The sequence below is a fragment of the Perna viridis genome, chromosome 9 (genome assembly GCF_037379345.1).
Source record: "Perna viridis isolate PV_CMFRI_1.1 ecotype Kerala chromosome 9, ASM3737934v1, whole genome shotgun sequence".
Taxonomy (NCBI): Eukaryota; Metazoa; Mollusca; class Bivalvia; order Mytilida; family Mytilidae; genus Perna; species Perna viridis.
The window spans coordinates 41,340,324-41,460,691 of NC_142453.1; the positions used below are offsets into that span (position 1 = coordinate 41,340,324).

The window sequence follows — 120,368 nt, forward strand, 5'->3', positions numbered from 1 at the left end:
ATAATCAGATTTGATGTTGAATTATAAATAATGAAGGAGATCAAAGCCTTCTGTCATATGTATCAAATAATAGTTCACTTTTGTTTGTACCGAAATGAAGGTTAGCTAATTACAGCAATTACAAAAATACGATACACTCATATTTTCTGACATTGGAAGGGGGGTCAATTATTCAACTCCAACAAGAAATTATTTTTCTTAGAAAACAAAAAGGATTTTGCTCCATTGATACGGGTTACCGGTTTAAACTGTCCTTTTGTGATATCCGTATTCGAAGGATTATCAAAGGAAAATGTTGGAGAACGATTATTTTTTACTTTTTTACCAGAATTTAATTCTAAAAACTCTTAAACGTGCACTTGTTCAATCGCTTGAAAACTAAACTTTTTATGGTTAATCTTACATATTTATGTATCTGTATTTTCTTTATGTGAAAACTTAGTTTTTACCCATTTTGGTCATTTTCACATCAAGAGGCATTGATGTGTTTCAATAATGAAGGCTATCATGCTGATATAGGTCTACAAAAATAACGGTGATTTGCTGGCCCATTGTCTATTACAAAAAACAACAAATCACTGTTAAATATCTCCTATTGTACAGCTTTTTACCTGTTAACCTTGAATTTCGTTTACACCATTTATATATCTATACCAAGAATTGTAAAGTTCTGATCAGCAGTTTTTTTAGATATATGAGTGCAAAACTTCTGGTGTAAAATATTGGTACTTTCAGTACAACAGGCAACTGGAAAATTTTGTCGAAGTTCGGCATTCTTCTTAGAGTAGTTTTAACTTTATGTGTAGTTTCATCGCAATCAGATGAGCCCCTTTGGAGAAATCGTTCGGATATTTTCAAGAATTTTGTTACAGAATAAATAAAATAATAGATACAATAAGAGACTCAGCAAAACATTAAGTCTCTGCAACTTCGTTGTCGGCGACTAAATAATAGCTAAGAATCCAGACAAAATATTGATCGATTGCAATTTGCAGGAGTAACGGCCACTCTCAGAATAACCTACAGAATCGTTAATGCCATACAACCGGAATAAATTTAGACAATTTGTACCTGAATGAAGATGAACAAATTACGTTGTATTGTCCAGTATATAAAATAAATAATTTGCGGTAGGCATTGCCTATATCAGCAAGCACCGTGAGCTTTACCATGCATGTACCGTCTCTGTGAGACTCGTGAAATAATAAAGGACATTATAAAAGGGGGTCGTCCCCGATGACATTTTGTGTTTATATTTAAGCAGCAAGCGAAATCAATATTTTATTTGAAATCTGCCTTGTTAATTTATGGGGGTGTTTTTTTTTCAATAAATGAATAACTTTAGTTTTCAAAAATTCCAACCCCATACCTCCTTTCTCCTCGCTCTCAAAATGGTCGATAACCTATAGCACTTCACAATACATTTTACACATATCATGTGACCTGTCGACAAAATTCAGACGATAACTGCAAATTCGAAACAAAAAAATGATTGCCTTTCCTATCTTAAAAAAACTATGCTTTGGATAATATAATCGGAGTTATACTTTTTTCAATACGGTTTAGGTTCTTGACAACAGCAACAGACGAATAGAGAAGGTACACATACATATATCACTTATTTTAATTTCTCTAAAAATAGAGAACCTCGAAAACTATCAGAAAAGATGAATTTACTTTTACTGAAACGTAATATTAACCTTTTTTGTTTGGTTTAAGAAAGCGATGATTTTTTCTCAATAAGGACAGTAACTTTTTGTTACTTTCGGGACATGGCCTTTTTTTTCGTTAGTACATTGGGGCACCTTAAGGGAAATTTAGATAGTACATGTAATAACTGTAAAGCTCTCAGCTCGCTACAAAAAGATCACTTTAAGCATAAGTCTTTGTATGAAAATCGGACAAAAAATGATTCATGGATGTCAAAAACCCGCCAAACTCAATTTATCAATTTAATTCTAATTCAGCAACATATAGATTTGCTATAGGTAGTCTTAATTTGTCTATCAGAAGGTGCATTGTCGAGTAAAAATCATATATATTGTGTATGAAATCGGCACTTTGCAAAAGTTATCGTTCTTGATTTGTTGATTTCAATTGGAGATGAATATATGATTTTTTTTTCAAAAATACGAAAGTGAAAACAGAAAGGATTTCTGTTACTATCAAATATAGGATATGCAGACGAAAAAGCATCGTTCTTATCGTTGGATTTACTACACCATGTCTCACTTTTACCATAAACAGTGTTTTGTATGGAAAGGTACTTAAAAGGACATATTATGTTCTAATAGTTGTTTGGCTATACAAAAACACCTTATTTATAACATAAACAGTGATATTGTAAAAACATACCAGGTTTTCCTGTACAAATTATGTATAGGACCAATGTATGAACTATTCGGAAATACAAGTGGATGCAGCTTTTTGTAAAATACCGTGAATGGCACAACCGGAAAAAGCTAATTTTGTTTTTAATGTTGAACTTTCAACTCAGAATTAAAATCAACACCTATTGCTAATCTCTGGGTAACAACAATATTAAGATTCACTTACATTTAAAAATTATTTACAGGAAATAAATACTCCCTAGTATCGTTATGTTCCATGTAACGATGAAAAGTAAAACTAGATTATTTGTTTTCATTCCATTGATAGCTGGTGTTATTGGTAAAACATCACCATATGTGAGTTAATAACATAACGAACGACTTGAGATATCTTACTTCTCACTAAATAAGTTTCATCTTGCCTTTCAATGGCAATTGAAACAAGTCTCAGTTCAACTTAACGCACAGCGCACGTTTGTCATAGGGATCATTTCAACAATTTAAATATATTTTATATCTATTTCAGTGTTACCTACAAAATCATTTTTCTCGAATTGTTATGTTAAATATTTTTATACGTAGTTGTCCTTGAACACCCATGGACTTTTGTAGGCTTAATAATAAGTTTTTTTTTAACATTGACTGAAACTTTCTATTTATGATTATTTTGAAGTGATACATTTTGTAACCTTAAAAAAACCACATATATAGTCATTTTTCGCCTTTTAGTCAAAAAAGTGTATTGAAACAACTACGACTCTATGAGGAGTTTTCTTTTCTATCATAATTATTATTTCAACAAATTAAAAGTAGTTTTTTTCTATCTGAATCGGTAATTAATTAATAATACCCACTATGAATCACCATTTATGGCATTTTAAGGGCAAATTACTCCAGTAAAGTGTCTTCTAACAACTTCTGTCGACAGTCTTAGAAAGAAGTGTTCCTAACTTCTGTACAACATCTCATGATCAAAGTAGCTGGCGCATTACATACTACATGATATCCAAATGGTACCTCCGACACCAGACATAAAACAATTACTACTAGAATAAATCTTTTCAGTGTGAACGATCAATAAAGAGGCTAGATGAATTATTCAGTGTCATAGTGTAGTGGCATGTATTTTCTCTTCAATATATATATATATATATATATATATATATAATGTTTGGCAAATAACATTAAGGGAAATCATTGGAGTAATACACTCTATCTTTTATCAAATGATACAGCTAGTAAATCCCTGAAAGAAATCAAATATTGATATATAGTAGAGAAGTACAAATGATAAGTATTAGCACTTGCAAGTCCTAGAACATACTTCATAATATTTTATTATGTTTTTGATTAAACACCAACATTTTTAAATTTTCTACCATTTAATAATAGTTCTTTTGTTTTCCAAAGATATAAGGAGTACTGAGAGCCATAAACCACCGGAACAATATTTGTAAGCCATAGATTAAGGTCATAAATTGTAAGATTGTTTTATTGTCACCATAAATTGATTAACGTGTGTGATATATTCGTTTAGAATATAATAAATGATATCCCATCATTCATGATTATCATGAGATTGATTCAAAATGCTGAATACAAACGTGCTTTTGTTACTTTGTATGTATAATTTTAGTTACTGTATGTTCTTTGTTGTGTATGTCTGTTTTCCATGTCGGGTCTTTGTCCCTGGATTACATTTATTGATTACCGCTATAACCTTGGTTCCTTTGATTACTCTTTCCAATGATTTGTGTCCCTTACCATAGGTCTATCTCCTTAAATTGATTGTTAGTAAATATTTAATTAGCACATAATATACACGCTATCAAGTAGTTTCAGTAGTAATTCTATGATAATAGTGCTTCATACACAAAAAGATAATTCATTTAAGAAACTGTTACTGAATTTGTACATTTAAACAGATAAAACATGTATTTCTATTCTCCTCAACTGTTTGTTCCTCAATTAAATCATTTCCTTTCTACATGCAAATTTATAATCCATGAAACACATAGCTGAATGCTGTAAACTTTTCCCATTTGTTCGTGTGTCTGTGAACTTATTTGGGTAATTCTGTCATGTAATGGTTCTGACAAGTAAATTTTTCCTAGCAACGAGTATCTGAAGAAGTAGGATTGAGATGAATATTAAATAAATTTAAGTTGTTCCTGTTTTTTAAATCAATGCCAAGTTTTTCAGTAATGTTACTTAACTTTATTTACATTTCCTTTATCCTCATCTCAGCGCGCGTCAATAATTTAAAAATAAACCTTTAAAATATCATAAACGAATAAAAAAAACTATTTATCACAGATATATACACACATATTTTGTACATATCAAGGATATTGACTGCAAATTCATTGCAATTTTAAATGAATTGATGCAATGTTTACAATAACAAAATGTAACATAAATCATTCCTATAATTTGTTGCACAAAGTAAATCGTTAAAAGCCTCAATAAATATTAATTCGAATTCATCTAGGGTGATCGGGGACACATCTCGGTGTTTTTACAGACATTTATTGGAGGTCTGTGTATTGTTAATGATTAAAAAATCACAATCATATGCACCTATATGCATCAGCCTATACAGAATACCTTTAAAAGACTTTTAGCAACTGGCCTCAAACATACACAAAAATTGATGGATGAATTATGCAAATTTCAGAAATAATATAATAACTGCTAATAGATATTTGAAAACTAATGCATTGGCAAAAAAGTAGATTTGAATTAAGGTTGTACATCTTTATATTAACAGTATGTACATTTTTCAGATTCAGTAAGGTTTATTGACATATTTGATACGCAAGTATCAGAATAGTCATCAATTCAAAAACTTTCTCACTTTCTCCCAGAAATTATCTTCAACGAGTGTTTCATTTGACCATGATAAGTATGTCGACACTGTCAGAAGATTATGCAACGAGTTCGGCATTTCATATAAAGGAATTTGTGCAAGCATAATGATTAACAGAGAATCGTCACGTTTTAGGAACCGCTTATGGGCCAATTTGATTTCAAATAAACACCACTCACTCTTCATCATTGCTCTAGATAAAATAAGTACAACTTTCTTGCTCCGTGCAATGTTATCAACAATGTTATCAACTATAACTTTTCCTACTTCAAAGTCTCGTTGATGAATGCAAAGTTTTCTCCTGTCGTTTTCAACCATTTTTATTAACTTTTTATGCACCCATGTTGCATCTTTTTCAGAATAAACAACAAATCCTGAATATTGAAAGTTCTCGTTACTCTCCAATTGTTCATACCCTTTACGTTTGACTCTGTAAAGATATATGGCATGCCGTATATGCCATCGTGCTTTGTAAAGGATGCTTGCAAAAATCGTGAAGAATATTCCAATTATACACAATGTTGTAAATGTGACAAGGAGGATATTGATATTTGCACACTGGCTTCCTGAGGGAAAGTAATCCTTTAAAAGCTTCCCCTCAAGCTCAACAGGTGTTTCACATACGTACTTTTCCGGATAGTTCTTGAACATTTGTGGATTTTTCGATACCCATTTGCGAAACCACAAGTTTTTACAGCAACAAGAAAAAGGATTACCTGATAGGTCCACTTCTCTTATGCTTGATTGTAATAACCGTGGAAACCAGTCTTCCACAAATGCAGATATGTAGTTCGAACTCAAATTTATGTGTCGTATTGATGTTGTGTCTCTAAAAACCTCTAGACCATTCCATCTTTTTATATCATTGAATGAAAAATCAATTATCTTAAGCTTAGGCAATTTGTAAAATATATGTTTTGGAAGTGAAGGAAGATTGCAGTGTCTAACAATTAATTTTGTTAGGTTTGACAGGTGCAAAAGCATTGTTTGTAAGTAATTTGTCCGAAGGCAAAATATATTCCTGCTTAAATTTATAATCCTTAGATTTGGCAAATATTTGAAAATTTCATTTGGGAAAAAGTCAACACCGACACTACCTGATGAGGCAAAGTCAAAGTTATTTCCAGAAAAGTCAAGTACCTCTAGAGAGTTACTTTTAAAGGCAAGCGGTTGAATTGAATATATACGTGTCCCTGAGTCCATTATTTGTAATACTTTTAATGAATGTAATTGTACAAACGAATCGTTATATATTCGTTTGGCAGGATTTTTACTAAGCGTCAGATGTCTTAATTGCTCTAAACAGTGAAAACAGTTTTGATATGAAATTATATTATTCGATTGTAAATCGAGATATGTAAGTTTCGGGAAAAAACATCGATTTTCATTTTCACCGAAAAACGTATCATTCAGCTGAAAAAAGTTATAGCTTAGGTCCAAATGTTCAAGGTTGATTAGGAAATGTGTTTCTATTTTTTCTATCCAGTTTAAACTCACTTCTAGACGTTCAATCAATGGTAGTGTTTTATTTATATGTGTAAAATTAAGAAACTTTAGACTGTTTCTGTTCATGCTTAGTTTTTTAAGCTTCAATCTGAACAATGCATTGTAAAGTTCGTATGATTCATTTTTCCAAAGGAGATCATTCAATATGAGGCTCGTTAATCCATTACTGCATATTCCAGTGACGGCGTTAATAACGTTTTCGACGGTCATATTTCTATTTCCCGAAAGGTCTAGCTCTTTGATGTACCTCAAATGACTTAAAGCATTGGGTGTAATTATTTGTATACTGCTGTATTGCAGTTTAAGGACTTCCAACTTTAAATTCGTAAGATTTGACAAAATTGGGATATTTATTATTGGAAGTGTTGCTCCAATAAAAGTAAGATAGCGGACTTTGCTCGAAAACTTTGGAATGTAATTGAGGTGCTTTATTTTCTCACAAGAGGCTGTTTCGTTAAAACATTGACAAAATGCAGGACAACTTTCTGACGATACTTGAAGTAGTAATGAGAAAACTAAATTTGGTACTAAAAGGTCCATCTTCCTGCTGTACCACATTGAAATGAACCTAAAGAAATAATGCCTTACATTACACAGAAATTATACAAGTATACATATGGTTATTTGTGTACTTAAAAACACGAAAGTTCCGACAAGAACATAAATCATATCTTCTTATTGTTTTTAAATATACATGGCAAATTTCTTTATCGTTAATTATATCGTCATATGCAACGGACACCAGCGAAAGTAAGTATTTGGCGATGTGTGTTACCGTCTTCAAAGTTCAGTTTATGAATAAGTATGACTATTTGACATTCGAAATTGGAAATGTTCTGAACCTTTGAACGAACTTAAACATTAAACTGCTATGTGCAGCCTATAAGAAATTATCATAAATAGATGGATTATGAATGGCAAGTATATCGAAGCTTGAACGTGAAAGGGTAGTTTAATTGATCAAGGATCTCTCCATTCTTTGTTTTCACTGGCACAAGCTTCCATGTTCAAGTTACACGGAAGCACTTCCATTATCAAACAGCTTCACTTTTAACAATGTTATTAGGGTTAAATACGTATCGTACAAATATAGTCAGGCTTATCGTAATCACTGATTGATTCTGTTGTTTTTAACAATTCCGGACATAGCTTATTCGATGAGGCAACAATCATGCAAATATTTTCTGTTTCCTTTAAATATTTCCTGGATTCTGGGTTGCTCTCTTACTTTTGTTGTAAGAAATATTTTCGTTATTTTACATTATTATTTTTTCTTTTGTTTCTTTGTTGCATGAGTCTGTTTTCCATGCTGATGTTTGTCCCTGGATTACATTATTTTATTCCGCTAAATTCTTGGTTCCCTTTTTTTTTCTTGTACATTACACAAAGCAGTTTCCATAAATTTTAATTAATAGAGTCGATCTATGTAACGTTGTTGCAAAGAAATGTCTTTCCCTTTTCCAATTAGTAAAAATTGTTGGAATAATATTAGCTAAGATATAATGCAGTCTACTTACTTTTTATGCATGAGCAGAAAAGCAACATATACCAAACTAGAAATGGAAACATTACACACACATAAAATCAGTTGTCAAGGTTAAGTAATTTATCAATTATTTGGAAATTGATGTTAATTGCGTCTTCCTTTATTTGGCCACATTGTGTCATACCAATTGTTTTCATTTATAAATGAATGTTTACGTAATATATACGGAAATAATTTAGTTATAAAAAATCATTTTCTGAAAACGTAATTTTATAAAATTATTCTTTCTCTATGATATTTCTTTTTTTTAAATTAAACACCCAACTAATGTGAACCAATCTTCAGAGTTAGATATAAAAATACAATTAGTGTTTTTTTAACACGTATCTATTTGTAAGGCCATAGTTGAAAGCTTCATTTTTAATATGGGTAACTTGGACTTGGTATCTTTTCCATACCTCATGCATCTTGTGTATTCCGGGTTCCTTATTTACTTTGTTTGTATTTGGGTGCCATTGTGAATTTACTTTTTTATCTGACTATTTTCCTTGTTCATTCGATCACTCTTAATAATGCCATTTTTATATCAGTTTGAACTATCTATTGTTATTCGTTTGAAAGAGTAATCAAGGGAACCAATGTTATAGCGGTAATCAAACGAATGTAATCAGGGACTAACACCAGACATTGAAAACAGACCTGTACAACAAAGAACATAAATAAATTAAAACCATACATGCAAAGTAACAAAAGCAAATGAGCAACTCGGACTCCACTAAAAAAAGGGACCAGGTGCACCGGTAGGGTAAGCGTCCTCTGCTTGTCTAGAAACTCCCGCCGAGTTGCTCATAAAAAGTCAAGTCCGGGGTAGACAAGTGAGGAAAGGAAAATTATTATGTATGTTATTTTCAAATCTTTCCACATGGTGATTAGCTCCCATGCATCATGTTAGACAAATAATATTGAACTGACGTTTTCGTTTATGTCAATGCAATATACCAGTACATGAAAGTCAGACAAACATTAGTGGGCACTGAATACACATCATACGCTAAATAGTATATAAAAGAACAGTCTATGTCAAACAGCTGGTATAAACAACGCATAACCACAATTAGCTACAAATATAAATTGTACTTATAGAATAACAATATTTTGTTATGATGCTAACGGCGATAGGTTAATCAAGTAGAAAAAAAGTATAGAATATATGGAGGCAGAAGCATATTTAATATCTTTGTCTGATGCAAGATAAACAAAAGTATTGACATGAAGGGTAATAACAATATAACTATATAACGCATGACATTATGAGGGCAAAATCCGGAAAGAAGGAAAACCATCAGAATGGTCCAGATTCGGTACAGACATTTGGGAATGAAAGGTGTACAGCAAATACGATTGATATATTTTCAAATATAATATATATGTTCTGTCTCTTTCTTTCTATCATTTGATCTAAGTTCTATGTATATCATTTGTTTACATAATCAAGCGTGTAAAAAACGTTGATGTATGTAGTGTTATTATATGATTTCCAAATGAATAAATGACGAATTTGTTCATAGCAACAGTTACGATACGAAACCTCGCTTTTTCGAAATATAAAAGAAACATAGTCTTATTGTTGCAACTTCCCTGAAACCAAATTATATTTTATATTATATTCCTTTGGTTTCAGTTAGAATTTTGGGTCCCTTTATTCTTTTTTTCAAATAAAGCGAAGAATACTGGAAATTCTAAGGGTCACCCAGTTGAGTACTTGATTGTCAAGGAACTCAATAAGGCTAACACAAGGTAAGAACCAACAGATATGCTGATGAAATAGTTTATTCCAATAATCAAAAAGAGAATACAACTGTCTATTTGATTTCGTACAATGTATCTTGATCACTTCTATTCATTGTATTTCCTGAAAAATAAATAATGACAATAGGAGAAATAAGAATATTTCATAGTCGGGCAAATGTCTAACAAAAACTGTATAATCAGTAATGTTATAAAACGCACTGTTGAGTCAAACATATTTAAATAGTGTCAACTGTTGACCAAATATAGAAGAATGTATTGATTTTCACCGTCTATTTTCACAAAAAACCTTATTTCATTCTTGCATCGTTTAAGAGTAATCAAGGGAACCAAGGTTATAGCGGTAATCAAAAGAATGTAATCCAGGGACAAAGACCAGACATAGAAAATAGACACACACAACAAAGAACATAAAGTAACTAAAATCATACATACAAAGTAACAAAAGTAAATGAGCAACTCGGACTCCACTAAAAAATATGAATACACTACAGACACTATGAAGATAGCATCATATCTTGACCTACACTTAATGATGAAAAAAAAACTATTATAACTACAAATGACGCAATAACTTATTATTGTCCCGTATTGTCAACTTCATCATCTGTAGCACATCCCGTCAGCATCCGCGTATAAAGTTGTCATATCACAACTCATACGTTACGCAATATCTTGCCAAGACTATGCTTTGTAGCATGCTAGGCTTCTTACAATTAGGCTTCTGGAACAAAGTTATGTCGCTACAAGAATGAAGTAGTATTATGGTCGTCATGGTGAACTGGTAGATCGTTCAGGTGTCTTCATCTGCACCAGTACAACCGATTTCTTCTCCATGTCATAGGTCTCCTTTTATCCTTCCTCTACTTAGGACTTCAAATATTAAGTGCATCTCGGCATGTGTTTCTACAAAAGTAGAGGACGCTTACCCTTCCGATGCACCTTGTCCATGCTCCCATTTTTTGTTGTTGTTTTTTTTTTTTTTCTGTTTTTGTTTTTTTTTAGTCCGAGTTGTCTACGTTTTATGCTTGGATTATATTCTTTTCTGCTCAAATATTGGTCTCCTTAATTACTCATGCAATACATCTGACTAATGTTCAAAAACAGTGATTTACCTTTATACTGATGAAACAAACTGCAAGATGGTATTACGAAAATTGTCGTTGTCTTGTTGCTTCTGTAAGAATATAGATATCCAGGTGTATGTTATTACGTAAGGAGAAAATGATGTAGGACACAGAACTACGCATGTCCATTGCGCGATACTCATATAGACTTATTCTGTTTTTGAGCACTTGCTGCAATAACACAATAAATGGTGCAGTTATTATCGATATTTCTGTAAAAAGTGGATCACAATTGATTTTAACACAAAACGTTTCGCAGAACTTGAGGATTTTTTCCATCAGATTTTGAATTGGAACACCTTTATTCTTCAGTCAAACTCTGGTAACCACTTTGCAAAAATGAATAGCTAAATCATGTCTATTATCGATCTTATCGTACCTTCACATGTTCTTTTAACCAATGACTGCTCTATACGTGTTAATGCTGCATAATTGTCAACTTTAAAAGAATACATGGACGTAGGGGATGATGCCATGCCGTCCAACTCAGTCTGGGTAATGTACGGGCCAACACCTATGAAACACATTTATATATGATATTGAATATTTATTTCAGCAATGAATACAATAATAAGTTTTGAATGTTGTTTCATGTCATTTTATGAATTATCTTTAATGTAAGATACATAAAATGATCGAACCTCTACGTATTATTTTTATATATAAATTAAAAAAAACGGGGTCACCGTTTTATTCAATAAGTATGCTACGTAATATTACCAATAGAAAAAAGTATAATTCCTTGATCCTTTGCTTTCCGTGCAAGTTGTTTTGTCATTTCTGGCTGCCTGGATGAACCATCAGTTATAATGACAGCAAACCTAGGTACACTGGTACCTCGGCCACCATTGATATAGCTGAAACCTTGTTTGATAAGTATTTCCAATGCCTTGTGGGTGTTTGTATTACCAGTGCTGTATGGCACTCTTTCTATAGCTTTAGTAACTTCCTCCTTTGTTCTATATTCATTTAGGCTGAACTCATAATGAGCATCATTTGAAAAGGTAATGAGACCAATCTGGATGTTCTTTGGACCAACGGTAAACTTCTCTACTACCGACTTAGCAAAGGTTTTAAATTCGTTATATGCAGTCAAACCAATACTGGTTGAACTGTCTGCTACAAATATCAGGTCGGCCATTGAGTTCTGACAATCTGTAATAGAATTACGACGAACAAAATAACGACCAATTGTTCCATTTCAATATTCAACTGACCTCAAATAAATACTCAAAGCATTACAATGAAATATTACAGAATTTGTGACTTTACTATGATGACAGATATCCGTTGTTTTTCTATTTTGACTGTGTTTGTAATGTTCTGTGTTTTGATGACATAAATGTTATGATCGAAGATATAATATTTATATATGTTACTTCAGTAACAAGGTCAATTGTTGTCTCAAAAATATCACATTGCGCAATTTATTGTATTATTTATATGGAGCTGAGGATAAGAATTCACTACGTACTATTGACTGGAGGTGGTTTCGGCTGGTCTCCTGAAAATTAAAAAAAAAAGAACTATATTTATCCAAATACTATTACCATTACCATTCTCAACAAAAATCGATCAAGGTTCCTTTAAGGCATATAAATACTATTAAGATATTTGTTCTAAAGATTGTCTATTATTATGAAACCCAGTCAGAGTTATTTCCCGTTTACTTGTATATGAACAAAATTACCATTGTGAATATAAAGATATTATGTTTATCTGTGTAGGCGTAGTTAAATATTAGAGCAAAACGTAATACAGCCACTCGGAAAAGCTTGCAAAACCTAACTACAGATGTTATATGGTTTCAAATAGCAGAGTTCTACAGTTTTGATATAGTATTTGTTAGTTTCATACCGTTCATATGAATATTATTTCCGAAAAAATAGCCATATTTTAAAGGTAAAAACCAACTTTATCTAAAAAAAAATATACTGTAAGCAAAACTCGTGAGGTCATACCACGCCCCCCCCCTTACGGAAACCGTACATATGAGAAAGAATTTCGTAGCATAAATTGATAAAGAATTTGTTGTACTTGATCAGAGAAAATGACATTATGATCATTGTATACCAGAATAATATATAATTTGACGTTACCACTGGGGAGCTTTACGTTTGATCTTTTTTTAATCTCAATTTGGATGAAAGTTTTGGTTTTACCTTTCATATCAGTAATAGCTTTCATTTAATAATTATCTTTTGTATTATGTCCTGAATCCTGAATTAAAAACGTGCAGAGAATTATTAGTAAGACAGGTTTGAAAAATATCTTTTTTTATCAAACTGTCATCTGAAATCGGGGCGTTCAGTTAATGACTATTACTGTTTATTTGAATCGTGCCATATGAACATAAGTACCTGGACATAACTGACTTAGGAGTTGCTGCCTTATTGCTACCAATCCATCTAAATTATCAACTTCAAAAACATTACTAGGATGAGAAGCTATCTTGTGGAGTTCTATTGGGTCTTTGTTTGGACCAACACCTGTCAAAATAGGCCAACAATTATTCCATTTAGCAATCTCTTACGTGAAAACAGTATCATATATCCATTGCTAGATATGATCTTGTATTTATCAGTGGTAATAAAGTTCATGTAAAAAAAATTAGACAAACTACCGGACAATCTTGTTCCAAATATTGCAAACAATCTATTGAGGTCCTTCATAACAATTAAAAAAATTCACTTTAACTAAAATCAAGTCAAATGTAAAATAATTGATATAAAATAAACATTCAGGTGTCTTCATTTAACCCTTAAGGATTTCAATGAAGTCTTTATTGCGATCAATCATCATATCAATATTCTCAATAATTTTAATTATAAATCATTGTTTTTATCCAACTAAAAGGATATTAATTGGAAATATGTTTGTTGCATCAAATTCCTACTACCTACCGATGGCAAAAACAACGTAGTTCATTCTCTTCATAATTGCAATCTGTTTCTCAGTTTCCGTTGGGTGTGTAGATTTTCCGTCTGTTATAATGACTGCTATTTGCGGAACATCAGATCTACTTCCAAACCCCGGATTTAACCCGTATGTCATGAGAGATTCGATAGCCTTGTCCAAGTAGGTATTTCCTCCATGCCAGGGTGTAATCTTTAGAAGACTTTCGATTTCAGTCTTAGTTTTAAAGTCGTTAAGGTAAAATAACATTCTTGGATTGGTTCCAAATGTCATCATTCCTACTCTTACCAAATCCTTTCCAAGTTCAAACTGATCTATGACTGATCCTACAAACTTTAGCTCTTTCCGAAAATTAGCGTCCCACATGAGGCTTGATGACTCATCGACAACAAAAAAGATGTCAGCCTTTGACGTTGAACATTCTGAAAAAAAGTCAGTATAAATATTATTTGAGTAGATTAAGGTTTTTTTTACTGTAAATCTAGTATATTTCGCGTTACATGTACTGCTTTTAAAAAGCTAAGCACACCACTGGTCTAGAGTAGCCAGTGACTTGTAAATAAATCAAAGTAAATGTCATTCAATTTATTGTGGTTTATAGTAGTGAAAAGATCTTGTACTTTCTAAAACATAACTACATAGAGTATACAATAATTTAGACATATTTAGACATATTACATTGATAAAGAATATATATAATATCTACACAGTTTTAAAGCGTTCGTTAGGCCCATGTTATGTTGTAAAAATCACTTATGTATGCAACTAAATTTTGCCCTTAATAATTGAAGTCCTTTTAGCTACTACAAACCTTGTTCTCTCTGCGGTAAAGCTGAAAGCAAATAATCAATTAACGGTCAATTAAAATCATCTAGTAACAAATATAATTGAAAATGTATATGTAGTAAAAAATGTACGAGATTCAAATTCGAATTCTATATAAGTTTGCAAAGGAAGGGCATTCATAATTTTGAGTTCATAACAATGTTGAATTATCTTTTAATGATAATTTTTCTATATATATAAACAATTTTTGACAAAGAAATATATAAAAAAGAATCATTTTAAGAAAAATCCGTAAAGAAAATAATGTCGAAAACACCAAAAGTACAACATACGAAGAAAATTTATAGTATAATACAATACAAGGAAATCAAAAGTATACACAGAAAAAACAGTATAAATATCCTACTTCCGGCTAGTAAGAAATCAGTTGTGCAGAAAAGATGGAAAATGTTCAGGAAAATTGACAACTCATAATCTTGTCACCATAATGGAACACCTGAGTCCTATATATAGACATTTAAGCACTCTTAGCAACCATATGAGTTTAAAACTCCCTGTGCAGCAGAAATGTCACTTCATAGTGATTGTCATATTGAAGAATTAAGCGGGGTCTGTATAGTTTCCCACTTTTCTTAGATTTCAGATTATGTTAATGATACGTAGACAAGAGAAAAACTTTCGATTTGATATTCAGCACTTTTACCGAAATGGAATGCGTGTTGGGGAAACAGAACGATTAAAAGATTTTGGAACGTGTATATAGCTCTTAAAACATCTGCATTACATTTATTTCTTAATATTGAGTATGTTTGAATATAAGAAAAGCTCACCCTGTTTAAGTAATAATACTTACAATCACATACTTTAGTCAGGACAGCCTTCTTCACAGCGTCAGTATCGAGTTCTGTAAACGTATCAACAAACAGGGTAAATTGTTCTGAAGGTTTATTAGCAATTCCTTTGATTTCATTCTTGTCAACTTCATTCCCTATTCCTATTGCATAGATCTGTGCTCTTACAATATCTCTAATGTTCTGTGCATGAATTTGTGTTTTTTGTTTTGCTTCCGTTCTTGTAAAATTGTCATAACTTCCAGGATTGGTTACACCGTCAGTCAAAACAACAACAACGTTTGCAACATTGCTTCTTTCTCCATTTCCTGGTGCAAAAATGGTGTTGTGCACATATTCTAGACCAAGGTATGTTCTTGTTGCGTCACCACCTTCGTATGCTATATTATTTATAGCATTTAGTACCCCCTCCTTAGTTGAGTACTGGCCTAACCCAAACTCTGGTTTAAGCCTATTACTGAATGATACAGCTGCTACTCTACTCTGAGTTGGTCGGTCACCGACATCCAGGAGGTTGACTATGTCATGAATAAAGCTTATTTCCCGTCGAAAATGTTTATACCAGATGCTGGATGATATATCGATGACAAAAGCCAAATCAACAGGTTTTTCGCATCGGACATGAGTACTGTGATAATTCCTACATTCGACAACTACAAAATACACCAGATTAAAGCCATTGACATTATAAGACGGTTAACTTGGTTTTAATGGGCAAAAATTGGTAGAACGAAATTTTATTGCACAGCCCCAAAAACATGTATCCAACAAATAAGTTAAATCTTAAAGAAGGAAGAAAATGGTACCTCGAACAAAATATTTTTGAATTTCAAAGGTGTATAAAATGGTACATACCAGAGACAGCTACCAGAACCTGAAAATATACAAATTTTCTGTTATTCAAAGTAACGGTATATTTACATCATAACTTAAATACGCTCATTTTGATCATACGCTGGAGGAAGATATTAGACCATCTCAAATTACAGACCGAATGAAAAGACATTATTGTCCTAACGTACAAACATGTACAAATGTACTATACTTATTGTATTTACCTCGGGAAAAAAATTAAACGTCTTAATTTCCACATGAGATTTACTACGATGTATTTGATAGTGCAACGCGTTACTGTATGGATCAAAATCCCTGAAATGTAATCTTTTTGACAATTATGAAATCATTAATAGCATAGTATTAACTGAATCCTTCAAAGCTAAGCTGGTCTAAAATAGTGTAAATTTGATGTGAACACAAGTACATCGAAATTCAATATCTAAAAATATCACATTTATATGGCAACCAATATGCATAATATTATAAATAAAGCTATCTTACAGTAAAAGTGGCAAGTTCTTCACATGCAGAAAATCATTTACCAGAAAGAATGCTAACTGTCTCATGTTGATAACTCTGTTCGATCACAAATGTGAATGTATACCCTTTTTTATGTTCAAATATGATACCACTGGGTAGGAGATAGTTAATCATCAAATATATTTACATCCGAACACTTGACTAGTTTGGCAGGTCTTAATATAGAACGAATCATTTCAACATTTTTATTGACATCAAAAATATGTATATTATAATAAATACAAACAGTATAGTAATATTATAATATAGATTGTGTCATAAAATAGTTTTTAAGTTTAATTGGATGACAAGGGGGCAAGTTTGATACCATTATTATCATGCATGTGTAACATCCGTTCCTTACTCAAGGGTTCAGTCTAGGAAGAAAAACATAAAACAATTAATAGGAGGGAAACAGCCACATTGCACTAAAAAGTTGAGATCTAGCAAGAATTAACAGAATGACGTATGTTGGATAACTAGTAATTATAACAATTTAAACTTGAAAATTCTAATTTGTAAAACAAGAGAGTACAAGGGCGACACTTACAAAAGCCATTTTCTTATTTTTGCATCATTCTATTGATGCTCTAATTTCAAGGATTCAAGGATTTTTAAACTCCACAAGAATCCATACAAACAACGTTTCATAGCTGGATCTGCAAAATGTACCATCAAACCTCTTTCAAAACTTTTAACTTCTATACTCACAACACTTGTTACTCTCGTAGTGGTATTAATTCAATGTGGATCCTGTAAAAATCGAAAGATCTTTTGGAGACAATCTGTTCAAGACTATTATCTGAATATAATAGCATTAAAATCTATGATTTCTTTACACAGTATACTTTTAATCCCCAAAATCAGTTGAAATCCTGACTTAAAAAAATTATACATCGTTGTTTTTCCAAAAAAAGATGGTACATCTAGATACAGATATATAGTTATTGGTAGAGATTCCTCATACTTTGTAAGAAATAATTGAAAATCATCTTCCAAATATAGGGGGAGATGTTTACAAAATGCTGGAATTTTTAATCGACAACATATTTATCCAGTGTGGTGGACGTGTTTTTCAACAAACGGTCGGCATTCCAATGGGAACAAATTGTGCTCCTTTACTTGCTGACCTATTCATTCACTCTGATGAGGCTTACTTTATAGCTGATCTGATCAGAAAGAAAGAATATCGTTTGGCTAGATCCTTCAATCTCATTTTCCGCTATATATGTGTATTATCTTTAAACAATTCTAATTTCGGGGATTTGATACCCCAAAGAACTTGAGATAAAGGATACTACAGACACTGTGAAGTCAGCCTCATATCTTGACCTACACTTAGAAATTGATGGTAAACTTTACGACAAACGTACTGACTTTTCATTCAGAATTGTCAACTTTCTTTCATCTGTGACAACATCCCTTCAGCATCTGCGTATGGAGTGTTCATATCACAACTCATACGTTATGCCAGAGCTTGCCGAAACTACGCAGACATTTTGTATCGCGCTAGAACTCTAACAAATAGGCTTCTGGAACAAGGTTATGTTGCTACAAGATTGAAGTCATCACTAAAGAAGTTTTGGTCGTCATCATGAACTTGTGGATCGTTATGGTGTATCCATCTGCACCATGAAAACTGATTTATTCAACGGGTCATAGTTTGCATTTCCTCGTTTATCTGGTTTATCTACCCTGGACTTGACTCGGCGGGTGTTTCTAGGAAAACAGAGTACGTTTACCCTACTGGTGCACCTGGTCCATGCTCCCAGTTTTTAGTGGAGTCCGAGTTGCTCTTTTGCCTTTGTAACTTTGTATGTATGATTTTAGTTACTTTATGTTCTTTGTTGTGTATGTCTGTTTTCCATGTCTTTGTCCCTGTATTACATTCTTTTGATCACCGCTATAATCTTGGTTCCCTTGATTAGTCTTTTAAGTGAGTGAAGAAAATATATTTTGGTAATGAATTAAAAAAGCGTCCACGCAAAAAATAGCCAGTTGGAGGCATATGTTTTTTTTTAAATCATCTATCTCATATCTCAAATGCATCCTTTCTCAAAGTTGAATGTTGGTTTTGATTAGCCGCAACGGTAAAAGGAAAATTAGTTAAATAGAAAGCATTGAAATGCATTAGAAAATGGAGATAACTTTTTCTTTTTGTGCAAAATTTGGTTGCTTTCTTTGGAAACTTTAAAATCGTTTTCTGCGCCATCTATTGTCGTTTAAAACAAATCGTTGTACTATTTGACACACATATAATATAAACATTCTATGGGGTACAGTTTCACATGTGCCATCCATATAATAGGTATTGCCTGGTTTTCTACATTGATCGTCTCTTTAGTATATATAAAGAAGGATATTTTCTATTACCATGACAAATTCGAACGGATAACAGATGGCACTTCGTCTAAATATGTCACGAATATGTATAAAATTCTAAACATAATTCTGAACAGATTAAATCTTAGTTCCCGGAATTCCCTTTTACTTCAGGGATTTATGATTTATTACCACACATCTGATTACTTTAAGATCTGATGCATGTTTATATATATAATTATTATTTTTCATTTCGTTTTTTTGTCTTTTTTATCAATATTATTCATCAAAAATATGTAGATTATAGTGCGTTTTCAAACACATCACCTATTGACACTTGTTGGAATTTTCCGTGGTGGGCCTTTTCTTACAGTAATCAAAAATGGCGAGATGGAAGAGTACAGACACTTTCTGGTTAATATTGTTTGAAAAAGCTGTTTGTATTTTCAAGCTGGTTTCATATTTAATATCTTCCCAAAGCTATCTTGTTTTAAACCAATTTGACTTGAAAAACAAACTCTCATGATAACTGTTAATGACAACTTGTTCGTACCGACAGTACTAAGATCGATTAAGTATTTAAGAGAGATATAAGTGTTACGGATGCTGTCAGATAGTAGTGTTTCCTTGATTTGAAGATAACACACTCGGCCATTTCCCGGATAACTTTAAAGGTAATTTCAGTTTTGATCGAGTGACCTTTTCAACATCGCAAATATGTTTAATGAGATGATAAACTTTATTTAAATCACATGTTTGATGAAGGGCACGATGGAGCAAAAAATGCCCCTATTCAACATATAATATTGCATATGTTAGATTAAACCACACAAATAACTCTCTCTGAATAGAAACCGTTAAAATATAATCTGATTTTGTATCATTTTTCATTCATTTATTCAATATGCCACCGCCTCGGAATAATCAAGTTAAACACACTCCATCCCTGTTCAGTAAAATGTGGAATTTCATTAGTCAATACGAGCGAATACGTAATATTCACATTTCATATTAACTTTATACACAAGAAAACGATTACCTTTCATGCGTAAATTTTTATTTAAATTTTGTTTCGCCTACATAATTTCTCTCATATACTCCCTAACTGTAAACTACACTAAAATTACATGTGAATCACGATGAAATTCCTAGTTGAACATATAAGTACTATATTAGATTGAAATATACAAAAGTACAGTATTGATCTGCCATATAGCGAGAATTGTTAGGGTGATAATTTTAAAGAGACAATAACTTCAACGGGATGATTATGTCAGCCATACATGTTATAGTGCAAAAAACTGTAGTGAAAGTAATTGCCTTAATATTTGTCAAAGCACTATTTATCTTTAGGAGAAATACTTTTCACATTTTCCACAATATGTAACCATCTTTACTTTTATGATTAAGATTTTTTTATGGCGAAGTTGAAATGGTAAAAATGTTTATTGATTACAGAATTTTATAAAAATGACCATGCCGTTCAGAGTGTTATGGCAGATTTTTCATACATGTCAGAACAAGAACGTTATCTCAATCGAACTCATTCTGCTGTATACGACAGCGTGTGTAAAAGGGGAGACGAAGTAACTATTAATTTCAATTTCAATGAAAAAATCTATAAACTCTATATAATAAAGATTGAATAATAACCTAATGCAAAAGATCAATCAAGGGAACCAAGGCTATAGCGGTAATCACCAGAAGGCAATCTGTGGTCAAATACCAGACATAGAAAACTGACACACACAACAAAGAACACAAGGTAACCAAAATCATACAAACAAAGCAACGAAAGCAAATGAGCAACTCGGACTCCACAAAGAAACCTGGGAGCATGGACCAGGTGCATCGGTAAGGTAAGCCTCCACTGCTTTCCTAGAAACACCGGCCGAGTTGCTTATAAAAAGTGAAGTCCGGGGTAAATAAATAGGAAAGGAAAACTATGACACGTTAAATAAATCAGTTTTCATGGCGCAGATGGATACACCGTAACGATCCACAAGTTCATGATGACGACCATAAAACTTCTTTAGTGATGACTTCAATCTTGTAGCATCAAAATCCTGTTCCAGAAGCTTATTTGTTAGAATTCTAGCGCGATACAAAACGTCTGCATATTTTCGGCAAGCTCTGGCATAACGTATGAGTTGTGATATGAACAATCCATATGCAGGTCCTTAAGGGATGTTGCAATAGAAGGCCTTTTTGATCCTGCAAAATATACTTTTAATGCAACTGCTACGTGTATAGCTAAATTGTTCTCATATAATTACCATAGGAAAAGACATTGGCGTTTTACTTTATTTTAAGGTTACAGACCACCAATGAGCATTTGGAACGTACGCAAAAATAGTCCTACGCAGAAATTACGTCTGTTGCTCATAGTACTGTGAAAAAAAGTGCTCATCTTATTTTAACAATTTAAAGAGTTTCTGAAAGGAAAAACATTTCTGTACATTTTATAGTTGCATTTTGCTTCTTGTGATGTGAAGCCTAATCTCCATAATGATTTCTAAATATACCCCTATCTTGTGAAAACACTGGGATTTCCCATGCTATTTATAGACCCTTCACTTCCGGTGACCAGTACTGCACTGTAAGTCTGCTAACCCCACATGCCACTCTGAGGATTGTGAGCTGACATATATAGAATCATGCTGATATATAGTCCTCTTCAGGTTAAAGTTAAAGTAAAGTCCAGAGAAGCCATTGAATATTGTGAAATTAGCATAGAAGCCTATGGGAAATGTAATTAGTGGTTTCTAGCCTTAAGCTGAAGCCATGGCAAAATGAAAAGTTTCTTAGAATAGCTTTAAACTACTTGAAGATCTTGCAAACTTTGCAATGAGAGGAATACACTACAAAAATCCTTCAAAATATGCATTGTTTTAAGTTATATGTCCAAATTATGGAAAATTGGTCTTTTTGGCAGATTTTTATGTTCTATCTAGTAAAAATTGTAGAAAATTTAGTAAAAATATCAAATATTAAACTTTGAGGGCTATATTTACCTAAATATTTTTGTAATCAGCACTTGAAATCAAGTGTTGTATAGATTTGAGCAAAAATGTGGTTAGAAATGAGGAAAAACTCACTTTCATTACTGCGGTTAAGGACATATAAGCATTTCTCTATGGCAACATGGACAATCCATTTTTGAGTACTTTTTTTGCTTTAGGTGCCCTTTACTGGTCATGTTGTAATGTGAAAACACTAAATTTACAAATTTGAAGCCAAAGATATCACCTTTTGTGAAAATTGAAAGATTTAGGGTTTTTGACATGGGATCAAGAAAAAGGGGGAGGTATGTCAGAAATGATTTTTTTTAAAAATAGACCAATTTTTCAGGAAATCATTACTTTTAAAGGCTATCTCTTTTTTAATAGTGTTAAAAAACAAGTCGTGATTGATTTTTTTTATTTGAAAAGTCAGAAAAAGTTCTTTGCAAATATTTAGTGCATTTAAGTATGGTAGAATATTGTAACTTTTTTGCTCGTGCAACTTCGTTAAACTATATTTAAAAATCAAATATTTAAAAAAGTGCTTGTCACATTTCACTGAAACTTTGCAAATGCATTCAGTATGTGTATAGGAAGTTGCTTGTATAGTTATTCATTTTTTCTAAGACAGAAAGTGATTATTTAGGTTACAGACCACCAATTCAACCAATGAGCATTTGGAACGTACGCAAAAATAGTCCTACGCAGAAATTACCCCAGTTCCTCATAGTGCTGTGAAAAAAGTGCTCATCTTATTTTAACAATTTAAAGAGTTTCTGAAAGGAAAAACATTTCTGTACATTTTATAGTTGCATTTTGCTTCTTGTGATGTGAAGCCTAATCTCCATAATGATTTCCCCTAAATATACCCCTATCTTGTGAAAACACTGGGATTTCCCATGCTATTTATAGACCCTTCACTTCCGGTGACCAGTACTGCACTGCAAGTCTGCTAACCCCACATGCCACTCTGAGGATTGTGAGCTGACATATATACAATCATGCTGATATATAGTCCTCTTCAGGTTAAAGTTAAGAAAGTCCAGAAAAGCCATTGAATATTGTGAAATTAGCATAGAAGCCTATGGGAAGTGGAATTACATGCGATAACTTATTGATTTGGTTAAATGCAATGTTTAATGAAACTCTGTATAATATAACTCTGGTATTTTACGGTCATTTAGCCTGCATAATAACTGGTCTGGATTCTGTCAATTATTGCTACTATGATTCATAGAATGATTACCGATGTGGTTAATTGTATATCAGTGTATAGTCATTATCATAATGGTTCGTACTAATTTCTCCACCATTTAAGGACAATTACCGTTGTTTTGTATTGCTTATCTCTCTTTGTGTCTTTGCATAATGTGCAAAGCTCGCTACTTTCGCATTTCACTTTTTATATATCCGTTTATAACTTTCATCCCCTGTGATTTCATTCTTTGCATTGGGTGCATTAACCTTACAGGATCAAAAAGGCCATCTAATGTTTAAAGTAATACCTCAATTTGAAATTTTGATTATATATAATCACTATTATTAAAATAGATGCGACATAATATAAAGTTAAACACATTAAAAAACAACTGTCATACAATTTGAGTCATTTAATGTCACAAAGAACAGTGTGTGAATTCGTTCTGTTGAAATACACAATAAAATACATCTGTATTCTTATCATGTCAGTAGCCTTTCTTTCCTACATTAAAATATTGCTTAGATAGATGTAGGATTTGTGATTCAATTCATTAGTATGTATCATCTTTAATATCTTTATGTAACGATTAAATTACATGGCGACAACAAAAAGACCCAGAATAAGAATGAGATCAGAATTAGGAAGCACTTAAGGATTCTCGAAGTAACATTATTCTTCGACAAAAAACGGCGAATAACGTCTGTTGTACAAATTTGATGGATGTATAAAAATTACAAAGTGATGATTGTCATGATATGTCATTTATAAAAAAACGTTCGGTACAATTAGGGTTAAGACGTTTTTAAAATTCTCATATCTAATTACAAATGTGTATAGTAGATGTGTCAGTCTAGTAGCATATCAAAAGAATTAAGTTTTGGTACCAGTCCATATATAAATTCAGACACTATCCAGAATTACGTGATTCATGGAATAGAAAACCCCACCAAACAAACAAGGTTTTTTTGGTCTTCAGATGCTATATTTTGAGGTAACATATATCTTTCCTGTAATCAGATCTTCACTTTTGAGAAAATTGTACATTCATCTCACACTAAAATAAAAAAAACAGAAAATCAAGAACGATAATTTTTGCAAAGTGCCGATTTCATGTACAATCTATATAGATTTTATCTCAAAAGAGCAACACCCAAATGGGAAATCAAGGGATTGGTTATGTGGTCTGTAACGGATCCTGAATATTAAATTTTTTTGTTTTTTGTTTTTGTTTTTGTTTTTTTTTACATGCACGAATAGCTTCCTGTCTGATTTTTATTAAGACTGCTACGTAATTGTTTCTTTAGATGAAAAAAGCTTAATATAATATTTACCACCTTTAATAATAAACAAGATCAAACTGGGGTGGACTAATATTTCCATTGAATATCCAGAGTAACATTTTCTTTTCCTCTAAAATGTTTTCAAAAATTAGTTCATCATTTGTAGGCGTTGTTAAGAATGTTTTACGGTATCAAGATACTTATTTTAAAAAATTCTAAATGACCACAAAATTATATTATTTAATATTTATTTTAGCTACACTTTAATATAACAGTCAAGTTCCTGATCTTCTTCAATACCATTCCATAATGCGGGGAAGTGGTCTCATATACATGTAAAACTGACCAAACAAATAGCAGGATCCCTTATCATACTAAACCCCAGTAGAATACAATGATTTATAGAAGGATGTTTTAAAATATGTTCATACAAACAACACTCTAATCTGCACGTTCCCTACATTATTGTTGTTTTAAAGGTATTTAGATATATCCGCACGTTTTCGATAAATAAGTGCACATTTCCGACTTTTCCTCAACTGCTGTTATCACAATATAAAACAGTAGCTGTGGTTAAAACAATTTCCTTAAGTGAGGTTAATAACTTTCTTTTGTTTTCGAAATAATTTAAAAGTATAGTTATGAAACAAAGACGTATACCTAATTAAAAAGATCAAATACAATGTTGATTTGATTTGTGGGAATACATATAGAGCGTTGATAAATAGACCAATAATTGTCAATTTCGTCAATAACGAATAGACATAAAAGAATGTTCAGTCAATGTGTTTATAAAAGACTTTCATATTTCTGATAAGATGTAAATAATGAGAAACAAGTGTCCGTTCACGTAATACAAAAAACTTTGTGACTGAGTATTAGGCAAAAAAATATGGGAAATACCCCGTTGATCCTTGATATTAATGAAATGTATTTCTTGGTCTAGGCGTGACTGTTCTGTATACCTCTAGAATAATCTAAGTTTATATACTAGTATTATAATGTCGTATGTGTTACATGGCACGGTGAACGGTTGTCCTCGATAGTGTCCAATGTTTCTTTGAATGAAAAAACATTAAGACAATCCACACATATTATGTTATGCCAATTGAAGTCTGCATCCTTGCAAATCTTAATTGTATTCTTTTTCAATGTTTTGTTTGTGCCAGAAACCAGAATCACTAATTGATAAGTAATATCTTTTTCCAGAACTTACCAATATTTTGGCGCTATTTACTAGCTCTACTGAATAAGGGAATAAGTATTGCATTTTCATGACCTTACAACATACGCAACAGCTTTATCTTTTGTTATTTTTTTAATATAGAGTTGTCATGATTCAAATGTTTATGGATTATACATTATTATTAGACAAATACAGTTTATATTGGTTTATATAGTTTATATGATAACCGTGAAATAGTGCCTTACATAGCAAATTTATATTATATCAAAAACAATTCAAACTGAAAAATCTATTCTAAGCAATGATGTTTACAGACAGTGTTCGAAATTGATATTCCAAAAAATCACAAAACTGAAAAAGTGTTATTTTGGTTTGGGAGTTTTAAGTAAATAACCTTTTACATCATATTATTAGCCTTTCAAAATGGAGACAAATAGTGATTACGTATTTTCTATGTCATCAATTAATGAAATTTGCGTTATCTACATATTATGGAAATTTGAAACACAATCTGGGTAATCATCATTTCAAAGTAGTCAAATTACATGCATGGATCCCTTTATGATTTTTAGAAAAAATATTTTTGAGTTATATATATCTTATGCAAATTATATCTCACTGTAGTAAGGGTGTTGTCCTTTCCGGACATTACATTATGTATAAACTATAAAAGGGTGGTATTGCGGTGTTTTTGACATAATTGAATGATGGCAATTCCTCATATTGGATTACTTTTATCGGTAAGTTAATACAAACTCTTATATATATATTATTGATATACTAATTTTCTGACATGAAATTATGTTTCTTATTTTTTTAAACAGTGTGGCAACTTATGGGGCATTGAATAAAAATTCATAGTTATCGACATTGGATTGTATTCTATATTGTTGAAGGCAATTATAATTAAGGATTTAAAATATAAATTATTGATTATGGAAAGGATAGTAATGTTTAAAACAGTAACAGATCTAGTGGGTGGGTGTTAAGGGGAGAAACCCCACTTTTTTGTGACAAATAGTGTTTATTTCGTAGTATATGATTGATTTCGTAAAAAAAATTGGTATAACAAACAAACAAAAAACCAAAACGAAAACAAAAATACCTTAAACCTCTATTTTTTTAAACTCCTTGAACACACCGTTTTAAAAATATATGGACCCTAACTTGGTTTACGGAATGAAAACGAGGTTCTTAATTAATATGTTTACTCATGGCATTTTTCAATTTATATTATGTTTTTGTTGAAGGTCATTGCCAGTGCTGGTAAGTAATGTTTAATCTGTTACTTAAATAAGCCAATAAACCATCATTGATCGATCGAAATTATCAGTCCTTTTAACACTATTTGAGTGGAAAATAAATACCTATAAAGCAATTTATACTACAGTGTTTGTGTGTGGATGTTTGCCGTTTTATTTTAAAAGCTTAAATCATACCTAATATTTCAAGTAGGTAAATTTTGTAAGAATTTGATGAAAAAAAACATAGGACACCGAATTTGATTAGAGGAAGTTGAGCCTTGATATAGGCAACTCATATAATTTTTCTGTTGAGGATTTCATTATTTTGCAACTATAAAAACTGGTTTATAAATATCTTCTATATGTATATAAAAATCATGTAACAGACATTTTGTTCATATTTCAAAAAGAAATGATTGACTTTCACCAGATTAGTGAAAATATCAAAGCTTCTGTGTTATCATTTCATAACAATTGTTTATAAGCAACAATAATTATCACATTTCGATTTTTTGTAGTAAATGGAGCCGCATTCTGTAATAAGAAGGTCGACTTAGCGTTTGTTATAGATTCGTCTGTAAGCATACGAAGATCAGATTTCCAGAAGCAGATAAATTTTGTATATGACATCGTAAATTTTTTAGATGTCGGTCCACAAGATACTAGAGTGGCAGCATTGTCTTTCAGCAACGTTACGAATCTGCTTTTTGGCTTTAGTGACACAAAAAGCAAGATGGACGTTTTAGAATCTATTTCAAACATTAAGCATTCAATGGGCGATGCAACTAGAACTTATTTAGCATTGGAGGATGTCCACAAGAAGATATATGCTCCTGGTAACGGCGAACGTCCAAATGTAATGGATGTTGTAGTTGTTTTGACTGATGGGCGAACCAATCCGGGAAGTTATGACTCACACACGGCTTCAAGCGGTAAAAGACAGACCCAAATAGAGGCTCAAATCGTGAAAGGAAGACCAGCATATGTGTTTGGCATCGGAGTCGGCAGGCGTATTGATAAGAATGAGATAAATGGAATCTCAAGTGACCCAGACTCAACCTTTTCTATATTTGTTAAATCGTTCAGTCAGCTAGACACTGATTATGTTAAGAAAATACTGCTAAACAGCAGCTGCCCAGGTACGTTTTTTTTTTTTTTTTTAGATTTCATGTAACGGGGTAATATTTTAAATACAGCCTGTTTGTTCACTAGTTTGGTTTTCCTTATTTCGCCTACTTAAGTTTTTCTGTCTGCTATGTATTTCCTTTTATCGACATTTTAACGGTAGATAGATTTAACGTTATTATAACAATATCTGAATATAACAAAAATCAAACAATTTTTTTTTGTGTTCATGTTTTATACCTTATCATTCTTGTGAACACAAATCAATACTTTTCTTTGTAGTGGCTACCACTACAACAACTACCACTACAACGACATCAAAGCCAGCACCAAAAACTACACGTAAGTCACATGTTAACCATATATTACTAAATCATTACAACCTTGGTTCCCTTGATTACCCGAAATGGATTTGATTTTAATTCTTGTGTTCCGAATAAAACATGACATTAATTATCTCCATTACTTCATTTCATTTTTAATTTATGTAACAAAGTATTTGAATATATTATTTTTTTTTTCAGCTGAACAACAAATTGAACCAAGTAAGTGTCATGATATGATTATAATGGGGAGTATATTAATCAAAATACAAAATAAAATCAGATAGGGTTTGGTCTGGGTAATTATACCTTTGCCGTGTTCGTATTCTTTCTTTTTATTTATTTTTTTTTTTTATTATTATTTTTATATTGAATTTTATTCGTTACTTTGGTTTTTAAATAAATTGCATTCGTAGTGGTACAAGTTTTATATAATGTATTACATACCTCAAAAATGAAATTTGTTTCTCACGTAAACAGAATTATTAACGTTTACGTGTATCGTTTTTCCTTTCAATCTATCTTAGCATCAGTTTTTTTCGTGAATTTTAGAGCTTTTTCCATCCTATTATAGACTGTACAGAAAAAGTAGCAGACGTATTTTTTGTTTTGGACCAATCTTCAAGCCTACGGAAACAGGAAAACTTTGAAAAAACTCTCGACTTTGTAATATCAGTCGTTGAAACATTAGATGTCGGTCCGAATAAAGCACAGGTTGGAGTGATGAAGTTCAGTGATAACCCAGTTATTGAATTCTATCTGAATGAAGCTACTACCAGAGAACAGATAGCACAGTTGGTAAAAAAGATAAAATGGAAGGGAGGCAACACCTTCTTAGATAGGGCTTTACAAGTTGTTCGGACAGATGGTTTGGCGGCGGAACATGGATCGAGAGCTTCACAAGGAATCCCTCAAATTGTAATAGTAATCACAGATGGTGTATCAACAGACCCTAAGAGAACAAAGGATCAGCTTGAGAAGATAAAGGAGTTGAATATTAATCTGTTTGCTATAGGTGAGGTTAAACACTTCCACTGTTTTGTCATTAACCGACATTTCCATATAACGCTAGTCGTTCTTTAACTATCGCAGCGTTAAAAAGACATTGCTACGTCAAACTTTCAAATGTGTTTTTTTTTTACATTTTACATTGTTGACTGTTCTTTGTTCATTCTATTCAATTCGGATTAGCGATGATCGGTGCAATCTTAAAAGAACCTATATCTATACAATCAAACTAAAACATATTTTTGATAGTATGACATTTTGGCTATCACTACCACCTTGTTGTGAGCAAACAACTTAAACTTTCAGTGTATGTGTTTCATATATTGTTCCGAAGTTCACTACGCTCACCAAATACTTTTTTGTTAACTTACACATTTAAGGATTTCGTACTTTTACCACTAGGTGTTGGGCCAGCGAGAAATCAGAAGGAACTTCAGACAATAGCAAGCAATCCGAAGAATGTGATGGAAGTGGAACATCTGGATAATCTTGGACAAATCAAAGAGTCGCTACTGACAAGACTGTGTGTTGAATCTAACTTTTATCAAGGTAACAAATAAGGCTCCTCTGAGCCCTAACTCCAATTTGCTTAAGATCATGCTCAAATCATACACGTAAAACATTTGTATTTTTCTTTTTACAACTTATAAAAACATTCCATTGTCATATAGAGGCTTCGTTACTGTATACGGATTATGGTACTTGGACATTGTAAAACGATGCGAGTAACAAGTATAATCCAAATGAGGCATGGCCATCCTTTCAAACTGCACTTAATAATTTTGATCGTAATCTATATTGTATATTCTATTTAGCTCTCAGAGGACAACACGGAGACAAGAAACCATAGTACCTGTTTAATAAAAAGCAATGCGTACGAGGTAAAAAACTTTTTCTATTAATCATTACGCCTAACATTTTGAACTGAATATATATGTAGAAAAATTGAAAAAAAGTGATTAAATTTTAACGCCTGTATGTTTCGTTGAAGGGAAAATGGTATTGCTACTATGAATAACTTTTTAAACAAAATCAAACTTTATTGCTAGTGATATACAGTTATCAGAAGATTCCCGAAAAGTGGCGGCTATTGCAAGTACATAATTACATAAACAGTAATTTATGCGAATCTGCAACAATCTGCCCCATGTAGTAATAATTACACATAATTTGTTGACCATTTTCGTATACAGCAGCCACTGGGTAGATGGCAGTGTTGGAGGACTAAATGTTCCGGGGATCTTTACCAATCCTGTAGTCAGATCCGATTGAATCATTGATTATTTACTAAAATATGTAGCATTTCAAAATCTGAATGAGCTTGAACGCTGAGGCAAAATTCATTGTCTGACATTTGGTAGAACTCATACCCAGATTTTCAATATCGATTTGAGTGCTTTTGTAGTCATACATACATGAGGCAGAACTGATTTTACCGTACTACCGACACAAAAACACTTTACTTGATTATGTGTATCCGTGTTTGTTGAAAATATCATTGCCATGCCTAGACGGTTAATTATATGACGTTTCAATTTCTTTTTAACTGTTCCACCAGTATGAAATAAGACATTTAAGGTAGTTACTTAAATGTCAACAAAGATATATAATTTGATATATAATTTGAATAATTAAGGTCGAATTGAATACGTTTGCAATGTGCCGAGTTTTCCAATTTTGTATTTCTTATGGTATACAGTCGGTTGAACTAGCACTGTCCACATTGTCTATGAATTACCTCTATCGTACTTTTAATCATATACCAGACTGTCATGTAAGTTTTCTTTTATTAACAACTCTGCCAGCTATAGTACATTTGTTTTTCAATAGATTGATGGCTTCAAAGTACCATTGTCGAAGAAGAACGACAAAAGACGTTTTCACAGAACAATTGCCCTTAATTCATTGCAATGTATACATAAACTTCTTTTTTCAATTTTTATTCTCATCTACTTAATAAAAAAAAACATTACCTCTGTTTATTTTTTTTCATTTTTTTATTGGCGGAGCATCTGTTATCATAGTTTCAGTAGAAATTTATAACTGCTCGATACCATTTGATATTTTGACAAAGTCAAATCGGAAACGTTCACTAGTTGCGTACAACTCATTGCAAGATGAGGGAAAGTTGGAATACACAGAACATTTCAACAGATTTTTTTATTGGTTGCGTGAACACATACAGGAAACTATCTTGATTCAAATACATAAAGTGCCTGTAAAGGCGAGTATAAGAAAGGGGAAATACAGAAGTGTCAGTTCTGAAAAGTGGGGTATCAAAAGGGAAAGTCTATGGACAAAAGCTTGTTAAAGACTACAATAACTGATTTACATGATATGAACAACCAACTCTTTCCTAATCAGTCTTGATATGTACAATCAGGTCTAAAGCACTTCTTGTTTTCTTTTTTGCTTGCATCCAAAGAATTTGATGGAAGAAATGACAAGTTCTTGGAAATTATTATCATACACAATTGTAAATATTTACCATTTACTGTTTACTCGAATATACCCAATCATGCAGACGATTATTATTAAACTGAGATTTGTATCAATTCTCGAACAAACGGTAAGTACAGGAATTTATTAACCAGGCACAGATATAATCAGATGAAAACATAGAAGGGGGTTTTTATCAAGTAAAAATACGTTTGTATTACGCCAATGTCATCACAGCAAACAAAATGTTCGTCCGTCTTAAGACTTAATTATATTTTCACATTTTAAAGGTTTACTCCTTAAGATCATCTAAATAGATTTAGGTATTTTACTTCCCAAAGTGTAATCTATACATCACAAAACATAAAGGCCTTACAAAGAATGTGTACTTAAAATATCTTAAGATACTTACTAATAAAGCAAAGTAACCCATGGTGAAACAATCCACAACGAGGGAGCTCTGAACTTAAAGGAGCATTTTATACTTTAATTTGTGGTCAATTACCAAACTTTACAAGGTTCTAACGATTTGATTATGTAAAAAAGATACTTTGACATTTAACAAAAATCGAGTTACTTGAATGTCAAATAATATTTATTGTAATTAAGACATAGACACTTTGAAAACTACGTGCCTAATTATTGGACTCAAACCCAAAAGTACATACATCATAAAATAAGCTTGATAAATACTGTCTATGTATAAATTGTTACTATTAACCAGTAATTAGTCATAAATGGGATTCTTTGATGATGCACATAACAAACCTTGGCTAGAAGGACTTCTTAAAATGGACACATCAACAGTTAATATACATCTTAAACAAACATGAAGCTGTGCAAATATATATTTGTTTAATTTTGAAGATGTGTTTTCAACAGAAAATCGGAATTCCAGTGAAAGGACATTGGGCTCATATTATTCAAAATAAGAAACATCGTTTAGCTTGAATGGGTGGCATCTATATAAATATAGACATAGAAATATCATACAACTTGTTTACTGCAAGTAATTTCAGCTAAAGGACACTTTGAAGTCAGACTTCTATTTTGACTTACTCTTTGATATAACAGGAAAAGGAGAAATTTATAAAAAAAAATCATACGAAAATCGCGATGATTACTCGTTTTATTTCGTCAATTTTCCTAAATTGTGTTGCATCAATCATGTGTCCAACTGTGTGGACGTTTCTAGAAAAGCAGCGAATACCCACCCTCCCGGTGAACATTGTAAATGCACTAGTTTTTGAAGGAGTGTATGTTGGTTTTTGCTGATTTGTTGATTTGGTTAGTCCGTGTTCTTTTTTGTGTATGTCTATTTCCCCTGTCTAGGCTTTATAAAAGGGATATATTCCTTCGATTTCTGCTAAGTCTCCAAGATTACTCATGTAACACCCATTCAGCACCTGCAAACGCAGTATTCATTTCACAACTGTAATATGTTATGCAAGAACTTGCCAAAATAAAGTTATTTTTTTTTGTACTGTGCTAGACTTCTTACAAATCCCCCAAAAAATTGATGATGGTATCAAAAACTCGTAGATCTTATTGGTGTATCCATCTCTACCATATAAGAACATATTTGTTCAAAGTGTCAAAGTTCCCATCTTTCGTCTACGTCAGACATGTCATTTTATGAGCTACTCTCCGTTTTTTTAGAAAAGCAAAAGATGCCTACCGTACGAGTGCACCTGGTTCATTTTCCCAGATTTAAGTGGAGCCTAGGATTGCTTATTAACATTTGCTTTGTAAATGCATGTCGAATAAAAGAGGACCGATATTATATTAAACCAACAATCATTTTCACTTTCTGGTGTGACAAAAACAATCATAATTATATGAAATTTATTCTTTGAGCTTTTTAACACTTTTACTATTGTAAGAATGGAATGAATAATTATATTACTACAAAGTAATAGTTTGCTTTTATATCAACATAATACGATGAGAAATATACAGTAACAAGAGTGATCATGGGGTTATTACTTGTGTATAGTAGGTTGTTTTGGGGCCACCCTCATTCTGACTTGTAGTGTGAGGGTTTCCTTGTTTTTAATTGAAGGCCCATTGGTGGCCTTGAGATAATATTTTTCATTCGGTAGGGTAGATATCTTTTATTCAACATATACATTCTCGTTATATTAGGTGACATTTCAAGTTAGAAATACGAAATATGTCATGAATTGGTATTTATGGTATATACAGCCATACATCCTTTCTAGTCTATATTCTATATAGACGTCATCAGAAAGATTTTCCTGAATATTTGTGATACAGTATCAAATGGTATAAACTTCCCACCACAGACCACCCTCCATTCCGTTGAAAACTTTTATTCATTAATGTGCTGCATTAAATTTTGTGGCATGTCAAAACAGGACTTGATTCAGACTGTATGAAGCTCTTGGGTATAATTTGTAGAAAATCAAGATTTCATTCACCCCATAAATCAGGGGCGGACACAACGTCGGTCTCTAATGAATCTCCTCTCAAACAGAGGTTGATTTAGAAATGTTTTCATTACTGGGGTTTCATGCAATGTTTTGCTCCCTTTCTCCAAATATTTCCTGAAAGAGTAATCAAGGGAACCAAGGTTATAGCGGTAATCAAAATAATGTAATCCAGGGACAAAGACCAGACATGGAAAACAGACATACACAACAAAGAACATAAAGTAACTAAAATCATACATACAAAGTAACAAAAGCAAATGAGCAACTCGGACTCCACTAAAAACTGGGAGCATGGACCAGGTGCACCGGTAAGGTAATTGTCCTCTGCTTTTCTAGAAACATCAGCCGAGTTCCTCATTAAAAAGTCAAGTCCGGGGTAAGAAAACTATGACACATTGAACAATGAAAATCAGTTTTCATTGCGCAGATGGATACACTATAACGATCTACAAGTTCATGATAGCGACCATAAAACTTCTGTAGCGATGACTTCAATCTTGTAACAACATAACCCTGTTCCAGAAGCCTAACTGTAAGAGTCCTAGCGCGGCAAGCTCCGGCATAACGTATGAGTTGTGATATGACAACGTAGGGGCTGAAGGGATGTTGCCGCAGATGAAAGGAAAGTTGACAAGTCATCACGTTTGTCGTAAAATTTGTTCAGTAGTATTCCTTTACCATTGATCTCTAAGTGTAGGTCAAGTAATGAGGCTGACTTCACAGTGTCTGTAGCATCCTCAAGTTCTTTGGGGTAGATGCGATGTATCAAGTCCCCGAATCTATGATTGTTAAACGATAGTATGTTATTTATATAGCGGAAACTGAAATTAAAGATCTAGCCAAACGACATTCTTTCTTTCGGATCAGATCAGTTAGCCTCATAAGAATGTAGGAATAGGTCAGCAAATAGAAAAGCATAATTTGTTCCCGTTGGAATACCGACCGTTTGTTGAAAAATGCGTCCATCACGCTGGTCAAATATGTTGTTGATAAAAAATTCCACCACTTTGAAAACATCTTCTGAATATTTGAAAGATGATTTTGGAATTATTTTTACAAGGTATGACGAATCTCTACCACGAACTATATAATTATATCTAGGTGTACCATTTCTTTGATAAACAACAATATACTATGTTTTTGAGTCGGGATTTTAATTGGGTATGAGGAAAAGAAGTATACCGTGTCGAAAAACATAGGTTTTAATGCTGTTATATTCAGATAATAATCTTGATTTGAGGGTCTCCAAAAAATCTTTCAAATTTTTCAGGATCCGCGTTGAACTAATACCACTTTGGGAATAACAAGTGCTGTGGTAAGACTGGAGCTGGACAGCTGTGAGTATAGAAGTTGAAAGTTTTGAAAGAGGTTTGGTGGTACATTTTGCAGATCCAGCTATGTTACGTTGTTTGTATGGATTATTGTGGAGTTTAGGAATCCAATACAAAGACGGTAAATCACAATCATCGTCTTTGGTAGAGAGACCAAAAGAGGATAGCACAGATTTATGGTTGTCCACTATCTCTTCTTTTGAGAGTGTAGTGGTAGTATAGGTTTTATCACTGCTATTATTTTCAATGTCTATCTCTGTTAATAAACATTAGATGTGAAACGTTTTGCAGACAAACATAATGTTGTTTTGGGCTCTGTCTACTGGAACGACAACATAACTGACAAGCATATGTTTTTGCTACATCGGATTCATTGAATACTTATGTAGCATTGGCACTCGTTTACCTACTTTAAACTTTCATTCGTTTCAAAATTAAAAACCTTGCGGTCCTTATACGCTCTGACAGAGAATCAATGACTTCTTGTTCTCGTCTGAACCATTTCCTTTCGTAGTCCTTCATTGCATCCATAAGAACTCTAAAGTTATAGTTCTAATTTATAGAGCATGGTTCACGGTACTTGGGACCTTTGGAAAGGATATTACGTAGAGGTTCGTTTTCGATGGATTAAATTTCCCGTAACGACGTGACCGGAAGGACCATATTTGAATGGAGAGTTTTTGCAAGAACAGTCAGGTCGTTTAGCCTTGAAAGCCCCAATCTTGAATTTCTGCAATTGTCTTTAACATTTGAAAATGTTGGAGTTAGGAGTTAACCCCTGCATCCGGACCTTCCTAAGAACTTTTTCTAAGTAAATGTTTCCTCCTTTCCACTGTATTTTTATAATTCTGTTTGCAAGTTCTTCTCTTGTGTGGAACTCATTGAGGTTAAACTCAATGTATGCATTGCTACCGAATTTCAACACTGCAACTTGAGTTTTCTGTTGATCAATGTCAAGTGAGTCAATTACCTCAACTACAAATTGTAACTCCTTTTTAAAGTTAGTTACGCTTAGAATACTTGATGATTGATCCAACAAGAAGAAAACGTCTGCTACTCATTCTTTGCATGCTAAACAAAAATATGAATCTATATTCCTGCTCATATTATAGCTTATCAAAGCAACGTACACTTTGCCGTTTAGAAGTGAATTAACAATATAGACATCGATATAACTTAGTATGATATGAATAGTTTGATGTCGTACACTTGGAACTTTGCAATTGCGAAAAGTATGATTTCGTGAGCTGAACATATGATATTGTTGGTAAGTCGAAACACTAAGTCTTGAAAATTAAAATTTATTGCATGGCATTTTCCATATCAACCTATGTATCAGCTCGAGACTCCAATATTACGCCCGAGAAATAATCGAAGGCTAGTACCGGAACGATATTGAAATTATCATCTACGTGATAACCGTGTTTATGCCTTTGAATATGAATGCATAACTTTCAACAATAGTTTAAACTGTAAGTGGAAATATCGACAGAAAAAGCAATAAATTTACTCAATAACATTTGAATTTTTTTTATTGCAACAATTTTGTCGCTTATGGTAACAAATAACTTTAAATATAGTAGAGGCGTCTATAGTGATTGAAACTTAATGTCCCAGACACTTTAAAGCGTTTATATTTTTTATGTTATTACTTTAAGATTTTTTTTCAATTCCATTGCTTCAACCGTTTAAAGTTCGATATATCTTTGAGTATTATCATCACCTACCTCATACATGTCAAACTCCATTTCAATTGGTATAATCATAGGCATGTTTTTTTCAATAAACCGAACTAAACTACGATTATCATCCCACGTCTATAACTAGTTATTGCCCCGGACTATGAACTTACTTTTACATTACGTTTATTCAAAGTAGCAAACATTTGTGTATGAAGATAGTGTATGTGATAAAATTGCTTTCTGCACCTCTGAATATATAAGACACAAATCGCTTAACGTTCAATGTTTTGCCTATTTCATTTATAAAGCAAACAACGATCGTCCTTAAAGTTTGCACGGACTCAGTCTCACAGTGAGGTATATAAATTTTGAGGTATGAAAGAAAAACTGGCTCGGACGTCGCCCAGTATACAAAGGTCCAAACATGGCAGCAGATCGGACACTCTGTTGTCTTGTAAGAATGCGGTGTCCCCAGATGGGAATCACACTCATATCTGGTATGGAAAGTGCCCCGACCAATTCAACTAAAATTACCCAATCATACGTTTAGTCTGCAGAGCATATATTCCAGTACAAAAATTCTGACTATTTCAAAATTATCAAACCATGTTCCATCACTTTAAACGATATATTTGACTACAACGATGACGAACCGCATTGTACCATATCAAAATGTGGAATTAAAAATTGCAAAACATGCAACATTCTTATAAATGACTCTTACTTCTCCAGTTCCCTTACAAACAAAACCATCCATACAAGAACTAACGATGACTTAAGTTGCAATCAACAAACTTAATATATGGATTAGAATGCAATTTATGTGGTTTAGTACATGTCGGAGAAACGCAAGAACGATTAAACAAAAGAATGTGTGGTCATCGTTCGGGAATTAACACCACCAAATTCCCGACAGTTTATCAACACTTTAATTAACAATCATTCAATCCTCTCTATGAAGCTTCGTATTTTAGAAAAAAAAAATTACCATCCTACAAACAGTCCCGTTCTAAGTAAAAACTATCGTAGGGAAAGAGAGGAGTACTGGATATGCAAATTAGGTACTGCAATACCTTACGGATTCAATGACAACATCAAAAGTATAGGAAACCTTTCAAGCCAATATAAAAATCGCAAAAATGTGATGAATTTATTTGACAAAAATCCGAGACGGGAAAGGAGTCATGGCCATCGCCACTATACGTCACCTAAGTTACATGATGTCTCCATAGATGGTCTCCTTCCTTTCATACAAAAACCTCTTGGACTTCATCATATTAGAATGAAACTTTATTCTATATCTCTCACTCTACTACACTCTCATTACAAAACAAGTTTTGACACTCCTGTTTCTGACCCCACCTCATCATTATGCAGATTTGTTGTCATCATTTTGGATATTGATTTCTACAGACTCTTTAAATCAGTTTGTGTGAAAGGTCAAGAAGAAGAAAAACAATCATTTCTTCCACTACCGTTTGTCAACAAAGGTATAGATGCAATTAATTTGGCTAACATCTTCCAACACAAAAACGTCACCAACAAATTCCCCCATATTTCAAAGACAAATCCATACCACTTATTTCATATTACTATACTTCTCCTATTGCATCTAAAATTTTCAACTATAAAAGGCTATTGCAGAAATTCGAGATTGAAGACTCTCCATTCAAATATGGCTCTTCTGGTCACGTCGTTACTGGAAATTTAACCATAATCGAAAACGAATCTCAATGTAATATCCTTTTTAAAGGTCCCAAGTAGCGTGAACCACGCTCCATAAATTGGAATTATAACTTTAACGTTCTTATGGATGCCGTCGAGGACTATGCAAGAAAATGAATAAAACGAGAACAAGAAGATATTGATTCTCTGTCACAGTGGTTAAAGGCCGTGAGATCTTTCATTTTGAAACGAATGAAAGTTTTTAGTAGGTCAGTGAGTGCCAAAGCTACAATAGTTTTCAAAGACACCGATATAGCAAAAACATTGTCTACTATACATGACAAATTCGTTGTCGTACCAGCAGATAAAGCCAAAAACAACAAGTTTTACATCAGATGTTTACTATCAGAGGTAAACGTAGAAAATGAAAGCAGTGATAAGACCTATATTTCTACCACACTCTCCAAAGAAGAGATTGTGGAGACCATAAATCTGTGCTATCCTCTTTTGGTCTCTCTACCAAGGACGATGATTGTGATTTACGGTCTATGTACTGGATTCCTAAACTCCACAAGAATCCATACATACTCAGTTAAAATCCCTTAAAAACATTATACATCGTTGTTTTTCCAAAAAGATGGTACACCTAGATGCAAGTATATAGTTCTTGGTAGAGATTCCTCATATTTTGTAAGAAATAATTCCAAATCATCTTCCAAATATACAGAGGAAGATGTTTTCAAAATGCTGAAATTTTTAATCAACATCATATTTGTCCAGTGTGGTGGACGTGTTCTTCAACAAACGGTCGGCATTCCAATGGAAACAAATTGTGATCCTTTACTTGCTGACCTATTCCTTCACTCTAATGAGACTGACTTTATAGCCGATTTGATCCCAGAGAAAGAATATCGTTTGGCTAGATCCTTTAATCTCAGCTTCCGCTATATCGATGATGTATTATCTTTCAAACAATCCTAATTTCGGGGATTTGATACATCGCATCTACCCCATAGAACTTGAGATAAAGGATACTACAGACACTGTGAAGTCAGCCTCTTATCTTATCCTAAACTTAGAAATCGAAAAGGAAAACTATTGACCAAACTTTACGACAAACGTGATGACTTTTCATTCAGAATCGTCAACTTTCCTTTCATCTGTGGCAACATCCCTTCAGCACCTGCCTATGGAGTGTTCATTTCACAACTCATACGTTATGCCAGAGTTTGCCGAAACTACGCAGACTTTTTGTATCGCGCTAGAACTCTAACAAATAGGCTTCTGGAACAGGGTTATGTTGCTACAAGATTGAAGTCATCACTACAGAAGTTCTATGGTCGTCATCATGAACTAGGATCGTTATAGTGTATTCATCTACACCATGAAAACTGATTTATTCAACGGGTCATAGTTTTCCTTTCGTCGTTTGTCTACCCCGGACTTGACTTTTTTATGCGCAACTCGGCAGGTGTTTCTAGAAAAACAGAGGACGCTTACCCTAATGGTGCACCTGGTCCATGCTCCTAGTTTTTAGTGGAGCCCGAATTGGTCTTTTGCTTTAGTTACTTTGTATGTATGATTTTAGTTACTGTATGTTCTTTGTTGTGTATGTCCGTTTTTCATGTCGGGTTTTTGTCCCTGGATTACATTCTTTTGATTACCGATAAAATCTTGGTTCCCTTGATTACTCTTTCACAAATACAGTTATTCGTCCCTTAATTGTAACCCTATGTAGTACATTTGTATTGCATTTTCTATTTAGTACTTGATGTAACTGCTCCAAACACTCTGGCATATTGAGGTACTCCATGAACGAGAACTGGATTTAATGAATGAGATTTATTGCTGTGTTTATTTGTTGTTTCATTTCAATTTCTGCCTTATATTAAGGAGAAATGTAACTGTCATCAGTCATCTGTGGTCATTAATGTTTCTTCGTGTCGTTATGTGACTTTTTTGTTTATTTAAAGGAGTCCATCGTTCTGTAACTGAGAATTAAATTTCTTTTGTTGTCGTAATTTAGCATTTCCTTAAAGATGTGTTTACACTTATTGAAGACATTTTGGTGTTCTTTATGCATCTACTATCTGTATAAAAGTTGCATTTTTTGCGTATTACCTTATCTATTCCTTTTCTATATAACACTCAGGGGACAGTGACGTATTGTTTTCGTACCCCGGTTGTTATTTTTTTATTCACTTTGCGCCTTCGAAACTACTTTCTTCACAAAATTATATCATAATGATGAATACACGACTGCGCATGAGCCGTCTTTTTCTGTACATATGGGCAGCATCTGACATGAGGATTCAAGAAGTAAGCAAAAACTATGAATTATGCTGAGAAGTAATCAAGGGAACCAAGATTCTAACGGGAATCATAAGAATATAATCCAAAGGGGACAAAGACTAGATATGAAAAACAGACAATCACAATAAAGAACATAAAGTAATTAAAATCATACATACAAAATAACAAAAGTAAATGAGCAACTCAGACTCCACTAAAAACTCAGAGCATAGACCAGGTGGATCGGTAGATTAAGCGTCCTCTGTTTTTCTAGAAACACCCACCGAGTTGCTCATAAAAGGCCAAGTCCGGGGCAGACGATAGAGGAAAGGAAAACTATGACCCGTTGAAAAAAAAAGTTATCATGGTGCAGATTGATACACCGTAACGATGCACTAGTACATGATGACGACTATACAACTTCTTTAGTGATGACATCAATCTTGTAGCAACATAACCCTCTTCCAGAAGCCTACATGTAAGATGTCTGGCGCGATACATAAAGTATGTCTAGTACATCAGGCACGTTTGTCGTAAAGTTTGGTCAATATTTTTCCTTTACCATCGGTATCTAAGTTTAGGTCAAAATATGAGGTTGATTTTACAGTGTAGTATCCTTTATCTAAAGTTCTTTTGGGTAGATGTTTAAGAAGCACTTCTCAAAATACGTTTTGCATGCATTTTATTAGAATAATAAAAACAAAGTCAAAGAACCAGACATTGATGATGTTCTTTGTCGTCTTTTGTTCGTATGGAACTCCGAGCTGTATCAAGGTTTCATTCTTGAAGAATCTACAATAATGAAATAATTATAAACATACTTAATTCTTGTAAGGTGTGTGTTTATTTTCCTTGTCTAGTCATTTGACTTGGATTATGTTCTATTAATTACCGTTTGAATCGTGGCTCTCTTGATTTACTTTTGTACAATTTTGGAAAAAAATACGGTGTGAATGTATTTTCAAACTTATATTAAAAGCTCTTTACTGTTCATCAATTCATTTGTTTTCTAAAACCATTTTCGGTGCATCATATTATTTCAAAGCACATGTTTGAACCATTAAGGTTCCATACTGATTAGTAACGCATATATTTTTTTCTAACAAAACACGAGAAGTAAGCAACATCAATAAAATATATCGTAATTATAATCGTCATAAACATTAAGATTTTGAAATAAATCAAAGAGAGGATGAGAAAATGAGAAAAAAAGTCGATAATTACAGATTTAACAAAGAAACAGATTAATAAAAAGAAACAAGTGGAGCATCTAACAAAAATATAACAGTAACATAGATTTACAAACCTGAAACTGAAATAAACATGGAATGAATGGTTTCGTAAAAAATGTCAAACTTACAAACGATAGTACTCTGAGTACAAAGCTTGGTCAGTAACATCCGTCTGATATTCAATAAACCATGCACATCATGTAACGTGTAGACGTTGTCTTTATTCCCTGCAATCCTTTCAAGCTCTATTCTATTGATTTCTGGACCAACTCCTTCGTAAACAAAACATGGAAAACTATCAGTTTTATATGGATTATGTAACATTACTGGACACACTGTTAGTTAGCTCTCAAGACCTTTGAACTTTTAATGGAGTTAAATCCAAAGTATACTTTAACTTGAGTCAGTCGAAAAGTGGGAATAATCGTATTGAATTAAATTTTGAATACTTTTCACCTATATTATTCATTTAATTTATATTTATTCTTTGTAAAAGTTTTAAATATTTTCTTTATTCTTAACGTGAAAAGGAATTATGGAAATTTAGTAAGGCTATGAACACGAAGACCACGAAGGTACATTTGCCCTACAATTTCAATAATAGGTATTAAATAAAAAAAAAACTCTTATATAAGTCAAGTATTATTGCTGAAAACAATAGTTGTATAAAAATCTATTCCATATTCAGATGCACGTAAACTTATAAATTTATATAATCAGCTATGGCTCGTGAGAAGCTATATTAAATAGTACTCCAGCTAAGAATTATGCAAAATTTGATTCATGGTTTGGAAAGCCTAAATATTTTTTTTTTATTTTTTATATTTTCTGTAACATATCATAGTAAACCGAGAGTAACAGGTTTTCATGTAACCCTTGTTTATATGAGATAAAATTATATAGAATGCACTTTAGAAGTCAAAACTAAGGATATAACTCTGTAAATGACATTAAAATACAATAGAAACGGATGGATTTTCAATGTCGGTTATCTCCTAAAAGCAGACATGTCTGAATAAATAATCATACATTGCATCATATAGACTTATAAAGTAACTAAATAACAAAATTAAAAATTATGTACCCTTTTTTCAGGTATATCACATTTTACAGAATCTGCACGATTCTTTAATGATAAAGTGAAAGTATTGTGTCTTTTAAAATATTCCTATGTGTTTAATGGAGTTTTAAAAATAAGGGTGTTTAGATTTGACCTCAATTTTCGAGATAATCTTAAATTTTAATGAATTCTATGACAACAATCGTATCAAGTTGTTAGTACATATATAAGTTCTGATTTAGTCTTTAAATTCCTTAAGGCAATCTAGGATAATTTCAACAAAACAAAACTGAAAGACAAATATTGTAAATTGAATTCTGATGAATAAAGGAAACGCCACCAAGAAACCATCTGGAAGGCATTAAATACATAACGTAAACACATTCTTATTAACTAACCGAACAAAATTTTCGTACCTATTGCAAACACAATGTAGTTCTGGGCATGGAAATGTTTTAGTTCCACATTAAGAAGACTCCTATCTGATGCTTGTCCGTCAGTTATAATGACGACAATCTGTGGGACTCCATCAGATGCCCTTGATCCGTGACATTGATTTAACCCCTGCAACCTGACCATTCTAAGGGCTTTGTCTATGTAAGTTTCTCCTCCCTCCCATTTAATTTTGTGGACCCTGTCTATAAGTTCTTCCTTCGTTTGGTACTCATCAAGAGAAATCTCCATATGGGCATTGGTGCTGTATTTTATCACTCCAATTTTAGTTTTCTGTTCCCCAATGTCAAGGTCATCAATTACATTGGTAACAAATTCCAACTCCTTTCCAAAATGTTTGGTGCTTTTACTATTTATACTGGTTGATTGATCTAACACGAAGAATATATCTGCTACTGTTTTTTACATTCTAAAACGAAACTAAAACTATGAGCTTGTATCCTGTTCACAACAAATCTATGTACTATAACCTTCCACTTAAACATATTCTCATTTTCCAAATATCGGCAAAAACAAAATGATGGAGCGTCAGCAATGCACCCCAAAAACATGACCTATCCGTGAACACGTGAAAAAGACACTAAATTCACAACGTATAGCAAACCGAATAAAACAAGATTATATATACACCCCTAAGATCGGGGAAAAAGACGTTTCACAAAAAATAAAGCACTAGCAATATTAACTCCAATAAAAACCCAGTAGTAACATTAGGTGCAACGGAAGGGTAAGCATATCCTACTTTGCTAGCGTCAACCGCCATATTGCAAGTGAATCATGTAATATTCTAGCAGCAATAATGCAGTTCAGCGACACGTGTCAAACATTATTGACATAAGGGCGAATTCAGTTGTTTCCAAATATATGTATCTTATTGACGTTTTCTTTGGCTTAACTGTATTAAATCATAGAGTTAGGCTTCTGAAACAGGGTTATATTGCTACAAGATTAAGTAATTACTACAAAATTCTTACGATCGTCATCATGAACTCGCAGATCGTTACGGTGTATTTATCTGCACTATGAAAACTGTTTGCCCAATATGTCATAGTTTTCCTTTTCTCTGTTGACTATGCTCAACATGACTTTTTATGAACTTCTCGGCGGGTATTTCTAGAAAAGCAGTGGACGCTTACCCTACCGGTACACCTGGTACATGCTCCGAGTTTATGGGGAACCCGAGTTGATCATTTACTTTTGTTCCTTTGTATGTATCATTTTAGTTACTCTATGTTCTTTGTTGTGTATGTCTGTTTTCCAAGTCTGGTCTTAGTCCCTGGATTACAATCTTTTGATTTCCGCTAGAAATTTGGTTCTCTTTATCATTCTTACAAAAAGATACTCTAACTGGAGTAAGTCATAAAATTACAAGAAGAAGAATCAAACCCATAAATCTTGATAACAAGGCTTTCTGTATATCTGTATATAAAAAATAATAAGTTAATATTTTTGACAAATTATTTTTACTAATGAAGCTTTCATAAGTTTCATTGTCAGTGAAATTTTATATTGTGCTTCACAACCAACATAACTTTCTTGTATTTATAAAAAAAAATATCGAACATTTCCTTACACTTTTCTCGGTACTCAGTAATGGTCGTTAAGTATATCGGCTTCTATTCTATGCAAATAAACTACTTCTTATGACTTACGTGAATTGCAATCATCCCCTTGCCACACTACAAACAAGACATATAGACGTTTTATCAAAGCGATACTGGTAATAAATATTAACATAGAATTAACATATTGTTTATGTGACACTTTGTACATTGATATTGTTTAATGTAATAAATTCAAATTTATATCATAGTACAAAAATATGAAACACTGGCAAAGTTTTGAACTACTTACGTGGAGTTGTCACAGGGAGGTTTGGAGTAAACGGCCTTGGCACTGGAAATTATAAGACCAAAATAAATGAAAATTCATAAATATTCATTAACGGTGACTGTCTTAGGTTGAGAATCATAATTTGAATTAATCTCCATAAATTTTTAAAGAATAGAAAATATGATAACAAAAGATGCCAACAACCATGTACGTCGGCAATTTTATATTTCAGTAATTTATATTACTGATCTAAATACAGAAAGGTTTGTTGTCATCTAAAAATACAGCATATGTAGACCAAAAAAGCATTGTCTGGGTTTGTCTACACCATGAATCACCTTACCACAGGCAGTGTCTGAATTTAATATGGACTGGTACTTAAAAGATTTGTAAGATATGATATGAAAGGACTCATTAGCTCTTAAATTTGTGTGTTACTCCTCTTTTTAAAGACAAAGTCGGCCAACTTTTCATTGTTTAAAAAGCAAATGTAATACACATATCACGTCATGTGCTTCATTTGTTTATATCCTCATTTAACAGTTAAAACAACTTTATTGCAGATTCCACATTCCGATAGAAACTCCGTTCCCTTGTTTACTCTATCAAATAAAGTGTTGTTCACAATATTTGCCTTTAATATACTTAATATTATAGGAAGGCCTTTGTCAGTTTCACACTTTTTTAATCCGTTTTGCAAGAGTAATTAAGGGAACCAAGATTTTAGCCAAAAACGTTCAATGTTTTAACTCATTCATTTGTGTACATCTTAAACCATATGCTCATTGCATTCAGTAGCATAAATTATCTCAAAAATGTATACGAAATACATGCCTTCTTTGCAATATGATTATGCAATTAAAAATATGTGTTGTTATGAATAGATAAGCTGATTTTCATTTCGAATTGTTTATCTTCCTTAGGCTATGATATACATTTACCTATTTGATAACCAACAATTAAACTTATATTTTTATAATATAAAAAGAAACAAGTAAAACGATTACCTTTACAAACTCTGTTATACAGCAATTGTTTAATTTCATCACTGTCCAACTTTTTAAAGTTGTCTACAAGAACGGTAAATGTAGAATCCGGATCACTGGAAATTCCATTCAATTCAGCGATATCGATTTGATTCCCGATCCCTATGGCAAATATGAAGGCTGGTCTCGATTTGATTTTTTCTGCTTCAATTTGAGTTTGCATTTTACCTTCTTCTCGCGAAAAATTATCAACGCTTGCGGGATTTGTACCACCATCTGTGAGGACGACAACAACATCTACCACACCTGATCTCTCTCCATTTCCAGGGGCATATACATTTCTGTAAACCTTTTCAAGGGCGACATAAGTTCTTGTAGCTCCGAGTAGCTTGTCATTAATATTACTTATCTCGCGGAGAATATCATTTTTAGACTTTAAAGGACTAAAACCGAATTGTATGCTTGCATTTGCTGAAAATGTGACTACGGCTACCCTTGTTGAGTCAGGGCCTACATCTAAATGTTCAACAACATCTCTCATGAATTTTTTCTGCTTTATGTAGCCATCAGTGCCTACAGTTGTCGATAGATCCATAACAAACGCAAGGTCAATCAAACAATTTGCTTTGCTTATCGGTGACGGTGGGCCTGGGTTTCCTGGTGGCCCCATCGGCAGTCCATCTGTAACTTGTAAAACAAGAACAGTGTTAATAATAATAATAATAATAATAATAATAATAATAATAATAATAATACTTAATGATGTAAACAAAAATGAATTTTGTAACGATATCAAGTTCTAAATAAACTAACCAATTATAATTTATAAGAAGTCTACTACTTTTGTGTGTGCTAGGTGGCACATTATTATTCAATTTTTTGTCTTTTTTGCCTAAAATATATTCAATACATCTAGAAAACAAAAATAAAGCTTTTGAATTTATCCTGAAGCGTCTGTTATTATTAATATCAAGATATTAATTTTACATTATTTTAAAATTACTGGGGAAAAATTCACGACATTTTTCGATAATGCCTTTCAACCTATAAATATCTTAAAAAGGCAAATTTTATAAACACTTCGATGGTTATTTCTGGAGGTTATCAGGTGTAAATACTAGGTTAATGCAATAAAATGTCTTTGATTTCATCCTTCATGGGTGCACCTTATACACATTGGCCAAATTCTGACACGGAGAAGTACTTAAATATATGACAAGTACACATCAAGATAATATAAAGAGATAAAATCATTAGAAATAAAGTACAATTTTATTTTTTAATTGCAATATTGTTCTGTTAGTGCTGTATTGACAAGAAATCGTCAAGTTTGTCATAGATCGTCGTAATATTTAGTTGTGGCTGGTAGTCAAATATCTAAAACTTTGGGTTGTTTAATTCCTGGTTTTGCAATTTTTTGTAGTAGAAAGCAACGTACATAACAAACATATTATAGGGAGTAACTCACAGTTCTTATTGATTGTACTAAATTAAAGTTTTGGTTGTTTTAATTACTTTTCTTTGGTAGTAGTTTGTCGGTAACTATCATTAGTCTTACCTGTCAATAGGACAACCTGAAATACAATAATTATTATTTAAATTGTGAAATTGTAAATTCCTTACAAATACAACCTACATCTTTTAATATACAAGTCAACAAAAGAAAAGATTAAAAAATAATTACAGCTTTGTAAAAACAAAAACAATATTAATTGGATTTAATATATTTTTTGTTCTATCTTTTTGTTCACCCAAGACACCATAGGGACAAAACCAGAGAAACTCTACTGATTGTTGTTTGAGACAGAATTGAGAAACTACACAATATACTTTGATATGTCATTTACATGTATCGGTTTTAAGAAAACTATCACAAAGTCATACAACAGAGAAATGATACCTACAGTGGAACTCATTTTAAAGCATTATACTCAATCTCTACGTTAGAAATATTTCATTTTGACACACAAAACAAATGTGGCAATTGATTAAGAGTAATCAGGGCAACCAAGATTCTAGCGGAAATCAAGAGAATGCAATACATCGACAAAGAGAACACATATATGGCAAACAGACAAACACAAAAAGTAAAAAAAGTAAACTCGAACTCCACTAAAAACTGGGAGAATGGACCAAGTGTACCGGTAGGACTAGCGTCATCTGCTTTTCTAGAAGCACCTACCGAGTTGCTCATAAAATATCAAGGCGGGGGTATACAAAAGAGAAAAGAACAACTATGACACGTTGAACAAATTAGTTTGATGGTGCAGATTGATACCCCGTTAGGATCCAGGAGTTCATGATGACGAAAATAAAATTTATGTTGTGATGACGTCAATCTTGTAGAAATATAACCCTGTTCGAGAAGGCTTATAATAAGTATTATAGCGTGATACAAAAAGTCTGCGCGGTAATGGCTAGCTGTAGCATAACGTATGAGTTGTGATAGGAAAACTACTTACACAGGTGCTGAAAGGATGTAGCCACAGGTGATACGAAAATTGACAATTCTGAATAATAAGTCATCGTGTTGGTCGTACAGTTTGGTCAATTGTTATCCTTTACCATCGATTTCAAACTTAAGGTCGAGGTATGAGGCTGACTTCACAGTGTCTGTAATATCCTTTATTTCAACTTCTTTAGGGTAGATGCGATTTATAAAATCCCCGAAACTAGGACTGTTTAACGATAATTCGTCATCTATATAGCAGAAACGGAGATTTAAGGACCTAGCTCAACGATTTTTCTTCTTTTGGATCAGATCAGTTATGAAGTCAGCCTTATAATATAAGAGTGTCGGAATAGGTCAGCAAATAGAGGAGCATGATTGCACAAACGCACGTTGGACAAATATGGTGTCCATAAAAATTCCAGCATTTTAAAAACTCCTTTTTCCATATATTTGGAAAATGATTTGGAATTATTTTGTACAAAGTATGAGGAATCTCTACCAAGAACTATATATTTGTATCTAGGTGTACGGTATTTATTCTTTCATTCACCATACTTATCGTACGTACGGGGAATGGAAGTATCAAGAGTTGAACAATCAAGGGATTTTAATGCTTGTATCCTGATAATAATCTTGAATTGAGAGTTTCAAGAAAATCTTTCGATTTTTTTCAGGATCCACAGTGAATTTATTCAACTACGGAAGTAACCAGTGTCGTGGCAGGACTCGAGACCCTCTTTGAGACATGTGAGTATAGAAGTTAAAAGTTAAAAAAATAGGTTCCTTGGTTCATTTTGCAAATCCAGGTATGTAGCGCTGTTTGTATTGAGCCATGTGGGGTTTAGGAATCTAGTACATAGACGCAAGATCACATTCATCGTCTTTGGTAGAGAGACCAAAAGAGGATAGCGCAGATTTACGATTTTCTATTATCTTTTATTTGGAGAGTGCAGTAGCAGTATAGGTCTTATTACTGCTATTATTTTCTACGTCTACCGCTAATGATAAACATTGTATGTAAAACGTTTTCCAGAAAAAAATCAATGTTGTTTTGGGCTTTGTCTGATTGTGCGACAAAATATTTGTAATGTATAGTCGACAATATTTTTGCTACATCAGGGTCTTTGAACATAAATGAAGGTTGGCACTTATTGACCTACTTAAAACCTTCAAACCTTTCAAAATTAAAGACCTCACAGCCTTTACCCACTGACAGATAATGAATGTCGTCTTGTTGATAACAGTCGAAACTCAAAACATGGCTATATCACACAATTTTATCCCAACATGGAGATTTAAATTTCAAAACATTACCATTGATATCTCTGCTACAAATTCTTAATTCTGATATATTAAAGAAGGGTGTGGAACTTAGAGCACATTAATGTGGGAAGCTAGAGGTAGGGGGAGTCAATTTGATGCTGCGCAAAGTTCGGCATGACCTTTTCACAAAACTGATGAGTACTTAAGGACATTATCTCGCAGATAAATGATCACCAAGTTATTGACAATTTATAGCTTGAGCTTTTCCCCGGTTACCTTATTTAAAATATTCAAAATTAAGAATTTTTTTACATTCCACAAACAACGAGTACCTTGAATATTTTAAGTTCAATTCACGTTACAATTATCCGGGAAAAAAGAATCTCCCCTTTAAACACTTAACATGTATTAAACTAACAGATAAAAATATTTATATTATACGTTCTGTTTTACACAGTAACAAAAATAACGCCGAAGACGAAGTGCTTGAACTAAATATTGACGAATAAAAGTCATTTAACGAAATATCACTTTGTAAAATCTAGTAGCTAGTATTCCTATGGTACGTATGACTTGCAGTTGACTCAGAATTCGGTCGTTTCGAAGAAATGACATTTCTGGGCCATATTTCTCACATTCAATGCACGGATGCGCAAATGAACAAGACATACCTTGTTGTTTTGACCATTGCATCATCCACAGGGTCTTTTGCTATGTGGTCCATTATTTGTTAAACATGTTGCCTAAGACGAATCATCAGTCTTGGTGTTGTTATATTTGCCACAATAAAATGATTTAGGACATCAGCGTGCGTCAAACTAATTCTACCCAACCCAATTATTTGTTTATTCTCATTTTGAAATAACTGTGTCATCTAAATTCCTATTTATTTTCCGTGTCTTAAAATGGTATATTGTTAACATGATGTACTACCCAAGTTATTGACATAAACAATTTAGACCCTTCTATATCGATGGCAAACACAATGATTGGACGGAAAAACTACGTTTTGGATTTCAAGCGGATCAATTTTGGAATTCTGTTTTCAAAAGATTAATAAATGAAAAATGACGGTTGTATACAGAAATAAACTATGACAAAAACTTTTAAATTTGGAAATAAGACCAATACACCGAACAAACTGTATTTTAATTTATTTTTACAAGTATAAAAAAAGTTGAATTTGATCTAAGAAAAACAGGAATTTCAATCATTTGTATATATACATTTCTTAATGTATAACAATGCATCATTTCATGCCTTAAAATATAAAACCCTGAAATAATAGTGAACGAAAATAAATAGCAGAAGAAATGTAAAACTAACATTAATATTAGAATATTCCCTAATAGGTAGGTTTTTTTTATTTTCTTTTTCTTTTTTTTTCTTTTAAATCAACAAAAATATCAATCGCTGTACTTGTAAACTCTTACCTATTGATTTCATTCCATACAATACTACGACGCAATATACAGAAATATACAAAACGTCTTTTAGAATCTCGTAAAAATCAAGGCAGTTTATTGTGGTACTTACATAAAGAATGACGAGTGTCTTATAGCGCTTCATATCGACGAAGTGTTTACTTGAACCTTTTGGCATATTTTTATACTATAAACAGTTCGATTAGAATTGTCATACTGGCTTCATAATAGTTTTATGGGACAGACAAGCTGTATAACATTTAACAATTTCATTCTTTACAAATATCAAACTTGTCAAAAAAGTCAAGGTTTTACAAATTATATCTTTTGACTTTTTCTATCTGTAAAAAAAAAACATCTGAAGCCCACAGCTAATTGAAGTTGTTTGAATTAATTACGATAGATGATTGTGACTGATAATGCCAACATGTTCATTTAATTAATTCAGAAGAGTTAATAATATTTGATTATTTACACATCATGTAACCATACACGAACACAACCAAAATGTTCGGAAGACGGAGAAATCAAGGGAACCGAGATTCTACCGAAAATCAAAAGAATGTAATCTAGGGACAAAGACCAGACATGGAAAACAGACACACACGACAAAAAAAACAAAAAATAACCAAATTAACACATACAAAATAAGGAAAAAAATAAATACAATAAATTGTAAAAAAGCCAAACTACAAAAAATATATTTCTAGAAAAAAAACATGTATGCATATATATATATATAAATATATATATCTTACATATCATTTTACATTAAGAAACAAAATAATTATAATATTAACATTGTGTTAACATGATTATATGTTTCATCGATCCCGAGTCTCTTTTTGATCCAAAGAGATATTCATTTACGATGTTAAGATAATTAGCTTTTCGATTACATTTTAATGACTGACTATTTAATTACGTTAAGCCATACACGTCGACAAAATAATCAATATTCTAGCGGTATCCGAAATATAAACACACGATGGGGAAAACACAAGAGAAAGAGCAAGAGCAAAAACAATTCTACAAAAAACTCATAGTAAATAAGCAATCTGGTCTCCACTAAAAACATGGAGCATGGATCAGGTGCATGTTTAGGATAAGCGTCCTCTGCTTTTCTGGAAGCACCCGTCAAGGTTCGACAAAAGAGGGAACGAAAACTAGGACACGAAGAACAAATCGATTTTCCTTATACCATAAGATACACAATTATAATCCACGAATTCATGATCACAATAATAAAATTTGTGTTGCGATGGCTTCAATTTTGTAGAAAAATAACGATTATCTAGAAACCTAATTGTTAGATGTGTAGCATGGTACAAAAATGTTTTGCTGATGACAGGTTACTCCTTGAAACACGTGTACAGCATGTCGAAATTTACAATATATAAAACTGGTATATTTTGTAATTTAGAACCACTGGGTGGATACCGCTGCTGATCCTGAGGTCACCCAGGGTATTTACCAACCCAGCAGTCGGACTTGTCTGACCTCAATTATATCATATTTAATCTACCTTATAAATTAAATCTTGTGGTATTCCAAATTTAAAATTGGTTAAACACTGAGGCTTCATTGTTTGCATTACATATGGTACAACCTGTCGGTGATGGATTAGGCTTCCTCTTTTGATAGTTTTGGTTTTGAGTACTTCTTCTGTACAACTGATATTTTGATCAAGATCTTTCCATGTATTTGATTTTAATGCTGCTAATGAGAAGTTACTCTTTGAAACACGTGTACAGCATATCGAAATTTAAAATATATGAAGTTGGCATATTTTGTATTTTAGTAAATGACCACAAGATCATTACTACTTCGAATACAGATCGCTTATGCGCGTTTGAAACATTTTTTTAATCTTGGATCTCATGATTACTATTTCTATCCGAATGAGTTATTCGCATATGAATATATGAATATAGATTTTTTTTAAACAAGAGAATGAACTGCATAGTTTAATTGTTGGCTTTTTACATGACATAATTTCCCTTACAGGAGTAAGTTCTCTAAGAACATTATTCATACCAATATTTTTTATAATGGAATGGATATTAAAGTTTTCTCTTCCCCAGGAATGTCCACATCATGTTCAGAATGGATTATGTTTCAGCAACAACATTAAATCGTTGTTCTCTAGAAGCCTAAATACCATAGACAACAATGGGTTAAATGATCTTCACGCAATTATGTCCTCAAACACTGCTCAAATATCATATATGACTATGTGTATGCAGGGTTTCATGCTTTAAATCTACCCAAAAAAAGCAGGACTGACTTTTATCGAATAATTTGCTGATATTGGGAAAGAAACTGTCATTAAATAGTGTTTTCCATCGATTTGTTAAATACCCGTGATTCAAACGGCTTCACTATCCAAGAAAATCGAGAAGTTTTGGAAGTGAAGAGTAATTTGAAGGGATTTACTACACACGCTAAACAAGACCCGATACTTTTATCAGAATAAATATATTAATGACAAATATTCATATGAGGAAGGAGAATCAGTTTATAATTCTTGCCATGACAAACTGGCCTGAAGAGACGTATTCAAGATATCTCTTGCCACGTCAAACCTGCCTGAAGAGACGTATTCAGATATCATTTATAGCAGGGTTTGGTCATGACATCAAGATTTTTTAGAATGTTAGTACTTAATATTATCATTTTTCATATAGAATTTGTATATGCAATTTTACTTTATAGCGAGCGCTGCGAAGCGGTGTGAGCTCTACGGTTATTATGTGTACTTTCAAAATTTCCCTTAAGATTCCCCAAAATACTAACGAAAAAAAAGTAATGTCCCGGAAGTAACAGAAAGTGACTGTCCTCAAGGAGAAAATTCATCATTTCCTTCAATCAAACAAATACAATAATATAGGTTAAGAGTACATTTCAGTAAAAAAAAATCTTTTCTGATAGTTTTCAAGTCTTTTTCTATTTTGTTTTTACTTATTTAAAGAAGTCAATAAAATGCTTATAAAAACTTCGGGAAACTCATGGATATACGTACATGTATCTCCGCTGTTCCGCTGTTGCTGTTGTCAAGAACCTAGCCACGTGTGGCTTTTACTGGGACGGACGATACCGACACTGATAACAGCCAGGAAACTATTCCATACTGTATTTTGGATGTGGGGGAGGGTGATGACATAGAAAAAGACAGTGACTATGACTATATCTCTGATGACATCGATCCGGCTGGTGAGATTTTGTGCCGCACCTGTGGCAACGCCGAGCCACCAAAGTCCATTCGGAAGGACAAACACATTGATTGGTTTCATTGTGATATGTGTGATCGGTGGGTTCATAACAGGTGCAGCACAAAACATGCCCTTGCAAGGAATGTATGTCTTCGGTGCTTTTCCGTTCTTAACTACCGGGACCTCAGTCAACAATTCATTTTGCCACAGGAAGATACTGAACAGTAATGTCATTCTTGAAATTTAATAAGCATGTTTTTGTGCATGTACAAGTTAAATAAAGACCATTTATTCCTCATTACAATAGAAAATTTTCTTTGAAAATTAATAGAGAGATTGATAGTCTCAAGTTTAATCTTTCACCTTATATTGAATTTCAAATACTTTTTTCTTAATCATCTTTATCTGAACTACATTTTGTATATTTGTACATGTATGTATGAAATGTCTCATTCTGCTCTTCGATGCAACTGCAGTTCAGACATGCTTACAGTTAGAGATTTTTGTACATCTCCAGAACATTATTCTCAACACAACTTTGTCTAATATTAAGTCACTGCTTGGGAAGTGATGATTTTTGGACAGCTGGCTTGATGGCTACATCAGCCCAACCTGCACAGTGGCTCATAGGACAGTACAAACTTAAATCTGTGATATTGAAACTGTGATATAAAGCAACATATGTGATACAGTTTATGCGTGCATTATGTACTAATCTTTTCATGAATGTATTTATATTTGAATTTAATTATAGTTTTGTGTTTATAAAATCAAACTTGAATGGTAAATAGTTATATTATACTGTTGATTCATATCTTTGTTCCCATTATAATGTGCTATTATAGAAAGAGTAATCAAGGGAACAAAGGTTATAGCGGTAATCAAAAGAATGTAACCCAGGGAAGGGACAAAGACCATACACGGAAAACAGACATACACAACAAAGAACACAAAGTAACTAAAATCATACATACAAAGTAACGAAAGTAAATTAGCAACTCGGACTCCACTAAAAACTGGGAGCATGGACCAGGTGCACCGGTAGGTTAGCGTCCTCGGCTTTTGTAAAAAAAACCTGCCGAGATGCTCATAAAAAGTCAAGTCCGGGGTAGACAAACGACGAAAGGAAACCTATGACCCGTTGAATAAATCAGTGACAATGGATACACCATATTGATCCACGAGTTCATGATGACGACCATAAAACTTCTATAGTGACGACTTCAATCTTGTAGCAACATAACCCTGTTCCAGAAGCCTATTTGTTAGAGTTCTAGCGCGATACAAAAAGTCTGCGTAGTTTCGGCAAGCTCTGGCATAACGTATGAGTTGCGATATGAACACTCCATACGCAAGAGCCGAAGGGATGTTGCCACAGATGAAAGGAAAGTTGATAATTCTGAATGAAAAGTCATCACGTTTGTCGTAAAGTAAGGTCAATACTTTTCTTTTAGCATCGATTTCTAAGTGTAGGTCAAGATATGAGGCTGACTTCACAGTGTCTGTAGTATCCTCTATCTCAAGTTATTTTGGGTAGATGCGATGTATCAAATCCCCGAAATTAGGATTGTTTAAAGATAATACGTCATCTATATAGCGGAAACTGAGATTGAAGGATCTAGCCAAACGATATTGTTTTCTTTCTGATCAGATCAGCTATAAAGTCAACCTCATAAGAGTGAAGGAATAGGTCAGCAAGTAAAGGAGCACAATTTGGTACCATTGGAATGCCGACCGTTTGTTGAAAAACACGTCCACCGCGTTATGTTAGATATTGTTAAACAAAAGTAGCATTATATTTTTATGACAGTAATTGTGTTATCATTGCATCTTGTAATTATTTATGTATTTATATTGCATGAACCTTCATTCTACCTTGTTATTGTCAAATATTTGACATTTAATTATATAATTTTCATCTCTGATGTTTTCAAGTCTTTAATTTACATATATAAGGAATGAATTTCCACAAAACTCCTCTATGAGCATAATATTTCATCAGATCCAAAGATATTTGCAAAAACATTGATATAATAGTTTGGCTGTACACACAAACTAAAAAGAGAAATCAAATGAACCAAGATTCTACAGGAATTAAAAGAATTTATTATTTAATATAGGAAAAACACTAGACAGGGAAAATATATACACATCAAAGAACATGACATATACCAAATAATATGACAAAGAAACAAAAGTAAATGAGAAACCCAGACTCAAGCCAAAACATGGACCATGTGCACCAAAGGATTAAGGAGGGGCTTGATGGGTTATTTTCGTTCTTCGTGATCGCGCATTTTCGCTTTCTACAGATTTATTTTTCGTGATTCGTGATGAAAGCATTGTTCGTGAATCATTTTCATTGGAGTTTTATGTACGTTCTTCGTGATTGAGACATATATTTCGTTCTCATGATTTTTTTTCCATTACGGAAATAAAGAGTTCCATTGAGTTGTCTTTCTTGGCTTAAAAAGTTGAAGTAGCGCGTTTGATATAGAACCTGGGAGAATTCAACAGGTAAACAAGTAATGAGCCAGTAATGTATTTGATTGTAGCTTAATTGAACCAATCTATAACACCAACAACCAGCTTCTGAATCTCTATTATCAAGATTGATTGGGGATACTCTTTTTACATTTTCGTTATCCGTGATCTTGGAAATTTATTTTCTGTGAATCGTGATTGACAAAAAAATCAACTCGTGAATCGTGATGAGACACCCCCATCAGGCCCCTCATTAAGCATCCTTTGCTAAAGTTAAGCATACAGACAGGTTATTTGGGAAAAATTTTGATGACTCCTCAAGAAGTAAAGGAAACAAAATATAGAAACAGTAGTAAGAATGTATGTGCTGTACAAACATGAACATGTATATTACATTAATGGAACTCCTACCAAATAAAAAAAACTATAATTTGCAATGATGGCGTTTGATAGAAGGCACCAAACATTTCCTTCTGAAAAAGAGGGGATGCTGGTTTGTTTTTTTTTGGGGGGGGGTGTGGTGTGGGGGGTTTCGTGCAAGCGATCCACTCTCTGGTGCTTGGAATTATACTAAGGTTGTATATTCACATGAAATGGAAACCAATCTTGATAGACAAAAACTTTACAATCACGACATAAGAAAGATAGACTGGTGGCGTGTGCATTTTTTTCACTGCCCTATTTACTATGGGATAAGACTGTAACAAGTTAACACAGCCACCAAATCAATTCCATGATTGAGACCAGAGTAGGTATTTCTAAATGTCAAACTTAAATGATGTTTATGTACTTTTTGTACCATCATGATGGTCTGATTGTTTTTGATATGGTAACAGTTTATATGGACTACAAATTTTGTGCTACATTGTACATGTGTTGTGCCATGCAAAAACTCATAATAAATACACATTAATACATACTTCCATTATTGTTGATAATGATTTGAAGACATCTTTTTCAAAGGCAGATTAGTAGATTTTCAAAAAAATTGCCGGGTCCACTACTTAAAAATTTGTATTTGTAAACAGAGACTTTATGTAATAATTAGGTATTCCCTGCGTAGAATGATATAGAATTTCTGGTAGGGGTCTGCCTTCTTGGGTTCTTCGACAGTAAATATGTGTTTTGAAATCTACACACACGCAGTGAATTTCACCATTGTTCATTGTTTTAATTTTACTCCCGAATCTGTTGAGAAATCATTATGACGATCGACAAAAAACCCCAGTCCACCCTCCCCTGGCACGTAAAAAGAATATAAACACTACATTATCGTTCAGAATTTTCAGACCAAGACAAGTCTTTTCTATCATAGACCTGTAATTATAGTTCTGGCAAGAAATCGATTTTTTCTGATTTTGAAAATCCGTGTTCTTTAAATGCTTAATTTAACGAGTGTCAACGACTGCAGACTAGATAAACATACAGTTGTCTACTTACTTCCGATTTGGCGGGAAAAGTTAATGTTTTTACCCGAAATCTCCGAAATTTTACGAACATTGTTTGTAAACAAATAGGAACCGTAGAAACCAAGATGGCGGATTTTTGTATAGGATTTTTCCGTAAGGATTTTTATTGGCTGATTAAAGTGCAGAAACGACCTGTGAGTACCTCCTACTATTAGACATTGGTCAATTAACACAATATGAGTTGTAAGAAAGACAACTCTAGTTCCGAATCGCAAATGTTACGAAAATAGAAATTCAAAACAATAACGAGCAACAACTGACGTCGAGTATAAGTCATTAATAAAGTTACCTAATGGAGACAAACTGCATTGTGAAAAGTTTGGTTTTTTTCAAAAACTTCAATGATATGTAAACACCTGAAACATCCTTTAGGAGTTTAGCCTGACATGTTTTGTTTATTTTTAAATGCCTCTTTGATACTCGTTATGTTTACAATGTTACGACTTATATTACTAAACAGCTGACAGAAAGGGAAAAATGTTGTCAGAAATAAAAAAAAAATACAATTATCAGAATTTGTCAACAATCGGCATTGACAAGAAGACTGTCTGAAAAAATAAGCCTGTTTGCATCACCTATAATATCACTTAGAAGGAAAGTTATTTACTAATTAAGACTATGTGTTGATTATCGAATATTGAATTCAAAAACGCATAAGGATCATTCCCCCATTCACGTGTTGAAGAATCGTTTGATGCTTTTAGTGGTGCAAAACTATCAACTTATCACCAGGTTTGTTGTTTCTAAAACCTCATTTTCAAAGTGTCATTTTGACAGGCAAAAGTGCAATATCTGTGACATGTAGTTTCAGCTTCTATTGTTCAGAAAGATCCAGATAAGATTAGTGCAATAGAAGCAATTCGAGCTTCTTCAACAGTAAAAGTTGAAATCATTTTAGGGTTGACAGAATATTATATAACATTATTATATGTTATCGCAGCATTTTTAAGTCAGTTGGCCTGCATCCATATTAAATCTATTGCAGAAGTTTGCAGTTGCTTCTGTCGTACCGGATAATATTGGGAAGTCCTTTCTGTCTGTATTTATCAAAATAGCGAACAAATCGCTAGAAATTCTTGTTATCGATTGCATCGTTCTAAAACCTTTCAATGGAAAGAAAACTGTATAATTAATGACAAAATGTACCCTTGCCATACCTACTAGAGCCGTACATGTAAAAGTAAAAACGTGGCAAATAATTTGTTGACTGCATTGTTCTGTGTTTGCCCGAACGTTTGCACTCTGGTCGAGGTTAAAATCAAAGACGACGTAATTGCCAATTCACTCTTTCTTGCCAGTTAGATAATTCCACTGAAAATTTAGAGGACAGGATTGTTAATTTATAATCACATCGTTATGCTGAGATTGCGTTAACAATAGTTTTTTATTAATATTTAGAGGCCAATGTCTTCTTCCAGAAGTGAATGTGTTTGATAATGATTTTTTTTCTAATCATAACACACCTTAATATGTTAATTAATCTGCTCCTGTATCTATGTCATGGCTTGGCTGTTTCAAAATACATTTATTTTGAGTTTTAGTTTATACTGAATTTAATGAAATGCTTTTAAAATATGTTCTAAACTCCCGGTTCACGAATATCCTTAAACGAGTCTGACTTTAATAAATGTGAATATTTTCGACTGAAATCATCGTTTTGTGTAATTTGGAAAAGTTGTTTTTATCGTAGTAGTCAAAATATGTCATTGCCAAATCTACTTTTGTAAACTAGGTATGTTTGTCCACTATTTTTAAGTTGTCTACTGTGCTTGCATTATGATTCTTGGTTCGAAATGAATTATTTCGTCCTTATGTGAATAGTGTTTGACAATGTTTTCATCAATGAGTCTTCGTGTCGTTATTTAACGTTTCTATTTATTTTGAAGAAGTTCAGTTGTTCTGTTACCGTAACTTTTATTATTTTTGTTGTTGGGCCTCACTTGAAAGTAAGGTTTGCTTATACAAAAGTTGGGGAACACACAGAGGAATATGCCTACTACCGGAAACAAGTCATTAATCTTGATCTTATGTTGGGGTTCCTGTTTATATAAGGAGTCATATTGTTCTTGGTCGCAATGAAATTAAAGACAAATGGAACTCCAGTGAGTGTCTTTTGTACATTTGACTAAAACGTCGTAGTTGTAGTACTGTCCGATGAATATCAAGGACTTTGAACCATCAACATGTATAAAAATGTGAACAACAACCAATAGTTATTTCTTCAATTGAATCAAGTGATAGCAAGAGTAACAATATTTCCATACTGACACGTAGTATACATGTAACAGTTACTGACACGTAGTATACATGTAACAGTTACTGACACGTTATATACATGTAACAGTTACTGACACGTAGTATACATGTAACAGTTACTGACACGTAGTTTACATGTAACAGTTACTGACGAAAGACATTCCATTTCGAGTAGGTTCCAACGTTCTGTGTGTCTGGTTTTATCTATCATGTATTGATTTGAATTTATTGTATTTTTCATACAAATGTATCTCATATTTTTGTATGCTGAGTGCCCGTCTGTTTCTATGCTTTTACGATTTTCTTGCACAATCTTGTTTCATTATTTTGTTTTGTTTTTTCTACGTACCACACCGTACTTTCGAGTTTTAACGTTACGTTAACTTTACACATTTAACGTACAATAACGTTGGTCATCGCTTAAAATATTCTTTGAAGACAAATCACACTATAGTTTACGCGCATTTAATGGCGTTGTCGTCAATTTGTGACGTCACTTTTACGCGAAATTCGCGATTGATCTCCCTTTGACCGTAGAAGCAATTTGACGTCGAGATTCAAAGGTTTTTTTGGGAAATCTTCCTTCAATGTCAGGTTTCCGTTGGTTTGTCCGTCTGTCCTACCTATAATCACGACTACATTTTGACAACGGACATAATTTACCAGTTCATTTACTGTGGTATAAAATGTAGAAAAAGTTTCACACGGAGTATCTAATTAGGGCGCTGATTCAGAGGGGAGGATCCGGCGAATGCTCCTCCCTTAAAATTTGAGGATATTTTTGTTTTTGCACGAAATCAAAATTTTTTACAAATTCTATCCCCACAAGTGTTCTTGCTTTACTTCGCTCGGTCTTTAAACTTCATTTATTAGCCCACTTGAATTATCGATTTCATCTATATGATTGATTGTCGTCCATATGCAAAAAAAAACATCTATGCAGTATCAGAGTAGGGACACGGGGAAAAAATATACAACCAGGATGTATAAATTTCCCCCTCCTTTGCTTGGGAATTTGTTCTCCTCCTTAATCAAAATAAAGTAAGAAACGTCCGATTTTACGAATGTTTGAACTGCTATATCTTTATTCAAAGTACGGTGACATGTATTTTTAGAAGCTTATTTCAATGCCTTTATACATGAGACAATTCCATTTAATTTACTCGAAATTCCTAACGTTAGAACTGGTTAGTGAGATTAGTCTTTAACACAATTTTGGCATTTTAAATTTGATAGAAGAAGCAAAATTCTTGAAAACAATGGAAATAATATGTGCTAATAACAAATTTTAGAAAATATTTAAGCGAACAAGTAAAACGCAATTATTCCGAAAGAAGTCATCAAGTATGTAGGCAAGACAAGAATGTTAAATATTTAAGAGCTGAAAGAGACGAAAAAGCAGAAATGGGGTTTTCGTTCTTTAATTTGGTGTAGTAGATATGACAGAGACGACTGCTGCAAGCTTAAATACATTGGAACATTTCGTTTCTCATATGTGTTCAATAAGGTTTTTGCAATTGTTTTTTTGTTCTGCCTGAATTTTGTCTTCTATGGTTTCTATGATTTCGTGCTGGTGTTGTATGTTTTGCAAATGATTAGAGTTTGATATTGGGCTTACGGAAAAGGCATTTACAATATATGAAATATAAAAAAAATTATCAGGAAACACAACTACATTTTCTGTCAATGCGTGCATATTTATTTGAATGATTAAAACAAAAAACCGGACACTGTTCATTGTTGTTGTCGTCTTTCTCCTTTCATCAAGGTTTCTTATTATAATCATCTACAAGGATGAAACGGATTAAAAACATCTTCCAATATAAAATCACAACATTGTGTTGATGTTACAAAATAATCAAGGGAACCAAGGTTATAGCGGTAATCAAAAGAATGTACAAAGACCAGACATGAAAAACAGACATACACAACAAAGAACATAAAGTAATTAAAATCATCCATACAAAGTAACAAAAGTAAATGAGCAACTCGGACTCCACTAAAAACTGGGAGCATGGACAAGGTGCACCGGTAGGGTAAGCGTCCTCTGTTTTTCTAGAAAAACCCGCCGAGTTGCTCATAAAAAGTCAAGTCCGGGGTAGACAAACGAGGAAAGGAAAACTATGACCCGTTGAATAAATCAGTTTTCATTGTGCAGATGGACACACCATAACGATCCACGAGTTCATGATGACGACCATAAAACTTCTGTAGTGATGACTTCAATCTTGTAGCAACATAACCCTGTTCCAGAAGCCTATTTGTTAGAGTTCTAGTGCGACACAAAAAGTCTGCGTAGTTTCGGCAAGCTCTGGCATAACGTATGAGTTGTGATATGAACACTTCATACGCAGATGCTGAAGGGATGTTGACACAGATGAAAGGAAAGTTGACAATTCTGAATAAAAAATCATCACTTGTTTCGTAACGTTTGGTCAATAGTTTCCCTTTACTATCGATTTCTAAGTGTAGGACAAGATATGAGGCTGACTTCACATTGTCTGTAGTATCCTTTATCTCAAGTCCGTAGGGGTATATGCGATGTATCAAATTCCCGAAATTAGAATTGTTTAAAGATAATACGTCATCTATATAGCGGAAACTGATATCAAAGGATCTAGCCGAACGATATACTTTCTTTCGGATCAGATCAGCTAAAAAAGCAGCCTCATAAGAGTGAAGGAATAGGTAAGCAAGTAAAGGAGCACAATTTGTTCCCATTGGAATGCCGACCGTTTGTTGAAAAACACGTCCACCACACTGGACAAATATGTTGTCGATTAAAAATTCCAGCATTTTGTAAACACCTTCCTCTGTATATTTGGAAGATGATTTGGAATTATTTCTTACAAAGTATGAGGAATCTCTACCAAGAACTATATATTTGTATCTAGGTGTACCATCTTTTTTTGAAAAACAACGATGTATAATGTTTTTAAGTCGAGATTTTAACTGAGTATGGAGAATAGAAGTATACAGTGTTGAAAAATCATAGGATTTAATATTATTATGTTCAGATAATAGTCTTAAATTGATAGTCTCCAAAAGATCTTTCGAATTTTCCACGATCCACATTGAATTAATACCACTACGGGAGTAACAGGTGTTGTGGTAGGACTGCACTCCATCTTTGACAGTTGTGAGTATAGAAGTTGAACGTTTTTAAAGAGGTGTGGTGGTACATTTTGCAGATCCAGCTATGAAACGTTGTTTGTATGGATTCTTGTGGAGTTTAGGAATCCAGTACATAGACGGTAAATCACAATCATCGTCCTTGGTAGAGAGACCAAAAGAGGATAGCACAGATTTATGGTTTTCCACAATCTCTTCTTTGGAGAGTGTGGTAGCAGTATAGGTCTTATCACTGCTATTATTTTCTACGTCTACCTCTGATAATAAACACTGGATGTAAAGCGTTTTGCAGACAAGAAAAAAACAATGTTGTTTTGGGCTTTGTCTGCTGGTACGACAACATACTTTTCATATTTAGTAGACAAGCAACTGTCAGTTTTTGTTCATAATTGGGGATTCAAAAAAAAGTGTGTTTTTAGAAATAATGAAAAGGAAGCAACCCAAATCAATCATATCGTTTTTGACAATAAATATTGAAGAAGAAATGTTGAGGGAGAATACCAATAAATGATCAAGGACAAAACAAGGAAATTATAACAAGAATGATAAAAAGCAAACCATAAGGTGAATGACGGAAGTCTAATAATAAATGAATCAATCTCAATGGTTCGTTTACTATTAAGAGGCTGTCCATGTAAACATCAGGAAGATCCTAAGAAATGGTTGGCACGGTGTAAATTGTATCCCACTGAATTGCTTGTGTCAATGTAATTTTCATATCATATGAATGTCAAATAGTAAAAAGATTTTTTTAAAGCGACATTGAAAGGATCAGGAAACGATTTAATGTTATTTTCCATTTTCCTTTATTCCAATGCTTCCTACTTCTTTTATTTTCTCCTTAACCTAACAAAAACACAACATTCAACTTGGAGAAACGATGCATTTGTGATGTGAAATGGATTAAAATGTTTTGAAAACAATATTTATAATGTGTAACCCACTGCCTGGTTTCTGCATGGACAACGTCTTAAATGTTGTAATCACAATATTGCAACAAAATCAGACTTACAAGCAATATTACTCTCAGTACACAGTCTGGTCTGTAACTTCTGCCTGATGTCCGACAGACCTTGCATGTGTAGTACATGGTAGACATATCCATCATTACCGGCAATCTTTTCAAGTTCGTCTTTTTTTAAACGTGGTCCAACTCCTGGTTTAAAAAATAACTTTATACTATTAAAATGTTTGGATTTGTAATAAGATAGATCGTAAAACATAGAATTAAAATAGAATCAAATTAATTGATGTTTTATAAACAATTTGTGGGATGTTTATAATAGACAGACGCTCCGATGGTTCGCGCTTTTACAAAATTCAAATGGTATTCACTTTTCAATAATAGTGGTTTTCCACGTTTTGTTAATGGTAACCTACGGGTCATATTTTATTTCAAACTCTGATTCAATTTAGGGGTTTCACATATATTTCTAGCAAAACATGCTATAAATATAAAACTCGCCAAATACAGAGAATCTTACCTATTGCGAATACAATATAATTCTGGGCATGAAAAAGTTTGAGTTCCGCACCAAGAGCTTTCGTATCTGATGCTTCTCCGTCCGTTATAATGACCACAATCTGAGGAATTCCTTCAAACGCCCTTGATCCATGTCTACGAGTTAACCCCTGCAGACGGACCATCCTAAGGGCTTTGTCCATGTAAGTGGCCCCTCCTTTCCACGTAATTTTGTTGACCCTTTTTGCAAGTTCAAGTTTTGTCTGACTCCCGCTAAGGTAAAACACCATGTGGGCATTGTCACTGAATTTCAATGCTCCAACTCGAGTTTTTTGTTCACCAATTTCAAGATAATCAATAATTTTGGTAACAAATTGTAACTCCTTTTTAAAGTTTGTTTCGGTGCCTATACTTGATGACTGATCCAACACGAAGAAAATATCTGCTACTGTTTCTTTACATCCTACAAATTAATTGAATATAATACATGGAACTTAGAAATTATAAAATCATATTCTTGCTGAATACTAAACATCCTACAATACGGCAATTTAGGATACCAGCGTCAATTTAACCTCAAATGAATAAACTGTCAGGTTTTCCCACCTTTTGGCAATCCAATAAATTGGTAAAGTGATCTATTTTAGCTAAGTGTTAAATTGAACAGAATAATGAGGTTATTAACCGTCGTTTTGCCGTTTGATATTGATTAATGCGTTTGATTTTGACCGGCCAATTTTGTTTAACAGTATATTCAAACAAATATAGAAAAAGATAGTCAGTTAAATTAGTACAACGCTATTCTCATAGTGAGATATATGACTTTAATGTCAATTTTAAATGTTCCCATAGTTTGTCTTTGTACATAATAACTCCGCAAATTAATTAATCTAAACTTACCTTCTTCCATTTGCATCGCTACAATAAAAAAAAAACACACACATTGTATTTATAATAAACCTAAAGCAAAGAAACAAAGAAAATCACTAACTTGATACTTTATACCCCCTCCACTATTCGATAATATGCACATTTGACATCTGCATTAATTTGGATCAATATCTTACATAGGGGTGCACACATCAATGGCAAAGAAGGGGTAACCGATAAAGGATTGGTCCCCCATGTCCCCATAATCATAAATGAAAAAGTCCATGTTTTGCTAGAAATATATGTAAAACTCCTAAATTGAATCAGATTAAATCTAAAATAGGAATTGCTCAATGAGAACATGTCATTAAGATTCTGTGAAGTTTCATGCGATTGCATTCTGAAGTGTAGGAGGAATAGTTCAAAAGGTATGGGTCCCCCATATTCGTAAATGACAAAATCCATGTTTTCTATGTGAAACCCGCAGATTTATTCAGATCAAATCTAAAATAGGAGGAGCACAATGAGAACATGGCACAAAGTTTCTGTGAAGGTTTCATTTAGTTAAATTTCCGTCAGTGGTGTAGGAGGGGTAATTATCCCATATTCTTAAATGAAAATTCAAATGTATGTGAAACTTGCAAATTCATTCAGACTAAAATCTAACTAAAAGGAGCACGATTAAAACATGCAATACAGATTATGTGAAAGTTTCAATCAACGAATTGACGAATAAGAGATGGGTCCCAACATATCCACAGTTTTACAGTTTTTAGTGGAGTTTGAGTTGTTAATTTAATTTTGTTACTTTATATGTATTATTTTGTTATTTTATGTTTTTGTTGCTTTAGTTCTTTTTCCATATCTGGTCTTTGTCACCGAATTACATTCTTTTGATTTCCTTTAGAATCCTGGTTCTCTTTATGATTTTTTCATGAAAGACATATATGAACCCCCTAAATTGATGTAGATCAAGGTATATAGTGGTAATATGTAATAAAGATCCTGTGAACGTTTCAATCATTTTTATTCAGTAGTGTAGAAGGTGTTACGGATTATATATAGCGAACCAGAAGTAAGGAATGAAGTGAATATAGATAGTGCCATACTTACATGTGGTGATAATTGGAGGTGTTGTAGGAACCGGCTTTGGTGTAATTGGAGTTGTTGTAGGAACCGGCTTTGGTGCTGGTACTTCATTAGAAAAAACATCGATTAAAAATTATGTTTATAAATATAATGTAGTTTATAAAGGTGTATCATGGGCAGTGGTCTTTAAATAAAGACACCAAAATGATATTATTTTAGCCATTGCCTATGAGGGTCGGATATATATGTATTCAAATTACATCAAACTGTTTTACCATACAAGCGGACATTCCTAAATTGTAAGCAATCAAGACAATTAACATAATTAGATAAAGAGTCTGACTATTAAACAGACCGTATTGGCACATTTCAAGAAAACTGTTGACTTCAATGGGCGAAGAATTAAACAGTCTGTCGTCAAAGGACCGAAAAAATATTTGAAATGTTAAATTCTGGAAATACTTCACGCTTTTCGCTAATTCCGAATGTTATTATTTTCAGTTTATTCCGTTTCGTTTGGTTTCTAGCGGAATAAAAATATAACAAGAAACAAAGATCAGACATGGAAAACAGGGAAACACAACAAAGAACACAAAATAAACAGAATAATACATACATAGAAACAAAAGGAAATGAGAAATTCGGACCGGGTGCACGTGGATGGTAATCGTCCTATGCTTTTCTAGAACCGTCCATCGAGTTGCTCATAAAAGTAAATTCCAGGTTAGAAAAAAGAATCTGTATTCGTTATTAACTAACTCTCCGTCACCGATTTTGTATTTTACTTTTCTAAACATTTTACTTGTTTGCTTAAATATCTTCTAAAATTTGCAATTAGCACATATAATAAAGATTGTAATGTTTTAATTAAACAATCGGTTAAGTTGGCATATAGTAGAGTAATTTAAGAAATGTGTATGAAAGTAGGCAATCTTATTTTTCATATTTGTGGCCAGGATGGTATAGCATGTAATGTATTGCATAATAAATAAAAATAAAACAAATAAATGTTGATAAAATAATATATTTGTTCGTAAAAATAAAATATTTGTTCGTAAAAATAAATATTTATTCATAAACCTAAATATATATGATCATACAATCAAAATATTAATCAGAAAATCAATTTTTTATTATAATACTAAAACAATGTTCACAAAATAAAAATATTAATTCAGAAAATCAAATAGTTATATATAAAGCTAAATACTTGCTCATTACAGGTGAATCAAAATATCAATTCAGAAAATCAAATATTTATACAAAAAAACAAATATATATAAAATTAAATATTTATTCGTCGTTAGGGGAGATTTAGGTAACATCGAAAACGAATCACTGTTTAAAGTCCATTTCAATGGTCTCAAATAACGTGAACCACGCTCCATAAATTGGAATTATAACTTTAAAGTTCTTATGGATGCCATTGAGGACCACGCAAGAAATATAATAAAACGGGAACAAAAAGACATTGATTCTCTGTCAGAGTAGGTAAAGGTCGTGAAGTCTTTAATTTTGAGGTCAATGAGTGTCAATGGTACATTAGTTTTCAAAGACCCCAATGTAGCAAAAACATTGTCTACTATACGAGACAAATATGTTGTCGTGCCAGCACACAAAGCCCAAAACAACATTCCTTTTGTCTGCAAAACGTTTTACATCCTGTGTTTTTTTATCAGAGGTATATCTTGATTACAAGACTTACTGAATATTTGTTTATAGAGTTCTGATATTGTACATGTTATACTTTATTATTTATACATTGGTTAAATGTAATAAATTAAAATCTAAACCATAGAACAAAAACATGTAACTCCAGCAAAGTTTTAACTTATTACATGGGTTTTGGAGTATTCGGCCTCGGCACTGAATATTATGAGACAAAAATGAAAGGAAATTAAGTAGCTGTGTCTAAGAGTAATCAAGGGAACCAAGGTTTATAATGTAATCACAAGAATGAATTACAGGGACAAAGACCAGACATGGAAAACAGACATGCTACATTGGGGTCTATGAAACATGATGTAGCTTTGGCACTCATCGACCTATTAAAACTTTCAGTCGTTTTAAAATTAAAGACCTGACGGCCTTTAACCACTCTGACAGAAAATCAATGTCTTCTTGTTCTCGTTTTTGTATGAAAGGAAGAAGACCATCTATGGAGACATCATGTAACTTAGGTGATGTGTAGTGGCGATGGCCATGACTAAGGTTGAGAATCATATTTTGAATTAATCTTAATAAATATTCGAAGTATAGAAAGATAAAATTAAAAAATGGTGCAAAAACATCAACTAAGTCAATTGTAAAAATGATGTAACAGTATGTACATATCTGAGACAAAAACAAATGATTCATGCATCTCGAAAACCAACCAATTTCTCTATTTCTTCTTATTCAAGAATATTTAATATCACATAACTATGCTCAGCTTGTCATTAGGTTGATGTAACTTTGAGATAGAAATATGTAGATTGTGTATAAAATTGACACTTTGCAGGAGATGTGTGTCTTGATTTTATTGATGAAGGTAACAGAGGAGTACAGTTTTCTCCAACAACACAAATATAAAAACGTAAACAACTATCGCTACATAAACAAGTACCATATGTAGAAAGAAAATCAGCGTTTGTTTGGTGTTTTTCTTAGCATGAATCACCTCTACAGTAGTAATTGTCTGTATATGAATAGGTACTTATACCAAAATTCTATTACACGAGTTCGCCAAAAAAAACACCAAACATCAAAACAGTATTCAGCTGTTTATGTGGAGTCCTTATAGGACGTGTCGGAGTGATCGGCCCTGGGGCTGAAATTTCGAAGGAAAATATATGCGGAAAAACGATAGACTCATGAAAATTCATGATCAATTAAGTTCATTCTAACAAAGATTCAAAGTAAACAAAACATGATAAGTACTATTATCCAAATATGGGTATAAATGATATGAAACATTATCAAAGTTAAATGTTAGAAGTAAATTAAACACTTTATATAGAAAGTAAATAAACACCAGAATTGATAGGTTTATGTTTAAATGCTTATTAAAACAACCCTATTTAATGAAAAACATGGCAAAAAATGAATCAATTGTATATAGATAGTTTTAATATTATATTCTGAAAATAACAATACTCATAAGCATTCGGTATCTCTTTTTTCTTAGCAGAAGATATTTTAGATATGAATGACCTGAATTCAATTAAGCAATAAAAAGAAGGACGAATTATTTTTACCCCCCAAAAAAAAACCAAAGGTTGCTAATTGATATAACCGTCATTAAAAATGGCAGGTTATACTTGTCAAACGAAAATGCAATTCTGTACAATTAAAAAATTCTTAAAAAATAATAGGGGAACATTTATAAGATTATAAGAAATAATAAAAATAGAAAGTTGCCTATATAATGTCACTATTTCCATTTTCTTACGTCTATGCAATAATGGATAAAAAACGTCAAAATAAAACTGAGTTGAAGCGAAAGCACTCAAAAATCTCAAAGATATGTGTTACTCTCCTTTTTGCAGACAAAGTCAGCTAACCTTTCATTGCCAAAACAGCAAATGTGCCACACATATCACGTCATGTTCTGCATTTAAGTCCTCCTTTAAAGGTTAAAACAACCTCATTGCATAAAAATCAAATAAAGTATTGTTCAAAATGTTTGCCAATAATATACTTAAAAGTATCCGAGGGTCATATCAGTTTTCACTTTTTTTAATCCATTTTCCAAAAGTAATCAAGGGAACAAAGATTTCAGCGGTAATCAAAAGAATGTATTCCATGGACAAAGACCAAACATGAATAACAGACAAACAGAAAGAACAACAAAGGTAAATGAGCAACTCGGACTCTAAAAACTTGGAGCATGGACCAGGTGCACTGGTCGGATAAGCATCATGCCATTATGCTTATATACCATTGCTATACACAGTTATATAGAAAGTTTATGATGCATGTATAATGTAACCATCTTCATTTGCTTACATTTATACAGTAATGGGGAAAAATGTTTAAATAAAATTGCTGTAGGAAATCAAATTAATAATTAGTCGATGATAAAACTGTACTGAAACAATCTACGAACTGCCCTAATTGTTACACATTAAAAAAAGTGTTTAAAAAGTTTTTTCAATCGTCAATTTAGTTTTATTGTTTTTTTAAAAACAAAAACTTTATGCAAGGATAAACTCCAATTCATTAGTATCAAACAACATATGTTTAACTTACATGTATGGCGTTACAAAAGAAGATATTTCTAATTTTCGACTAAAACATATATAATTTAAAACTTTCAGTCATTTATCTGATTACATCCTAAGTTGTACGCTCATTACGTAAATTAAGAACAGAAACTTAAAGGGGGAATTTCTTATCTCATAAAAATTGTATCTGAAATACATGCCATCTTTGCAACATGAATATTCGACTTAAAATGATATGTTGTCGTTATGAATAAATATCCTGAGTTTTATATCGAATTATTTATCCTCCTTAGTGTATGACATACCTGTTTGATGGACAAAAATCAAATTTATTTTCATAAATATGAAAAGAAACAAGTTAAAACGATTACCTTTACAAACTCTATTATATAGCAGTTGTTTAATTTCATCACTGTCCAACTTTTTAAAGTTGTCTACAAGAACGGTAAATTTAGAATCCGGGTCACTGGAAATCCCATTCAATTCAGCGATATCGATTTGATTCCCGATTCCTATGGCAAATATGAAGGCTGGTCTCGATTTGATTTTTTCTGCTTCAATTTGAGTTTGCATTTTACCCTCTTCTAGCGAAAGTGTATCAACGCATGCCGGATTTGTACCACCTTCTGTGAGGACCACAACAACATCTACCACACCTGATCTCTGTCCATTACCTGGGGCATATACATTTCTATGTACCTCTTCAAGGGCGACATAAGTTCTTGTAGCTCTGAGTGGCTTGTCATTAATATTACTTATCTCGCGGAGAATATCACTTTTAGACTTTAAAGGACTGAAACCGAATTGTATGCTTGCATTTGCTGAAAATGTGACTACGGCTACCCTTGTTGAGTCAGGGCCTACATCTAAATGTACAACAACATCTCTGACGAAATTTTTCTGCTTTTCGTAGCCTTCTATGCCTACAGTTGTCGATAGATCCATAACAAACGTCAGATCAATCTTACAATTTATCGGTGTCGGTGGACCTCGGGGACCTGGTTCCGACATTGATAATCCATATGAAACTAGAAATGCAAGAGCAATGTTTTAAACAAAATAAGAATGATGATGATGATGAAATTTTATAACGTTGTAAACATAAGGAACATTCTTTATCAAAAAATAGTTCCGTTCAACTTAACAATTATATATTTTATTTGTAGCTTGTATGTGTGCATTTTTGTTGTTGGTACTTTTTCAAATATATGACAAATACACAAAATATTTTTTTGTTATTGCTGAATCGACGAGTAGACATCAAATTTGTGATGGATCGTTGTAATATTAAGGGGTAGCTGGTAGTCTAATGTCAAAGGTCTGAGTTTTCTAATTTATCTCTTATCATTCTTGGTTTTATAATTATTTGTAACAGAAAGCAATATACACAACAAACGAATTATAGGTAGTAGCTCGATCATCTCACAGTTTGTATTGGTTGTACTGAGATTTTAGTTGATTTTATTGTAAGCCACTATTATTATCTTACCTGTCAGTAGGATAATCTGAAATACAGCAGTTATTTTGTAAATTGTTATTCCTTACAAATAAACAGCCACATGCTTAACCATATATGTAAAAAAAAACAAGAATAAACGGATTAAAGAATAATCACCGTTTAAATAAACTATAACAAATACATAAAACATTTTTTGTTCTATTTCTTTGTTTACCCAGAAACTCTACTGATTTTTGTTTGAGTCAGAATCAAGAACCTACACAATATTCAATACTAAATTCTGATACAAATAAAAGAATGATGTGGCACTTATAAGCGGTCTTTATTCGACAAGATGACATAAAGGTGAGAAGCTAGAAGTGTAGGAGGTCAATTTAATGCTGAGCAATATTCGGCATGACCTTTTCACAAATGAATGACATTATCTGGCAGATGAGTGTTCACATAGTTATTGAAAATTAATAATTTAATTTTTTTCTCCCGGTTACCTTATTAAGAATATTCCAAAATTTAGTAGCAAGTACATTCATTGTATGTACCACTTGCAGCTGACTATTTTCAAGGGCATATTTCCCGTATTTAAAGGGCGGATGAGGAAATGAACAAGACGTATCATGTGATTTTGACCACAGGGTCTGCTGCTATGTGGTCCATTATTTGTAAAACCTGTTTTGGGAGGCCAGTTTGCTTCATACGAACTCTGACCAACACAATTATTGGTTCATGCTCATTTTGAAATAACCGTGGCATCTAAATTCGGATTTATTTTCCATGTTTTAAAATGGTATATCGTTAACATGATGCATAACCCATAAACAATTTAGATCTTTCTCTGATTGATAGCAAACGTAATGACCTGACGGAAAAACTACATTCCGGGTTTTAAGAGTATCCATTTCGGAATTCTGTTTTTAAATAAAATTACAGTTGAATAATGACGTTGTTTACAAAAATAAACTGTGACAAAGACTTTTAATTTTGAAAAATGGACCTATAAACCGAACTGACAATATTTTTTTTTCATTTTACTTGTATAAATGAAAAAAGTTGGCTTTGATCCAAGAAAAACAAAAATTTCAAACATTTGCTTTTTTCTGACTTTGTTAGTTCCGCTCTTAATGTATAACAGTGCATCATTTCATGTCTAGAAATATCAAACGAATTGTGAACGGAACTAACAGCAACCAATGTATGAAGAATTGTAAAACTTAGTAAACAGATGCTTTCTCAATAGGTATGGTTTCTACCTACTTCTTGTTTTGATTTCCTTTTTAATCAATATAAATATTAATCGCTGTACTTATAAAATCTAATCTTTTTTTTTTCTTTTCTACTAGAACAAGTCTTCTTTTAGAATATCTAGATCTTACACAAATCAATTTAGATAAGAAATTGGCAGTACCTATATTTACATTCATTGAACGCTCAGTACTCGAAAGAAATAAAAAGCAAATGTTTCAAATTTATTTAGGATGATACGCCAGATACATTTTAAAGAAATTTAATGATAAATTCGAAGAATAAAGGGCAGGTTGGTATGATTGATATCAGAAGCTACTTTACTTCTTTAAAAACATCATGAGTAAAACGATTAGTCATAGGAGAAATCTGAAACTGGAAGATAATACCAATAAAGTATTTCAGCACTTTGGAGAAAGATGGTTGATATTTAAAACAAATAACTCAGACATCAAACTTTACAATGCTTTGAGACAATCCCGGAATTTTACAAACAAGTCTTTACATTCTGGTGTTTAGCAGGTGGTGGGGTAAAAACAAACCAACCAAGATATTTTGCCGAAAGAAGAAAACAAATAATTTGGAATAACGAGAACATCAAGTTCAACTATAAAACTCTCGTTTATGAACACTGGATTAAACAGGATATGATATACATAAATGACATTATTGATGAGAACGGATTAATAAATCAAAAATTATTTTAAATAAATTAAAATATCTAAGAAATTAGATTTCAGAACTTTATGCCTTAAAAAGTGCAATACCAAATTACTGGTTGAGAATGTTAACTACTGAAAATTCAAAAAAAAAGACTGAAATGGAAATAAATAAAAATAGTTTCTCGATGAACTGTTGCATACAAATTGTAAAACAAATGAACAAAAAAATGCTGTACAACACCATTGTGTCCAAAACACAGAAAGGATCTATAGGTGTCAATAATTGGTCAAAAAGTTTGAACGCAGAAAAAAAACATATATGAATTTATTTGATTTTCTCTACAGGAAAATAAGCTTAAAGTTTTTTAGATGGAAACTGTTGCAGCAAATTGTTCCAGCAAACCAAAATTTGTATAAATGGAAAATAACAAATGGTAACCTATGTAACTACTGTAGAAAATTAGAAGATTATAAACACTAATTTATGTCGTGTCCATTCATTATTCATTACAGAATTTTGGAACAGATTACACGACATCCTTTCGGTTCATAAATATAAAATTGAAATGGAAATAAAGCTACAGTATTTAGTATTTGGATACAAAATTTTTTGATAAAAAGTACTTCCGGTTTAATTATTTTCTAACAATGATAGGTTTTTTTTTCTATATGCAAGTCATATTATGTATCAGAGCAACGAAAAAATACAACTGACACATTTAAAATTTTTGTGAAGGAATTTAGTCAAAGCATTAGAGAAGGCCTTGAGGCAATTTATGATCACATATTGAAAGGGTAATCAATGGTATCAAGGTTATAGCGGTAATCAAAAGAATGCAATCCAGGGACAAATACCAGACTTGGAAAACAGACATACACAACAAAGAACAAAAAGTAACTAAAATCATACATACAAAGTAATAAAAGCATATGAGCGGTATGTGCATATTGATTTTTAAGTGCTATATGTAAATTGTAGATTCGTACCTTATGGATAACTCTTTATATATTTTGTTTTATGTATTGCTTTTGCAACTAGTTGTAATGAGTGGAAATGAACAGGAAGCATCAGAATATGTTTGGAATCTCGATGTTATTTGTAACAAGTAATTTTGAAATAAATGTGATATTATCTTTAAAAAAACGAAATTGATAATTTAATGTAGTACTTACATAAAGTATGACTAGTGTCTTATAGCGCTTCATATCGATAAAGTGCTTACTAGAACCTTTCGACGTATTTTTATACTATAAATCAGTTCGATTAGAATTTTCATAATAGCTTCATCATGATTCTATGAGACAGAATGCGGTCTAACATTTAACGATTTCAATCTTTGTAAATATCAAACTTTGCAAAAAAAAGTCAAGATTTGCAAATTATATGTTTTGACTTTTTCCATCTGTAAAAAAACATCTGAAGCCAACAGCTAATTGAAGTTGTTTGAATTAATTGCGATAGATGATTGTGATTGATAATGCCAACATGCTCATTTAATCAATTCAGATGAGTTAATAATATTTGATTATTTACACATCATGTAATCATACACGAACACAACCGAAATGTTCGGAAGAAGGAGAAATCAAGGGAACTGAGATTCTACCGGAAATCTAAAGAATGTAATCAAGGGACAAACACCAGACATGGAAAGCAGACACACACGACAAAAAACATAAAATAACCAAAATAACACATACAAAGTAACAAAATGCGACAGGGAATACAATACATTGTAAAAACAATTCCAAACAACAAAGAAAAATTCTTTGAACAAACGTGTAAGCAAATATATATCTTACATATCTTTTTAGATTAACAAAGAAAATATCAATAATAACATTTTGTATTATGGATGATCATGCATTTCATCCATTCCGAGTCTCTTTTTAATATAAATATATGTCCATTTCCGATGTTTAGATAACTACTTTCTATAGCTTTTCGATTACCTGTTGATGACGGATTGTAGTCAAGAGAATCAATATTCCAGCGGTATCCGAACGATAAACACACGAAGGGGAAATGACACTGAAGAAAGAACATGAAATAAGAAGAACAATTCGTACAAAAAAAAAAGTAAATAAGCAATCTGGTCATTGCTAAAAACTTGGAGCATGGATCATGTGCACAAGTAGGGTAAGCGTCCTATGCTTTTCTGGAAGCACCCGTCAAGGGTCGTGGGAATAGAAAAGGAAAACTAGGACACGGAGAACAAAGTGATATTTATTATGCAGTTATACACACAATTATGATTTCATGATCACAATGATATTTTTTTGTAGTGATGATCATGACTTCCGACTTTTTGTATCGCGCTAGACTTCTTACTTGGCTCCTAGTCATTCTAAAATTTAATGGAATATTTTTAGCAATGCATGATAGCTTTAACAGGATCAAGAAATCATTGGCCAGTTCCGGAACAATATTTTTCCTATGACTTAGACAGACCGAAAGTATTCATTTAGGTGTAAGTTTTTGTAAGAATCATGCAAAATAGGAAATACCAGAAATATGCATATCCACCTATCTGAATGTATTATTTACTCCAGGATGCTTTATTTTATTTATTTGAACTCTGCGTCACTAGATTTGCTCAGAACTTATTTAATGGAATGGAGTTATCTGCCCTTGAAAAGATTATTTTCATTGTATCTCGTTCAGTACACAAGAATATTCCATAGCCATTTCCATTTAAAACGACCAAGTGAAATACAACTACAAATTCAAAATATTGTATTGCTATTAAAAGCCATTAATGGCACCATTGTGGTAACATATAAAGAGAGAACAAGTTTAACCTTTTTTAAAGTTATGGTAATTCGCTTTGTTATATTTGAAACAGAAAGTAGATTTACTAATTTTTTTTTTTTTTTTTTTTTTTTTTTTTTGTATTTGATATAGTTATTGGTTTAAGTTGACTAATCGTGCTGAATTTTTTTTTACGTTATACTTTAATACGCCTCTGAACTTTATACAAGTTAATGTTATAAGGGAATCCCAAATCTATTCTTTAAATACACTAAATAAGATCTAAAGATTCACTCACGTAAACTATTAAAGCGAATTTATACAATCAGTATGTTATCAGCTAATGAAACAACTGTATCGGTTTCATAGGACATTTGTTCCTTGAATCCAGCAGATGACACATAAGAAAATTTACTTTTAGCCAACAGTCACTTTCGTGTTTTAAATACTTTTCAAATGTTTTATGAAAAAATTAAATTACAACAAGGCTATCTTAAAAACGTTTCCGATATTATTCAATTAATATTCTCGCAAAATGTATTAAAAAACAATTTTCCTCTATAAGAAGAATGTTTCGAAATGTTTCAATAAATGGTTCATGCAATAATATACCTTGATTCATTCAATGTATGACACACACTCGTATTTAGTTTGTTTTCCATATGTTGAATAATGCTATTTATCTATATCAGTGTTTCTACAATTATAATAATTTCATCTAATGCAATTAATTATTTAGTTGCCATGTAAATATCCCGTAAAAAAAGACACATAAAAAACAAGCTTATCAAACACATCAAGGTCAGATGTCACGATGAAAATAGATAGATTTGAATTCTTACAGTCAGATTTCTGGAAAAGAGTAATGTTGCTATAAGAATGAAGTTTTTACCACAGACGTTTTGTGGTTGTCATCATGGATTCGTGAATCATTACGGTATCATGAGAACCGATTTGTTCAACGCGTCATATTTTTATATTGTAAAGATATTGACAGTCTTTAGATATATTTCCTTTTTAAAGCGTGTATATTTCCTCTTTCGACTACCCCGGACTTGAAATTTTATGAGCAACTCGGCGGGTGTTTCTAGAAAAGCAGAGGACGCTTACCCTACCAGTGCACGTGGTCCATGCTCCCAGTTTTTAGTGGAGTCCGAGTTGCTCATCTGTTTTTTTTCACTTTGTATGTATGATTTAAGTTACTTTATGTTCTTTGTTGTGTATGCCTGTTTTCCTTGTCTGGTATTAGTCCCTGAATTACATTCATTTGATTACCGCTATAACCTTGGTTCCCTTCATTACTCTTTTAGTAAATGATATCATAACTAAACTCAAGATAATGTTATTTGAGTGCGTTCAACCCGCGAGTGAAATTTTGACAGAATATTCCTATTCCTTGATGAACATAAATCTGAAAATCAAGAAGACCACCACTACAATTACTAATAAGTCATTAACAAGGTAACAATGTTTGGTTACCTATTTGAGACAAACTGATTTGTGATCAGTTTTTCTTCTCAACATGTTCATGATACCATGTGTGAGCACCTAAAACACCCTTTTAAGTGTTTAGCCTGATATGCTTTTTCTCGGAATGCCAGTATGATACTCGTTCTCATTTATGTTTCCAATGTTCAAACTTGATTACAAGGCAGTTCATCTGTATCCTTTATGAGAGAGTCTTTATCTGAAGCACAGTTTACAACTTCAGAATAATGTCACTTCTCGTTTACGTTCAGATAATGAACTGTCCATTCCAGACATAGGAAATGTAGAATTATATGTTAGTGTGATATTACTAGTAAACAACACAAGATCTTGGGCTATGTTTCGTTAGAGATTCAATTAATAGATAGAGAAAGGAAACATTGCAATGATTATGAGGTATGAACGTTAAGAGTATGTGCAAGCAACTTTTGAAACTCAACAGATTTTCGAAGGTTTGTTTATAGTTCAAAGATAAATAGTTTAAAGATTATGTGCTCGTCACCCAGTCCGTATACTAGCTATTCTTTAAATATCTTGAATGGGACGGGTCTAAGCCTACCTTCAATTTAGGTGGTGTTATCGAATCTTTGAAAATCATAACTTTGTATTGGAACAAACTTTCGTAACTTTGAAAGAATAGACGTATACCACCTACGCAGTGTGAAAAGATTAAGCAACATTTTAGTTATTTTAGTTACTGTCCATAAAAAAATAAGCCTGTTTGCATTACCTATAACATCTCTTAGAAAGAAAGAGATTTACCAATTAAGACTGTGTTTATTATCTTAATATTGAATTTAAAAACTCATGAAAACCCTGACCCCCTTTCACGTGTTGAAGACTCGTTTGATGCTTTTTATGGTGCAAAAATAGCATGTTTATCATAAGGTTTGTTGTTTCTAAAACCTCATTTACAACATCAATTGGTTTATATAGGTTTCATACCGTTTGGATAATGTAACGCCTCTGCCTCGTTTCAGCAATTCATGTAACCATATTTTAATCTTTGATGATATCATTTTATTCTCCAACAATTTAAATTAGCACGAGATGCGGTTAGAAACTGTTTTTCGGTGACTGAGTCAACACGGATTAAAATATTATCATCAGAGTGCCATTTTGACAAGCGAGAAGTGCAATATCTGGGATATGTAGTTACAGCTCTTGGCGTTCAGAAAGATCCAGATAAGGTTAGTGCGATTAAGCAATTCGAGCTCAATTCAACTGTAAAAAAAATTTAAATCATTTTTAGGGGTGGCTGGATATTATCGTTGAGTTTTTGCTGTACCTGTGAACCAGTTGGTCCGTATCCATGTTTGCAATTAGTTCTGTCGTGCTACTAGAAGTCTAAAGTTTCAAGTATCAAGGTGTTAAAACATATTTACTACATATGTTACCTATACACTGCTATAGTAAAGTTGAGATTGGGAATATACAACTCATGACTCTTTCATATTAAATTCGTCGAAGTTTGGAATTCAAAACAGAAACCATCAAGAGCAGAAATAAGTAAGTTTGATGGAAGTTTGGTTTATTTTGATAGAAGTTTGATTACTTTGTTACGTCAATGGCAAGAATTTCATGTTGAAAGAGTTGTAGTTTAAAGACAGATTGTTGAAACGTTTACAGCTGATTTTGTCGTCTTCTTTGCGAGAAAAATGTGTGTATATTTTACGATGAACTAAGGAATAGAGGATTTTAACAGCAATATGAAGCAACTATTATTGACCAGCTATATTCAAAAATATTATGAACTGTTGTAATAATTGCAAACCAGACCTACTATTGACCAAAACGTTCAAACAATGGCAAATAGTTTGTTCACTGCATGGTTCTGTGTTTGCTCCAACGCTTGCACTCTAGTCAAAGTCTGAATGTCGAAAACGACGTAATTGCCTCTTAACTTTTTCCTTGGTACCATCCAGTCAGATAATTCCGTTTAAAATTAACAGGACAGGATTATTAATTGTTAATCACATCGCTATGCTGAAATTGCGTTAAGTTTTTATTAAGTTTTAGATGCCCATATCTGGAGAGGTGAGATTTATTTTATCTTCTTCTGGAAATGAATATTTGATAATGATTTGTTTTCTAATCACAGCACACATCAATATCTTAATTAATTTGCTCCTGTATCTATGTCATGGCTTGGCATTTTCAAAACACATTATATTTGAGTTTTAATTTATACAGAATTTTGTTATGTATTCCTTATAATTTACATAATAACAGGATTGAGTATAGAATGCATCTATTTAGATTAGCATTTTATTCTACACTCAATTACATTATCAATCTACATGGTATATAACAAGAAATCTCTGATACGGCGGTAGGTACTTTCAAACAATAGAACAATAGAATGTCACTGGGAAATGTTTATCATCACTTCATGGGTGTATACAGTTTTATCAGTAAACTGCTGATTATCAATTTCCTAATTGTCATATATAACATATCCTCCCTTCTAGATTAAACATACGAGTGTCAGAAAAGAGTACTCCAGAATCAGCTGTTTGTACACACGTAGTAAAAATCTTGAATGAATGAGAATAAGATAATAAAAATATTTTCTGTCTATATTGTAAAGAAAACTGGTTTTAATAAATCCAGTCGATTACGTAACTGTCGACCCAAAATAGTTTAGCTGGTATTTCATTCGTGGTACTGTGCACAGAGTTTCGGTAGGTAATTAAGAAATTTGCAAGTTTCTCGTAAATGTCAGAAGTTTCCCCCTTCATAGCTTTCATGCTTTGTTTGAAAGTTTGCACAAAACGTTCTGCGAGTCCGTTTGTTGCCGGATGATACGGTGCGAATTTAATATGTGTAATTCCATTCATTTTAGTGAAGTTTTTGAACTCGGCTGAAACAAACTGTGGTCCATTATCAAGACTTTGATAGTTTGTCCAGCTGATGTGCTGTTCATCGGCACTACCTCTGGCCATTTTGAATGAGCGTCAACGACAATAAAAAACATGTAATCCATAAATTTCCCTGCAAAATCAATATGAATTCGTTTCCAAGGCGTTGATGGCCACTCCCACGGGTGAAGTGGTGCCTGTTTCGGGTCACGTTGATGTTTTTGACATCCCGGACAACTTTTTGCTAATGACTCAATATCGAAATTGATAAAGGGCCACTATACATAACTCCTTGCGAGTAATTTCATCTTCACAACTCCCGGGTGTGCGGAATCTAATAACTCAAGAGTTTTCTTTTGATATTTCTGAGGAATAATTGTCCGAATTCCCCACTGCAAACATCCTTGAATGATAGAAAGTTCATTCAGCCTGCTGAAGTATGGTGCTAAATCCTTTTCGTTATTCACGGATCAACCTTTTTGCACCAGCTCATAGACTTTCGATAACACGGTGTCACGTACCGTCTCTCGTCTGATACTGTCACTTGTCAGTTCTAGCTGTTTTACCATAAAAACATCTACTTCGTCACAATAATCCTCTTGGTCGGGTGTCTTTAATTTTGGCGGATTTCTAGATAACGTATCAGCGTTTGTATGCTTGTGAGTATTTCTGTACTCAATGTCATACATGTATCCACTCAAAAATAAAGCATATCTTTGTAAACGAGCCGCAGACGTTGCTGAAATCCCTTTTCGTGGATTGAATATCGACACCAACGGATGTGGTCTGTTATCAAACAGAATCTACGACCATACAGGTATGCGTTAAATTTCTTCACACCAAAAACAATCTCTTGTGCTTCCTTGTCAATATGACTGTAATTTCGCTCACTCTTATTAAGTGATTTCGACGCATAGGCAATTGGGCGTTCGACCCCGTCTTTCATCACATGTGAAAGTACGGCCCCTAACGCATATGGTGAAGCGTGGCAAGCAAGACGGATTGGAAGGTTAGGGTCATAATGACACAAAACTTGGTCAGAGGTAACTAGTTTCTTTGACTCATTGAAAGCCTTTCTACAGTCGGCGTTCCAGTCCCATTTGTGCTCTTTCTCTAGTAATTTATGTAATGGATACACAACGGTAGCAATTTTCGGTAGAAATTTGTGGTAGAAATTTATCAAACCAAGATATTGACGTACCTGTGTAACATTTTCAGGCTCTGGTATGTCCAAAATTGCTCTTATTTTGTCCTCTGTCTTGTGTAATCCAAAATTCGATTTCGTTCTCAAAGAATCTGCATGTGTCTTTGTTGACGGACACGTTGAATTCCTCTAGTCTTTGGAGAACTTTGTCTAGATTCTCTAAATGTTCTTGGTGATCTCGACCGGTGATGACCATGTCATCTAATATGCACTGTACTCTTGGTAGTCCTTGTAGGATTTGATCGATGGTCCTCTGCCAGATGGCAGGAGCTGAAGCAACTCCAAATAATAACCTATTGTATTGGTAAAGTCCTCTATGAGTATTTAGTGTCAAATACTTTCTTGATTCCTCGTTCATCTCGAGTTGCAGGTAGGCTTGCGTCAAGTCAATTTTCGAAAAACGTTCTCCTCCTGATAATGTAGCGAATATATCTTCAGTTCTCGGCAATGGGTACTGATCAACCTTCAATTGTTGATTTATAGTAACTTTAAAGTCACCGCATATTTGGACCCCTCCTGATTTCTTCACAACGGGCACTATCGGTGTAGCCCATTCACTCGTTGCTACTTTCGAAATAATTCCTTCTTTTTCTAGACGGTCAAGCTCTTTCTCAACTTTCGGCTTTATCGCATAAGGTACTGGTCGTCCTTTCATAAACACGGCATTGGCATTCTCTTGCAAGATAAGATTTCCTTTAATTCCTTTCACACAACCGATTTCGTCTCTAAATACCGATTTGTGCTTATCCATTAGTCGATTCGTTTGCGTTCTAATACTTTCAACACTCTCTTTGTTGATAGAATTCCAATCAAGTCGAATTTTTCTTAGCCATTCTCTTCCGAAAAGAATTGCTCCTCCTTTTTGAACAACATAGAGAAGCAAAACACCTTTCTGTGAGTTGCACTGAACTTGTACATTAACTACTCCTAACGGCTTTAACTTCTCTCCTGAGAATGTACGAAGCACTATGTCAGTGCCTTCTAATTTCCGTTTTGGAAACAATTGATCGAACTCAATTTTTGGCATGATACTTAAAGCGGATCCTGTATCTACTTCCATTTTAAAACATTTGTTATCGATTGTAACAACCACTGTCATTTCTTTTGAATTGAATTTCACTGTATAAATTCCAGTATCAGTTTGTTTGTTACTGCGATCGCATGATTTAGCGGAATAATTCCCATCATCATTTGAATTTCGATTTTCTTGTCGATCGATATACACAGTATAGATCTCAGCTTCATCACTTTGATCATCATCGGTTTCGGCGTTCATAGAGAACACCTTTTTCTTCTTCGATCGGCATGCTGCTGCAATATGTCCTTTCTTGTTGCATTTATGGCAGGTTTGATCCTTGAAACGACAGTCATTTGCTTTATGTCCTGGTTTGTTACATCTGTAGCATGTATAGCTTCCTTTGCTTTCCATAGTTTGATGTTTTTGAAAGTTCGACTTTGTTTTACTTTTCTTCACTTTATGCACTACTGATTCGGTTTGTTTCCCTTGTAACTCCAAAGCGTCTTTTGTTGCTGTCTCCATCGCGACAGATATTTGAATAGCTTTATCTAATATTAGTGCTTGCACTGACAAAAGTTTCTTTTGGATTTGTTCTGACTTCAATCCACAAACTAATTTGTCCCTTAAAGTGTTGTTTAAATCAGGGTAGTTACAATGTTCTGATAATCTACGGATCTGAGCAACGTACTCATGGATTGATTCACTGTCCTTTTTATCTCTCTTATGGAATCGAAATCTTTCGGCTATCTCCAGTGGTGCGGGAGATAGATATTCTTTCAAGATTTTGACTATGTCATCGTAACTTTTGTCCTTTGGTTTTTCAGGTGTTGTGATGTTCCTCAACAAAGCATATGTTTTACCTCCAATTAAACTCAACAATGCCGGTACACGTTTATCATTTCCTATTTTGTTCACTGCGAAATATTGTTCAAGACGTTCAACATATGAAGTCCAATGTTCAATACTATCATCGAAATTTTCGATTTTGCCAATATATCCAGCCATTACTCGACGCCAATTTCTGTTATGTATTCCTTACAATTTATACCATAACAGGATTGAGTATTGAAGGCATCTATTTAGATTAGCATTTTATTCTACACTGAATTACATTATCAATCTACATGGTATGTAACAAGAAATCTCTGATACGGCGGTAGGTATTTTTAAACAATAGAACAATAGAATATCACTTGGAAATGTTTATCATCACTTCATGGGTGTATACAGTTTTTTCAGTAAACTGCTGATTATCAATTTCCTAATTGTCGTATATAACAAATTTAACAAATGCTTTCAAAATATGTCCTAAACTCCAGGTTCACGAATATCCTCACGCAGGCCTGGCTTTAATAAATCTTAATATTTTTGAGTGAACTCATTTGTCGTATAATTTGGAAAAATCGTGCTATCATGTTAGTATGTTCACTGAGACATACATTTTTTTTTTGTTACAGAACTAGTTTGCAGTACTTGCATGTACTATGATTTGGTACCATGTCTTTATGTTTTTATATTCCCGACTTCCGGACCAACATTTTGTCAACATTTATCTCCCTTAGGAACAAGTGTCCATTCGGAACACGTAATGTTTTCCGTCCGATATCGACGATACTTTAGAAAATCTCGAAAGTCAAAAGGGAATTTCTCGTTCTACTGACCCTACCATAAATTTTCTTTACCCAGGATACAAATGAAAATCATCCTTATGTAACCTACCAACAAAATGAAACATCCTGTAAATTTCAGAAACACCGTTGTGTTTGTCTGCTGGGGATTCCATTTTCATTCGAGTTACTTCTTTTTTTCTGCTCCCGAATCCGAACATCAATTAGAGAGACTTCGAAATTACCCCTGCTCTTACGGGAGGTAACTCTGCACGAAACGGATAAAATATGGATGCATCCCGAGCTTCGCAACTAGGGAATATGTTGAAATGTTTTGGGTTTTTTATGCTTATAATGAGGATCAACATTTCTAATTATGTTAACAAAAGGGAGGTTGTTGTATACAGTCCAAAGAGATTACATCATTTACAATATAATGTTTATTGTATATTAACATGTATTGATAACTATCATTACCATATTCTTGTGCTGAAGTATCTACTTTAAATTGGGAACACTGAGAGAGACCCTGATCGATACCATGTACACAAAATGAATACTGGTCACTGCGGGCCTCTTGATATTGTACACCAAAACATGACTTTATAGAATTAGAATTAGCTAAACATGATGTTATTTTATTATCTGAAACCCACTCTGATGAACATATTAGTTCCGGTGAAATTTTAATTAATGAGTTTCAGAAACCAACACATCGTGACCGAAATCGACGTGGAGGTGGAAAGGCCATTCTTGGGGTGGCATACAGGCCTCATAGTGCCGATGTTTCTTATTGGCGTCTCTTAGAAAATAACCTCGAGGCTACTACCGAGTTTAATGTCCCTATATTTCTCGGGGGTGATTTTAACAATGACATTATGGCTGTTCCAAACAAAAAAAAAGCATTTAACAACTTTTCTAATGTGGTAAGGGAGGCTACGAGGATTACAAATGCATCTGCTACTTGTGTTGACTTATTTATTACAAATAAACAAAATATGGTTCAAAATGAAAATGTCTTACCCGATTTTTGTAGTAATCACTGCCCTGTTTCAGTTGAGATTAATATAAAAAACCATTTAGCAGCGTTGTTATAAACGTAAAATTTAAAAAATAGGATCCTTTTCTCTTCAGTGGTAAAACTGTTGGAGAGAACTACTCAACTTTCCAATCAATCTTAAACGACAAATGCGACAAATATATACCTAGCAAAACGGTTACTATACGTCCAAATGACAAACCATTTATGAATGGATCTATCCGAAAGAAATTTGCAAGAGAGATAGGATGCATTATAAAGCAAAAAAAAATCCGATGATCCAAATCATTGGGCACATTATAGAAACTTCGGAACGACGTCACGAAATCAAAATACAAAGAAAAATTATCAGGCAAAAATATTACGCCTAGGAAATGGTGGCAAATTGCCAAATCTGTTTGTAAAATAAACAGATGTGATAATGTGTGCCCACCATTAGAGAAAGGGGTCGCATTTTACTTCATTCATCCGACAAATGCGATGAATTCAATAAATATTTTGCAAATATATCCCATCTTGATCAGGAACCAGATCTACCTGATGATCCAATAAATAATTCGGGTAGGACTTTTCTTGATTTTAATATTACTGAGCGAGAGGTGAAACACCAAACCAAGTGGACCAGATGGCATTATACCAATGATATTATGTAACATTTCTGACTGTCTTATCAAACCGCTTACATACTTATTTATCCAGTCCCTACGGTGTGGGCGTCTTTCGTATTTATGGAAACAATCTCATGTTACTCCTGTTTACAAGAACAAGGGGTCAGCATCTGATCCAAATATAGGTCGATTTCAGGGACAAAGACCAGACATGGAAAACAGACATACACAACAAAGAACATAAAGTAACTAAAATCATACATACAAAGTAACAAAAGCAAATGAGCAACTCGGACTCCACTAAAATCTGGGAGGATGGACCGTGGACACCTGAAGGGTAAGCGTGCAAGATGATTGAAATTAATCAACAATTATTTGACTGGATCACTGACTACTAAGATAATCGTAAACAGAAAGTTGTCTCGGAAGGATATTCATCTAATTAGGTATATATAGATGCAGGGGTCCCCCAAGGATTGGTCCTTGGTCCTTTCTTGTTTTTGATATATATATCAACAGCATCGTTGAAGGGCTAAATTGTCCCATTCGCCTTTTTGCAGGATTGCACCTCATTATTTGTTATTATAGAAAATCAAGATTATGACCAGGCTACAGAGTTATTGACATCTGATTTAAACCATATCAATGATTGGTCAAAGCAATAGGCTATTCAATTTAATCCATCCAATACTGAATAACTTAAGTTTACACGAATAAATATGGAATTACACCTAGTGTACTTTAGGGGTCGGGATAATCAAGTGAAAAATGTAAATATGCGCATTCACTTCGGACTTGATCTCCAGAGCGACTGTAAGTGGAAGAGTCACATTGAAAAAAATATATGAACAAGCCTGTAATAGACTTGATATATTGTTGAAGTATCAGGTGTCCAGAAATGTTCTTATTAACTTATATTTTTCATTTATACGTACAATGTTAGAATATGCTGATGTTGTCAGGGACAACTGTACATTGTATGAATCAAATCTACTAGAAAGGGAACCTCTCTATCAGAGGGGCTTGTGCTTATGTATAAGATTATCAACGGATATGCACCGGATTATTTGCTAAATTTGGCGCAGCCATACTCGGTTAATACTCATGAACATGCTTTGTTACAACCTATAACTGTTAATTACTGTCGTATTACTTTTTCCTAAATAAGAGCTTCTTACACAACACTTTAAGTCTGTAGAATAGCTTACCAGCCACAACAGAGTCTAGAGTATATGTTGATAGTTTTAAGGGAAAATTAAACATGGACAATAGACTGACACCTGAATATTTCAACATTGGAAATAGAAAGGAAAACATAATTACATGTCAAGTGATCTAAATTACGGTCTCTCTGGTGTCATCACTTAACTGACAATCCTCGATGCGCACACTGTGGGATGTAAATGAAGACGGAGAGCATCTCATTATGTCTTGTCCACGTTATGCTGATCATATGTAGAGAGCTAGGTGTTGACCTCAGTGTTCATAATCTATTGTATGGTAGCGATTCTTTAGATTTTGAAAACAATGTCAAACTAACTTCAGCACTTCATTCATGTATCAGGGACTGTAGAAGATTTATTTAGAATCATATAATATAATGTTCAGATGGTGAAATTATTATGGACTGGTATTTGATCCGTTAATGTGTATTTATACATATTGTTGATTTTAATTTTATATTTTTCTCATACTTTAATTCCTATACAAATATTTACCAAATTCTGCTCTGATATATCTAGAAAATTCTCTTAAGAATTTTTTTTCTGATAATTCCGTTCCACATAACCTAGATATACTTATATATCATAACCGTTTTCCAATTCATCTTGCGAGGCTAAATATCAATGACATAACTTCTTATAAAAGTGATTGTGAAATTTTTTTTAAAAAAAGAAAAAATATTAGTTCTTCAGCTTTATAAGTAATTAAATCCCATTATCATCGCCAACAATTAGGATTGTATGTATTAATCATTAATAATATAGGGATTCATGTGTATTTACTGTATACCATACGATTTATGTAACTGCTTCACATCATGCCTTGTATACGGGAAAGGATATTTATAGGCCTGAGGCCTGCTCTCCAATCCTTTTCATTTATTTATTTAATAGATTACAATATGTTTAAATCACATTTCTACGGAAAATGTTTGGCCCTGCGTTGGTTTGTCGATATCATGTATCGAATCAAATTCAAAAATAAAAAAAAATATTGTTAAATGGCACATTTTGTATGGTGATTTTTCGTTGCCTGAATTTAATTGTGTCAATATCGTATGTTTGTCCACCATTTCTAAGTTGTCTCCTGCGCTTGCAGCATGATAAATGATTTTGCCCTTATGTCAATAGTGTTCGATAATTTTGTCATTAATGTGTTTTCATGTCGTTTTTTGACGTTTGAAATTTTTTTTGAAGAAATTCCATCGTTATATTACCATGGATATTGTTACGTTAGTTGTTGGGCCTTACTTGAAAGTGTGTTTACACTTATTGAAGACATTTTGGTGATCTATGTAAGTATTTACCTTTTTTTATATTTTTTTAAGATGGTACATTTCTTGCGTTTCACCAAATTTGTTCCTTTTTCGATGGACTGTCGAACATAAAAAAAAACAAAATTAGGTTTGCTTATAGAAAAGCTGGAGAGCACACAAAGGAACGTGCCTATTGCAGGAAACAAGTATATGAATCCTACTGAGCATATTTTTGTTTATATAAGGAATCATGGTACTCTAGGTCGCAATCAAATTCAAGACACATGGAACTCCATTTAGTGTCTTTTGTATGTTTGACTGAAAACGTCTTTGTTGTAAAACCGTCGGATGATGCTGGTATTTCGAAGACTTTGAACCAGCAACATGTATAGAAATGTGACAACAACAAATAGTTAACTCTTCAATTGAATCTACTGATAGAAAGAGTAATGATGTTTTCACACTGACACGTAGTATATGCAACAGATACTTACATGTAGTATACATGTAACAGTTACTGACACGTAGTATACATGTAACAGTTACTGACACGTAGTATACATGTAACAGTTACTGACACGTAGTATACAAATAACAGTTACTGACAGTAGACATTCCATTTTGAGTAGGTTACCACGATCTGTCCAGAGATCGTAATATTTTGTGTTTTGTATATCATGTATTGATCTGAATTTATTTATTGTAATTTTCATACCATATATTTTTGTATGCTCATCATCCGTCTGTTCTGTGCTTTAACTCCTTTTTTGACAAGAGTTTGACAATTGGGCTTACGGAGACAGCATTTACAAAATATGAAAAGCTTCATCAGGAAACAAAAATACGTTTTTCTGTCAATGCATGCATATTTATTTAAATGACAAAAAACAAAGAATCGTACACTGTTCATTGTTGTTGTCGTCTTAAGGCCGTTTGAAATTCTCATATTATCAAGGTTTCTTAATAACATCATCTACAATAATAAAAACAAACAGAATATAAATATCTTCCAATATAAAATCACACAATTCGGTTGTTGTTGAAAAGTAAACATCGTGTCATGTTTTACGACAACAAAAATGTCCGGACAATATTTGAATAAAGGGTAATTACAAAATTACGGAACTAATAAGTTCTAAGCAATAATCCAAAAGAATAGTCTGTATAATACATGGCAATATCAAGGCAAGGTAGGAAACAAATATAATTGTACTTACTTGGTGGAGAAGATGGTTTAAGGAGGTAGACCTAGGGTAAGGGACACAACTCTTATAAATCATTGGAACGTTTGTATTTCAGAATTTTACATCAATCTCATTTAAGCATCAGAGTGATTTAGACTGATTTCATTCTGTTCAAATGAAGGCTTGATAGGCTTTGGTGTAATTGAATATGATACAAACATATCACTGATTTCAAGAGTTATTTTCCTTACCCTGGGTATACCTCCTTAAATCAGATTTTAAAAAATCATTGTTCAATGCGATTCCCTGTTTATTACACATTTCGTAGCACCCGTAAGTTTTGAGTCATTATTGGGGTATCATGAAGCAGTGGTTTTAACTATGATGAAAAAGAAGCAACCACTTTCAATCATCATTGTTCTTAAAATTAGATATTGGAGAAAAAATATTAGAGGAGAATACCAATAAAACAAAAATTAACATTCAACATGAGAAAGGATGCAACTGTTAAATGAAATGGATGAAAATGTTTTGAAAAAAAATATATGATGTGGAATCCAATGCCTGGTTTTTGTATGGACAAAATGAATTAAATGTGCTACTCACGATATTGCAACAACATTCAACTTACAAGCAATATAACTCTGAGTACACAGTCTGGTCAGTAACATTTGTCTGATGGCCAATAGACTGTACACGTCGTCTACCTCGTAGACATTGTTTGCATTACCAGCAATCTGTTTAAGTTCATCTTTATTGATATCTGGTCCAACTCCTGGTGTAAAAAAATAACTTTATGTCATAAATATGTATGGATGCTAGTAAGATAGATCGCAAAACTGTTTAAAATCGAATCCACTTTATTGATTGATTGATTGATTGTTGGGGTTTAACGTCCGAGCAGCAATATTTCAGCTATATTCAGACGATCCACTTTATTGATGTTCTATAAACAATTTATGGGATGTATATTACAGATAGATGCTTCGGTTTGATCGCTTTTTTACAGAATTGTCCACCAGACCAAATTTTTTAAACTCTTTATATAAGATAAGTTAGGCGCATTAAAATTTTCGTTTGGCCTCAACAGTTTCCAAATCATTACAATAATTAATTCTTTTTTTTTAATTGAACTATGCTGAACAATCGAACAAGCCAGCTAATACGTGATAAATATAAAAGTCACCAAATTTAAGAATTTCTGATTTTCTTACCTATTGCGAAAACAATATATTTCTTGTCATGAAAACGTTGGAGTTCCGCATCAAGGGCTTTCTTATCTGATGCTTCTCCGTCCGTTATAATGACCACAATCTGGGGAACTCCTTCCAACGCCCTTGATCCATGTCCACGAGTTAACCCCTGCAGTCGGACCATCCTAAGGGCTTTGTCCATGTAAGTGTTCCCTCCTTTCCACGTAATTTCGTTGACCCTCTTTGCAAGTTCAAGCTTTGTCTGACTCCCGCTCAGGTAAAACTCCATGTGGGCATTGGTACTGAATTTCAATGCTCCAACTCGAATTTTGTGTTCACCAATTTCAAGATAATCAATAACGTTATTAACAAATTGTAACTCCTTTTTAAAGTTTGTGTAGGTTTTTATACTTGATGACTGATCCAGCACGAAGAAAATATCCGCTACTGTTTCTTTGCATTCTACAAAATAATTGAATAAAAAATTCTGAATATAGAAATTATAAAATCATATTCCTGTCAACTTGCTCAATACTAAACTTTGGTGTGACAACATCATACAGTACGGTAATTTAGGATACCAGCAGTGTAACCTTTAATGAATAAAATGCTAGGTGTTGAAAGCAATCTTTTGGCAATCAAATAAGTAAGTAAATTGATGTTTTTTTGGTTTTTTTTGTTTGTTTGTTTGTTTGTTTGTTTGTTTTTTTTTTTGTTGTTCTTTTTTGGTTGTTTTTTTTCTATGCCTATGCGTTAAACTAACCGGAATAATATTATTTACCAATGCGTTTTATTTCAAACAAATATAGAAAATGGTACATATAGTCAGTTCAATTAGTACCGTGCTACCGCAAATTAATTAATCTAAACTTACCCTCTTCCATTTGCATCGCTACAACAAAAAAAACCACACACTTTATTTATAATAAACCGGAAGCAAACAAATAAAAATAAATCACTAACTTGATACTTTATACCCCCTCCACTACTCGATAGCATGCACATTTGACATCTACATTAATTTGGATCAATATCTTACATAGGGGGTGCACAAATCAGTGGCAAAGAAGGAGTAACCGATAAGGGATCCCCTCCCCATGTCCCAAGATTCATAAATGACAAATTTCATACTTTGCTTCATGTGAAACCCTCTTATTGATTCAGATTTAATATAAGAGTAATCCTGGAAACCAATGTTATAGCGGTAATCAAAGAGTAATCCAGGAAACCAATTTTATAGCGGTAGTCTAAGAGTAATCCTGGAAACCAATGTTATAGCGGTAATCAAAGAGTAATGCTGGGAACCAAGGTTATAGCGGTAATCAAAGAGTAATGCAGGGAACAAAGGTTATAGCGGTAATCAAAGGGTAGTCAAGGAAACCAATGTTATAACGGTAATCAAAGAGTAATCAAGGAAACCAATGTTATAGCGGTAATCAAAGAGTAATGCAGGGAACCAAGGTTATAGCGGTAATCAAAGAGTAATCAAGGAAATCAATGTTATAACGGTAATCAAAGAGTAATCAAGGAAACCAATGTTATAACGGTAATCAAAGAGTAATGCAGGGAACCAAAGTTATAGCGGTAATCAAAGACTAATCAAGGGAACTTATCTTATAGCGGTAATCAAAAGAATGTAATCCAGGGACAAAGACCAGACATGGGAAACAGACATAACAAAGAACATAAAAGGAACTAAAATCATAAAAACAAAGTAAGAAAATCAAATGAGCAAATGACTCCACTAAAAACTGCGAGAATGGACCAGGTGCATCGGTAGGGTAAGCGTCCTCTTCTTTTATAGAAACACCTACCGAGTTTCTCATAAAAAGTCATGTCCGGGGTAGTAGATTGCACAATGAGAACATGTATTAAAATTCTGTGAAAGTTTCATTCAATTTTATTCTGCAGTGTAGGAGGAGCACTGGATAAGGGATAGGTCCTTCATATTCATAAATGACAAATGTCAAGTTTACTATATGTATGTGAAACCCGCAGATTTATTCAGATCAATAGGAGGAGCACAATGAGAACATGGCACAAAGTTTTTGTGAAGGTTTCATTTAGTTAAATTTCCTTCAGTGGTGTAGGAGGGGTAATTATCCCATATTCATAAATGAAAATTCAAATGTATTTGAAACTTGCAAATTCATTCAGACTAAAATCTAACCAAAAGGAGCACGATTAAAACATGCAATACAGATTATGTGATTATTTATTTATTCAGTGTTGTAATAGGAGTGACGAATAAGAGATGGGTCCCCACATATCCACAGTTTTACAGTTTTTAGTGGAGTTTGAGTTGTTAATTTAATTTTGTTACTTTGTATGTATTATTTTGTTATTTTATGTTTGTGTTGCTTTAGTTCGTTTTCCATATCTGGTCTTTGTCACCGGATTACATTCTTTTGATTTCCTTTAGAATCCTGGTTCCCTTTATGATTTTTTCATGAAAGACATATATGAACCCCCTAAATTGATGTAGATCAAGGTATATAGTGGTAATATGTAATAAAGATCCTGTGAACGTTTCAATCATTTTCATTCAGTAGTGTAGAAGGGGTTACGGATTATATATAGCGAACCAGAAGTAAGGAATGAAGTGAATATAGATAGTGCCATACTTACATGTGGTGATAATTGGAGTTGTTGTAGGAACCGGCTTTGGTGTAATTGGAGTTGTTGTATGAACCGGCTTTGGTGCTGGTACTTCATTAGAAAAAACATCGATTAAAAATGATGTTTATAAATATAATGTAGTTTATAAAGGTGTATCATGGGCAGTGGTCTTTAAATAAATACACCAAAATGATATTATTTTAGCCATTGCCTATGAGGGTCGGATATATATGTATTCAAATTACATCTAACTGTTTTACCATACAAGCGGACAGTCCTAAATTGTAAGCAATCAAGACAATTAACATAATTGGATAAAGAGTCTGACTATTAAACAGACCGTATTGGCACATTTCAAGAAAACTGTTGACTTCAATGGGCGAAGAATTAGACAGTCTGTCGTCAAAGGACCGAAAAAATATTTGAAATGTTAAATTCTGGAAATACTTCACGCTTTTCGCTAAATCCGAATGTTATCATTTTCAGTTTATTTCGTTTCGTTTGGATTCTAGCGGAATAAAAAATATAACAAGAAACAAAGATCAGACATGGAAAACAGAGAACCACAACAAAGAACACAAAATAAACAGAATAATACATACATAGAAACAAAAGGAAATGAGAGATTCGGACCGGATGCGCGTGGATGGTAATCGTCCTCTGCTTTTCTAGAACCGTCCATCGAGTTGCTCATAAAAGTAAATTCCAGGTTAGAAAAAAGAATCTGTATTCGTTATTAACTAACTCCCCGTCACCGATTTTGTATTTACTTTTCTAAACATTTCACTTGTTTGCTTAAATATCTTCTAAAATTTGCAATTAGCACATATAATAAAGAATGTAATGTTTTTAATTAAACAATCGGTTAAGTTGGCATACAGTAGAGTAATTTAAGAAATGTGTATGAAAGTAGATAATCTTATTTTTCATATTTGTGTCAAGGAAGGTAAAGCATGTAATGTATTGCAAAATAAATAAAAATAAAACAAATGTTCACAAAAAACAAACAAATGTTGATAAAATAAAATATTTGTTCGTAAAAATAAAATATTTGTTCGTAAAATTAAATATTTGTTCGTAAAAATAAAATATTTGTTCGTAAAAATAAAATATTTGTTCGTAAAAGAAATATTTATTCATAAACCTAAATATATATGATCATACAATCAAAATATTAATCAGAAAATCAAATTTTTATTATAATACTAAAACAATGTTCACAAAATAAAAATATTAATTCAGAAAATCAAATATTTATCTGTAAAGCTAAATACTTGCTCATTACAGGTGAATCAAAATATCAATTCAGAAAATCAAATATTTATACAAAAAAATGAATACATATAAAATTAAATATTTATTCGTCGTTTATTCGAGATTTAGGTAACATCGAAAACGAATCACTGTTTAAGGTCCATTTCAATGGTCTCAAGTAACGTGAACCACGCTCCATAAATAGCAATTATAACTTTAAAGTTCTTATGGATGCCATGGAGGACCACGCAAGAAATATAATAAAACGGGAACAAGAAGACATTGATTCTCTGTCAGAGTAGGTCGTGAAGTCTTTAATTTTGAGGTCAATGAGTGTCAATGGTACATTAGTTTTCAAAGACCCCAATGTAGCAAAAACATTGTCTACTATACGAGACAAATATGTTGTCGTGCCAGCACACAAAGCCCAAAACAACATTCCTTTTGTCTGCAAAACGTTTTACATCCTGTGTTTTTTTATCAGAGGTATATCTTGATTACAAGACTTACTGAATATTTGTTTATAGAGTTCTGATATTGTACATGTTATACTTTATTATTTATACATTGATTAAATGTAATAAATTAAAATCTATACCATAGAACAAAAACAAGTAACTCCAGCAAAGTTTTAAGTTATCACATGGGTTTTGGAGTATTCGGCCTCGGCACTGAATATTATGAGACAAAAATGAAAGGAAATTAAGTGGCTGTGTCTAAGAGTAATCAAGGGAACCCAGGTTATAATGTAATCAAAAGAATGAATTTCAGGGACAAAGACCAGACATGGAAAACAGACATACTACATTGGGGTCTATGAAAACTGATGTAGCTTTGGCACTCATCGACCTATTAAAACTTTCAGTCGTTTCAAAATTAAAGACCTCACGGCCTTTAACCACTCTGACAGAAAATCAATGTCTTCTTGTTCTCGTTTTATCCATTTCCTTTCATAGTCCTCGACGGCATCCATAAGAACTTTAAAGTTATAATTCCAATTTATGGAGCTTGGTTCACGGTACTTGGAACCTTTAGAAAGGATATTACCCAGAGATTCGTTTTTGATTATGGTTAAATATCCCTTAACGACGTGACAAGAAGGGCCATACTTGAATGGAGAGTTTTTGCAAGAACAATCAGGTGGTTAAGCCTTGAACTCCTCAATCTCGAGGTTCTTCAATAGTCTTTTATAATTGCAAATTTTGGATGTAATGGATGAAGTATAGGAATATGAAATAATTGGTATGGATTTGTGTTTGAAATATGGGGGAATTTTGTTGGTGATGTTTTGTGATGGAAGATGTTAGCCAAATTAATTGCATCTATACATTTGTTGACAAACGGTAGTGGAAGAAATGATCGTTTTTCTTCATCTAGACTATTCACACAAAGAGTCTGTGGAAACCAATATCCAAAATGATGGCAACAAGTCTGTATAATGAAGAGGTGTGGTCAGAAACAGAAGTGTCAAGACTTGTTTTGTAAAGGGAGTGTAGTAGAGTGAGAGGTATAGAATGAAGTTTTGTTCTAATGTGAAGAAGTCCAAGAGGTTTTTGTATGAAAGGAAGAAGACCATCTATGGAGACATCATGTAACTTAGGTGATGTGTAGTGGCGATGGCCGTGACTAAGGTTGAGAATCATATTTTGAATTAATCTTAACAAATATTCGAAGTATAGAAAGATAAAATTAAAAAATGGTGCAAAAACATCAACTAAGTCAATTGTAAAAATGATGTAACAGTATGTATACATCTGAGACAAAAACAAATGATTCATGCATCTCGAAAACTAACCGATTTCTCTATTTCTTCTTATTCAAGAATATTTAATATCACATAACTATGCTCAGCTTGTCATTAGGTTGATGTAACTTTGAGATAGAAATATGTAGATTGTGTATAAAATTGACACTTTGCAGGAGATGTGGGTCTTGATTTTATTGATGAGGGTAACAGAGGAGTACAGTTGTCTCCAACACCACAAATATGAAAACGTAAACAACTATCTTTACATAAACAAGTACCATATGTAGAAAGAAAATCAGCGTTTGTTTGGTGTTTTTCTTAGCATGAATCACCTCTACAGTAGTAATTGTCTGTATATGAATAGGTACTTATACCAAAATTCTATTACACGAGTTCCCCCAAAAAAAAAACACCAAACATCAAAACAGTATTCAGCTGTTTATGTGGAGTCCTTATAGGACGTGTCGGAGTGATCGGCCCTGGGGCTGAAATTTCGAAGAAAAATATATGCGAAAAAACGATAGACTCATGAATATTCATGATCGATTAAGTTCATTCTAACAAAGATTCAAAGTAAACAAAACATGATAAGTACAAGTATCCAAATATGGGTATAAATGATATGAAACATTATCAAAGTTAAATGTTAGCAGTAAATTAAACACTTTATATAGAAAGTAAATAAACGCCAGAATTGATAGGTTTATGTTTGAATGCTTATTAAAACAACCCTATTTAATGGAAAACATGGCAAAAAATGAATCAATTGTATATAGATAGTTTTAATATTATATTCTGAAAATAACAATACTCATAAGCATTCGGTTTCTCTTTTTTCTTAGCAGAAGATATTTTTAGATATGAATGACGTGAATTCAATAAAGCAATAAAAAGAAGGACAAAGTAATTTTACCAAAAAAAAACAAAGGTTGCTAATTGATATAACCGTCATTAAAAATGGCAGGTTATACTTGTCAAACGAAAATGCAATTCTGTACAATTAAAAAATTCTTAAAAAATAATAGAACATTTATAAGATGTATGGAAATAATAAAAATAGAAAGTTGCCTTTATAATGTCACTATTTCCATTTTCTTACGTCTTTGCAATAATGGGTAAAAAACGTCAAAATGAAACTGATTTGAAGCGAAAGCACTCAAAGTTCTCATAGATATGTGTTACTCTCCTTTTTGCAGACAAAGTCAGCTAACCTTTCATTGCCAAAACAGCAAATGTGCTACACATTTCACGTCATGTTCTGCATTTAAGTCCTCCTTTAAAGGTTAAAACAACCTCATTGCATAAAAATCAAATAAAGTATTGTTCAAAATGTTTGCCAATAATATACTTAAAAGTATCCGAGGGTCATATCAGTTTTCACTTTTTTTAATCCATTTTCCAAAAGTAATGAAGGGAACAAAGATTTCAGCGGTAATCAAAAGAATGTATTCCATGAACAAAGACCAAACATGAATAACAGACACACAGAAAGAACAACAAAGGTAAATGAGCAACTCGGACTCTAAAAACTTGGAGCATGGACCAGGTGCACTGGTCGGATAAGCATCATGCCATTATGCTTATATACCATTGCTATACACAATTATATAGAAAGTTTATGATGCATGTATAATGTAACCATATTCATTTGCTTACATGTATACAGTAATGGGGAAAAAATGTTTAAATAAAATTGCTGTAGGAAATCAAATTAATAATTAGTCGATGATAAAACTGTACTGAAACAATCTACGAACTGCCCTAATTGTTACACATTAAAAAAAAAGTGTTTATAAAGTTTTTTCAATCGTCAATTTAGTTTTATTGTTTTTTTTTTTTTTAAAAAACAAAAACTTTATGCAAGGATAAACTCCAATTCATTAGTATTAAACAACATATGTTTAACTTACATGTATGGCGTTACAAAAGAAGATATTTCTAATTTTCGACTAAAACATATAAAATTTAAAACTTTCAGTCATTTATCTGATTACATCCTAAGATGTACGCTCATTACGTAAATTAAGAACAGAATAACTTAAAGGGAGAATTTCATATCTCATACAAATTGTATCTGAAATACATGCCTTCTTTGCAACATGAATATTCGACTTAAAATGATATGTTGTCGTTATGAATAGATATCCTGAGTTTTATATCGAATTATTTATCCTCCTTACTGTATGATATACCTGTTTGATGGACAAAAATCAAATTTATTTTCATAAATATGAAAAGAAACAAGTTAAAACGATTACCTTTACAAACTCTATTATATAGCAGTTGTTTAATTTCATCACTGTCCAACTTTTTAAAGTTGTCTACAAGAACGGTAAATTTAGAATCCGGGTCACTGGAAATTCCATTCAATTCAGCGATATCGATTTGATTCCCGATCCCTATGGCAAATATGAAGGCTGGTCTCGATTTGATTTTTTCTGCTTCAATTTGAGTTTGCATTTTACCCTCTTCTAGCGAAAGTGTATCAACGCATGCCGGATTTGTACCACCATCTGTGAGGACCACAACAACATCTACCACACCTGATCTCTGTCCATTACCTGGGGCATATACATTTCTATGTACCTCTTCAAGGGCGACATAAGTTCTTGTAGCTCCGAGTGGCTTGTCATTAATATTACTTATCTCGCGGAGAATATCACTTTTAGACTTTAAAGGACTGAAACCGAATTGTATGCTTGCATTTGCTGAAAATGTGACTACGGCTACCCTTGTTGAGTCAGGGCCTACATCTAAATGTACAACAACATCTCTGACGAAATTTTTCTGCTTTTCGTAGCCTTCTATGCCTACAATTGTCGATAGATCCATAACAAACGTCAGATCAATCTTACAATTTATCGGTGTCGGTGGACCTCGGGGACCTGGTTCCGACATTGATAATCCATATGAAACTAGAAATGCAAGAGCAATGTTTTAAACAAAATAAGAATGATGATGATAACGTTGTAAACATAAGGAACATTCTTTATCAAAAAATAGTTCCGTTCAACTTAACAATTATATATCTTATTTGTAGCTTGTATGTGTGAATATTTGTTGTTGGTACTTTTTCAAATATATGACAAATACACAAAATATTTTTTGTTATTGCTGAATCGACGAGTAGACATCAAATTTGTGATGGATCGTTGTAATATTAAGGGGTAGCTGGTAGTCTAATGTCAAAGGTCTGAGTTTTCTAATTTATCTCTTATCATTCTTGGTTTTATAATTATTTGTTACAGAAAGCAATATACACAACAAACGAATTATAGGTAGTAGCTCGATCATCTCACAGTTTGTATTGGTTTTTAGTTTATTTTATTGTAAGCCACTATTATTATCTTACCTGTCAGTAGGATAATCTGAAATACAGCAGTTATTTTGTAAATTGTTATTCCTTACAAATAAACAGCCACATGCTTAACCATATATGTAAAAAAAAAACAAGAATAAACGGATTAAAGAATAATCACCGTTTAAATAAACTATAACAAATACATAAAACATTTTTTGTTCTATTTCTTTGTTTACCCAGAAACTCTACTGATTTTTGTTTGAGTCAGAATTAAGAGCCTACTCAATATTCAATACTAAATTCTGATACAAATAAAAGAATGATGTGGCACTTATAAGCGGTCTTTATTCGACAAGATGACATAAAGGTGAAAAGCTAGATGTGTAGTAGGTCAATTTAATGCTGAGCAATATTCGGCATGACCTTTTCAGAAATTAATGACATTATCTGGCAGATGAGTGTTCACATAGTTATTGATAATTAATAATTTGAGATTTTTTCTCCCGGTTACCCTATTAAGAATATTCCAAAATGTAGTAGCAAGTACACCCATTGTATGTACCACTTGCAGCTGACTATTTCAAGGGCATATTTCCCGTATTTTAAGGGCGGATGAGGAAATGAACAAGACGTATCATGTGATTTTGACCACAGGGTCTGCTGCTATGTGGTCCATTATTTGTAAAACCTGTTTTGGGAGGCCAGTGTGCTTCATACGAACTCTGACCAACCCAATTATTGGTTCATGCTCATTTTGAAATAACCGTGGCATCTAAATTCGTATTTATTTTCCATGTTTTAAAATGGTATATCGTTAACATGATGCATAACCCATAAACAATTTAGATCTTTCTATGATTGATAGCAAACGTAATGACCTGACGGAAAAACTACATTCCGGGTTTTAAGAGTATCCATTTCGGAATTCTTATTTTTAAATAAAATTACAGTTGAATAATGACGTTGTTTACAAAAATAAACTGTGACAAAGACTTTTAATTTTGAAAATTGGACCTATAAACCGAACTAACAATATTTTTTTTTTCATTTTACAAGTATAAATGAAAAAAGTTGGCTTTGATCCAAGAAAAACAGAAATTTCAAACATTTGCTTTTTTCTGACTTTGTTAGTTCCGCTCTTAATGTATAGCAGTGCATCATTTCATGTCTTGAAATATCAAACGACTTGTGAACGGAACTAACAGCAACCAATGTATGAAGAATTATAAAACTTAGTAAACAGATGCTTTCTCAATAGGTATGGTTTCTACCTACTTCTCGTTTCGATTTCCTTTTTAATCAATATAAATATTAATCACTGTACCTATAAAATCTAATCTTTTTTTTCTTTTCTACTAGAACAAGTCTTCTTTTAGAATATCTAGATCTTACACCAATCAAATTAGATAAGAAATTGGCAGTTCCTATATTTACATTCATTGAACGCTCAGTACTCGAAAGAAATAGAAAGCAAATGTTTCAAATTTATTTAGGATGATACGCCAGATACAGTTTAAAGAAATTTAATGATAAATTCGACGAATAAAGGGCAGGTTGGTATGATTGATATCAGAAGCTACTTTACTTCTTTAAAAACATCATGAGTAAAACGATTAGTCATAGGAGAAATCTGAAACTGGAAGATAATACCAATAAAGTATTTCAGCACTTTGGAGAAAGATGGTTGATATTTAAAACAAATAACTCAGACATCAAACTTAACAATGCTTTGAGACAATCCCGGAATTTTACAAACAAGTTTTTACATTCTGGTGTTTAGCAGGTGGTGGGGTAAAAACAAACCAACCAAGATCTTTTGCCGAAGTCAGAAAACAAATAATTTGGAATAACGAGAACATCAAGTTCAACTATAAAGCTCTCGTTTATGAACACTGGATTAAACAGGATATGATATACATAAATGACATTATTGATGAGAACGGATTAATAAGTCAAAAATTATTTTAAATAAATTAAAATATCTAAGAAATTAGATTTCAGAACTTTATCCTTTAAAAAGTGCAATACCAACTTACTGGTTGAGAATGTTAACTACTGAAAATTCAAAAAAACGATTGAAATGAAAATAAATAAAAATAGTTTCTCGATGAACTGTTGCATACAAATTGTAAAACAAATTAACAAATAAATGCTGTACAACACCATTGTGTCCAAAAAACAGAAAGGATCTATAGGTGTCAATAATTGGTTAAAAAGTTTGAACGCAGACAAAAAACATATATGAATTTATTTTGTTTTCTCTACAGGAAAATAAACTGACACATTTAAAATTTTTGTGAAGGAATTTAGTCAAAGCATTAGAGAAGGCCTTGAGTCAATTTATGATCACATATTGAAAAGGTAATCAATGGTACCAAGGTTATAGCGGTAATCAAAAGAATGCAATCCAGGGACAAATACCAGACTTGGAAAGCAGACATACACAACAAAGAACGAAAAGTAACTAAAATCATACATACAAAGTAATAAAAGCATATGAGCGGTATGTGCATATTAATTTTTAAGTGCTATATGTAAATTGTAGATTCGTACCTAATGGATAACTCTTTATGTATTTTGTTTTATGTATTGCTTTTGCAACTAGTTGTATTGAGTGGAAATGAACAGGAAGCATCAGAATATGTTTGGAATCTCGATGTTATTTGTAACAAGTAATTTTGAAATCAATGTGATATTATCTTTAAAAAAAAGAAGTTGATAATTTAATGTAGTACTTACATAAAGTATGACTAGTGTCTTATAGCGCTTCATATCGATAAAGTGCTTACTAGAACGTTTCGACGTATTTTTGTACTATAAATCAGTTCGATTAGAATTTTCATAATAGCTTCATCATGATTCTATGAGACAGAATGCGGTCTAACATTTAACGATTTCAATCTTTGTAAATATCAACCTTTGCAAAAAAAGTCAAGATTTGCAAATTATATGTTTTGACTTTTTCTATCTGTAAAAAAGCATCTGAAGCCCACAGCTAATTGAAGTTGTTTGAATTAATTGCCATAGATGATTGTGATTGATAATGCCAACATGCTCATTTAATCAATTCAGATGAGTTAATAATATTTGATTATTTACACATCATGTAATCATACACGAACACAACCGAAATGTTCGGAAGAAGGAGAAATCAAGGGACCTGAGATTCTACCGGAAATCTAAAGAATGTAATCAAGGGACAAACACCAGACATGGAAAACAGACACACACGACAAAAAAAAAAACATAAAATAACCAAAATAACACATACAAAGTAACAAAAGAGAAAGGGAATACAATACATTGTAAAAACAATTCCAAACAACAAAGAAAAATTCTTTGAACAAACGTGTAAGCAAATATATATCTTACATATCTTTTTAGATTAACAAAGAAAATATCAATAATAACATTTTGTATTATGGATGATCATGCATTTCATCCATTCCGAGTCTCTTTTTAATATAAAAATATGTCCATTTCCGATGTTTAGATAACTACTTTTTATAGCTTTTCGATTACCTGTTGATGACGGATTGTAGTCAAGAGAATCAATATTCCAGCGGTATCCGAAAGATAAACACACGAAGGGGAAATGACACTGAAGAAAGAACATGAAATAAGAAGAACAATTCGTACAAAAAAAAGTAAATAAGCAATCTGGTCATTGCTAAAAACTTGGAGCATGGATCATGTGCACAAGTAGGGTAAGCGTCCTACGCTTTTCTGGAAGCACCCGTCAAGGGTCGTGGGAATAGAAATGGAAAACTAGGACACGGAGAACAAAGTGATATTTATTATGCAGTTATACACACAATTATGATTTCATGATCACAATGATATTTTTTGTAGTGATGATCTTGACTTCCGACTTTTTGTATCGCGCTAGACTTCTTAATTGGCTCCTAGTCATTCTAAATTTTAATGGAATATTATTAGCAATGCATGATAGCTTTAACAGGATCAAGAAATCATTGGCCAGTTCCGGAACAATATTTTTTCCTATGACTTAGACAGACCGAAAGTATTCATTTAGGTGTAAGTTTTTGTAAGAATCATGCAAAATAGGAAATACCAGAAATATGCATATCCACCTATCTGAATGTATTATTTACTCCAGGATGCTTTATTTTATTTATTTGAACTCTGCGTCACTAGATTTGCTCAGAACTTATTTAATGGAATGGAGTTATCTGCCCTTGAAAAGATTATGTTCATTGTACCTCGTTCAGTACACAAGAATATTCCATAGCCATTTCCCTTTAAAACGACCAAGTGAAATACAACTACAAATTCAAAATATTGTATTGCTATTAAAAGCCATTAATGACAACATTGTGGTAACATATAAAGAGAAAACAAGTATAACCTTTTTTAAAGCTATGGTAATTCGCTTTGTTATATTTGAAACAGAAAGTAAATTTACTATTTTTTTTTTTTTTTTTTTTTTTTGTATTTGATATAGTTATTGGTTTAAGTTGACTAATCGCGCTGAATTTTTTTTTTTACGTTATACTTTAATACGCATCTGAACTTTATACAAGTTAATGTTATAAGGGAATCCCAAATCTATTCTTTAAATACAATAAATAAGATCTACAGATTCACTCTGCACATAAACTATGAAAGCGAATTTATACAATCAGTATGTTATCAGCTAATGAAACAACTGTATCGGTTTCATAGGACATTTGCTCCTTGAATCCAGCAGATGACACATAAGCAAATTTACTTTTAGCCAACAGTGACTTTCGTGTTTTAAATACTTTTCAAATGTTTTATAAAAAAAATTAAATTACATGGCTGTCTTAAAAACGTTTTCGATATTATTCAATTAATATTCTCGCAAAATGTATTAAAAAACAATTTTCGTCTATAAGAAGAATGTTTCGAAATGTTTCAATAAATGGTTCATGCAATAATATACCTTGATTCATTCAATATATGACACACTGCAGACGTTTTGTGGTTGTCATCATGGATTCGTGAATCATTACGGTATCATGAGAACCGATTTGTTCAACGCGTCATATGTTCATATTGTAAACGATATTCACAGTCTTTAGATATATTTCTTTTTTAAAGCGTGTATATTTCCTCTTTCGACTACCCCGGACTTGAAATTTTATGAGCAACTCGGCGGGTGTTTCTAGAAAAGCAGAGGACGCTTACCCTACCAGTGCACGTGGTCCATGCTCCCAGTTTTTAGTGGAGTCCGAGTTGCTCATCTGCTTTTTTTACTTTGTATGTATGATTTAAGTTACTTCATGTTCTTTGTTGTGTATGTCTGTTTTCCTTGTCTGGTATTAGTCAAACTTGATTACAAGGAAGTTCTTCTGTATCCTTTATGAGAGAGTCTTTATCTGAAGCACAGTTTACAACTTCAGAATGATGTCACTTCTCGTTTACGTTCAGATAATGAACTGTCCATTCCAGACATAGGAAATGTAGAATTATATGTTAGTGTGGTATTACTAGTAAACAACACAAGATCTTAGGCTATATTTCGTTAGAGATTCAATTAGTAGATAGAGAAAGGAAACATTGCAATGATTATGAGGTATGAACGTTAAGAGTATGTGCAAGCAACTTTTGAAACTCAACAGATTTTCGAAGGTTTGTTTATAGTTCAAAGATAAATAGTTTAAAGATTATGTGCTCGTCACCCAGTCCGTATCCTGGCTATTCTTTAAATATCTTGAATGGGACGGGTCTAAGCCTACCTTCAATTTAGGTGGTGTTATCGAATCTTTGAAAATCATAACTTTGTATTTGAACAAACTTTCTTAACTTTGTAAGAATAGACGTATACCACCTACGCAGTGTGAAAAGATTAAGCAACATTTTAGTTATTTTAGTTACGGTCCATAAAAAAATAAGCCTGTTTGCATTACCTATAACATCTCTTAGAAAGAAAGAGATTTACCAATTAAGACTGTGTTTATTATCTTAATATTGAATTTAAAAACTCATAAAAACCCTGACCCCCTTTCACGTGTTGAAGAATCGTTTGATGCCTTTTATGATGCAAAAATAGCATATTTATCATAAGGTTTGTTGTTTCTAAAACCTCATTTACAACATCAATTGGTTTATATAGGTATTTGAGCTTACCGTTTGGATAATGTAACGCCTCTGCCTCGTTTCAGCAATTCATTTAACCATATTTTAATCTTTGATGATATCATTTTATTCTCCAACAATTTAAATTAGCACGAGATGCGGTTAGAAACTGTTTTTCGGTGACTGAGTCAACACGGATTAAAATATTATCATCAGAGTGCCATTTTGACAAGCGAGAAGTGCAATATCTGGGATATGTAGTTACAGCTCTTGGCGTTCAGAAAGATCCAGATAAGGTTAGTGCGATTAAGCAATTCGAGCTCAATTCAACTGTAAAAAAAATTTAAATCATTTTTAGGGGTGGTAGGATATTATCGTTGAGTTTTTGCTGTACCTGTGAACCAGTTGGTCCGTATCCATGTTTGCAATTAGTTCTGTCGTGCTACTAGAAGTCTAAAGTTTCAAGTATCAAGATGTTAAAACATATTTACTACATATGTTACCTATACACTGCTATAGTAAAGTTGAGATTGGGAATATACAACTCATGACTCTTTCATATTAAATTCGTCGAAGTTTGGAATTCAAAACAGAAACCATCAAGAGCAGAAATAAGTAAGTTTGATGGAAGTTTGGTTTATTTTGATAGAAGTTTGATTACTTTGTTACGTCAATGGCAAGAATTTCATGTTGAAAGAGTTGTAGTTTAAAGACAGATTGTTGAAACGTTTACAGCTGATTTTGCCGTCTTCTTTGCGAGAAAAATGTGTGTATATTTTACGATGAACTAAGGAATAGAGGATTTATTTTAACAGCAATACGAAGCAACTATTATTGACCAGCTATATTCAAAAATATTATGAACTGTTGTAATAATTGCAAACCAGACCTACTATTGACCAAAACGTTCAAACAATGGCAAATAGTTTGTTCACTGCATGGTTCTGTGTTTGCTCGAACGCTTGCACACTAGTCAAAGTCTGAATGTCGAACACGACGTGATTGCCTCTTAACTTTTTCCTTGGTACCATCCAGTCAGATAATTCCGTTTAAAATTAACAGGACAGGATTATTAATTGTTAATCACATCGCTATGCTGAAATTGCGTTAACTAAAGTTTTTATTAAATTTTAGATGCCCATATCTGGAGAGGTGAGATTTATTTTATCTTCTTCTGGAAATGAATATTTGATAATGATTTGTTTTCTAATCACAGCACACATCAATATCTTAATTAATTTGCTCCTGTATCTATGTCATGGCTTGGCTTTTTCAAAACACATTTTATTTGAGTTTTAATTTATACAGAATTTTGTTATGTATTCCTTACAATTTATATAATAACAGGATTGAGTATAGAAGGCATATATTTAGATTAGCATTTTATTCTACACTGAATTACATTATCAATCTACATGGTATATAACAAGAAATCTCTGATACGGCGGTAGGTACTTTTAAACAATAGAACAATAGAATGTCACTGGGAAATGTTTATCATCACTTCATGGGTGTATACAGTTTTATCAGTAAACTGCTGATTATCAATTTCCTAATTGTCATATATAACATATCCTCCCTTCTAGATTAAACATACGAGTGTCAGAAAAGAGTACTCCAGAATCAGCTGTTTTTACACACGTAGTAAAAATCTTGAATGAATGAGAATAAGATAATAAAATAACTATGAAAATAACTAACTAAATCATTCATTAAACAATGTATTCCCTGACTTGTACTTTATGTACACCTAACCCCTACTTTTGGTTGTACATGGGAGTTATTATTACCCATACGACACTACAACCAATCTCAAAAATCTAATTTCACAACTGGTTTTCGATTTTTTAATGGATATCTTCTTGTTGGAACTGTTTCATCGTTGGGTGTTGCTTTTTGTGTTTGATTGTCATTTGCAACAGTGTCACTGGTTATATTCTGTGCAATAAGATTGTCACTGATTTCGTGCGATTGATCTTTAAAGTCTGATTTGATTATCTGGTCTGCGTGACGTTTCCAGATATGTCCATTCGGTGTTTCTACTTGATAGTTCAATTGTCCATTACGTTTACAGATATGTCCACTTGTCCATTTGTTCTGGCCTCTGTAATTACGAACAGAAACAGAATGTCCTTCGTTAAATTGTCTTATTATCTCCTTCGTTGGTTTTATAGCTGATTTCATCTGCTTATCGTGCACTTGTCTGCTAATGTCAGGTTTTAATAAATCCAGTCGATTACGTAACTGTCGAGCCAAAATAGTTTAGCTGGTATTTCACTCGTGGTACTGTGCACAGAGTTTCGGTAGGTAAGTAAGAAATTTGCAAGTTTCTTGTAAATGTGAGAAGTTTTCCCCCTTATAGCTTTCATGCTTTGTTTGAAATTTGCACAAAACGTTCTGCGAGTCCGTTTGTTGCCGGATGATACGGTGCGAATTTAATATGTGTAATTCCATTCATTTTAGTGAAGTTTTTGAACTCGGCTGAAACAAACTGTGGTCCATTATCAAGACTTTGATAGTTTGTCCAGCTGATGTGCTGTTCATCGGTACTACCTCTGGCCATTTTGAATGAGCGTCAACGACAATAAAAAACATGTAATCCATAAATTTCCCTGCAAAATCAATATGAATTCGTTTCCAAGGCGTTGATGGCCACTCCCACGGGTGAAGTGGTGCCTGTTTCGGGTCACGTTGATGTTTTTGACATCCCGGACAACTTTTTGCTAATGAATCAATATCGAAATTGATAGAGGGCCACTATACATAACTCCTTGCGAGTAATTTCATCTTCACAACTCCCGGGTGTGCGGAATGTAATAACTCAAGAGTTTTCTTTTGATATTTCTGAGGAATAATTGTCCGAATTCCCCACTGCAAACATCCTTGAATGATAGAAAGTTCATTCCGCCTGCTGAAGTATGGTGCTAAATCCTTTTCGTTATTCACGGACCAACCTTTTTGCACCAGCTCATAGACTTTGGATAACACGGTGTCACGTACCGTCTCTCGTCTGATACTGTCACTTGTCAGACATATCTGTTCTAGCTGTTTTACCATAAAAACATCTACTTCGTCACAATAATCCTCTTGGTCGGGTGTCTTTAATTTTGGCGGATTTCTAGATAACGTATCAGCGTTTGTATGCTTGTGAGTATTTCTGTACTCAATGTCATACATGTATCCACTCAAAAATAAAGCATGTCTTTGTAAACGAGCCGCAGACGTTGCTGAAATCCCTTTTCGTGGATTGAATATCGACACCAACGGATGTGGTCGGTTATCAAACAGAATCTACGACCATACAGGTATGCGTTAAATTTCTTCACACCAAAAACAATCTCTTGTGCTTCCTTGTCAATTTGGCTGTAATTTCGCTCACTCTTATTAAGTGATTTCGACGCATAGGCAATTGGGCGTTCGACCCCGTCTTTCATCACATGTGAAAGTACGGCCCCTAACGCATATGGTGAAGCGTCGCAAGCAAGACGGATTGGAAGGTTAGGGTCATAATGACACAAAACTTGGTCAGACGTAACTAGTTTCTTTGACTCATTGAAAGCCTTTCTACAGTCGGCGTTTCAGTCCCATTTGTGCTCTTTCTCTAGTAATTTATGTAATGGATACACAACGGTAGCAATGTTCGGTAGAAATTTGTGGTAGAAATTTATCAAACCAAGATATTGACGTACCTGTGTAACATTTTCAGGCTCTGGTATGTCCAAAATTGCTCTTATTTTGTCCTCTGTCTTGTGTAATCCAAAATTCGATTTCGTTCTGAAAGAATCTGCATGTGTCTTTGTTGACGGACACGTTGAATTCCTCTAGTCTTTGGAGAACTTTGTCTAGATTCGATTCTCTAAATGTTCTTGGTCATCTCGACCGGTGATGACCATGTCATCTAATATGCACTGTACTCTTGGTAGTCCTTGTAGGATTTGATCGATGGTCCTCTGCCAGATGGCAGGAGCTGAAGCGACTCCAAATAATAACCTATTGTATTGGTAAAGTCCTCTATGAGTATTTAGTGTCAAATACTTTCTTGATTCCTCGTTCATCTCGAGTTGCAGGTAGGCTTGCGTCAAGTCAATTTTCGAAAAACGTTCTCCTCCTGATAATGTAGCGAATATATCTTCAGTTCTCGGCAATGGGTACTGATCAACCTTCAATTGTTGATTTATAGTAACTTTAAAGTCACCGCATTTTTGGACCCCTCCTGATTTCTTCACAACGGGCACTATCGGTGTAGCCCATTCACTCGTTGCTACTTTCGAAATAATTCCTTCTTTTTCTAGACTGTCAAGCTCTTTCTCAACTTTCGGCTTTATCGCATAAGGTACTGGTCGCGCTTTCATAAACACGACATTGGCATTCTCTTGCAAGATAAGATTTCCTTTAATTCCTTTCACACAACCGATTTCGTCTCTAAATACCGATTTGTGCTTATCCATTAGTCGATTCGTTTCCGTTCTAATACTTTCAACACTCACTTTGTTGATAGAATTCCAATCAAGTCGAATTTTTCTTAGCCATTCTCTTCCGAAAAGAATTGCTCCTCCTTTTTGAACAACATAGAGAAGCAAAACACCTTTCTGTGAGTTGCACTGAACTTGTACATTAACTACTCCGAACGGCTTTAACTTCTCTCCTGAGAATGTACGAAGCACTATGTCAGTGCCTTCTAATTTCCGTTTTGGAAACAATTGATCGAACTCAATTTTTGGCATGATACTTAAAGCGGATCCTGTATCTACTTCCATTTCAAAACATTTGTTATCGATTGTAACAACCACTGTAATTTCTTTTGAATTGAATTTCACTGTATACATTCCAGTATCAGTTTGTTTGTTACTGCGATCGCATGATTTAGCGGAATAATTCCCATCATCATTTGAATTTCGATTTTCTTGTCGATCGATATACACAGTATAGATCTCAGCTTCATCACTTTGATCATCATCGGTTTCGGCGTTCATAGAGAACACCTTTTTCTTCTTCGATCGGCATGCTCGTGCAATATGTCTTTTCTTGTTGCATTTATGGCAGGTTTGATCCTTGAAACGACAGTCATTTGCTTTATGTCCCGGTTTGTTACATCTGTAGCACGTATGCTTTCCATAGTTTGATGTTTTTGAAAGTTCGACTTCGTTTTACTTTTCTTCACTTTATGCACTACTGATTCGGTTTGTTTCCCTTGTAACTCCAAAGCGTCTTTTGTTGTTGTCTCCATCGCGACAGATATTTGAATAGCTTTATCTAATATTAGTGCTTGCACTGACAAAAGTTTCTTTTGGATTTGTTCTGACTTCAATCCACAAACTAATTTGTCCCTTAAAGTGTTGTTTAAATCAGGGTAGTTACAATGTTCTGATAATCTACGGATCTGAGCAACGTACTCATGGATTGATTCACTGTCTTTTTGATCTCTCTTATGGAATCGAAATCTTTCGGCTATCTCCAGTGGTGCGGGAGATAGATATTCTTTCAAGATTTTGACTATGTCCATTGGTTTTTCAGGTGTTGTGAGGTTCCTCAACAAAGCATATGTTTTACCTCCAATTAAACTCAATAATGCCGGTACACGTTTATCACTTCCTATTTTGTTCACTGCGAATATTGTTCAAGACGTTCAACATATGAAGTCCAATGTTCAATACTATCATCGAAATTTTCGATTTTGCCAATATATCCAGCCGTTACTCGTCGCCAATTTCTGTTATGTATTCCTTACAATTTATATCATAACAGGATTGAGTATTGAAGGCATCTATTTAGATTAGCATTTTATTCTACACTGAATTACATTATCAATCTACATGGTATGTAACAAGAAATCTCTGATACGGCGGTAGGTATTTTTAAACAATAGAACAATAGAATATCACTTGGAAATGTTTATCATCACTTCATGGGTGTATACAGTTTTATCAGTAAACTGCTGATTATCAATTTCCTAATTGTCGTATATAACAAATTTAATAAATGCTTTCAAAATATGTCCTAAACTCCAGGTTCACAAATATCCTCACGCAGGCCTGGCTTTAATAAATGTTAATATTTTCGATTGAACTCATTTGTCGTATAATTTGGAAAAGTCGTGCTATCATGTTAGTATGTTCACTGAGACATACAATTTTTTTTCGTTACAGAACTAGTTTGCAGTACTTGCATGTACTATGATTTGGTACCATGTCTTTATGTTTTTATATTCCCGACTTCCGGACCAACATTTTGTCAACATTTATCTCCCTTAGGAACAAGTGTCCATTCGGAACACGTAAGGTTTTCCATCCAATATCGACGATACTTTAGAAAATCTCGAAAGTCAAAAGGGAATTTCTCGTTCTACTGACCCTACCATAAATTTTCTTTACCCAGGATACAAATGAAAATCATCCTTATGTAACCTACCAACAAAATGAAACATCCTGTAAATTTCAGAAACACCGTTGTGTTTGTCTGCTGGGGATTCCATTTTCATTCGAGTTACTTCTTTTTTTCTGCTCCCGAATCCGAACATCAATTAGAGAGACTTCGAAATTACCCCTGCTCTTAGCCAGCACTCCACAGTTTAGTTTAGTTTCGCACTTTTGGCTAGGGATGAAAAATGACATGAATGGAAACCGGTAGTTGCTATAGTGATTAAAAATGAAGAATCTATTGTTGATAAAACATTTTCTGAAAAAAGGGGACTTTTAAAAGTATTTTGCAATGTTTTATATATATTCAATGTTGAAGGGGCTTTTTTTCAATGACAATTTGACTTCATTGTGAAAGTGAAAGTAAGTCAATTTTGTACCATGCTAAATTTAATAAGTGGATTACAAAGTGAAATAGCTCAAAATCTAACCGGCGATGCCCATATGAGGAAGGGGTTTTTGAAGGGAAAAGTTTGAACAGTTTCAGGGATTGAAATAAAAATTTCAGATATTTTGCGGGAAATTTGATATTTTTAAACCTGATTTTATGAACTTTTTTGCAAATTTTCGCATATTTTTGCATGGTTTCTATGGTAACCCTATATGCTGTGGGTAATTTTTTTTCAGAAAATTTTTACTGCATCCTGAAGGCCTTGGCTTGAGCTATTTCTAGATATATAGATTTACAGATGCTTGACAATTTTTTAAAGTGATAAATGTTACAAAGCATCAGATTACAAGACCAAAATCAGGCAGTTCTACAATACTGTGGAGTGCTGGCTTAAAGGGAACTGCCTATACCCCTACACATTTAAAAAATTGCTTTACACCTTAGAAACTAGTGTTTTTATGCTATGCTTTGATACAAGGGTTAAAACAATGTAACTTATGGTATGGACCTATGTTGTTGTTAGCTAATAAGTCCCTAGCAACCAAGTATGCAGATTTTTTGCAAAGTTAACAGAACAATCATTGAACTAATTCATGTGTGAATATGGCTCTTGCCATCACAAAGAATGAAATATATTTTTAAAAGCTAAATATTTGCGCAGGTTACATGTAAAATAGTTAACCGGGCAACTTTTAAGTGCACAATAAGCAAAGGTTTAATAACCTTAGACCTGGAGTGGGCTTTTTAGTATTTGGTTTTCAGTTCATTCAGATTTCTGTGATTTTTCATGTGATGAGCTTCAAATGCACTATTTTGGCATAAAACCTGTGTTAAAAGCTTACAAAACCCCAAATTTAGGGTTTATAAGTACATATGGGTTGTGATTTTGTATGTTTTAAGTGGAAATTTTCATCTAAAAGATGATTATAGCAAAACAGTGAAATGCATATCTGTACTTAGGTATAAGGAAAGTTCTCCACTAATGAAGAGGAGATAGCCTAGTATGAGAATGCCTCTAAAATTGTTATCAATTGTCCAATTATGATAAATTTGGTATCATTTTACTCGTAAGAAGGTAAGCTTTCAAGAAATAACTAGAAAATTACAATATTTAATGTTGCATTTTGCTTAAGCCAGCACTCCACAGTTTAGTTTAGTTTCGCACTTTTGGCTAGGGATGAAAAATGACATGAATGGAAACCGGTAGTTGCTATAGTGATTAAAAATGAAGAATCTATTGTTGATAAAACATTTTCTGAAAAAAGGGGACTTTTAAAAGTATTTTGCAATGTTTTATATATATTCAATGTTGAAGGGGCTTTTTTTCAATGACAATTTGACTTCATTGTGAAAGTGAAAGTAAGTCAATTTTGTACCATGCTAAATTTAATAAGTGGATTACAAAGTGAAATAGCTCAAAATCTAACCGGCGATGCCCATATGAGGAAGGGGTTTTTGAAGGGAAAAGTTTGAACAGTTTCAGGGATTGAAATAAAAATTTCAGATATTTTGCGGGAAATTTGATATTTTTAAACCTGATTTTATGAACTTTTTTGCAAATTTTCGCATATTTTTGCATGGTTTCTATGGTAACCCTATATGCTGTGGGTAATTTTTTTTCAGAAAATTTTTACTGCATCCTGAAGGCCTTGGCTTGAGCTATTTCTAGATATATAGATTTACAGATGCTTGACAATTTTTTAAAGTGATAAATGTTACAAAGCATCAGATTACAAGACCAAAATCAGGCAGTTCTACAATACTGTGGAGTGCTGGCTTACGGGAGGTAACTCTGCACGAAACGGATAAAATATGGATGCATCCCGAGCTTCGCAAGTAGGGAATATGTTGAAATGTTTTGGTTTTTTTATGCTTATAATGAGGATCAACATTTCTAATCATGTTAACAAAAGGGAGGTTGTTGTATACAGTCCGAAGAGATTACATCATTTACAATATAATGTTTATTGTATATTAACATGTATTGATAACTATCAATACCATATTCTTGTGCTGAAGTATCTACTTTAAATTGGGAACACTGAGAGAGACCCTGATCGATACCATGTACACAAAAAGAATACTGGTCACTGCGGGCCTCTTGATATTGTACACCAAAACATGACTTTATAGAATTAGAATTAGCTAAACATGATGTTATTTTATTATCTGAAACCCACTCTGATGAAAATATTAGTTCCGGTGAAATTTTAATTAATGAGTTTCAGAAACCAACACATCTGACCGAAATCGACGTGGAGGTGGAATTGTCATTTATGTGAAGTCAAACATATATTTTTTTCACTCTAAGACCGGAATTTAGCGGGAATGATATTGAAATCTTATGGATAGAGATAAACATATCTACCACAAAGGCCATTCTTGGGGTGGCATACAGGCCTCATAGTGCCGATGTTTCTTATTGGCGTCTCTTAGAATGCGATGAATTCAATAAATATTTTGCAAATATATCCCATCTTGATCAGGAACCAGATCTACCTGATGATCCAATAAATAATTCGGGTAGGACTTTTCTTGATTTTAATATTACTGAGCGAGAGGTGAAACACCAAACCAAGTGGACCAGATGGCATTATACCAATGATATTATGTAACATTTCTGACTGTCTTATCAAACCGCTTACATACTTATTTATCCAGTCCCTACGGTGTGGGCGTCTTTCGTATTTATGGAAACAATCTCATGTTACTCCTGTTTACAAGAACAAGGGGTCAGCATCTGATCCAAATATAGGTCGATTTCAGGGACAAAGACTAGACATGGAAAACAGACATACACAACAAAGAACATAAAGTAACTAAAATCATACATACAAAGTAACAAAAGCAAATGAGCAACTCGGACTCCACTAAAATCTGGGAGGATGGACCGTGGACACCTGAAGGGTAAGCGTGCACGATGATTGAAATTAATCAACAATTATTTGACTGGATCACTGACTACTAAGATAATCGTAAACAGAAAGTTGTCTCGGAAGGATATTCATCTAATTAGGAATATATAGATGCAGGGGTCTTCCGAGGATCGGTCCTTGGTCCTTTCTTGTTTTTGATATATATATCAACAGCATCGTTGAAGGGCTAAATTGTCCACTTCGCCTTTTTGCAGGATTGCACCTCATTATTTGTTATTATAGAAAATCAAGATTATGACCAGGCTACAGAGTTATTGACATCTGATTTAAACCATATCAATGATTGGTCAAAGCAATGGGCTATCAAATTTAATCCATCCAATACTGAATAACTTAAGTTTACACGAGGAAATATGGAATTACACCTAGTGTACTTTAGGGGTCGGGATAATCAAGTGAAAAATGTAAATATGCGCATTCACTTCGGACTTGATCTCCAGAGCGACTGTAAGTGGAAGAGTCACATTGAAAAAATATATGAACAAGCCTGTAATAGACTTGATATATTGTTGAAGTATCAGGTGTCCAGAAATGTTCTTATTAACTTATATTTTTCATTTATACGTACAATGTTAGAATATGCTGATGTTGTCAGGGACAACTGTACATTGTATGAATCAAATCTACTAGAAAGGGAACCTCTCTATCAGAGGGGCTTGTGCTTATGTATAAGATTATCAACGGATATGCACCGGATTATTTGCTAAATTTGGCGCAGCCATACTCGGTTAATACTCATGAACATGCTTTGTTACAACCTATATCTGTTAATTACTGTCGTATTACTTTTTCCTAAATAAGAGCTTCTTACACAACACTTTAAGTATATAGAATAGCTTACCAGCCACAACAGAGTCTAGAGTATATGTTGATAGTTTTAAGGGAAAATTAAACATGGACAATAGACGGACATCTGATTATTTCAACATTGGAAATAGAAAGGAAAACATAATTACATGTCAAGTGATCTAAATTACGGTCTCTCTGGTGTCATCACTTAACTGACAATCCTCGATGCGCACACTGTGGGATGTAAATGAAGACGGAGAGCATCTCATTATGTCTTGTCCACGTTATGCTGATCATATGTAGAGAGCTAGGTGTTGTTCATAATCTATTGTATGGTAGCGATTCTTTAGATTTTGAAAACAATGTCAAACTAACTTCAGCACTTCATTCATGTATCAGGGACTGTAGAAGATTTATTTAGAATCATATAATATGATGTTTAGATGGTGAAATTATTATGGACTGGTATTTGATCCGTTAATGTGTATTTATACATATTGTTGATTTTAATTTTATATTTTTCTCATACTTTAATTCCTATACAAATATTTACCCAATTCTGCTCTGATAGATCTAGAAAATTCTCTTAAGAATTTTTTTTTCTGATAATTCCGTTTCACATAACCTAGATATACTTATATATCATAACCGTTTTCCAATTCATCTTGCGAGGCTAAATATCAATGACATAACTTCTTATAAAAGTGATTGTGAAATTTTTTTAAAAAAAGAAAAAAATATTAGTTATTCAGCTTTATAAGTAATTAAATCCCATTATCATCGCCAACAATTAGGATTGTATGTATTAATCATTAATAATATAGGGATTCATGTGTATTTACTGTATACCATACGATTTATGTAACTGCTTCACATCATGCCTTGTATACGGGAAAGGATATTTATAGGCCTGAGGCCTGCTCTCCAATCCTTTTCATTTATTTATTTAATAGATTACAATATGTTTAAATCACATTTCTACGGAAAATGTTTGGCCCTGCGTTGGTTTGTCGATATCATGTATCAAATCAAATTCAAAAATAAAAAAAAATATTGTTAAATGGCACATTTTGTATGGTGATTTTTCGTTGCCTGAATTTAATTGTGTCAATATCGTATGTTTGTCCACCATTTCTAAGTTGTCTCCTGCGCTTGCAGCATGATAAATGATTTTGCCCTTATGTCAATAGTGTTCGATAATTTTGTCATTAATGTGTTTTCATGTCGTTTTTTGACGTTTGAAATTTTTTTGAAGAAATTCCATCGTTATGTTACCATGGATATTGTTACTTTAGTTGTTGGGCCTTACTTGAAAGTGTGTTTACACTTATTGAAGACATTTTGGTGATCTATGTAAGTATGTACCTTTTTTTTATATTTTTAAGATGGTACATTTCTTGCGTTTCACCAAATTTGTTCCTTTTTCGATGGACTGTCGAACATAAAAAAAAACAAAATTAGGTTTGCTTATAGAAAAGCTGGAGAGCACACAAAGGAACGTGCCTATTGCAGGAAACAAGTATATGAATCCTACTGAGCATATTTTTGTTTATATAAGGAATCATGGTACTCTAGGTCGCAATCAAAT

At 33.0% G+C, this 120,368-nt stretch overlaps 5 protein-coding genes across 6 annotated transcripts; 1 reads left to right on the top strand and 4 right to left on the bottom strand.

Moving 5' to 3' along the window:
• Positions 1-5,072: 5,072 nt before the first annotated feature.
• On the bottom strand, positions 5,073-8,369 carry LOC148608557 (toll-like receptor 1). Its single transcript, XM_088545695.1, has 2 exons — positions 8,223-8,369; positions 5,073-7,273 (listed from the first exon to the last, which is right to left on the bottom strand). Exons 1-2 carry the CDS (start codon positions 8,231-8,233, stop codon positions 5,167-5,169), a joined length of 2,118 nt encoding a protein of 705 aa, XP_088401821.1. The 5' UTR covers positions 8,234-8,369; the 3' UTR covers positions 5,073-5,166.
• A 1,634-nt stretch (positions 8,370-10,003) lies between these two features.
• On the bottom strand, positions 10,004-32,617 carry LOC148608558 (collagen alpha-6(VI) chain-like). 2 transcript variants are annotated; one of them, XM_088545713.1, is made up of 11 exons: positions 32,579-32,617; positions 16,536-16,554; positions 15,683-16,333; positions 14,855-14,875; positions 14,031-14,465; positions 13,488-13,616; positions 12,602-12,631; positions 11,848-12,282; positions 11,507-11,641; positions 11,116-11,177; positions 10,004-10,103 (listed from the first exon to the last, which is right to left on the bottom strand). In XM_088545713.1, exons 1-10 carry the CDS (start codon positions 32,597-32,599, stop codon positions 11,149-11,151), a joined length of 1,905 nt encoding a protein of 634 aa, XP_088401839.1. In that variant the 5' UTR covers positions 32,600-32,617; the 3' UTR covers positions 10,004-10,103; positions 11,116-11,148. The 2 variants fall into 2 exon arrangements, with proteins under 2 accessions (XP_088401839.1, XP_088401838.1); XM_088545712.1 differs by lacking the exon at positions 32,579-32,617 and adding an exon at positions 17,060-17,098.
• On the top strand, positions 26,624-31,710 carry LOC148608559 (matrilin-1-like). The gene is made up of 9 exons (XM_088545714.1): positions 26,624-26,767; positions 27,278-27,293; positions 27,790-28,410; positions 28,679-28,738; positions 28,921-28,941; positions 29,294-29,734; positions 30,130-30,276; positions 30,543-30,608; positions 31,558-31,710. Exons 1-8 carry the CDS (start codon positions 26,732-26,734, stop codon positions 30,575-30,577), a joined length of 1,377 nt encoding a protein of 458 aa, XP_088401840.1. The 5' UTR covers positions 26,624-26,731; the 3' UTR covers positions 30,578-30,608; positions 31,558-31,710.
• Positions 32,618-42,254: 9,637 nt separating the features above from the next.
• LOC148608560 (von Willebrand factor A domain-containing protein 2-like) lies at positions 42,255-44,767 on the bottom strand. Its single transcript, XM_088545715.1, has 3 exons — positions 44,298-44,767; positions 42,950-43,093; positions 42,255-42,381 (listed from the first exon to the last, which is right to left on the bottom strand). The coding sequence occupies exons 1-3, from the start codon at positions 44,563-44,565 to the stop codon at positions 42,359-42,361; spliced, it is 435 nt and encodes a 144-aa protein (XP_088401841.1). The 5' UTR covers positions 44,566-44,767; the 3' UTR covers positions 42,255-42,358.
• Positions 44,768-45,867: 1,100 nt separating this feature from the next.
• On the bottom strand, positions 45,868-104,974 carry LOC148608561 (collagen alpha-3(VI) chain-like). Its single transcript, XM_088543600.1, has 20 exons — positions 104,925-104,974; positions 102,237-102,252; positions 101,143-101,799; positions 95,893-95,973; positions 94,139-94,156; positions 93,286-93,726; positions 92,703-92,846; positions 84,249-86,068; positions 83,454-83,735; positions 73,961-73,976; positions 72,843-73,499; positions 68,291-68,371; positions 67,208-67,225; positions 66,330-66,770; positions 65,858-66,001; positions 49,001-49,053; positions 48,712-48,727; positions 47,175-47,840; positions 46,189-46,230; positions 45,868-46,013 (listed from the first exon to the last, which is right to left on the bottom strand). Exons 1-20 carry the CDS (start codon positions 104,955-104,957, stop codon positions 45,976-45,978), a joined length of 5,664 nt encoding a protein of 1,887 aa, XP_088399726.1. The 5' UTR covers positions 104,958-104,974; the 3' UTR covers positions 45,868-45,975.
• Between the last annotated feature and the right edge of the window lie 15,394 nt (positions 104,975-120,368).

What these genes read in the sequence shown, in the direction of transcription:
- LOC148608558 (XM_088545712.1), bottom strand. Translation starts at nt 17,083, where the DNA reads ATGAGACAGTTAGCATTCTTTCTG. An exon ending in CCTGACTAAAGTATGTGATT is followed by an intron (nt 14,876 to 15,682) that starts GTAAGTATTATT and finishes ATTTGCTTTCAG; the next exon opens with CTTTACCGCAGAGAGAACAA. An exon ending in AATTATACTTTTTTCTATTG is followed by an intron (nt 11,642 to 11,847) that starts GTAATATTACGT and finishes TGTGTTTCATAG; the next exon opens with GTGTTGGCCCGTACATTACC.
- LOC148608559 (XM_088545714.1), top strand. Translation starts at nt 26,732, where the DNA reads ATGATGGCAATTCCTCATATTGGATTACTTTTATCG. An exon ending in TGAACAACAAATTGAACCAA is followed by an intron (nt 28,942 to 29,293) that starts GTAAGTGTCATG and finishes ATCCTATTATAG; the next exon opens with ACTGTACAGAAAAAGTAGCA. An exon ending in TGAATCTAACTTTTATCAAG is followed by an intron (nt 30,277 to 30,542) that starts GTAACAAATAAG and finishes TATTCTATTTAG; the next exon opens with CTCTCAGAGGACAACACGGA.
- LOC148608560 (XM_088545715.1), bottom strand. Translation starts at nt 44,565, where the DNA reads ATGGAGATTTCTCTTGATGAGTACCAAACGAAGGAAGAACTTATAGAC. An exon ending in CTACATTGTGTTTGCAATAG is followed by an intron (nt 43,094 to 44,297) that starts GTACGAAAATTT and finishes TTGTTTACGAAG; the next exon opens with GAGTTGGTCCAGAAATCAAT. An exon ending in TACTCAGAGTACTATCGTTT is followed by an intron (nt 42,382 to 42,949) that starts GTAAGTTTGACA and finishes TCATTATTGTAG; the next exon opens with ATTCTTCAAGAATGAAACCT.
- LOC148608561 (XM_088543600.1), bottom strand. Translation starts at nt 104,957, where the DNA reads ATGAAGCGCTATAAGACACTAGTCATACTTTAT. An exon ending in TACTCAGAGTTATATTGCTT is followed by an intron (nt 86,069 to 92,702) that starts GTAAGTTGAATG and finishes AATATTTCGCAG; the next exon opens with TGAACAAAATAGGAAATGAT. An exon ending in GTATAACAGAGTTTGTAAAG is followed by an intron (nt 46,231 to 47,174) that starts GTAATCGTTTTA and finishes TATAATTTCCAG; the next exon opens with TGCCAAGGCCGTTTACTCCA.